The sequence below is a fragment of the Pinus tabuliformis genome, chromosome 2_1 (assembly GCF_031772625.1).
Source record: "Pinus tabuliformis cultivar Carrire ecotype Pingquan chromosome 2_1, CPIR1, whole genome shotgun sequence".
Taxonomy (NCBI): domain Eukaryota; kingdom Viridiplantae; phylum Streptophyta; class Pinopsida; order Pinales; family Pinaceae; genus Pinus; species Pinus tabuliformis.
The window spans coordinates 399,786,264-399,930,442 of record NC_142299.1 but is presented as its reverse complement, the minus strand read 5'-3'; positions in this window follow the sequence as shown (position 1 = coordinate 399,930,442).

Genomic DNA, 144,179 nt, shown 5'->3' with positions numbered 1-144,179 from the left:
GGGAAGATTTGATGACCCAAAGTTGTGAAACTTATACAACCTTGTGGAATCATCAGCAATACCAGTAGCTAGAATCTGTTTAGGATCTCTTAGATCCTTGATTACAACATCATGAGGTGAAAATTCAACAATTTTACCTTCACTTGAATGAGTTATCTGATATACAGATAGAAGGTTGCAGGATAAGGTTGGAACACATAATACATCATTAAACTGACCATTGTCTAGATGAACAGTTCCAGTCCCTACAACATTAAGAGATCTATCATCACCAACATATATATTTTTGGTGTTACAATCATTTAAAGAAGAAAACATGGCTTGGTTTTTGGCCATGTGATAAGAGGCTCCAGAATCAATGAGCCACTCATGAGAAGGAGAAGAAGAAGATACATTTAATGCATAACCAGACTGAGATGATTGACAACGACATGCAGAAAGTGCCATTCCGGAAGTTGAAGTTGAAGTATGCTCCACATGGATGTTATGTTTCTTCATTGCGGCTTCCAAGGCTTCCATCTTCTTAAAGCATTTAGATTCTAAGTGGCCATCTCGATTACAAAAGTTACAATGTCTATCAGTCTTCTTCCATTTGTTTTTATTGGTCTTATCATTTTGCTGAAATGATCTTTCATTTTGAGGCTATGTTTGCTTAGGACCCTTGTTTGGTTTAGGAACACTCTTTTTAGGATATGACTTCTTAGGATTCTTTGAATTTGGTTGCTGCTGGGCAGCTAACGCTTTCTTGGAAGAGTTTCCAAGATTAAGAAGACCAAGGTGTAAGAGTTTTTCTTGTTCTCTTATTAAGGAATCACAAAAGGAGTCAAAGGAAGGGGCTTTGTAGTCTTTTCCTTGAAAAATGAAAGCTTCCCTTGTAGAATGGAAAGTGGAAACAAATACAGAGTAGGTTGGTCCCAACTTAGTAAGGATGGAATAAATAAGGTTACCATCTTCTTTCTTAACCTTAACACCTTCCAAGAGATATCTAAGGGTCTTGAATTTGGACAAGAAATCTTCAACGCAAGAAAAATTATTAGGATCCAAAGTAAGCAACTCATTTTCAAGTTGATGGGCTCTAATTTCATTTTTAATCCCAAAAACTTTAGCGATTTTTTCCAATGCTTCATGAGGAGTCTCAAGTTCTGCAATATGGAATCTAAGATCAGGAGAAATAGACATCCCTATCAAACCACGTGCTTGATCTTGTCTATTTTCCCATTTTGCAGCCTTGTCTTCATCTTTTGGTTTCTTCTCTTGGTCTGTGGCTATTCTGTAGAGACATTTACTTCTAAGTAAATCTTCCATGTAGGCTACCCATTGGAAGTAGTTAGTGCTGTCAAGAATGACTTGGCATGGACTTTCCATTTTTTTTTTTAAAACTGAAGCTGAAGATGCTGAAAGTAAGTGTTCCAATGGATAGATCTCGAAAAATTAGGCGGTTTTAGAAAAAAGGCTCTGAAAAAGGCTTCCGGATGAAGAAGTTATGGCTTTTTGAAAAAAAAAGTGTTGAAGTTGTCGGCAAAGTGCGCGAATGTGCGGGAATGAAAAAATCCGCCCCCACAAAATGGAGACTTGAACCCAAGACCTCTACTCTCTTACAATAGCTTTGAACCAATTGATCTATACAAAAAATTTGAGAGAGAGAGAGAGAGACAGAGAGACAGAGAGACAGAGGGGGGGGGGCTTTGGTTTGCGTGCTTGCCTTGAGAAAGCTCTTTTTCCCTACAAAACACAAAACACAAAACCCAACACAAATATGCAAAGAAAAACGAACCTTGCGGCTCGAAGTTAGCTTTAGCAAAAAAACTAGATATTTTTTAAAAAAAATGAACCTTGCGGCTCAAAGTTAGCTTTAGCCGAAAAACTAAATATTTTTCTCAATGTTTCTGATTTTCCGAGATCACACTAAGGTGCAGGGAAAAGAGCATACGTATGAGAAAAATCTTTCCTTTCTGTTTCTGATTTGCCCAGATCGCATAGAGTCGCAGGGCAAAGAGCATACGCAGAAATGAAAGGTATAGATCCGGTTAAAAAAAGGACTAAATAAACCAAAACCGAAATAAGCAGAGAGAAAATAACAGTAAACTGCAAAAACACTGTATACCTCCCGATCTGAAAAATGACGCAGCTAGGGCTACCGGAAACCTTTTCGCGTGAAACGAAAGGGGTTCCTCACTGGAACAGATGCTCCGAACGCAAAAGAGCACTCCTCTCGGCCCGAAAGCAGTCAGAAACAACAAATCTAGGAAACGACAGCCGCATGCAGTTCTACCGGCTTCAGATTTGGATCACCAACGGACGCGGCCCTCAAATAGCTCTGGTACCATGTAGGAATTTACAGGGTAAGTTTCTCAAAAAGAATACCAAAAGGACACCGCTCACAACCAGATCACAGATCAATACACCAGTATTTTTGACGTGGTTAAAACCCTCAAAGAGGGAAACAGTCCACGGCCTGTCCCAACGTGGGTACCACAGGCAATTTATTAATCAAAGAATGAAAATTTACATAAGCTTCTCTCATGCACGGATTACCCGAACAATGATCCTCCATGCGCTTTAAATAGAACTCATGGACCAATCGGGTGTCAACCCATGGATCAAGTGTCGGTAATACTGAGGTGAGAGTGAACCGTCGGATCACTACATATCGTGACCGTCGGATTGTAAGTTACAAAATGTACAACGGTAAAGAAACACACTTTACCTAACTCTAAACTAGACCAAGTTGAACTTAATTATTTCCTATGTGTCGGAATATCCTAACAATATATATATATATATATATATATATATATATATATATATAATATTGTCGTTGATGAATTTATATATAGTTAAAGGTTTTTTTTGAGTTGTTTATAAATAAATTATTTACATAAATTATTATATGTAATAAAATATATCAAAAATTAAATTAAAAATATGGTTAATAAACCTAAAATAATTTATCATAGTTTTATTTTTTAAATATTTATATGAAAATTTTAAAACATGTTATTTAACTATTTTTTGAAGGTATAATTGTTTTTTATATATTAAGAAAAACAATTTTCATTTTAGTTTTGAATATAACTAATATTTTTGTTTGAATGTTTTAATGAAAATAAAAAACTATAAATTTAAGTTTAAGTTCAGACTTGTGTGTAGATGAATTATAAGGTCATTGTTGGGTCCCTATAATACTAGTGATTACCCCATTACTATTATAGTTATACCCCTTATTTATATTGTTGTGCCCCTATTACCCCCATATTGTTATTTCTGTGCCCCATAGAATCCCTCTATTGTTATTTTTGTGGCTTTATATTATTATTGTTAGGTCGGCTGGATTATATTGTGACTCCTTAGACTCCTATATATAGAAGGGAGGTTTTGTCATTTGAATCATCCAAGAATTGTTCATTTATGTAATGTAAAGGAGGTTGCCCCCTCGAAGAGGCTGAATTCTAAGGCGTGGATCTCTCTTTTCTATCTTTTTGTGAGCTGGTTTCATAACATTTGGTATCAGAGCTTTGGATTCTAGGGTTTCGCTGCTCCAAACAGGTCATCGTGGAATTTTCGCTATAAATTTTTTTCTGTGACGTTTCAGAAGTCGCAAAAAAAACCCATTTGAGAAGAAATCACGCTGAACCTTGGGTCCAAATTTCAGAGCTTTTTGCACGATATTTTCGGAGATATGATCTGAGGAAGTTGGTCTTTTTGCAGACTCCTGAATTACATTCAAAACAGGTGACCTGGGGAAAATCGTCATAACTTTCTTTCTGAGCATCGGATTGAAATTTCGTAAGAAGGTACAGAAAGAGGACAGACTGTAGTTTTTTTTATATATTTTTCAGAGTCAAAGGTTGAAACAGTGACACGTGGCACTTCATACAAGTTCGCTCTTCTGAAAGGTCTATAATCAGGTCATCTTGGGAGATTGTGCATAACTCTTTCTTGGAGAATCCAATTTGGATCAGACTGGTGGCATTGGAAAGAGGACACAGAGAGCTACTACAGATCACAAATTCAGAACTAGATGATTGGAAAGTACAGAGATACATCAGAGGCAATATCGAGCTCCTATAAAGTGAAAAAAGGTGTGTAGATTTTTTTAAATTTTTGCTTAAGCTTGGTTTGAAAATTTATTTTGAAGGAATTCAAAGGGCATAGTAGAGCATTATTATCGGTAACTGATGCCCCGAGGAAAGAAAATGCAAACACCTAGTAAGGAACCTGAAAGCTCTAGCATGACTCATGAAGAAGAGGAAGAAATGCTACATGATATATCAAAATTACAAGAACAAGTGCAACAAATGTCACGATCACAAAAGTTAACAGATGCTAAGATAAATGGCGTGGAAGCTAAGATGGACAATTTGAAGATAGATTTGAACACTAATTTGAAGACAGACATGGCAGATTTGAAGACAAATTTGACAAATTTTCTACAAGAAATACTTACTAATGGTGAAAAGGTAGTAAAGGAAACTCATGATGAGAACAAAAGAAATGTTAATCATGATTCCATAGACACTAATGTTGGATCGAAGAATCACCATATTCCAAAAATCGATATGAGGAAGTTTGATGGCAAGGATCCCGCCACATGGATATTACAGATGGAGCAATTCTTCGATCTCAATAATGTGCAAAACACACAAAAGGTACGTATGGCAACTGTATATTTGGAACCAAATCAGTTTGTATGGTATCAATGGCTTTGTTCTCGTAAACAATTTATCACTTGGGCAATTTTTACGGAAGAATTGATAGCACATTATGAGGATACAAAAAGCAACACTTTTTTAGCCAATTGATAAGTCTCAAACAAAAGGGTTCAATAATGGAGCACATTGAGGAGTTCCAAAAATTGAACATAAGGGTAAAAGATATTCCAGAGGAGCATAGGATTGATGTGTTCATAGGGTCTTTAAAGGATAATATCCAACATGATGTTCGCCTTTGGGAACCTGATTCATTAGAGAAGGCATTCAGGTTAGCAAGAAAAATGGAAAGCAAAATTATGGCAACTAGGAAGCATACCACTCACAACTATAAAGACGGAAGTGTTGTTGCCCCTAGTCTTCCACAACCTACAAGGTTGACACCACAACAATTGGAAGAAAAAAGAGCAAAAGGGCTTTGTTACAATTGTGATAGCAAATACACAAAAGGTCATAAGTGTGCTGAGAAGAAATTATTCTACATAGATTGTGAAGAGGAAGAAGAAAAGGAGCAAGAAAGGTCAAAAGAAGAGGATATACTCCAGGAACAAAGCCTAGATGAAGAACAAATAAATCCGACCATATCTTGTAATGCATTGGCGGGAATTACCACTCCTCAAACCATCAAGATAGAAGGACAAATCAAGAAGAAAAAGGTAATAGTGTTGATTGATTCAGGAAGCACCCACAATTTTATTCATTGTAGGGTAGCAAAAGAATTGAATTGCTTCCTATATCCAGCACCAGAGTGTCAAGTGATGATTGCAAATGGAGGAACAATAAATTGCTCTGGAAAGTGCCATAATATCAAGCTATCCATGGGAGAATATGTATTGACTAGCCCAATGCTTTCCATTCCAATGGGAGGTGTCGATGTTGTACTAGGAGTCCAATGGCTACAATCCTTGGGTACAATAGCTTTTAATTTTCAAGAACTTTTCATGAAATTTTCTATGGAAGGAAAGGAAGTTGAATTAAGGGGTATTGCAGGGAAACCAGGAAAGATAATCAGCTCTAATGGCATGACAAAGCTTCTAAAAAAGGAGCAAAGAGGTGTAATTGCACAATTATGTTCGCTAGATGTTTCCACATTGGAATCATCTATTTCTCCAGATCTCCAAAAAGTCCTGGACAATCATTCCAAGGTATTTGAGACTCCCAAAGGTCTCCCACCTATGCGTGATCATGATCATGCTATTCATCTGATTCCAGGAAGTGTTCCTCCAAACATCAGGCCGTACAGATATCCCTATGTCCAAAAAAGTGAAATTGAACGTATGGTTGCAGAAATGCTAGAGGCTGGTATAATTCAACCGAGTCAAAGTTCTTTCTCAGCTCCAGTAGTATTGGTGCACAAGAAGGATGGATCATGGCGCATGTGTCCGGATTATAGGGAGCTCAACAAGCTCACTATTAAAGATAAGTTCCCCATTCCTGTCATTGATGAATTACTGGATGAATTGCATGGATCAATTTACTTCACCAAGTTGGATCTTCGTTCGGGATATCATCAAATCAGAATGAAGATTGAAGACATTCCGAAAACGGCATTTAGAACTCATGAGGGTCATTATGAATTTTTGGTCATGCCTTTTGGCCTTACCAATGCACCTTCAACATTTCAAGGTTTGATGAATTCAATTTTCAAACCATTCCTTAGAAAATTTGTGTTAGTATTTTTTGATGATATACTAATCTACAGCAAGTCTTGGAAGGATCATGTTGAACATGTTGACAGGGTGCTACAACTATTGGAGGAGAAACAATTATATGCAAAAAGATCCAAATGTTTCTTTGGAGTCCAGGAGGTGGAATATTTGGGTCATATTGTATCTCATGAAGGAGTTAAGGTAGACCCTAGCAAAATTAAAGCCATTAAGGAATGGAAAATCCCCACATCCATAAAGCATCTGCGAGGATTTCTTGGGTTGACAGGGTATTATCGCAAGTTTGTTAAGAATTATGGGAGAATAGCAGCACCTCTAACAACATTATTGAAGAAAGATTCATTTTCATGGACTCCGGAAGCAACAAAGGCCTTTGAACATCTTAAAGAGGCAATGTGCCAAGCACCGGTCTTAGCTACACCGGACTTCACAAAAACCTTTATTGTGGAATGTGATGCTTCAGGAAATGGAATTGGTGCTGTTCTAATGCAAGATGAAAGACCCATTGCTTTTGAAAGTCGTCCAATCAAGGGAAAGTTTTTAAGCAAAGCTATTTATGAGAAGGAAATGTTGGCAATACTCCATGCACTTAAGAAATGGCGACCCTACCTAATGGGAAGACACTTCAAGGTAAAAACGGATCATGATAGCCTTAAATACTTTTTAGAACAAAGATTATCCTCTGAAGAGCAACAAAAGTGGGTCACAAAGATGTTGGGTTATGACTTTGAAATCATCTACAAAAAAGGGAAGCAAAATGTGGTGGCAGATGCACTCTCAAGAAAGGATGAGGATGTGGAAGCATTGTTGTGTGCCATTTCTATTATCCAACCAGATTGGATAAACGAAGCAAGGGAGGAATGGAAGAATGACGAAGAAGTGTGGGCACTTATTCGAAAGCTACAACAAGATTCCAGTACTTCTGATACATTTAGCTGGCAAAATGATTCGTTATGGTACAAAGATCGCTTATACCTCTGTAAGAATTCCCAGCTAAAACAAAAGATTCTTATGGAATTGCACACTTCTCCCTTAGGAGGGCACTCAGGATTTTTAAAAACTTACCACAGGGTTAAGAAGGAATTTTTTTGGGATGGCCTTAAATCAGATATTCAAAAGTTTGTGGCGGAATGTTTGGTTTGCCAACAAAATAAAGTTGAAACAATTAAGACACCGGGTCTATTACAACCTTTATCCATTCCAAGCCAACGTTGGGAGGAGGTTTCAATGGATTTTATCACAGGTTTACCCAAGTCTGAGGGAAAGAGTGTCATCATGGTGGTAGTTGACAGACTTACCAAGTATGCACACTTTTGTGCATTATCACATCCATTTAAAGCCAGTACAGTTTCTACTGCATTTATGGAAACAGTTCAAAAGCTACATGGAAACCCAAAGATTATTGTAAGTGACAGAGATCCCATTTTCACTGGAAATTTTTGGACAGAATTATTTTCTTGTCTTGGTACTCAGTTAGCTCATAGCTCATCTTATCATCCTCAATCTGATGGGCAAACTGAGATAGTAAACAAATGTTTGGAAGGATATCTTCGTTGCTTTGTATCTGATAAACAGACACAATGGGTCAAATGGTTGCCTCTGGCTGAATGGTGGTATAACACTTCCTTCCATACAGCAACAAAAATGACCCCATTTATGGCACTTTATGGGTATCAACCACCATCCATCACATCATATTTAAGAGAAAATTCTAAGGTTCAGGCAGTGGAACATCACATCGAACATCAACAACAAGTCCTCCAACTCTTAAAGGATAACCTCGTGTTGGCACAAAATAGAATGAAACAACAGGCAGATCAACATCGCAGTGAAAGAAGTTTTGATGTAGGTGATTGGGTATTCCTACGGCTACAACCATATAAGCAAATGTCCCTAAAGCAAGCTAAGAAGGATAATAAATTATCACCAAAGTATTATGGTCCGTACAAGGTGTTGCAAAAGATTGGTACTATGGCATACAAATTGGAGCTTCCTGCAGCTTCTCGATTGCACCCAGTTTTCCATGTTTCATGTTTAAAGAAGGTTATAGGCGACAAGCTCCCAATTCAAACAATATTGCCAGAACTTGACGAGGAAGGAAAAATTATATTGGAACCGGAAGCAGTCACAGAAACAAGAACTCGACAGCTACGAAATCGATCAATTTCAGAGTATCTTATCAAGTGGAAGAACTTATCCGCTGAAGATTCCACATGGGAGGATGAGAATTTTATGCAGAAGTATCCAGAACTACTCAAGCGTTGAGGACAACACTTTTTTGAAGGAGAGGGGCATGTTGGGTCCCTATAATACTAGTGATTACCCCATTACTATTGTAGTTATACCCCTTATTTATATTGTTGTGCCCCTATTACCCCCATATTGTTATTTCTGTGCCCCATAGAATCCCTCTATTGTTATTTTTGTGGCTTTATATTATTATTGTTAGGTCGGCTGGATTATATTGTGACTCCTTAGACTCCTATATATAGAAAGGAGGTTTTGTCATTTGAATCATCCAATAATTGTTCATTTATGTAATGTAAAGGAGGTTGCCCCCTCGAAGAGGCTGAATTCTAAGGCGTGATCTCTCTTTTCTATCTTTTTGTGAGCTGGTTTCATAACATTTTTCAATTTATGTAATTTTATACATAAATTGAATTAAATATTGTTTGTAATTATTTGGGTCAAGTTAAAGTAATATATTTTTGTGTTGTGTAATCAATTACATAAAATGATTAAGATAATGTCATAAAGATTCAATTCATGTAACTTAATACATAAAGTGAATTAAATGTTTTCGTAATCACTTGGTTCAGGCTAATAATCATGCAACACTCTTAAAAGAGATGTGCATTTTACAATTCAATATGAGGGAGATGTGTAATTGACAATGTTATTTTTAAAATAAAAATAAAATATTCTCTACATAAAAATACAATTCTAAAAAAATAAAATTATATATATATATATATATCAGAACTAACATGAAAAAGATATAAAAATATTTCACATTTTTTTTTTGGTAAATTATGTTAGTGATTTCTATTAAAAGAGAAAAGTATTACAATGCTATTATTTCCACTTGCGGGCCACGATTCACGTATGACCTATAACATAGGGAATAGAAGGAAGCAATGGTATAACATGTACTCAATGGGCACTAATCACCTATCCTTAATTTACCCGAGTAACCAGTAAGCTCTATGAACTCCAACATGCTTTATATTACAACACATACCCTGTTATAAAGCTTAGTTTCACTAGTGTTCTCATTGTTGGGTTTTGTATTTGATGAACGACCAAGGTGAGTATAAGCAAATCAATATGACACATATTAGAGATAGAACTACTAAGAGAATAGCCCATATTATCCATAGATATACTTCGAGTAGTAGGGAGAACTGTGGACTCAGACCATACAGGTGATAACAAGAGACCCTAATCATTATAAGAACAAGAACAAGAACAATGAAAAGATGCTACCATATTTCCCTAATCAGTTGGTTTCTATACTTAGCAATCTAATATACATAGCCTTAATTCATCTATATTGTCTATACACTGATCTACAATATCCATACAGGGTCGAGCCACTTTCAGAATTGGGAAAATGGTGAAAAATCCACTGTCGCTCAGTCATACAATTTTGTGTGTTGTCACATCACATCTACACTTATGTCAGGTTTTGACAATTGAAGAAATTAACTAAAACAATTCTGTTATAAAAAAAACCCTCAGAAACCATCACAAACAATGGAGATTCATCTAATATGCAACAACAATAATTGGGGAGAATTAACTGCATCAACACACTACCAGAGCAATTCAAGAGGATATCTAAACGAATTATTGGCATTGAGTCTATCTATGCATTCCATTGTTAAATCAATGTCAAAGAGAATCACTATAGATTCTGTCATTATGTGATAAAACAAGCTGCCAGCCTCTCATCTGTACATCCTCTATGACAGGAAAAACCTTTTAAATATAGAAACAAACATAAATTGATTGTTATTTATAAGTATTATTGTGTGAGCTAATGGAGAATCACCTTGCCATCCATGGCTAAGGAGGCAGAGCATGTGTTTTGGGAACTACTAGACAAAGTTTTATTGCTAATTTACAAAATTGTAACACTTTGATTGTTGAACATTCTAAGGAGGGTGATATGCAGCGAACCTTGGTTTATATTACAACACATACCCTGTTATAGAGCTTAGTTTCACTAGTGTTCTCATTGTTGGGTTCTGTATTTGATGGACGACCAAGGTGAGTATAAGAAAATCAATAGGACACATATTAAATATGGCACTACTAAGAGAATAGCCCATATTTTCCATAGATATACTTCGAGTAGTGGGGAGAACTGTGGACTCAGACCATACAGGTGATAACAAGAGACCCTAATCATTACAAGAACAGGAACAGTGAAAAGATGCTACCATATTTCCCTAATCAGTTGGTTTCTATACTTAGCAATCTGATATACATAGCCTTAATTCATCTATATTGTCTATACACTAATCTACGATGTCCATATAGGGTTGAGCCACTTTCAAAATCGGGCAAATGGTGACAAATCCACTGTCGCTCGGTCATTCAATTTTGTGTCTTTTCACATCACATCTACACTTATGTCAGGTTCTGTCAATTGAAGAAATTGACTTAAAAAATTATGTTATAAAAAAAAAACCCTCAGAAACCATGGCAAACAATGGAGATTCATCTAATATGCAACAAAAGTCATTGGGGAGAATTAATTGCATCAACACACTACCAGAGCAATTCAAGAGGATATCTAAACAAATTATTGGCATTGACTCTATCTATGCATTCCATTGTTAAATCAATGTCAAAGAGAATCACTACAGATTTTGTCATTAGGTGATAAAACAAGCTGCTAGCCTCTCGTCCGTACATCCTCTATGACAGGAAAAACCTTTTAAATACAGAAACAAAAATAAATTGATTGTTATTTATAAGTATTGCTGCGTGAGCCAATGGAGAATCACCTTACCATCCATGACTAAGGAGGCAGAGCATGTTTTGTGGGAACTAATGGACAAAGTTTTATTACTAATTTACAAAATTGTAACACTTTGATCATTGAACATTCTAAGGAGGGTGATATGCAACGAACCTTGTAGTTACAGGATGAGTGCAACAGAAAGGTGACTGTGCACATTGTGCTCATGGATAGGCTTCAATGGAGAAGGAGATATTAGGCCATAATCAACAAGAAAGTCATCAAAAGGCAAAAGCCAATGCACAATTTTGATACCAGACTTCAAAATACCACTGCCAAGATAAAAAAGGACCTGCTGTGAAAACTAATTCAACAACACGACATTGTGCTTTCAAAGAGAATTTTATAGGAGTAGTGACATATGAATAGCTAATCTAATACTGGTACTAGGTCATTAGTATATGATATGAAATATTCCCATTATATCCATAATATAAGTAGAGTATAATGATTGATGAAATATGATACGTAGTTGGTATCCTATATGCCCTAATTGACCACTTGCGGGCCATGATTCATGTATGACCTATAACATAGGGAATAGAAGGAAGCAATGGTATAGCATGTATTGAATGAGCACTAATCACCTATCCTTACTTTACCCGAGTAACCAGTAAGCTCTATGAACTCCAGCTTGGTTTATATTACAACACATACCCTGTTATAGAGCTTAGTTTCACTAGTGTTCTCATTATTGGGTCTTTTATTTGATGGACGACCAAGGTGAGTATAAGCAAATCAATAGGACACATATTAAAGATGGCACTACTAAGAGAATAGCCCATATTATCCATAGATATACTTCGAGTAGTGGGGAGAACTGTGGACTCAAACCATACAGGTGATAACAAGAGACCCTAATCATTACAAGAACAAGAAAAATGAAAAGATGCTACCATATTTCCCTAATCAGTTGGTTTCTATACTTAGCAATCTGATATACGTAGCCTATGGTGACAAATCCACTGTCACTCAGTCATACAATTTTGTGTGTTGTCACATCACATCTACACTTATGTCAGGTTCTGTCAATTGAAGAAATTGACTAAAACAATTTTGTTATAAAAATAACCCTCATAAACCATGGCAGACAAGGGAGATTCATCTGATAAGCAACAACAGTCATTGGGGAGAATTAACTACATCAACACACTACCAAAGCAATTCAAGAGGATATCTAAACGAATTATTGGCATTGAATCTATCTATGCATTCCATTGTTAAATCAATGTCAAAGAGAATCAGTACAGATTCTGTCATTAGGTGATAAAACAAGCTACCATCTTGGTTTATATTACAACAGATACCCTGTTATAGAGCTTAGTTTCACTAGCGTTCTCATTGTTGGGTCCTATATTTGATGGACGACCAAGGTGAGTATAAGAAAATCAATAGCACACATATTAGAGATGGCAATACTAAGAGAATAGCCCATATTATCCATAGGTATACTTCGAGTAGTGGGGAGAACTGTGGACTCAGACCATACAGGTGATAACAAGAGACCCTAATCATTACAAGAACAAGAACAATAAAAAGATGCTACCATATTTCCCTAATCAGTTGGTTTCTATACTTAGCAATCTGATATAGGTAGCCTTAATTCATCTATATTGTCTATACACTGATCTACGATGTCCATACAGGGTCGAGCCACTTTCAAAATCAGGCAAATGGTGACAAATCCACTGTCGCTCAGTCATACAATTTTGTGTGTTGTCACATCACATCTACACTTATGTCAGGTTCTGTCAATTGAAGAGATTGACTAAAACAATTCTGTTAAAAAAAAAAACCCTCAGAAACCATGGAAGACAATGGAGATTCATCTAATATGCAACAAGTTGCCAGCCTCTCGTCTGTACATCATCTATGACAGGAAAAACCTTTTAAATAGAGAAACAAACATAAATTGATTGTTATTTATAAGTATTGTTGTGTGAGCTAATGGAGAATCACCTTGCCATCCATGACTAAGGAGGTAGATCATGTGTTTTGGGTGCACATTGTGCTCATGGATAGGCTTTGATGGACAAGGAGATATCAGGCCACAATCAACAAGAAAGTCATCAAAAGGCAAAATCCAATGCACAGTTTTGATACCAGACTTTAAAATAGCACTGCCAAGATAAAAAAGAACCTACTGTGAAAACTAATTCAACAACATGACATTGTGCTTTCAAAGAGAAAGATGTAACTTATGAAGCCAAAAATTTGAAATTTCAATGAATGATATCTCTGGAAAACAGATGCTAGACCTGGAAAATGCCTTTCTTCCAAACCTAAAAAAAAAAACCACTGCCAGGACATAAAGTCATCAAAAGGCAAAAGCCAATGCACAGTTTTGATACCAGAGTTCAAAATACCACTGCCAAGATAAAAAAAAACCTTAGGACAGCCTATGCTACTGATAAAAACACAATTTTCCCGTAGCTCTAAAACTGAAATTGTACACAGCGTAAAATATAAAAACCACCCAATATAAAGACTTTGATAAAAACACAAGTTTCAACCATAACCGTAACAGCCTAGGTCAAAAACTCAAACCCTACAGAGGGTAAAATATGTCAATACAATGTAATAACATAAACAGTACCTGATATAAACCAATGTAGTGGAGCTGAAGCAAAAATAAAAGTCGAAGTGAGGTCACCATGAAATCATTTCTAACTTTATTATATAACAACAAAAGTAACTTACACGTAGCAGATGCTGCATGGATAATGCTGAATAGAATGAAATGTGTTCACAATGAATAATTAGCAGCTAACACGTACAAATGCCCTGATTTACATTAACCTCCATCAAATCAGCCTCGCAGGTTAACCAACACAGATGTCATAGCTTCCCAAACAGATGTCATATTCCCTGTTCAACACCATTGCTCTTCTTGCTACCTTAGCTGCTGGCTCAGATGTTTAAGCTGTTGGCTGTTTAACCGTCTAAGCTCCATGCCTGTTCAACACTGCCTGTTCAGATGATGAGTGAGCAACCATTAACGCAAGTGCCAAAACAATACCAAGTACTATTGGTTGTTTAACAGTCTAACCTCCCTGACTGTCAGCCCTTCCCTGCGCTGTTAAGGAGCTCGATTCTTCTAGCTCAAGATACCAGCAGACACATGGGACGGAGCTCTCTGCCAGAAGAGAAGAAGAAGAGGATATCTTGTGAAAAATACTAGTATGGTACCTTCCTTTCCATTTCAGTAAGCCTGCCATCGCTTAGGTTTCATTTTTTCTGCCCTTTCCAACGCCATGGCTTCCAATCCCCACCACCTTCACCCTACTTCACAATAATTTAGATCTCAACAGAGAGTAGCTTCTTCCGAGCAACATGATGTATCCAAATCTTAAGGTAGTTCCAGTGCCGGTTCATTTCTTCTTCCAGCCCACCTCCTCAAGCAGCCCATGGTGCCAAGGATGCCCCGCTAGCCCACCAGCTTCGTTGGGTTCTTTCGTCAAGCCCTGCAGTAAAAACTACTAGCCGCCCAGGTCTTACCGTATGGACGAGCATTATGGACTTCCTTCCAGTTGTGTTTGTAGACCTGCAAAACATCTTAGCCGCCCTCAACCTATGTGTTATAAGTAAGCTCTAAGGTCCATAGATTAGGGATAGACTGTTTATGGCTATCCATGTACCTTTATCTCTCTCTCCATTAAAGCAGAAGTGACTAAGGGCGTAACGAAGGTACCAGAACTTCTGTAAGTAATCATATCAGAAGACTATGCGTCTGTGCACCCCTCTCGAAAGACAGCTGGCCTCTACAATTCCAATTCTTAATATGCCGAGCTCGATGGGGTCTCTATGCTCCACCCACGGTACTCGTTCATTAAGTATGGATAACAATCCAACTAGTTGAATTAGCTATAGCCGGAGTTCATAAAGAATGTTAGGCCAGCCACCACCTAAACTCCATCCAGTGTAGGGTGGGAGGAAGATAAAGGTAGTGTTGATTCCCTGGGTAGGATGGCCGATGGGCTCGTCCCTGTTTCTTCTGTGTTGAAAGCATCTAGTCAGCCCATCTTCTGTGTACTGCTTGGGAACCTGCTTGCTGATAGCCGCTAGTAGCCTGGACCTGACCGTAGCTTAATCGAACTGAGCCCTTGGAATCCAGGAAGGGAGGGTAGCAGAAACATCCACCTACATCTGCATGCACACATTGAATAACCCAACCTGCACATACCAATCCAGCCTGCAAATAAACCAATATACTCAAACTAATGATAAGAAAAATAAACCAATATGCTCAAACTAATGCTAGGCAAAGTAGGCAAACTAATGTTAGCATTAACATCAATAGTTTGACAGGCACTAATAATGAACAAGGAAAAGGAGAACAAACCTATGGTCCAGCCTCTTCCGCCTCGAGAAGCGGCCAAATAAGACCATCAATTGAATGAGATGACTAAAAAAATAAAGAACCTCAAATAAAAATAAAAACATTCCAAAACTGACGACCAACTAATGTCAAGCCACTAAAAACTGATTACTATAGTCTCATGCCATTGCTAGATGGGGACTAATAAGACAGCGCAATCTCAACACTTTAAAACAAGTGACTAATAATGAATTCATTACTAATCTAAAAGTAACTAGATTTCTCCATTATTTTGAAGTTTTGTTCTTTAATTCCATTAAAAAGGAGAAAGATTAAAAGAAGGCAAAACCTAGTGGGAAAATATCCTCATTAAAAAACGGATAGATACGGCTAAGAAGATACTGCAAAAGCGACGACTTAGAGAGGGCATACATGGCTACCGATACTACAAACGTCAAAATAAACGAAACAGAAACAGAACACGGGCATAATAGTTCTGACCAGCATTTTAACCACCCCCATTGGCTTCATCGTTGTGACAACAACAATTTGAGATAGATTCAAACAAGATACTACCTACTGATTCCAGAAGTCCGGAACCTTGGACAACCATGTGAAACTAGTCTTGACAGGGAACGGGATAGATGCACAACCGCAAGTGTTGGATCCAACAATATCAAGATCACAGTCTAGGAGTTCATAAATATCTGCTTTGGCGCAGCTCACATCCACGTTAATCCTACGGCTCGCCTCCGTGCACCGATATCTCCACCCACCGGATTTGATAATCCAATGTGATAAAAATATTTTATTCCCTCTTAGTTATAAATAAAATATTTCAACATGATAAATGTAATATCAATTAAAAGAGAGAAAACAATTTGAAATAGAAACCTACTTTATATTTTAGAAACTATTTCGAGACAAAATTTAAATAAATTATTTGAACATCTACACTAATTAATATAAAGCAATTGACAAAAATAAATTTTATGGTTAAAACATTTCAACTCGTCTTATTATTTTATATTGTGGTCTTTTCTAGGTATATATTTTTGGGCAAAGATTTTTTGGACTTATAATTAAAAGCTATATACTCTAAATAACATTCAAAAATACAAATTAAACATTTAAAAAATAAATTTTGTATATATAGAGAATCATTGCATATTCATTGAGATCTATTAATGGATGAAATAGATGCAATCTGTTTTTAAATTTTGGATTGTAAAAATAACTTGATGTGTATTGAAAAAGGTTAAATTCGTGATTAAAATAAATCTATACTAGTTATAATAACATTAAATATAATCATTTTCTTGACTATTTATGACTTTTACTATAAATTTATAAATTTAATAAAAAACGTGAGATCACTCAATTAAAATAATGAACTTAGTATTTAAACATAGATGAATAAATTTATAAATTCAATAAAAAACATGAAATCACTAAATTAAAATAATTAACTTAATATTCAACCCTTTGCCCTTTGTAAAAATATTGTGTAAATATTTATAAATGGTACAATAATAAATAATAATTATTATATAATTCTCATTTAACCTAAGAAATATTTGAGAAAATCCAATGTGACTAAAAACTAGAAAATCAAAACTTAATGAAAAATAAAACAATGAAATGACTTCCGCAACAGCCAAATGAGATAGTCGAGGCATTAGTGGTCAACTTAATTTTAATTTTATGTTAATATATGTAGGCTATCTAAACCATTTAATAAGATCGACGTTTCATTACAGTAATTTGACAAAATTCCCAAGTGGGAATTGGGTAATTACGTTAACTCGGATACTTATGGTGATGGGTTAATGATGGGGATTCACAGGTTAATCAATATTGAAGCGTTGGGTGCGTTAGGTTTATGTATGGAGTAAATTTGAAATCATTTTTTAAACGAGGTGGGGTAAGAATTAGTATTTTAAATTTGAAATGATTTTATAAAGATGTTATGTTTAGGTTTTATAAATTATATGAAATTTTAAAATTTCAAAGAAGATTCGTTTTTTATTTTTTTAAATTTTGGATTTTTTTTTAATTATTATTATAGAATAGAGAAAATATATATTATTTTGAGGAGATTTTATGGAAATGTTTATGATAATTTTTATTGATTTAGAATATTAAGTGAGATATTAAAATATGGAAATGTTTATGATAATTTTTATTCATTTAGAATACTAAGTGAGATATTAAAATATGTTGTATTAAGGATAATAATGTCACATTTTATGTTTGAGAGAAGGTTATCAGCCATGTGATTAAACATGTTTCTCGTATCCTTATCCAAACTATGGAAGTTTATAAATTTGTGGTGAGGTTTTGTGTGACACCACATTCCATATACATTTAGGCCCGTGCGAATACTAACAAGTAGTGGGTTTAGTTTCGACACAAGCTTGATGAGCTAATGATGTCATAGATTGTAAAAGTCTAGTTGTCATAATGGTGCATACCTTCCACTGACGAGCAATGAGAGACACAAACAATTTGTAGTGGTGAGGAGGAAGAGTGCTATGATACGTAACAAGAAGAGTAAAATGCCCCACAACAGGAGGAATGCCCAAAGCCCCCACCACAAGAGCTTGAAGAAGAGCATCCTAACACACCACAATGAGATCTTGAAGAAGGGAAAGCTATATCAAAAGGAAAAAAGAGACCATTGAAGGGTCAACAACAGGGTACAAAAAAGAAGAGGAAGGCTAAGAAGACAATTGACCTAGAGTCACCTTCCTTGTTGGAGGAGGAATTAAAAAAATTATAGAAAAGAAAAGAGTAGGGAACCGCCCCTCTCGTCACGACTATTGAAAATGTAACACAATAGTAGAGGGAATAGTAGGATTAGACGTAGCAACAATTGGAACAATTGTGCCTCCTGATTAAGTCAACAAGGATGACCACTCTTACGCTAAGTGCGACAAAGCCAACTGCTACGATAGAGGTGACCAATGCACCTCCTGCACTGGAGAGACAACCAAAGTAGTTGCATCAATCCTCTACCTCAACAGAATGTGACAACCTAGATGTTCCCCTAGTCGTAGTGCATTTTGCAGACACCACTATTCAACAAAGGCCTTAGGCATTGCTTCGGGTAGATTTAGTTATATCAAAATTTCCTATGCATGTTTTACACCTTTTACAATAATGTATTACATAAGAAGTACAATACAAAGCATTTGAAACTTTGACAGACTTGGTGTAGCTCACCAGTGAGCATGAGGCTCTTCAAATGGAACACATGCAACTAATACAAGTGCTACAGAAGGTCAAAGAGAGATAGGGAACACTTAGACAGTCATATAAGAAGTATACAATAAAATTCCAAGTGTTCCAATGGAGATTGACACTCTCAAAGAGGAGCTTTTGTCAAAAATTAAGAAGGTCGTTCAAGGCCTAAAAGCGCAAGTGGAAGAATTGAAACTAGAGGTCAAGTCAGCCACTCCACCAGAAGAGCTGCAAAGAAGGGAAAAGGAGAAGGAAGCTTCTACATCATTTGATATTATCTGAGGCTTTAATACATAATGTAGTCAATTGTGTGAGGTAGTATTAGATATCTAGAATAAGATGTAGGATAGTGTTGAGTAAAAGAACTTTGGAAATCAAATTCATACTACAGAGCAGAGGAACAAAGCCATGTGTAGCATTCTGACCACTTTTCCACTACATGTGTGCTAACTAGCCATGACAGGGAGTGCAACATAAATTAATCAACTAAGTGTGGGTCAACAAGAGCTAGCACAACAATTGGATCAACTGTAGGATGAAGCACTCTAGGTCACTGGCAACATTTTCATGGGATAAAATACAACAAAGGACATGATTGGATAGAACCAAACTTTGTTCTTAACACCCATGCCTATTGAATTCATTGAACATATCCTTAGCCAGGAAGAGGAGGAAAAATAATAAGTGGAAACAACAAAGAAAAATTTTGAACATTTTTTTGTCTAAATCTAGGCAGATATTCCCTTCACTTGGTGTGAGAACAAAATAGAGTGGCTCCAAGGCCAACCAAAAATATTGTTGGGGCCTATTGGGGCTAAGGAGGAAAAAGGAGAATTTTTTGAAATTTTGGCTAAGCATATGAAAACCATGTGGTATGGAGGGAATAAGGAATACCACACACAATAGAGGATGTCAAACACTGCACATATGTCTGAAAAACCAAAAATATTTGTGATGAAATCCACAGAGACCACGATGTAACAAAAAGATTCTCTAGTCAATATTGCATTCCCAAGTTGTGTGAGTTGGTTAGTCATGGGCACCAGTTGTGATTCAGTCGAGTATGGTCAAGTAATCGGTTACAACTTGGCAAGTACGAGGACAACTCATTGGGGTGAGTTGGCGTAAGATTCGTGGGAGCATGATGTCGAAGACTAAATATTATATAAAGAGTTGTTGTCAATTGTAGATGGTTTTGATCGACTATTATATCTGTTAGCCTCCTGTTGCAACAGGGTATCATTTTTCATGATTGACATTTTTACATGCCAAATATGTCATACTTTGCAGGCTGCAATGTTCCATATTTCCACGAGGTGCCATGAAGTATGCTTAGTCCAAATGCACTGTTGTATTCCAATTTTTGATGAGTAGTTCTAGTTTTTGATGAGTTTTCATTTAAGGGAGGTCCAAACAGTTTAATCTTGGTCTCCCTAGGTTTCAATTTCCCGTTTTAAAATATAGAGAATGATATCTGTCCAAACAGTTTAATCTTGGCAGATCTGTAGATAGGTAGAGAATAAAAGAGACCCAACTGTTTAATCTGGGCCCTGGCAGAAATAAGTGTAGATTTAGATAGGAAAAATTCAAAAGAAAAATTGTAAATCTGGGTTTGCAAGTCTAAGTGCACCCAATTCAAAAGAAGAAAAAAATGTTAGGAGAGTAGGTTGGGTAGGTAGCTGTGTGGTTGCAGAATAATAATTTATGATCAATTTGGTGTTACAAAGTGCTTTATCTTTACAGATCACAATGCAGGCAGTTTTCATGCAAAGGAGCTCAAAGGTGGATATAACTAACTCCCCCTTCTTCTAATTCCCCAAGTCACTTACTAATTTCCCAAAGAGGTCAAGATCTGCTTGATTCCTCTTAGTTCCATCATCATCCATATCAGTTGCCTTGGTGAAGATCTGCTTCACTCAAGGATTTCATTTCTTTTCAAACTCTTTTCCCCAAAATTAGCCTAAGGTCCCTGACCTTGGCGCCTGCTTATCATCTTCATATTAGCTACTAACAGTAGTATATAACTCCCTATCAGTTTTCCCATTCCCCTATTAAAACTTTGTATATAAAATTCCCCTATGTAAATATCCCCTCCCTGGCAATATAGCCATATTCTTTCTAAGTCAGGGAAAGAACAGTCCATCTGGGGCTGCTTTTAGCCCATCCGTGTCTAAGCAGGGATTAATCTGACACCTGGCCAGATTAATAACCTCTTCCCTAGCCCTAAAAACCCTCAAAAACCCACTTTTTTCCCCCTTATCCTAAGTTTCGGGCATAAATTGCTAAACCCGCGCGCAAAAACCCATGTTCTACCCCTTTTTCCTAAGTCCTAACTGTAAATACATTAACCTGCACTCGTATTAACCCCCCAAACCCACTAAACCTAAGTTTCAAACCCCACCTGCGCGCGTTATTAAATTTGGAATATTCTGCGCATATTCCCCGCCCGTATACCCCCGCCGACTCGCCATCGCCGCCAGCCGTTGGATCATCCGCCCCGCAGATCTACGGCTGACGGGCCCTCCCATCCCCGAACCGCCTGAAGCTTAGCGTCCGGGAGATGGGCGGTATTACCGCCGTACTCCCGCCACGCGTCAGGCTCTGGGGTGTGGCGGAGCCCCTCCCCCCAAAACTGCCAGGGCGCTAAGGCGGTGCGCCCAAAACCGCTTACCGCCCTCCCCTGTGACGTAAGCCCCGCGTCACCCCCCCGACCCAGTCACCGCGACACGTCGTCCGCCTGCGTGGCCTCCTGCCACCATACCACCGAGTCACCAGCCACGTGGCCTCCTGCCACCATACGCTGCCACTGTACATGCCACGTCACCGTCCGTACATGATGAAATCACCCGCAGACGTCATCCTGCCACGTCATCATGCTGACGTCATTGCTGACGTCACCTGCCGTACAACATCATATCATGCTGACATCATCATCACTTTTTGGCGCGAAGGAGCAAAAATCGCACTTCGGAGCCCCGAAATCAGTTTCTGAGGCAGTTTTTGATCGCTAGATTTTTTGGGCCAGAATGGGGAATATTCAGGGAATCTTTTCATTCTGCAGCCCCCAGGAAGCCCGAAAGGCGCCGAATGAACCATTTTTCTTCGCGAAGCTTGCCGAGAGGAGCAGAAAACAGTTTTGAAGGAAACAGAGGCCGAACAACGGCCATTAATTTGTGATTAGACCCACCAGCATGTCAGAAAAGCATCGGTTTATTGCCAAAGAGTATCAGAGGAAGATGAAGAGCCAAAGAGTATCATCCGAAGATTTTTTTAGGGGCTCGAAGCACCTGAACATTTATGAGCCCCCTAGAAAGTCAAATCAAGAGGCGTAAGCCCATCCTTGCCCTCAAATCACAGTTAAAGCTTTAAATGCAGGCAGACAGCAGAGATGCAGAAACCCATACACATTTATTTCAGAAAACACTACAGCAAGCCACCAAGGACAACATCATTTACTCAGTTTTGATATGGCGGCCCTGAGCACGGCCCGAGATATTTTTTGCATTTATTTCTGGATAGGATTAGGTTAAGTAATCATCTTTCTTTCAGACCTGTTTAGGTCAAGTTGTAATAAAAGCAGTTATAGAGAGTTTTTCCCTATATATACCGCCCTCTACATTGTTACAAGGGTTGGTTGATTGAGAATTTTCACTGGAGACTCGCATTGTATACCTGAGTTTTTTCTATAATCAAAGATTGCCGAAAGCTTGGAGAGCAAACTGACTGTTATAAATGAATGTTTTTGGAGATATGAAGATGGAATTCTTGTGCTGCAGCCTGAAGCAATAAGTGCATCTTACCTCTGTTTAATGTTTACCACTATCTAAATAGCAGAAAGAAATAATAGCTTAGAATTTGTTTAAATACACTCTATGCTCAATTTCTGCTATTTCTTTATGTTTCCCTCTGATTGAATTGGTTATGAATATGAATTCCTTCTGGCTCATGTTTACCCCGATTCATTTGTGTTGGCCAATTATCTAGGGATTCTTCACTGCCCCTAGGTAGAGCTCTGTTACCTCCATCTGTTAAGCTGATTGAGAGATTCTTAACTGTCTCTCATTACTTAGCATTCTTCCCATCATTTAAACCTGAAATATTGTTTCATGCTCAACTATCTTGCTCCATTTTCCCTCTCTTGTGACGGAAGAAATGCACCAGCAGTTCTCCTCCTCGACTCCACACCCAATGGTTTGAAACTTCCAGACTATGCCTTGCCTCTATGTCTGAAAACATCAATTTTCCCACCAAAAACAAACAAAAACCCCCTGAACTCAAAACCTAGCCTAAAATCCTTTTCAACAAAGCTAAATCTAAAAGAGAGAGCCCTCTGTGATTGCAGGTTGGCTAGAACCTGCAGTCCAAAGTTGGTCTGTGGTTACCTCGTCCGTATCCTTTTCCGGAGCTTAAGGACAACCTGAGTGATAACATAATGGTGACTTCGCTGGGGACCTTCCTCAGATAGTTACACGAAGAAGGTAAGAAAGCTCCGCTGAGACCATAAATCAAACTTTCCAATTGCTGTTTATCTCTTAAAACTACAGATGAAGCTTGAATGTCAGCCAGGAAGCCTTTGAAACTGTTTTTTGCTTTGCATTAACAGGAGTAAATAAATGCTACTTTAGTCAATATTCATGCTAGTTTTAAGTTACAAACAAGCTGTCCCATATTTTAATTAGTCCCTTGTTGATTACAAAACATTCCTAGGAAAAATACCCAAAAAACAATTCGGAAGCTGGCTCCCAGGAAAAATCCACGATATACCAAATCAAATCCAGATCCCAATCCTCCAGCTGTTTTTGAAAACCCTAACATAATCCCGAAAATCCTTAGGAAGCAAGAAAGACAGGAAAATTTTGCTGATTTGAGCCCTAAAACAGCTTACCCTAGCAGTATTCCGACTCCTGTCAAGGTTTTGTTCCAGTCAACCCCTATTTCCCTTAGTTCATCATCTACATCTCGTAGTACTCCTTCCACACCTTCATTCACTATACATACTAACACTATTGTTGTTTCCAGCGTTCCAGTTACTCCTGTGATCCTCGTTACTCCAGTTTTTCCACTTATCCCTGTTGTTCCACTTATACCTGCCAATATGGCTAATAGAAATGCACCCCTGCAATTACCTGCTAATGCTGGGGCTTTACCTCAAGAGTACCAATCTAAAATCACATATTTTGACAACACCGGTCCTTTCACAGCCCTTCAACACACCAAAAAGATGCAAGACTATTTTGAAAACTACGAAATAGATGATGTTGTAAGAATGAGAATTTTTGTTCAGAGTTTAACAGGTGATGTAAGAACTTGGTTTAGATCACTTGCTGCAAATTCCATAACTACCCCAGATGAGCTTTACCAATCCTTTACCAATAGATGGGAGAAAAAGAAAGACCCCTTGCACATACTAGCTGAATATGATACGATCAAACGAGGTCCTCAAGAGACTGTTTTGGAGTACTGTGCAAGATTCAATAATGTATATAACGCAATACCACAGAACCTAAGGCCTCCACCTGACCTTGCCTTGTACAAATTTCCCGATGGATTCGACCCAGATATGGCATACCAGTTAAAAGAAAGAGCTCCTCAAACCCTTGCGGACATGCAAAATGTTGTTGTTAGCGTAGAAGCCAATTTAATTGCCAAAAGAAACAGAGCTAGAATGGAAAGAAGAACCACCTTTAAGGAAGAACCCTCAGCTTTTGATCAAAAGCTTGATGCTATCATCAGTGGCTTGCAAAGGCTGGGAGAAAGAGTAGAAAATGTTGAGAGAAAAGCATCATGGGAAGGACAACAGTCTAATACCATAAGGAACCCAAATTTTAGAAAAACGCAGAACATAAATGCTGGTAGGCCTAACCAAGACCATGATATAAGACCCCCTTTCCAAGATAATTATGTCGAAGGATCTACTTCTAGTGAACCCATAGAGGACACTCACATGAACTTAATGGATCTAAAGGGTGAGCACCAAACTGTCCTGTCCCAAGAAGACCAAAATGAACCTGATTACAATCAGTTTCAGACTAGGTCTGGTGAGTCTTTTGATTTTAAACAAGGTTATGACACCGCTGTGTATGAAGTACACATATAAGCTGAGAACTAGGACCATTGACATTTCCGAACCTAGTAAAACAAAGGATAGCAAACAGCCCAACAAGATCAAAGGCAAGGTTGTCATAACAGAACCAGCTGGTATACCTATTCCAAACCCGCATCAAGTGACTGTAGAAGACATAACAGAAATACAACCTTCCAAAGATCAGCCTTTGCCACCTTATTCCTTGAAAGAAAGCTCGAACAGGGTCCCAAAAAACTTTCCTGAAGTTGAAAACCGCAAGCAAAAACTTCCCATAACGCTGATAAACAAGAGCAAAACGTAGACAATTCAAATGAAACAGAAAAAACTGCCATTATCAACACCAAGACTCCACTGGAAAAGCCATTTAATTTAGAAACAGAAATAGCTAAGTTGAAAATATCCATTCCCCTCTCAGAACTTGCCAAACACGATGTATATAGGCAGCAAATTCAAAGATCACTTCAAATGCCAGAGGTTAAGGATGATGTAAATGTTTTAGACGACACCCTAGAGCTGCTATTTGGCCCAGAAGTTAATGGAAAATCAACATATGGACCTGTCCCACCCTTTTATGTCAGTTTGCATATACATGACAAAGTTTTGCACAACGCTATGTTTGACTCAGGGGCATCGCACAATCTTATGCCCAAAGCAGTTATGGAAAAACTGAATCTTGATGTTACAAGACCTTACAAAGATTTATACTCATTTGACTCAAGTCAAGTGAAATGTCTAGGCCTCATCAAAGACTTGTGTGTCTCCTTAGTCCAATATCCCAACAAGACCATCCTCATGGATGTAGTGGTTGCTGACATTCCACCAAAGTACGGTATGCTCCTGTCAAAATCATGGGGAGCAAAGCTCCAAGGATCCCTTCAATTAGACCTTTCCTATGCCACCATTTCAGTCTTTGGGCAACCAAAGAGACTGTATAGAGAAACGCTCATGAAATATGTGGTGAGTAGTGAGAGCAAGCCTGAAAATTTTCCCATTTACTCAATCCACTCTGATATGGATTCCTTTATTTTTTTTAATGATGATACAAATTCTCCAATTGATGATGAGCCCTTTACTCTAGAGCAAAAAGCACACATAAACGAAGAATCAGTTGCACACACTAACGAAACTGTCACAACAGTTGATGCAACCAGCCTACCAAAAGAAGTTCCCCAAACAGAAACTTTAAATCTGCCCAATCCTAAAACAACTCAATCCCTGGATACTAACCATAAGCAAGAAATCACATGGTATTTAGAGTTTGATGGCTCTGTCAACAAGTTAGGAGCAGGGGCAGGTGTATGGATTCACAACACATATAACAACCATGCAGAAGGCCAAGCCTAAAGACTGAACTTCAAATGCACAAATAACATGGCAGAGTATGAGGCTCTACTTTTAGGTCTTAAACTCCTCAAAGCTCTAGGAGCTGCAAAAGTGTCTATTTTAGGAGACTCTGATTTAATCATACAACAGATGAAAGGCAATTTTGTAACCAATGACAACAGAATGAGAGCCTATAGGACTGCTGCTACTAATATACTCCAGGCATTCACTGAATTCAAGCTTGACAAGATTTCTAGAAATCACAACATTCATGCACACAACTTAGCCACCTTTGCTAGTACATGCAAGCTTCCTTTTGACCCAAACCATCACTTTACAGCTGAAATAAAACATAGGCCCACTGTCTCAAATAACGTTAAAGATTGGCAAGTATTCGAAAATGATGCCCAGATTAATAACTTCCTCACCCTTGAGCATGAGTTTTCGAATATTAACATCGACATGGATGCTATGACAGATCCAGAACAACAAACAAATGAAAATCAGAAAACTGTAACCGCTGCAACAGCCAGACAAATCCTGAAACCAACTATTTTTGACAAAGAAAACATAGAACAGCTGAAACAAATACACTTGGAGGATATAGCCAAAACAGAGGCAGACATCATTGACTTAAAGGATAACTTTCTGCCTACTGGCCTAACCCCATTAGAAGACATGTTTGATGCTAATGACGTGCCAAGAAAGCCAAAATTGCAGCCTATAAACACTGATATAGAGGAACATAACATTGGGACAGCAGAAAAGCCAAAAACGATCAAACTGTCCAAAAATTTGCCACCCGATCAAAAGCCCAAGTACATTGACTTATTCAAAGAGTTCCAAGATGTATTTGCTTGGAGCTATGAGGATCTGAAATCCTATGACACCTCGGTGATCCAACACACCATTCCTTTAAAACCAAACCAAAAACCCTTCAAGTAGAAACTTAGAAGAATATACCCTATGCTTCTTCCCCGATATAGAAGGAAGTAAAGAGGATGTTTGAAGCAGGCATCATAGCACCCATCAGATTTTCTGAATGGGTGTCTAATCTTGTTCCTACCAGAAAAAAGATAGGAGAAATCAGACTTTGTGTAGATCTCAGAAATTTAAATCAAGTCTCCCTAAAAGACCATTACCCTTTGCCTAAAATGGACCACATCTTGCAAAGAGTAGTGGGATCATCTAGAATCTCTTTGCTAGATGGTTTTTCAGGTTTTAACCAAATACTTGTTCACCCGGACGACCAAGACAAAACAACTTTTACTACACCGTGGGGAACATTCAAGTATGTAAAGATGCCATTTGGTCTTAAAAACACTGGTGCTACCTTTCAACGTGCAATGGATATTGCTTTCGCCAAAGAAATACATGACTTTCTAGTTGTCTACCTTGATGACTTAACCCCATTTTCCAAATCTAATGAAGAACACCTCAAGCATCTTAGGCAAATTTCATGACATTTAGGAAATATGGCATTTCCTTGAACCCCAAAAAGTCTATGTTTGGCCTCAAAGAAGGCAAATTACTTGGCCACATCATATCAAAGGATGGGATCAGAATTGATCCTGAAAGAATACAAGCCATCCTCCAAATCCCATTTCCAAGAAACATTAAAGAGCTACAAGAATTCCTTGGGAAAACCAACTTCTTGAGAAGATTTATTCCAAATCTAGCTGAGCTGATAAGATTGTTAAGCAACATGTTAAAGAAGGATGCCAAGGTAAAATGGTCTCTTGAAACCAAGCAAGCATTTGAGAGTATCAAATCAGCCTTAACGCAAACCCCTGTCCTAACTAGCCCACAGTTTGACAAAGATTTTATCATATTTTCGTTTGCATCTGATCACACTATAGTCGCTGTCCTTTTGCAAAAGGATGAACAGGGAGCTGAAAAGCCAATTGCTTTTTTCAGCCGAGCTCTAAGAGACGCCCCTTTGAAGTACCCAATAATGGAAAAGCAGGCCTACACACTTGTTAAGGCCATCAAGGATTTCAGAGTGTACATTTTATATTCACACGTGATTGCCTATGTCCCACATGCTGCTGTAAAGGACATATTGACTCAAGAAGGATTAGAAGGCAAAAGAGGCAAGTGGATTGCAAACATCCTTGAATATGACATAGAAATAAAACCAACCAAGCTGATAAAGGGACAAGGTTTAGCTAAACTGATGTCCGAAACAAATTTTCAAGCCTTAGAGATTAACCAGCTGGACAATGAACCGGAGCTGGCGACTCCACGAATCAGTGAAATCTTTTTACAATCCCCATGGTACGCTGATATATGTGTTGTATTGTGTTGTGGTCACCAACAACCCCCCTCTTTGTTTGATATTAGCAATAACATCAAGCAAAGGGGGACCCTTAACAAAAAATCCCAAAAATATATATATATATATTTTTTATCAAAATTTTTGTATTTAACTCCCTAAAAGCTATATCACATCGCAAAGGTAGAGTGAAGCGTTTTCCTAAGCGCATAAATACGCTGCAAAGAAGCGACGCGAAATCCATCGCATCGCATGCATTGAGAGCGCTCTTAAATGGAAAACCCAAGGAATCGCCGACGGCCGATATGCGACGTCGCATATCGCAACATCGCATAAGCATGCACACAGTGATCAAATGAAAATTGCGATCTGCGATCTTACGATCTTACAAATTGCGATTCTGCGATTTGCGATCTGCGATGAATGAGACTATCAATTGCTGCGATGACACTTCTTGACATCGCAATCCTCGATACTGCGATGCGAATCGCAGAAACCATTCATCGCAAAGATTCCTCGGCATGATCTGTAAGCCCAAAATTGAGCGCGCACCTTAAGGGAAATTAATGATTGTACGCCTGAGTATCCAAAGATGATTGTGTTGCGTTTTTCGAAGATTCAAGTCATTATGAGTGTCATGATTATGCATTCATTAGAACTTAAAGCTTTCATGTCAATCTTTTCGTCGTGTCTCTTTTCCTTTGCGTGAACTGTAAGTCAGCAACTAATATAAATCTATATGCAGGAAACATCTAAGGAAAAGGGGAAAGCGCTAATACTAGAAGAACGGAGAAGAGATGACTTCACAAATAGATACCGCATGCAGCAGAACCGCGGACTCCAGAGTATCACTCAGATACTGATCGAAATAGACTATCCAAGACTCAGAGTCAAAGGCGCACAAAAGCAGCATGTTTACAAAAGATCCTGAAGCTCAGACTGGTTAAAGCAAAAAAAAAACGCTAAAGAGGGAAGACGTCCCAGAAAAGCCTGGAACAAAGAACAAAGGCAAGTTTCAATTCAGAAGATTGTTCAGGCAACGAAATCCCAAACTCATTGAGTCTTTCACACGGCCGGAAACCGAAATAGCAACAGCACAATCAGTTTGAAAGAAATCTGGGTTATACTAAGTATACACGCAGCGAAGACACTCCTCCAGAAGAAGATTTTCAAAAACATCTTCTAGTTTGTCAGAAAGAGGTGCCAGCTCTTGTTATTTCTACTTTTATCGCTCGAACAAAAGGAAAAGACAACCAGCCGACTCTTTCCAGGCGAACAGCACATTACTTACAACACTAAGGAGCAGATACAGAAACGATTAGAAATTAGATTCAATTTTTAGAAATAAATTTGTTTTAGTAAAAGGGCGGTCATTTGAAGCCGTTTCCTAAATTTGTGTAATTAAGATTAGTTAGTTAGTAGTATTTAACCCTTCTCATGGCATTTGGAGAAGGGTCCGGAAATTTGTCAAAAAACTTGTCCTCAGAACATGCACTTTTGCACCCTCGGAGGGGGTTTTTGATGAATGGATGGATCGAGATTTATTTATGTTTGTATCTTAATGTCTGCTACTGATGTTGCACTTCTGTACTCTTAGTAGACGTTATAAGTAAGTAGATATAAATCGTTATTGCTTGAAGTTTGTGAGTAAAAATCAGTCATAAATGGTACTTTTATCTCTTGACGAATTTCTGCTTATATTCTTAGAGTGATATACAGCTGATGTTGTTTATATGTTAATGTATGAATGTGTGGGTTACCATTTGGCACTTTTGTATGGTGGAGTCATTTATTTGTGCTTGACATATGAATAACTTATTATGCGATATGTTGTTCACAACTGTTTTGCCTAACTTCTTATGCAGAATGGTTTATCTTAATTGATTTATATTCTTATGATAGCTGAATGATCTTTATTACCAGTTATTGTATGAAATCTTTTTAGATCGCATAATGGAAGAATTCTACCTCGGGTTAGTGTAGATTAGATGTGTTGTTTTTGTTAGATTACAGTAGCATAGAGTCAGTTTAGAGGTTAGAATTAAATTAGCTTAGAATTACTTCTAGAATAGCATCATCAAACTACACACACACACATTATCAAACTCTACACACACACACACCCCTTAGATTGGGAAGCTGGTCCCATTATCCCCAGTCGGACCCGCTATACCAAACGGGCAAGGAGCCGCCAACCAGGTTCCGGACCGGGTGGGTATCCCCCTTGTTGTTGACCCGATTTCAGGGCCCTCAACATTTTTGGCGCTAGAAGGAGGGCACAGACTATGAATGGCACCTAAATCAAAATCTAAATGCCATTCTGAGAGTAAATCACCCTCATTAACTCCCTCGACTTCTCCAATACAGTTAAACCCAGAGTTTGAAGTCGCTCGAGTATCCACCGCTGCTACATACCCTAATATATCAGACCAACTTATCATTGAACCCCCTGAAATTCAAACTTTGATTCGTAAACTCCAGGGATTCTCTATTTTTACTCAGAGGTCTGATAAATCTCAAAGCAGCGTGACTTCACAGTACAACCCTGCTCATCCCCTTACCAGATTGAAGAGTGAAAAATTTGGCATACAACCAAGTGAACTCCCTCTCCCCACCAGGAAAAGAGCAAGGAAAACACCACCAGAGTCTGACAGTGAGACTCTTTCATCCACTTCGTCCATCTCAACTCCCTCACCGCGAAGTCAACCACCCACATCTTCATCCCAAATCACTCATCCATCTTCCACAACCCTTCCTCTTCAATCATCAAAGATCTTAATATCTTCATCTTCTCAGCATCAGGGATCATCTTCTGCACTTTCATTAACTAGCAGCTCAATGATGGCCCAGTCTCCATGGAACAATCCTGGGGCGGTTTTAATGCCTCCACCCCTGAGCCCAATACCGGCCCATCCTGAGAAATGGCTACCTAAATTCAATCTAGAAACATGCATGCTAGCTGAAGAACATATCAATAATTTCATGCTTTCTGTTAATCTCAATGGAGTTACCAACGGGGATGCTGTTGTCCGACTTTTTCCCTATACAATGCAAGGAACAGCCGGATCATGGTACTTTTCGTTACCTTCCGGGTCCATCACAAGTTGGGACATTTTTCAAAGTCAATTCCTTACCAAGTTCGGTGATGACAGATCTACGGCGACGTTGATCAATGACCTATCTAATCTTAAAGCTAAGGCCAGAGAACCCATTAAAGATTTCAACTTACGGTTCAATAAGATCCTCAACAAAATCCCCGCTGCTTCACAACCCAGCGAGGAAGTAAGATGTGAATGGTATATCACGGCCTTACCATCAAACTTGGCTATCTTCGTAGATAGGGCAAACAAGACGACCTTAGTTGAAAACTTGACAGAGGCGTTAGTAGTAGAAAAATGCGTAGTAGCCCTAGAAAAGAGATCTGCTATAGAAGAATGCAAATATAAGAAAATCTCTTTCAAAGAAGACACCAAGAAGAAGCAAACGAAAGATCCTTTCGATTTGGAAGGATTAAAAAAAGTGTTAAAGGCCATGTCCAACGAGATGATTGACATAAAAAAACAAGTGGCAGAGACTTCTTCGAAAAATCCCTACAGAGCTTTTAAAAGAAATCCTCCCATGGAGGTGAAACCACCCAATGCTGTCTCAAACGTCGAATCTGAAGAAGAAGAAGAAGAAGAGAATACCACTGAAGGGCAGACCGATGATGAAGAAGTTGTGGAACTACAAGGAATGTGGGACTTCATCCTCCCACAAGAAGAAGATCAAGAATCATTTCCAGTTAGCACACGAAGCAAAAAACAACTTGATCCTCCCCAAACTACCCCTAAACAGAAGGGCTTGCGCAACAAAAGATAAGGTCGCAACAAAGAAAACAATTGCCAAAGCGACCCAATTTAGCCCAGTCCAATCAGATCAAGCACCTCCATCAAGAACACTGATAGTGTCAGATGAAATGGAGTATAACATTATCGATGACATGAAAAAGACTAGGGCTAATATTACTCTTTATGAGTTGAGCAAATTGAAACATCAACAGAAAATAATGATGAAAGAATTATGTTATGAAACCATCTCACAAAAAGATAGAAAAGAGAGATCCACGCCTTAGAATTCAGCCTCTTCGAGGGGGCATCCTCCTTTACATTACATAAATGAACAATTCTTGGATGATACAAATGACAAAACCTCCTTTCTATATATAGGAGTCTAAGGAGTCACAATATAATCCAGCCGACCTAACAATAATAATATAAAGCCACAAAAATAACAATAGAGGGATTCTATGGGGCACAGAAATAACAATATGGGGGTAATAGGGGCACAACAATATAAATAAGGGGTATAACTACAATAGTAATGGGGTAATCACTAGTATTATAGGGACCCAACATGCCCCTCTCCTTCAAAAAAGTGTTGTCCTCAACGCTTGAGTAGTTCTGGATACTTCTGCATAAAATTCTCATCCTCCCATGTGGAATCTTCAGCGGATAAGTTCTTCCACTTGATAAGATACTCTGAAATTGATCGATTTCGTAGCTGTCGAGTTCTTGTTTCTGTGACTGCTTCCGGTTCCAATATAATTTTTCCTTCCTCGTCAAGTTCTGGCAATATTGTTTGAATTGGGAGCTTGTCACCTATAACCTTCTTTAAACATGAAACATGGAAAACTGGGTGCAATCGAGAAGCTGCAGGAAGCTCCAATTTGTATGCCATAGTACCAATCTTTTGCAACACCTTGTACGGACCATAATACTTTGGTGATAATTTATTATCCTTCTTAGCTTGCTTTAGGGACATTTGCTTATATGGTTGTAGCCGTAGGAATACCCAATCACCTACATCAAAACTTCTTTCACTGCGATGTTGATCTGCCTGTTGTTTCATTCTATTTTGTGCCAACACGAGGTTATCCTTTAAGAGTTGGAGGACTTGTTGTTGATGTTCGATGTGATGTTCCACTGCCTGAACCTTAGAATTTTCTCTTAAATATGATGTGATGGATGGTGGTTGATACCCATAAAGTGCCATAAATGGGGTCATTTTTGTTGCTGTATGGAAGGAAGTGTTATACCACCATTCAGCCAGAGGCAACCATTTGACCCATTGTGTCTGTTTATCAGATACAAAGCAACGAAGATATCCTTCCAAACATTTGTTTACTATCTCAGTTTGCCCATCAGATTGAGGATGATAAGATGAGCTATGAGCTAACTGAGTACCAAGACAAGAAAATAATTCTGTCCAAAAATTTCCAGTGAAAATGGGATCTCTGTCACTTACAATAATCTTTGGGTTTCCATGTAGCTTTTGAATTGTTTCCATAAATGCAGTAGAAACTGTACTGGCTTTAAATGGATGTGATAATGCACAAAAGTGTGCATACTTGGTAAGTCTGTCAACTACCACCATGATGACACTCTTTCCCTCAGACTTGGGTAAACCTGTGATAAAATCCATTGAAACCTCCTCCCAACGTTGGCTTGGAATGGATAAAGGTTGTAATAGACCCGGTGTCTTAATTGTTTCAACTTTATTTTGCTGGCAAACCAAACATTCCGCCACAAACTTTTGAATATCTGATTTAAGGCCATCCCAAAAAAATTCCTTCTTAACCCTGTGGTAAGTTTTTAAAAATCCTGAGTGCCCTCCTAAGGGAGAAGTGTGCAATTCCATAAGAATCTTTTGTTTTAGCTGGGAATTCTTACAGAGGTATAAGCGATCTTTGTACCATAACGAATCATTTTTCCAGCTAAATGTATCAGAAGTACTGGAATCTTGTTGTAGCTTTCGAATAAGTGCCCACACTTCTTCGTCATTCTTCCATTCCTCCCTTGCTTCGTTTATCCAATCTGGTTGGATAATAGAAATGGCACACAACAATGCTTCCACATCCTCATCCTTTCTTGAGAGTGCATCTGCCACCACATTTTGCTTCCCTTTTTTGTAGATGATTTCAAAGTCATAACCCAACATCTTTGTGACCCACTTTTGTTGCTCTTCAGAGGATAATCTTTGTTCTAAAAAGTATTTAAGGCTATCATGATCCGTTTTTACCTTGAAGTGTCTTCCCATTAGGTAGGGTCGCCATTTCTTAAGTGCATGGAGTATTGCCAACATTTCCTTCTCATAAATAGCTTTGCTTAAAAACTTTCCCTTGATTGGACGACTTTCAAAAGCAATGGGTCTTTCATCTTGCATTAGAACAGCACCAATTCCATTTCCTGAAGCATCACATTCCACAATAAAGGTTTTTGTGAAGTCCGGTGTAGCTAAGACCGGTGCTTGGCACATTGCCTCTTTAAGATGTTCAAAGGCCTTTGTTGCTTCCGGAGTCCATGAAAATGAATCTTTCTTCAATAATGTTGTTAGAGGTGCTGCTATTCTCCCATAATTCTTAACAAACTTGCGATAATACCCTGTCAACCCAAGAAATCCTCGCAGATGCTTTATGGATGTGGGGATTTTCCATTCCTTAATGGCTTTAATTTTGCTAGGGTCTACCTTAACTCCTTCATGAGATACAATATGACCCAAATATTCCACCTCCTGGACTCCAAAGAAACATTTGGATCTTTTTGCATATAATTGTTTCTCCTCCAATAGTTGTAGCACCCTGTCAACATGTTCAACATGATCCTTCCAAGACTTGCTGTAGATTAGTATATCATCAAAAAATACTAACACAAATTTTCTAAGGAATGGTTTGAAAATTGAATTCATCAAACCTTGAAATGTTGAAGGTGCATTGGTAAGGCCAAAAGGCATGACCAAAAATTCATAATGACCCTCATGAGTTCTAAATGCCGTTTTCGGAATGTCTTCAATCTTCATTCTGATTTGATGATATCCCGAACGAAGATCCAACTTGGTGAAGTAAATTGATCCATGCAATTCATCCAGTAATTCATCAATAACAGGAATGGGGAACTTATCTTTAATAGTGAGCTTGTTGAGCTCCCTATAATCTGGACACATGCGCCATGATCCATCCTTCTTGTGCACCAATACTACTGGAGCTGAGAAAGAACTTTGACTCGGTTGAATTATACCAGCCTCTAGCATTTCTGCAACCATACGTTCAATTTCACTTTTTTGGACATAGGGATATCTGTACGGCCTGATGTTTGGAGGAACACTTCCTGGAATCAGATGAATAGCATGATCATGATCACGCATAGGTGGGAGACCTTTGGGAGTCTCAAATACCTTGGAATGATTGTCCAGACTTTTTGGAGATCTGGAGAAATAGATGATTCCAATGTGGAAACATCTAGCGAACATAATTGTGCAATTACACCTCTTTGCTCCTTTTTTAGAAGCTTTGTCATACCATTAGAGCTGATTATCTTTCCTGGTTTCCCTGCAATACCCCTTAATTCAACTTCCTTTCCTTCCAAGAAAATTTGATGAAAAGTTCTTGAAAATTAAAAGCTATTGTACCCAAGGATTGTAGCCATTGGACTCCTAGTACAACATCAGCACCTCCCATTGGAATGGAAAGCATTGGGCTAGTCAATACATATTCTCCCATGGATAGCTTGATATTATGGCACTTTCCAGAGCAATTTATTGTTCCTCCATTTGCAATCATCACTTGACACTCTGGTGCTGGATATAGGAAGCAATTCAATTCTTTTGCTACCCTACAATGAATAAAATTGTGGGTGCTTCCTGAATCAATCAACACTATTACCTTTTTCTTCTTGATTTGTCCTTCTATCTTGATGGTTTGAGGAGTGGTAATTCCCGCCAATGCATTACAAGATATGGTCGGATTTATTTGTTCTTCATCTAGGCTTTGTTCCTGGAATATATCCTCTTCTTTTGACCTTTCTTGCTCCTTTTCTTCTTCCTCTTCACAATCTATGTAGAATAATTTCTTCTCAGCACACTTATGACCTTTTGTGTATTTGCTATCACAATTGTAACAAAGCCCTTTTGCTCTTTTTTCTTCCAATTGTTGTGGTGTCAACCTTGTAGGTTGTGGAAGACTATGGGCAACAACACTTCCGTCTTTATAGTTGTGAATGGTATGCTTCCTAGTTGCCATAATTTTGCTTTCCATTTTTCTTGCTAACCTGAATGCCTTCTCTAATGAATCAGGTTCCCAAAGGCGCACATCATGTTGGATATTATCCTTTAAAGACCCTATGAACACATCAATCCTATGCTCCTCTGGAATATCTTTTACCCTTATGTTCAATTTTTGGAACTCCTCAATGTGCTCCATTATTGAACCCTTTTGTTTGAGACTTATCAATTGGCTAAAAAAAGTGTTGCTTTTTGTATCCTCATAATGTGCTATCAATTCTTCCGTAAAAATTGCCCAAGTGATAAATTGTTTACGAGAACAAAGCCATTGATACCATACAAACTGATTTGGTTCCAAATATAAAGTTGCCATACGTACCTTTTGTGTGTTTTGCACATTATTGAGATCGAAGAATTGCTCCATCTGTAATATCCATGTGGCGGGATCCTTGCCATCAAACTTCCTCATATCGATTTTTGGAACATGGTGAGTCTTCGATCCAACATTAGAGTCTATGGAATCATGATTAACATTTCTTTTGTTCTCATCATGAGTTTCCTTTACTACCTTTTCACCATTAGTGACCCTTTCTTGTAGCAAGTTCTTCAATTCTTCCATGTCTGTCTTCAAATCTATCTTCAAATTTACCATCGAATCCTCCACCTTAGTTTCCATGCCCTTTATCTTAGATTCCATGCCATTTATCTTAGATTCCACGCCATTTATCTTAGATTCCACGCCACTTATCTTAGCTTCTGTTAGCTTTTGTGAGCGTGACATTTGTTGCACTTGTTCTTGTAATTTTGATATATCATGTAGCATTTCTTCCTCTTCTTCATGAGTCATGCTAGAGCTTTCAGGTTCCTTACTAGGTGTTTGCATTTTCTTTCCTCGGGGCATCAGTTACCGATAATAATGCTTTACTATGCCCTTTGAATTCCGTTAAACCAAGCTTACATAAAAATTAAAAAAAAACTACACACCTTTTTTCACTTTATAGAAGCCTGATATTGAATCTGATGTATCTCTGTAATTTCGGATCATCCAGTTCTAAAATTGCTACCTGTAGTAGCCTTCTGCGTCCTCTTTCCAATGCCACAAGTCTGAGCCAAATTGGATTCTCCAAGGAAGAGTTATGTGAAATCTCCCACAGTGACTTGCTTTTAGACTAGTTCAGTAGAGCGAACTTGTACGACGTGCCACGAGTCACTGTTTCAACCTTTGAATCTGAAATAAACAAACAAGAAACTACAATCCTTCCTCTTTCTGTAACGTTTTACGAAATTTCAATCCGATCCTCAGAGAGAGAGTTATGACGATTTTCCCCAGGTCACCTGTTTTGAATGTAATTCAGGAGTCTGCAAAAAGGCCAACTTCCTCAGATCATATCTCCGAAAATATCGCGCAAAAAGCTCTGAAATTCGGACCCAAGGTTCAGCGCCAATTCTTCTCAAATGGGTTTTTTTTTCGACTTCTGAAACGTCACAGAAAAAAAGTTATAGCGAAAATTCCACGATGACCTGTTTGGAGCAGCGAAACCCTAGAATCCAAAGCTCTGATACCAAATGTTATGAAACCAGCTCACAAAAAGATAGAAAAGAGAGATCCACGCCTTAGAATTCAGCCTCTTCGAGGGGGCAACCTCCTTTACATTACATAAATGAACAATTCTTGGATGATACAAATGACAAAACCTCCTTTCTATATATAGGAGTCTAAGGAGTCACAATATAATCCAGCCGACCTAACAATAATAATATAAAGCCACAAAAATAACAATAGAGGGATTCTATGGGGCACAGAAATAACAATATGGGGGTAATAGGGGCACAACAATATAAATAAGGGGTATAACTACAATAGTAATGGGGTAATCACTAGTATTATAGGGACCCAACAAATTACATGCTGTGCCTACTACATCTTTACCTACAGCTGTAGCTTCCCACAACATGGGAAGACCTCCAACCAACGCGATCAATAAGATTGATCCAAATGACATCGCCTTGATTGGAGGGAGATCAAGATCTCATACTCCTCCTTTTCTTCTCACTTATGAAATCTTTAATAAAAACGTGCACAATTGCTTGGTTGATTCTGGTGCTTCAACGAATATTTTACCCAGATCAATATGTGCCAACTTAAATGTTCAACCGCAAAAATCCGCAGTGCGTATAGTTCAACTTGATCGATCCCAAGTCGAAGTGATTGGTGAACTTAATCAAGTGACCATAAGATTGTCGTCTAACCCGAAGGTGTGTCAGGTTATCGACATTCTAGTAGCTGATATCCCTGAATTCTATGGTTTGATTCTTAGCAGGGATTGGTCCGAAAAACTCCACGGATATTTCTCAACCGACTGGTCGCACATGTGGTTACCCTACTACGGTAAACCGAATCAAATAAAGGTTGAACGAGATTTACACCAAAAGTACATAGTGACAGAATTGGAAGGAGAAAATAAAGCAATAACATACAATAGCAACATCATAGGCAATTACTCAGTAGATTCTTTCCTCGGCAATTTCAATGCTCATACCTCACCTTACTTAGAAAATTCAGTTTTGTCCCAAGTTGAAAATTTTTCCCAAACTGATGATTCAAAGTGTTTTAATTTTTTAGATAACTCTGTAAATACATCTTTGTTTTGGAAATTATATTTTGTCGGCTCTAAATCTAACGAGGGAGCAGGAGCAGGATGCGTTCTGATTAGCCTAGACGGAAACAAGATCATGCTTACATGCAGACTTGAGTTCGATTGCACAAACAATACAGCGGAGTACGAAGCCTTGGTGCAAGGCCTATACAAAGCAATCGGGTTGAATGTTAAGTATCTTCAAGTCTTTGGAGATTCTGAGATTGTCGTCAAACAGGTACGTAACACCATACATTGCCTGTCAATTCATTTAAAGCACTATCAATCTTTAGTACAAGATCTCACTTCGCATTTCATAGCATTCAATATTTCGTCAATCCCAAGACTCCAAAATGCGAGCGCAGACCTGTTAGCTAACGTAGCCTCTAGACTTATTCCCTCCGAAGATTTTAGTCCAGATAGTTTCTCAATAGAATTAATCTTTAGACCATCCATCCCTGACAACATCACCAACTGGAGAGTATTCAACGACGATCCTGACATCGTAAAATTCCTCACTTCTGAAAGATCCTACTCAAATCAAATAATTGACGAAGACCATCATGATCACCAAATACAACAAAATAGCACTGATAATGCTATACTGAAATCGGTGGTCAAGTTAGAAGACTTATATGAAATTAAGAGCATTTTTTAATACAAAGTTTCCTTTTCTCTTGCCTCCATTTTGACAAATCAGTGTGAAATCAGTGTCACTTTGAATCTCCTTTCATGTGTGGATGTTTTGACAAATCAATGTGAAATCAAAGTCACTTTGAATTTCCTTTCTTGTCAGGGATCACATCTACAATTGATTAGTAAAAGATAATCTACTATATATTATGTTCAAGAAACTGACTGCAATCTACAATGGAAATGAGACCTCAATTCTTATTCTGAATTTGAATATCTCAGGACAACATAAAAGATAAAAATGCATATGGCATTAGTAGCTAGAAAACAATCACTCCATCATTACAAGACCACCTAGATTTTGGCACTTAATCTAAATAATGGCACTAGTTGCAGTGCTTATTTGCATTAACACCATGGAAAAGCAACAACAATGTTTCAAAGCACACTTACTGGAAAAGTTGTAATGTTCAGAGAATATTTAATGATAGCATCTGAAACTCATAGCTATGGTGGGGAAACTAGGGAACCCAAATCTTGGAAGATATCTCATACCAAATCTGAGAAAAAAAAAAGGGAAAAAATCAAAATCTATAAATCAAGCAATGAATTGTTTACAAATCAAATACAATTCCTTTAACTAACAGTTAAATTGCAGTGATATATTTAAATATTTAGTAAGAGGGGAACTTCAAACCATGGAATATTACCTTTTTCATTACTGTCATCCCTCAGTGACTGAGATTACAAATCAATACTTATGGAAAGATTGTAAGAAATTCTGTGAAATAGTAAAGCATAACCTCTATTTTCAAGCAACAAAATCAAGACATTGTTACATCAAGAGCCATAATTGATACATAATCAATGAATCAAGTCCTTGTATGGCACAGGCTTGTTTCACAACCTCTATTTTCTCAATAACAAAATCAAGACATTGTATGTGGTTATTGCCAAAAGGAAACTGCATTCTAATTTGGAAGAGGATCTTATCAAAAGACATGGATTTATTCAAAGCTACAAAACCTAATGGGTTACTGAAAAATAAGTTGGAATATGGGATCATGATACTTAAATTGAAAAAATATGCTTTCCTTTTAGAAGCATTACAGTTATACAATGTTTTTTGAAAGCATTAGAATTTGAAATTGGGCCTTTCTATCAAGACAAATTTTCATTAACAGAATGTACTTTCCTACCTGAAACGTTGTAGATATCCAAGAAAAACTTGAAAAGCATAAGAGAACTTAGCATAATGTACTTTCTTTCCTTCCTTAACATTCTTAAAGAGTTGAGGTTCCCCAAGTCATCAGGTAACTTTCGAAGGAAATGACAGTTAGTAATAGTCCAATTCACAACTGAATATGTGTCACAAATACGAGGGGAATCTCCTCCAAATCACAAAAGTGCTCCAGGTTAAAATCTAGCATTATTGGAAGCTTAATGCTCGACTGGGTGTTATTGAACCCAGACATTTTTCCAATCTTCACTAAAAGCTTAAAGATAGCTTCTCTAAGTTCTACATGACTTTACTATGCTCTTGAAGTGGGGGCACATGCAGCCTCTCCAAGTGAATAGTCTTAAACTAAGTGAAGATAAGGCCGATAGATCATTCAGTGTGGATCTCTTTAACCCATAATTGAATACTATGTCTCTCTTGAACCCATAATTGAATACTATTAGGACTTTCAAATTTTTCATGGAACTTAAAAATGTTGGAAGAAAGTATTTGCTTCCAGAAAAGAGTGAAACTAAAGCCTCCGCTTGAGGACAATTGATGTCACACCACTAATATTTCTCCATGGAATTTGTATAGGTAAACCACAAATGCAAAATTCCATTAGAATATTGTGTTTATTGAATACACAAATGAAATCATTGCATTTATTTAAAATATATTTTGAAATCAAAATTACCGAAATTACATATCGATAACCTAGTGGGTGTAGGATAAAATTCACCCGTGTCATTCACAAAAAGCATGAGAAAAAACCTAATACTATATATAAAACCAAGAAAAATTCAGATTCATCACTTCTAGGGACCTCGTAACCACCTTGCCAATACACAAGTATGTTCCTGTTTGCAGTTAGAAAAATTTGTTTACTCCAGCCTATGTTGGAAAGTTATAGAAGGATGACTAGTGCAATCAATCCATTCCTTTTAGCCCTGGATTTGTTTCAGTTTAAAATAGAAGTATACAAATATACTTGTCCAATGTCTATGCTTTAACCATTCACCTTAAGATGTTTTTACAATATAATTTCCTAAGTCTATTTAATATCTTCATTATCATAAAAACCAACCTATATCGATCTTAACTCCACATCTACCACTCTTAGGGGGATGAAATCTATTTATCCCTCTGAGCACTTCTTAGACCCAGAATTAAGATGGATCTAAGATGATAGAATTTCCCCTTTAACTAGTCTATGCTCACATGAATACCATGGTATTACCATGGGTCAATACCATGGGTTATCATAAACCTGGAGGTTAAAAATTACTATTAGTAATTTATAAAAATTAATAAAATTAATAGTTGATTTTTATTTTATTTTTTATTTTAACCAAGCTAAAATGTTTAACATACATTAAATTGCAACATCCATTTTTACTCTTGATCCCCAAGAGGGATCAAATATTTTTTCACTCTATGCTAGTTTGCATATCACGATATTTGATACCTCTCAGGGGTTAGTAGATCTAGAATAAAGATGGATCTATGCTAGTTTAATTCCCCCATTTAAATGGGCTACATTCCAGGTGAATACCATGGGTCAATACCATGTGTCATTTTTATTTTTATTAATACTAATATTAGGGTTAATAATGTTTTTTTGCATGGTATTAATAATAATCTAGCCCATGGTATTTGTCCCATAGTATTTTGCCCATAGGTTTCACCTAAATATAACACATTTTTTGAGTGTTCGTAAATATAAGGTGACTTATGGAGTAAATATAAAAAAATGTTTTATTTGTTTACCATACCTCTGGTTTATTTATATTTTTATTAATTTACCATACCTCTTTTACAAATATGGTATTTGGCCCATTGGATTCACTTAAATAAAACCTCTTTTTTGAGCCTTCATAAATAGAACGAGGGTTATGAACTAAATATAAAAAGAGGATTTATTTATTTACCATACGTCTAGTTTATTTATATTTTTATTTATTTACCATACCTTTTGAGTAAGTATAAAAAGACGTTTTATTTATTTACCATACCTCCACTTTACTTATATTTTTATTTGTTTACACCCTTGCATGTATATAAGGTGACTTATGGAGTAAATATAAAAAATGTTTTATTTATTTACCATACCTCTCATTTATTTATATTTTTATTAATTTACCATACCTCTTTTATAAATATGGTATTTGGCCCATAGGATTCACTTAAATAAAACCTATTCTTGAAAATTAGGGCGAATGGAAGGTTGTAACTCCTAATTTCAAGGGCTAAATTTACCTTTTTTACCCTTTCCCTTAAAATAAGGTGGGCTATTTGAGGTGATTTGTAAAAATGTACTACGATACAAAATATTCACCCACTAAAAATTTAAAACCCCTTAATTTCGCCAAAGGGCGAACATTCGCCCCTAAAATTTTCCATGGACGCCACCTACCAGTACTTTTCCTGGAGGTGCTAGTTTACCTGGAGGCTACCTTGTTGCTAGTGTCATCACTCATACAGGTCATTCTCCTTATGTTGGTCCTACCGCACAAGATGGTTTGTCTTATCCTCCTAGTTACAACCCTGTGAGAAGTCATTCTCTTGGGGGTTCTTTCCTCTCTGGGGGCACATACCCTCGGGGGTATAATCCTTACACCACTCATTCTAGCTCACAACAATCATATGTCAGGGTGAACCCATTCCTTCACCAGCAATCCATGCATCACAATCCCTATATGGGGGGACTGCAAGGTTGGTCAGGGGCTTCACCTTCCTATGATCCATTTATCCAACTACATAATCCCTTTTTATCTTCTCTTGATCTATCAGATTTAGCTAAGTTGACTAACGACCCCATCAGACACAATCCCTGGTGGCCACCTATGCCCTCCAAATTTCCTTTTGATATACCCAAGTTTGAAGGAAATCCTGGAGAGAATCCATCTACTCATATTTCCACTTATAACCTATGGTTCTCATCTAATTCTTTGGTATATGATTTGATTAAACTTCACTTTTTCCAATGGACTTTGAATGGGGATGCTGTGAAATGGTACATTGAATTGGACACATCATCCTACAGTCATTTTTCCTCTTTAGCTCTAACCATCTTGACACACTTTCAGTTACCAACGAGGTGTGATATTGATTCTAACCTCTTTTCAAATTTCAAACAAGATGATGCCACTTTGATTTATGACCATATTCACAAATGATGTCATCACAAGTAGCTAGTTAGAGCCAATCTTCCCGATGATATTTTGCGTAAATGATTCATTTGATCCTTACAACTTCACATTTCCAAAGATGTGTCTATGTTTAGAGAGTTCACTAAGGAGAAAGTCGTCTTAACTTCCTAGCAACTAGATTTTATTTATTCACAGTCGGGTACGCTTTATGAAGTACTGCCTAATGCTCTTAGGCCTTCCATTGACCCACCCAAACCTACTCTTGGCCCACACATTGATGGTGTGATTGGGTCCATTTCCGATTCTGTGAGCCAACTTGCTGCTCAACTTGGGCACTTGATCATTACATCGCAAGCCCTGACAAGTGCATCTGGCTCTACTAAAGCACCTTCTTTTGGTCAATCCGCTGATATTCTTACAATGAAGTCCACTCAACCTAAGAACAACCAACAATCTGGTGGTAAAAAGAATAAGAAGAACAAAGAAAGAAATAAAATTTCTCAAGATACTCAACCAAATACTTCAAGTCAGGGAGGGGGCACTAGTGAGCATCGTCGAAAGATTAAATTCCCTTGTAAGATTTTTCAAGGTGAACATCTCACTCACGAATTCCCTCGAATGGATGAAGTTCATAGGCTCCTTTCACCACCGCAATCTACCTTGCAGTATATTGTTTTAACTCATCCATTTCCTACACAACCACAACAACAAATGGTTGTCCAACCTCCTCCACCTCCACAAGGGGGTAATGAGGGGTCATTTTCTCATTCCACCAACAGTTCATGCATCTTTATGTGCAAAGATGATGTGAATGTGACTATGCGATCCAAGTCCTATGATGTTCCTGAGTCGAGTTATTATCCTAAGGACTCATCCGCTCCACCTACTTCCACTAGACCTCTCACGTTAGATAGGCCTTTGGAACCTGTCTATTGCCCACTTAAGGATGTCGTCCATAAGACAACACACAATCCCTCTTCCCAGGCTGCTCAACATTACAGTATTGTTGAAGATATTTCCCAGGCTCCTTGTGCCATGTCTTCCTTAGAAGTTTTGCAAAGTTGTCCTCAGTAGCACAAGGCCTTGTTGTCTGTGATTGGTGGATTATATCTATCTGACTCAAGCCTCATTGCGTTTAATGTTGTTAAGGCTTCTCCACGACTTTCCCTCCAGATCGCTTTTCAGTTTATAAGAATATTCATCGCACCTTGGTGGATGAAGTCTCTTCAACTTGTGTCATGTCAGCATCTTGTTGGAAGGCTCTTGGCTCTCTGGAGCTTGCTAAGTCTAATATTACTCTTCAAGCCTTTGATGGACACAACTTTGTGCCTAAGGGGGTTCTTCCTAAGTTTTCCATTGAGTTAGGGGAACAATTGTCTATGTCAATGTTGAAGTCGTCGACGCTCCTTTGGACTACAACCTGCTCCTTGGCTATAGTTGATTCTATGCCATGACCGTTGTTGTCTATTATGTATTCTATGTCCTTTTCTTTCCTCATGAAGGAACATTGTTACCATTAACCAGCTTGACTATTGCATGCCATCGACCCAAATTTCCACTACGAGAAAACTAATCCCACTTGTGGGAGATAACCCTGGTCAGTATCAGAGTGTTGGCATGGGCTTGTTTAAAAGCTTATCTCTTATTGGGGTATTTCCTCAATTACCACCTCCTGACATTCCTTCATCTTCTTCTAAAGCTCCTATGCATATGATCTCTTCTGAAGCCTGTGGACCCCATAGACCTCTTGATCCTTGGGTGATTTCTCATGATCTTATGGAACACGATCAAGCCAGTGAGCCTCCTATACCACCTTTAGTGGAAGATATTTCCTCCTTGGCAGTCCCGTCAGTAACTCTTGACATTGTTCAGAAACTCCATCCCAATATGGAATATGACCAAGTTCCTTTACCCACACAAGTCATCACTCCACCTGTTCCACATGACTCCCTCGATGACAAACCTCCATAGCCAGTCAACTCGGTAGTCATGGATCTACCCATTGATAATCCTAGGGAGATTAGGCCTCTTTTTGCCTCAAGTCTCCCCGATTCAGAACAATTAGAGCTTGGAAACATAAACCTTGAATCGACTCAGGGGGAACCTTCTCAGTGTTCCTTGGAAATTCCACCCATAGACCAAGTCAATTCTTGGGATTCTACTACGAAAATTGCCAACAAATTATCCACTTCATTTCCAGATGTTGACGAGCATCTTGTATCCCCTTTATGCCTTGATACTCCCTTATGTCCTCAGGCTAATTTCAAGAGTGAAACTATGTTAGACGATCCGTGGCATGGTCAAACCTTCTAGATTAGGCAGTTTAACTTCCTTTTTCATGGCCCCCACATTGGTGTGCCATATGGTACATCCACTCCTCCATGAGTTCACATATAGAAACCCTTGGTCTGTGTCTGGCTATGGGCACACTTTAGTGTCACCTGTTGGACTTCGTTGCATTTATAAATATTGTATATGGGTGTGTGATGCGAGTATTTTTCATGCCTTATTTATGCCAAAAATCCAAAAAAATATAATATAATATAAAATTCAAAAAACCAAAAAATATATGTGTTTTTTTTACCTCATCCATGTTTATTTCTTTCATTAAGTGGTTTAACCATTGGTGTATTCTTTTGGGATGAATTTTATAGGATAGGGTGGGATTTTTATTGTGACATACATTACTGGCATATAGGGGTAGGTCATATATCACCATCATCGATGCATTCTTGACCGTCAGTGCCATGTTTATGCCTTAGGTCTGACCCTGTCAAGTTATGGAATTAGCCACTTCAGTTCATTATCCAGTAGCTTGATGTAGGAACTAGTAGTACCTTGGAGCTTGCAAACCTCAGTGGTAGGCTTGCTCACGATCGACAGTGGGTTTACATCATTGGCTCCTAATTGGTCAAGTTCACGAGTGTTCGATGTTAGCTCATGTATTCACACTTGGTGGACTGTACTAGGTACCATGGGGTCCATTTTCCTCATTGGTGGATTCCCTCACGTTTGTTACTGGTTTACCTCATTGGCTGGTAATTAGGAAGTTTCTACCATGTTCGACATCAGCTCATCTATTCGTATGGTGTATATTCGTACCATCAGGGTTATGTCGAAGACCCTGGGTTAGAGACATATCACTCTTATATGGAACCCTTCCCAGGATGCGTTGGAGTTATGTATAATTTATGTACTTTGAGGATTATCCTGGGACACTTCTATGTCTGTCATGTGTCCATAGTCCTACTATGTATATTGTGACATAGATCCACATTGTATTTGTTGGTGGTTGTGCTCTATTTGTTGAGTCACATGGATCCACTGTGTATTGTTTGTGGCCATGTTTTATCATTTCATGTCATGGATCCACAATTTATGTTTTAGCGTCCATGTTTAGTATTTCTTTATGACCAAGCATGGGTACTCCCTCCTCGGGGATGTTATCAGCAGAGATGAGACTTTAGAATTTGAGTTCCTCCGATCAAGATTTGTAGTCTTGGCTCCTTCCTCCCATTCTGAACTTTGAGTATTATTGTAATGCATTTTGTCCATTAGTTTCTCTTCTGTCCTCATGCATTAGAGGGCATTTGTTATAACCCTATTTGCCACTCCAATGATAGTGAGAGAAACCCATTATCAAATTACCTCAGTTGTTTGGCTAAAATGATAAAATATTTTTGGAAAATTAATCTTTGAGAAATAACTCAATCATGTAATTCTCAAAAATTAATTTCCCAAAAATATTTTTTTTTACGCTATGGTTCACGGACACTGGGTGGCCGTTACATCCACGGAAAAATTTGGGCAGATCAACCCCGAATGGAGTCTTTTTAAAAATAGTCAGCTAAACAATTTTCCAAAAATATTGTAATTATGAGATAATAATTATTTCATAATTAAGATAATTGAGAAAAAACTCATAATTGTGAAAAAGGTTTCTATAGTTTTTCATTCCCAAGGAGATCAACTTGACCCACTTGTGTATGAGTTGGTTAGGGGTCCATTATTGTAGAATTTTCCTAACTTATCAAGCCCCTAGGTGTCTAGATACATTCTCCCAGAGGATAGAATGAGCCTATATAATCTCACCAAGAGGAAAGGGGGAAAGATCTAGTATCCAAACTATAGCACAAGAGCTCTATTGTATTGGGAGAGGAGACCATACTACAAGCTTGAGGAGAGGATCTCCATTGCTGGAAGGTCTAAATTTATTGTACTTTCATTTTGGATTAATAGAAATTCATGTTCCTTCCTTGTATTTACATGCTTGCAGCAATAATGTTTACTATTTCTATGATGTTTTGAGTTAATGATCTTCTGAGGAAGATCGCTTGTTGTCCTTGAGTGTTTGTGGTTATGTGCAGGTGTTGAGATCAAGTGTAGACGAAGTAGATCGTTTGAGTGGAGTGTTTGGATTTTGCAACGAACTCAAAACCCTTCAGTGACTTGCGAGGAGGCCAGGTGCATGATTTTTCTTTATAGCATATAGAATTGTTTGTATGTTGCATGTGTGAGCATTGGGTTGGGATTGATCTATCTATCCATTAGCATTTTTTCCTTTTGTTGTCTAGTGATCTTATTCAGGCAAAAGATCACGGAGCAATAGCTCCTTGCATGTAAAATTTATTGCGACAAAAATGAAAGAAAGTAAAAGTGACACTAACAAAGCAAAACGTGCAATGAAAGCATAACAAAACTAAACAAAAACAAGATCAAAATTACGAGTCAAAAGAAATCAACGTAACATAAAATTAAAGTAGAGCATAACATGATGTTGAAAGCAAAGAAAATAAGAGAAAGAAATTATATTTTTTTTTGTGGAATTTATTTATGTACATTTTTAAGGACTCAAGACTGACTAATGATCATACAGGATGAAATTATCTATACAGAAATGTGTCTTGAACCTTATAACAAATATTTGTAACTTTTTTGATGGAAATTTAGTAAGAACAACTACCATGCCAACCAATCAGTGTTAGTGACAATGATAGTGATAATGGCTTAACAAGAAGCCAAAAGTATTGTTGGCTACAATTCATAATGTGCCAACCAACAACTATGTGTTTACATGTGAAAACCATAGTAGAAGAATAGTAAGACTCAGACTCATGTTCAACGAGCTCAAGGGAAGTATCAATGTAGTCTTGGTCATATATTCCTCGAAAACAAAAGGGAATGTGGATGCATCACATGTTTCAACCGATTTAACTAAAGAAGCATCTCCAAAATCAAGAACAAAATCTTCCTTCTCAATTTCATTAAATCATATTTCGTCATCTATTTCATGGGAGTAGGAACCATTTTCAAGATTTAAAGACAAGATTTCTCCTTCAAGCTCATTAAAGAACACTTCATCATCCTCCATTTCATGAAAGGGGCTTTAATCATCAAGACTCGGCTCTTCACAAGTAAGGACTTCATCAGGGAGGGATTCGTTAAAGGATGTATTATCTTTCATATCATGAAAACACCCCTGAGAATCAGAGTTTGACTCATCTTCATCATACTAATCATACATAACACTGCAACTAGGATAAATAAGGTCAAAACTAACCTTAGGACCAAGTTCATCATCGTATATAGGAGATTCATTAAGGAATGTGTCTTCATCCATATCTTGAAAACATTTTTGATCACTAAGGTTAGATCTATATTCATTAAAATCATCAAAGATAACATTATCATTGGGATGAAGAGGGGTGAGATCAGCTTTAGTGTCATGGGTAATCTCAGAGAGGCTACACGAGTATTCAAAATGTGGAAATAAAGGAAAATCACTGATGAATTTCTCGAAAAGAGTAAGGCCAACAAGACTAGGGTTCCAATCTACTGCCTCTCTGAAAAGCATAAAGTGAAACAAACGAGAGGCAATATAAAGGTCATACACTCCTATTGATCGACAAAAATTAAGGAATTTGTTAATATGGTCTTGGGAATACTCAGAAGGAAGGTTGGAAAAGGTGGGGGAAAGATGTCAATGCAACCATTTGACTAAGACTTGGAAAGATTTGTGCATGCTTTACGACAAAATAAAAGGAGAGTGAACCTAATTAATCCCATGGGGGCTTCACTGGGAGAGAAATACCATACCACATGGGTTCATATTGGGGGATATATATTGAGGAAAAAATGACATAATATATTGGGGGATATATAGCGGGTAAAGGGATTTTATATTGGCAGGTATCAAAAATGGAGCTCAAAGTTAATGAAAAAATATAAAGGGGTATAGAAAATATTGAAAAAATAGATACCTATAATATCTAGTGAAAGTAGGGGTTCTTTAAATTGGGAAGGTGTATTGGGTTCATGTTGGTAGGGGGTTAAATAAGCTAATTTTTAGAGGTATTTTCCAATATGTAGTTAATTTAGGGGTATTATTTCGTATTCCATGAATGCATGTGATATGTCAGAGGTTCATAGAGTGAAGCCCCTGTGATCGATTCCCAGTATGGTCGCCAGAAATATGTTGATGTTTTGGAATGAAATTGTTGCTCTGACACTACATCCACCTCAACATATCAGAATTTTCAACAGCTGATGAGAAGTAACGGGAACACTATCCCACAGTTTAAATCCGCTCGAGTTGGAGTTGAGTCCACACCAACAATGGCACAACTTAATCCACTTGTTAGTCAAGGAATTGTAGTTGATGAGGAAAAATCCTGTAGCTAACAACCTTGACGGTCAAAGAGAGGAAAACAAAACCTTGTTTCCCTAACCCTAAACACAAAATCATATACAAAAAGAATCAAACCAATCAGTTCTCTAAGGTTTGGACCTTAGATTACTGTAGGGCCTCAGCTGCATGTAACTTATAAATTAAAGAAAAGAAACTGACTAGAGTTCCCTTTATGTATGAACAATCAAATAAACGATAGCCCTCCTATTACTGTAAAACATTAAATTAATAAATGAAGAAGTGAATAGGTGAAGGAATATTGCACATTTAATGTTTATCATTAGTGATGCTTTAATTCTTGTTTGATATACTTATATTATGATATAAAAATCGTAATCATTCATACGATATGCATTATTAATTCATAATGAATAAGATTTCATTATACAACATTGAATATTGTAAAAGAGCATTAATTGACCCCTTTTATTATATAATTTTAGTTAAACAAAATGAACTTATTAGGGTTTGAAATTGTGACCTCCAAGTCACATGAATAGTGACTTCACTATTAAGCCACATGAACAACTTGTGAAATTAACTCTCTAATCATATAGTTAAATTGTTGTATATGTATTTATTTTATGAAAAAGAAACCTTAATTCATTATGTAAAAAATCTAATTAGACTTATTAATGAATAAGATTTGTCTTTTGGCATTAATCAAATGTTAAAATAACATGTATCTGTTGGGAATCACAATTGTTGTTTGATCAAAACCCGCAGGTGTTAGTCAATGATTGTATCGCCAAAGATAAGGATCCACGAGAGGCGGTTAGTCCATGTTGTGAAACACACAAGGAGAGTTATTTTATCCAATGTCCAATAATATCCCCCCAACGCGAGCCGGGTGTGTATCGAACTAGTGACCTACGCTCTGATACCATTTATTAGGAATTATGAATATCGTTAGACCAAAACCCGCAGGTGTTAGTCAACGATCACATCTCTAGAGATAAGGATCCACGAGAGGCGGTTAGTCCATGTCGTGAAATACATGGGGAGCATTGGTTTATACAATGTCCAACAATATCTTATTAAAATAAATTATTAAAATCAAACATAAAGAAAATAAGTGAAACAATATTAAGAAAAGACGGCTAACTAAAGTAAATTTTAAATAAACTAAAAGTTAGGACATTAGTAAACACATTATTTATAGAAATTAGGGTTAGTGTAAGAAACAATAAAACATGGTAAAAAGAGAAGAATTTACATAACATAAAAGAAAATAAAGCAAAAAAATTACAAAATTTTAAGACTGTAAAAAATAAATTAAAAAATTTATACAAAGGACAACAAAAGTAAAGTTTGAAAATTAATAAGAAAATGTAAGCCCAAATTCCAAACACCGTCGAAAAGAGATTTGATCAACAAGGAAAATTATTTATTTTATTGCATTCTTTCATCCAGGTACACTTCTATAGGGTGGAATATGTGATAAAATGGAAGATGATGCACAGTTTTTTTAAATCGGTCAACAATGACCAAGAAGATCAGATCCTACATAACAATCACAAGGTGAGTATCAACTTAAATGGTAAAATAGTGAAAGAAATGCAATGACAATTCTTAACTTTTTCCTGGATATAAACCAGTGGAGCTATGCAGTCAAATAGTGAAATAAATGCAATGACAATTCTTAACTTTTTCCTGGATATAAACCAGTGGAGCTATGCAGTCACATTCTTGGAGACACTTGAAAGAGGCATCCTGCAAACCGACATTGACATCACATAAGCAGAAGTTAGTTGTACAAAGAAGGAAACTAGGAATAAAATAAAGAAAACTTTACTATTGGTTGCCCTCACTCAGACATGGGAAACATCTGGGTGTGCAAAGGAAGAAATCTCATTCAAATATTGTTTCTTTCTTCTTATAGATCCCCTCACGTTGATTGATGGTCTCGATCCACCTTGATTTACCATCAGATGAAAATTTGGTGGTTGGATTTGTTCTGTTCGTTTGGAAATTGTCTCTGACTTAATTAAAACTTTTTTAAACTTTCATTATTTGATACATAAGCATTTTTCCCAGTGGTATTTTGTTCAAATTAATTATAAATTTATATGTAGTGGGGATCCCTGCATCAAATTAGTCATAATATATCCATTATTCATCCTCTCAGAAATAATATTTATTGGAGTATTGGTCGCATAGTCTCGGCCCTTCAAATATTTCGTGTAAGTGGTGTTAGGAAGATTTCTAGATAGTGTGCAAAGTCTTGAAACATCTGCATGAGTTTCTTCAATTATCATTGACTTTCCCTCCTCAAGAATTATAAATCTGCCTGATGTCGTATATTTATAAAATACAAAATTAATTTTTTTTCTTGTTAGCTTCATCAAATACATTTGTGATTGATAACAATAGTTGTCCAACGATTTCTCTGATTCATTAAACATGGCATAGCTCGAGGCTTTCATAAAAATTTCGACCAGGCGTTGTTTCATACACAAATCCGCGCAATAATTCCACAATGGTTCGGCTCTGAATATGCATACAACACCTCTAACGTACTAACAAATATAAAATTTTCACATATAAATATTTGCTTTTATTCATAATTCGACGAGGTTAACAACAAGAACATGCACTCTTGTGCCATCTCCTGGTTTCTTTCACAGTTATCGAAATGAATATGTAATAGATCTTAGATGCAATTTTCGAATTTAACTAGTAGCTCAAATGATAAAAGTTGAAATCGGTGATTGTTCAAAATATTATTTTTTCCAAGTATGGTGATAAAGATTCAATAACCCCTTTAATAAGTTGCTTCTTATGGGTTTGGAATTTGATTGTTTTCCCACGAGTTTTTCTACTATCTTTTGAGTCATCTTCGTTTGAATTGTGAATCCAATGCAAGCGAGATCTTCTTCCTCATGAGAAACATAACAATTGTTCTTATTACAATGCTTACAGTGTTGAAAGAGATTTAGTGTGTGATTTTAAAATGCCACTACTTGAAATTGTTTCAACCACTCCATGAAAGCTTTTACATGTTGTACGCATGTTGCAATCACTCATGGTGAAGAATGCAATTGGGCCCTAGCTAAGATAAGTGAGAAACATGCACCCTCTCATTGACATGAAACCTATGTTGATTTGCATCCCAATAAAATCAAGCACTAGAAAACCCTTGCAGCATCTGCCAAACTTCTCGTACCCTCCAATGAATTTAACACTAGTAGATGATGATATTCCATGTCCATGTGCATTTCCGAAAATGACTTAGCGAATGAACTGGAACCATGATGACAAAGAAAATTAAATCTTGTCAGACTGCAGAAATTCTACTGGACAAAGGATGTTTCTCTGATCGGACATGCTAAAAGATTAAACAATTTCTTGACTAGAAAATAGTTATCATTTGTCATAAAAAAATGCTTAAATTATAATGAATACATATATTTTAATTACACAATGATCGAGTCCTGGTGTATGAACAAAATATGGCATATATGGCTTCATTCTTCATCATTTCGATTATGTCTACCTTCAACATATGTAACATCATTCTCTGTCTATTCTCAGCTTCGAGCAACCTCCGTGCACACTCTGTTAAAAAAATATTCCTTTTTTTACGTCTCAACACGTATATCCCACATTTGCACTGATTTAATATCATAACTCGTATATATTAAGTTGTCATTTATACCATAACGAGATGATATAAGGCCACTATTGGTGGTGGGCCTTGTTGTCGTTATCACAATACGACAAAGGTGAGGACGACTAATGCACTTAGCGTTTATCACTTTCATATGCTCTACAAGTTGGAAAGTCATATGCTCTAGAACTTGGAGACTTTCGATGGCATTTCAATATGCTCTACAACTTGGAAAGTCATATGCTCTACAACTTGGAGACTTTCGTAATTGAAAGGACTTGATGTTGCCAGGAATGAACTTTCATGTTGCCATATATGAGGACATGACATGTTGCCATATATAGTGCTATTATGAACTTTCATGTTCATGTTGCCATATATAGTGCTAGCTATTATGAACTTTCATGTTGCCATATATATATGCTATTACGAACATAGTGCTATTATGAACTTTCATGTTCATGTTGCCATATATAGTGCTAGCTATTATGAACTTTCATGTTGCCATATATATATGCTATTACGAACTTTCATGTTGCCATATATATATGCTATTACGAACTTTCATGTTGCCATATATCAGGACTTCCATATATCAGGACTTTCATATGCTATTATGTTGCCATATATCAGGGCTTTCAGGACTTTCATATGCTATTATGTTGCCATATATCAGGGCTTTCATATGCTATTATGAACTTTCATGTTGCCATATATCAGGACTTTCATATGCTATTACGAACTTTCATGTTGCCATATATCAGGACTTTCATATGCTTAGGGCTTTCATATGCTATTACGAACTTTCATGTTTCCATATATCAGGACTTTCATATGCTATTACGAACTTTCATGTTGCCATATTTCATATGCTCTAGAAGATGTTGCCATATATAGTGCTATTATGAACTTTCATGTTGCCATATATAGTGCTATTATGAACTTTCTTTCATGTTGCCATATTTCATATGCTCTAGAAGATGTTGCCATATATAGTGCTATTATGAACTTTCATGCTGCCATATATCAGGACTTTCTATATATAGTGCTATTATGAACTTTCATGTTGCCATATATCAGGACTTTCATATGCTATTACGAACTTTCATGTTGCCATATATAGTGCTATTATGAACTTCCATGTTGCCATATATCAAGACTTTCATATGCTATTACGAACTACTTTCATATGCTATTACGAACTTTCATCATGTTGCCATATATCTAAGACTTTCATATGCTATTACGAACTTTCTTGTTGCCATATATCAAGACTTTCATATGCTATTACGAACTTTCATCATGTTGCCATATATCTAAGACTTTCATATGCTATTACGAACTTTCTTTTGTAATTGAAAGGACTTGATGTTGCCAGGCACTTGGAGACTTTCATATTCTCTAGAAGATATCGTAATTGAAAGGACTTGATGTTGCCAGGCACTTGGAGACTTTCATATTCTCTAGAAGATGTTGCCATATATAGTGCTATTACGAACTTTCATGTTGCCATATATCAAGACTTTCATATGCTATTACGAACTTTCATCATGTTGCCATATATCAAGACTTTCATATGCTATTACGAACTTTCATATGCTCTAGAAGATGTTGCCATATATCAAGACTTCATATGCTACTAGAAGATGTTGCCATATATCAAGACTTTCATATGCTATTATGAACTTTCATATGCTCTAGAAGATGTTGCCATATATCAAGACTTTCATATGCTATTACGAACTTTCATATGCTCTAGAAGATGTTGCCATATATCAAGACTTTCATATCCTATTACGAAAGGACTTGATGCTATTACGAACTTTCATATGCTCTAGAAGATGTTGCCATATATCAAGACTTTCATATCCTATTACGAAAGGACTTGATGCTATTACGAACTTTCATATGCTCTAGAAGATGTTGCCATATATCAAGACTTTCATATCCTATTACGAAAGGACTTGATGCTATTACGAACTTTCATATGCTCTAGAAGATGTTGCCATATATCAAGACTTTCATATCCTATTACGAAAGGACTTGATGCTATTACGAACTTTCATATGCTCTAGAAGATGTTGCCATATATCAAGACTTTCATATCCTATTACGAAAGGACTTGATGTTGCCAGGCACTTGGAGACTTTCATATGCTCTAGAAGATGTTGCCATATATCAAGACTTTCATATGCTCTAGAAGATGTTGCCATATATCAAGACTTTCATATGCTATTACGAACTTTCATATGCTCTAGAAGATGTTGCCATATATCAAGACTTTCATATGCTATTATGAAAGGACTTGATGCCATATATCAAGACTTTCATATGCTATTACGAAAGGACTTGATGCCATATATCAAGACTTTCATATGCTATTACGAACTTTCATATGCTCTAGAAGATGTTGCCATATATCAAGACTTTCATATGCTATTACGAAAGGACTTGATGTTGCCAGGCACTTGGAGACTTTCATATGCTCTAGAAGATGTTGCCATATATCAAGACTTTCATATGCTCTAGAAGATGTTGCCATATATCAAGACTTTCATATCCTATTACGAAAGGACTTGATGTTGCCAGGCACTTGGAGACTTTCATATGCTCTAGAAGATGTTGCCATATATCAAGACTTTCATATGCTCTAGAAGATGTTGCCATATATCAAGACTTTCATATGCTATTACGAACTTTCATATGCTCTAGAAGATGTTGCCATATATCAAGACTTTCATATGCTATTACAAAAGGACTTGATGCCATATATCAAGACTTTCATATGCTATTACGAACTTTCATATGCTCTAGAAGATGTTGCCATATATCAAGACTTTTATATGCTATTACGAAAGGACTTGATGTTGCCAGGCACTTGGAGACTTTCATATGCTCTAGAAGATGTTGCCATATATCAAGACTTTCATATGCTCTAGAAGATGTTGCCATATATCAAGACTTTCATATGTTGTAGAAGATGGCACTGGGAGACTTTCGTAATTGAAAGGACTTGATGTTGCCAGGCACTTGGAGACTTTCATATGCTCTAGAAGATGTTACTTTCATATGCTCTAGAAGATGTTGCCATATATCAAGGCACTTGGAGACTTTCGTAATTGAAAGGACTTGATGTTGCCATATATCAGCACTTGGAGACTTTCGTAATTGAAAGGACTTGATGTTGCCATATATCAAGGCACTTGGAGACTTTCATATGCTCTTTCTAGAGCCATATATCAAGGCACTTGGAGACTTTCATATGCTCTTTCTAGAGCCATATATCAAGGAAGAGCCATATATCCTTGATATAATATAGCACGCACCTACAGCCTTATATCCTTGATATATCACCTACGACATATATCCTTATCCTTGATATATCACCTACGACATATATCCTTGATATATCACCTACGAATTTGTTACATTTTGGATCATAGTGGCTTAAAATGTGTCTTTGATGTTGCCATATATCAAGGCACATGCTCTTTTTTAGAAAAGAGCCATATATCCTTGATATAGCACCTACATTTTAGGATCATAGTGGCGTAAAATGTGTCCTTGATGTTGCCATATATCAAGGCACATGCTCTTTTTTAGAAAAGAGCCATATATCCTTGATATAGCACCTACATTTTAGGAGAATAGTGGCTTAAAATGTGTCTTTGATGTTGCCATATATCAAGGCACATGCTCTTTTTTAGAAAAGAGCCATATATCCTTGATATAGCACCTACATTTTAGGATCATAGTGGCGTAAAATGTTTCCTTGATGTTGCCATATATCAAGGCACATGCTCTTTTTTAGAAAAGAGCCATATATCCTTGATATAGCACCTACGACATTTGTTACATTTTAGGATAATAGTGGCTTAAAATGTATCCTTGATGTTGCACCTACGACATTTGTTACATTTTAGGATAATAGTGGCTTATTTTACATTTAAAGATAATATTTGCTATATAGCACCTACGACATTTGTTACATTTTAGGATAATATTTGCTTATCATACATTTAAAGATAATATTTTCTATATAGCACCTACGACATTTGTTACATTTTAGGATAATATTTGCTTATCACTACTAAAAGGGGGTGAGTCAAGAGTGGTGGCACGTATATAGTGGAGGATTTTACTTGGAGACTTTCATAATTGAAAGGACTTGATGTTGCCATATATCAAGGCACATTCTCTTTCTAGAAAAGAGCCATATATCCTTGATATAACACCTATGACATTTGTTACATTTTAGGATCATAGTGGCTTAAAATGTATCCTTGATGTTGCCATATATCAAGGCACATGCTCTTTTTTAGAAAAGAGCCATATATCCTTGATATAGCACCTACGACATTTGTTACATTTTAGGATAATAGTGGCTTAAAATGTATCCTTGATGTAGCACCTACAACATTTATTACATTTTAGGATAATAGTGGCTTAAAATGTATCCTTGATGTAGCACCTACGACATTTGTTACATTTTAGGATAATAGTGGCTTATTTTACATTTAAAGATAATATTTGCTATATAGCACCTACGACATTTGTTACATTTTAGGATAATATTTGCTTATCATACATTTAAAGATAATATTTTCTATATAGCACCTACGACATTTGTTACATTTTAGGATAATATTTGCTTATCACTACTAAAAGGGGGTGAGTCAATAGTGGTGGCACGTATATAATTTTTATTTTATTTTTTTCAAATCTTGAATCAACCATTCAAGGCACATGCGTTCTAGAAAAGAGCCATATATCTTTGATATAGCACCTACGACATTTGTTACATTTTAGGATTATAGTGGCTTATGTTACATTTTAAGATAATATTTGCTTATCACTACTAAGAAGGGGTTGAGTCAATAATGGTGACACGTATATACTTTTTTTTTCTTTTCAAATTTTGAATCAACCATTCATTAACAGCTTAACATGTGAGAGGATCTATGCATAAACATGTACCATAAGCATATATAACATGTGCATGTAAAACATATAGCAAACCATCAAAAACACACACACAACAACATCACAGGGAGACACAAAGAAATATGGTGGAAACCATTCTGGGAGAAAAACCACCCTTTTTGCTACATCGTTGCTCTGAATCTTCTATTATGTGTTAAGAAAATGATGTCTTTTATATAGATTGATGGAAAACACCAAATAGGAGACTCGACCTCAAACAATATTTAGTAGGCCACCACTATCTAGGAGAGAATGGATCCCAAAATATAGTTATTTGGCCACCACCAACTATTATCCAACTACCACTGGGAAAAATCCACCACTTCCACAACATTGTTGCTAGCAACCACTAACACGAAATCATTGCTCCAACTTAGCAAGCCACCACCTTCTAGAGGCCACTCCTCCACAAAGTCTATGCGGATCTTGTTTCATAATATGTCATATTGGATCCCAAAGACACTAGGCTCAATAAGATTCAGCTTTGTTGTCAAACCCCAGCAGCAAGACACTCTCAACAACAATCATAATCAAAAAACACCACAACCAATATGCTCTTTACTCTAGCAAATACTTCACTACAATACATACATCAAATCTCCAACAACATAACCATCAAGTAGCATAAACACAACTCACACTCACTCATAGCAATATAACATCAAACCCCCACTAAACTACAACCATAAAATCATGCATGGCATCATATATCTCTGCTACATAAAAACCATACAACTACATAAAATGTTATGGCACATTACCTTTCACATCAATTCCCTACACACATAAACAATTATCATGTAGACATAGTAGCCTCTTTGTGCAAATTCTTCCTCTCCCATCGATCTAAACTACATAATGGTAGATTTGCTTCAATACTCTGCTATAGGCCTTTGATTTGCTCACTTTACTGCCATTTTCACTCATACACAAAGTATCTATTCTCACCAGTATGCATGAAGCATTCTACCTCTCTACTGGCCTCTTACTCTTCTCAATCACTCTAACCAACCACATCTTAGATCCAAAATGAGATATATATAATGTGTTGGGTGAAATCCTCTTTTGGATGGAGTTCATTTGTGCTCAAATTTGATGAAATCCATCCATAACCATCACTACTTGTGCATTAAAGGCATTCACACCCAATGGAGGACTTATTCAACCAATTTTGAGCTTACCTAATTGATTGAAGCGTCTGGAAATTCTTTTGATGTGCACGAGGAATGCGGAGAAAAACTTGTTTTAGGCCACAGTCATAGGGACATAACTAGCCATCCATGGCTATAGATGGAACCTTTACACAGCATCCTAGTGGTTGATAGCTTAGAATTGCACTGATGGACACAGTGTCCTAAAGGTTGTTGTAGAGCACAAGGTAAAACAATGGATGTTCTGCTAAGAACTTCTTCCAACTTCTAGTGCACCTTCTTTAGCACTTGCACAACTTCCAGACCTTTGCCAAGCTCTGTGACACTTCAACAAGTAGGTTCATTCATTAGAAAAGTGTCAACAAGTCAAGGGTTTAAATTAGCGCCAACAAGCCTTCTACTCTTCCTCATACATTTGCACAACCTTCAACACCTCTATACAACTTTGTAGCACTTCTGCAAATAAGCCAAATAGATTAGGACATCAACTGGTCAACTAGGCCTTCTCATGGTTGTCATCAATGTCAACAAGACTTTTCTCTTTGAACCAGGTTGACATCAATGCATCATCTATATCATCATAAGGTTGACATCAATGCCAACACAAACCAACTACAACCATGAAAGCCATAATGCCAACAATATCCCCCTTTGGCATTGATGGAAACCACACAATCTCCAGACCTTCAATCTTCTCTTCTCTCTCTCCCCCTTTGACATCAATGGAAAAGGGTCAACTCCTTCTGATAAGGCAGTAAGAGCATTATAATACAAAACCAAGCACTGGACCACCTAATCTCTACATGGTTGAATATTAATGCATATTAATAAATATACATTATTTTCACATCAACAACAACAAGCAGCATATCAAACCAATCGTCAGGTAGTCTCCTCTTAGCAGCATTTCAAGCTAATCAATCTCTAGTAGCAACAAAAATATGTGCATGAGGAAAATACACATAGCATCAACGAGAAGCATCATAATGAATAACAATATGTGGCAACTATGAGCAGCATCAACAAAAATATGTAACAATATCCACATGAGGAAGAAAACCATACTCTCTATAGTAGCAAACATACTTTAGTAGCACAATATGTTGAATCAACACTTGTACAACAACCATTGACCATCTCTAAATGCATATCTCCAACCGCAACATTGATGGCCAATCATCAACCTCCCTTCTCTCAAAAACTCCAACAATCATAGCATAGCATGAGGCACATCATGAACACCTCCAAGCGGACCATAATGCCAACAATGGATGGTTGAATGAAATAAAAATGTATAAGATTCTCCACTTGGAAACATGTCATATCCAAAAACACCTCCAAACTGTAGTGAATTTCTTTTGTTGCAACCATTGCTTCCTTACCGCAAGAAAGAAGCACAAAGAGGACCAAGACTTTATATGGCCATGACTAATTGGAATAGAACATTGTAAATACATGGTTGTAGCAGTGACGCAAGACCTCTTACATGACTATAACATGACTTCATGGCTCACTTCGAATCCACTAGAAGACCTAATGATAAGGACAATACAAATACAATGCTTAATAAGTGTTTTACATGGATTTACCAATGAAGTACATTGTTGCTATAAAATCATTAGAACATACATATGGATGCAAGAAGACTTCATGAGACTCCTCCAAAAATATGCCTACCACCATGAAGACTCAACATACTAATGACTGGACTCTCAACCAACATAATATGATGAAATAATAATATGTACATGGTTGTAATGGTGAGCATATAACACCCCACACATGGTTGGTCCATATCTCAAGTTACTCTATGCACATCCATCCCACAATCTCTCCAAGCTCATGTTAGGGTAGCTGAAAAATGTGTTGAAAATTGCAACAAGAAAAGTTGAAAATAACATCAAGAAAGATCTTGATTTAATTTTGTCCTTGAATTAAATTAGGAATTAAATTGTAATTCCACATTTCATGGCAACTTGTATTAGTTAACTAAGTTAATTTGACTTAGTTGGCTCAGTTAATTCGACTTGAGGGTCTAACTTGAGTCATGTAGAGTGTCTCTTACTTTATAGTAGCCCTCATTGAGTTTATTTTGAGTTGTAATTAATGAATTCATTTTAATTGAGTTAAAGTCAGTTAAAATAGTTCCAACTATTGGAGGAACTAGTGGGAGGTCTAGTAGTGTGGTGTCTGGTGCTACCTACAGTGATCAACCAGTAAACTGATGATTCACTCATAAATAACTCATGCATGTCAGATTTGAGAGTTACCCAGTTGAGATTGGAGTTCAGGGACAGTGTACTATTAGTTGTATAATCATATGAATTGTACAGGTGGTGCATGTAGTCAGAGGAAGGCCTATGATGGATTGGGTAATTCCTTTGAGTAATTTCCTTAATTAATAGGGGGATAATTCCCAAGAAAAAAGTGCAAGGAAATAGGGACTTGGGCAAGCAAAAAGTTGGTTAAGTATTGGACTGGGCTTATCTAGGAAGTTCTGAGACAAATAGAGATAATGCAGAGATTGCTCGAGCTTGAACAAAGCATTGTAATCTTCTCATATTTTCTAGCTAATTTAATATAAAAATAGCAGGGGTTTTTAGTTGTGGCTTTCCCCAGGAAATCATTATGTAATGTGTTGATTGAATTCCTTCTCTTGTATGCTTCATGATTTTGAGATCGTTTAATTATTTCCGCTGATGAGTAGAGTAGATTCAATTCTATTGTTTTAGCATATTACAATTAGTAGTTTGAATCTACAAGGAATTTCTAGATGGCATCATAGCATAAATCGCTCTAGAAGAGGAGAATACGAGTTTGTCTTTTGCAGGTGAAATCGAATTTGCAGTATCATGCTTCAAAGCCAGCAGGATGTCGTTGTACATATTGAGAATTGAATATTCCCTTGAGGGTAGTTCGAATAATATTGCTTGGAAGTACAGGATGGAGGAAGTGTTGGAAGACAACATTCTTAAGGAATTCATAAACAAATATATTCGTAAGCCTCCAGCAGTTGATGCTCAATATCTGGCAAAGTGGAGAAAATGTGTTGCAAAGGCGAGAAGGATTATCCTAAAAGGAGTTCGACATCATATTGTCTCGAACCTCCATGGTAAGGAGACTCCATATGCAATGTGGAAGGCCTTGAAAGACCTATTTGAAAACAACAATGACCATAGGAAGTTGGCACTAAAGGATAAGCTCAAAAAAATCAAGATGGAGAAGGGCGACACAATACCAAAGTACTTGAACAAGTTCACCCAATGTCGGGATGAGATTGGAAGTGTTGGTGTTACAATTGATGAAGATGATCTGGTCAACCTAGCACTTCTAGGCCTTCCCAAGAGCTGGCACAACTACGAGGATCAGTAAATAGGAGGGAAAAGCTACTAGAGTACGAGTGTTTGTGGTCCGACTTGGTGCAAGAAGATATTCGACGGAACACCAAAGGTGCGACCTCATCCAAAGAAGTGGAAGAGGATTTTTCATTATTCAAAAAAGAAGATAAATCTAAGGGAAAGAAGTCCCAAGGTGAGGAGGAAAGAATAAATACTTTTCCAACATCAACTGTTTTCACTAGCATGAGTTCGGGCACTATGCCATGAAATGTCCACAAAAGAAAGAAAGAAAGAAGGAGCCTTCAATAGTAGAAACAAGTGAAGCTCTAGATTCACAATTAGAACTTGATTTTACTCTCATTTCATGCATGGAAAGCACATTAATGGGAAGCATGTGGTATCTCGACAACCATTCCTTGTTCCATATGATGGGGAATAGAGATCTCTTCAGTGACTTGGAGGAGAAAGGTCTCAAGCAGAACATTAAGGTTGGGGATGATGGAAGGTATAGCGCGACTGGTATCAGTATAGTTACTTTTTAGAGGGAGCCTGTCTCCCTTCTCAAACTCACAGATGTGATGTTTGTTCGAGGACTAAAGAAGACTTGTTTCCGTCACAGTATTGGAAGATCGTGACTACGATATGATACTTAGCAAAGGAAAGGTTTTCCTTAGACACGTCACCACCGTATAAGTGAAACATATCAATGTGAGAGTCAAGAACTTGTATGCAGTTTGTGAGAGATTCTTCGGCGAAAATCACATGGAATACCATTTGTCGATGCGTTTCGAACCAACTAGTGTGGTTCATCGTCAGGACAAGATGAAGAAACAGATCCAGCTTAGCATGTTAAATAGTCCGAGCAGAGCCTCCAATGGCTAACTTGACCAACGGCTAGTTTGACTCAAGGACCGGGGTCAAAATTATTTAATAATATAGTTAGAATACCTAGGATCAATATCTTATATATATATATATATATATATATATATATATATATATATTTATTAATGGGTAAAAAATATTATAAAAATTATAAGAAAATTAGTATTTAAAAGGAATTTTAGTTAAATAAAAGACCTTAAAATAAATTAAATAACTACAAATAAATAAAGTAATATATAAAATAATTTTAAAAATTATAAGTAAAATTAATAATTAAATGGAGAATTAGTTACATAAGGGACCTGTATAAAATAAAGTTAGGTTAGTTAGAATATAAGCTGATAAGAATAGATAATATGCATAAATGAAGTAATAAAATATAAAAAAAAATAATTGAAGAATTATAAAAGTTATAATTCAAAAGGAAAATAGTCATAACGGACCTTAATAAGACGCTAAAAAAAAAATAATAATAATAATAATAATAATAATAATAAATAAATAAATAAACAAAAATAAATAAATATAAATTAATAAATTAATAAATTAAATAAATAAATAAAAATAAAAATAACAAAAACAAAAACAAAAATAAAAATAAAAATAAGTAAAATAATAATAAAATAAAAAATAAAATAAAATAAAAATAAAATAAAATAAAATAAAATAAAAATAAAGATGATAATAATAATAATAATAATAATAATAATAACCTGCAGAGGGGGCGGAAAAATGACTAGGAAGAGAGTGCTGGGATCCAACACCTACTGATTTTCCAGCCATCCTCCCTATTGAGATTGCAAGGCCTCTTTTCAATCTCAAGCGCTTCCCTAAATTTTCGATGATGGAAATGCGAAACCTTAGCAATAACACTAGCCTCCTCAATACAAACATGATGATTGGTTTTCTCAGCATGTTCAGCTAAAGCGGAAGACTTAGCTCTCCTATGTTTAAGGTCCGCAACGTGCTCGCTAATCCTTTGGTTAATGGAGCGACCGGTCTCCCCAATATAGGGGGTCCCACAGGAACAGGGGATAATATAAACACCTTTCATGTCCTTAGGGTCGATGGGATCCTTCACCGATCTGAGGGACATACGAATGGTGTTCAGGGGCCTAAAGGTCACAGGGATACTATGTTTCCTGAGAATCCTTCCAATTCTATCAGTGGTCCCCTGAACATACAGAAGATGGACACCTGGAATTTGATCCTTCGGTTCCCTTTTAGTCAGAGAATTCTTGGAAGCTTTAAGGAAAGCTCTCTGACCCAAGTATCTACTATAACCATTCTCAACAAAAACATCCAGCAGATGGGATTTTTCATTCTCAAAGCTCTTTTCGTCCGAGATCCTTAGGGCCCGAGTAGCAAGGGTATTGAGAACACCCATCTTTTGAGCCGGGAAATGGTGGGAACTGGCATGGAGATACTGCTCCGTATGAGTTTTCTTCCGAAAAACTCGATGGGCGAGGGAACCATCACTATTCTTAGAAATAAGAATATCAAGGAATGGAAGGCATCCATCAACTTCCTGCTCCTTAGTGAACTTAATGGCTGAGGATTGATTAAAGAGCTGAAGGACATTAAGCTTGAACCTGGGGACATTCTTGTTAGTTTTGATGTTGTCTCCCTGTTCACTTGCATCCCTATTAATGAGGCCATGGAGGTGATCAAATGCCTAACAGATCCTGACACGGCCAGATTGGTTGAGATGTGTCTCACTTCCACCTTCTTCAGTTTTGAGGGAGAATTCTTCGAGCAAACCTGTGGGGTTGCGATGGGCTCACCCCTTTCCCTTATCGTTGCTAATCTGTTTATGGAGGATTTTGAGTCCAAGGCTCTTAACTCTTCCAGGCTTTTGCCAAAGCTGTGGAGAAGGTATGTGGATGACACCAATGTCATCTGGTCTCATGGCCAGGATGAGCTTGATCTCTTCTTTGAACATCTCAATAATCAATCCTCAGCCATTAAGTTCACTAAGGAGCAGGAAGTTGATGGATGCCTTCCATTCCTTGATATTCTTATTTCTAAGAATAGTGATGGTTCCCTCGCCCATCGAGTTTTTCGGAAGAAAACTCATACGGAGTAGTATCTCCATGCCAGTTCCCACCATTTCCTCGCTCAAAAGATGGGTGTTCTCAATACCCTTGCTACTCGGGCCGTAAGGATCTCGGACGAAAAGAGCTTTGAGAATGAAAAATCCCATCTGCTGGATGTTTTTGTTGAGAATGGTTATAGTAGATACTTGGGTCAGAGAGCTTTCCTTAAAGCTTCCAAGAATTCTCTGACTAAAAGGGAACCGAAGGATCGAATTCCAGGTGTCCATCTTCCGTATGTTCAGGGGACCACTGATAGAATTGGAAGGATTCTCAGGAAACCTAGTATCCCTGTGACCTTTAGGCCCCTGAACACCATTCGTATGTCCCTCAGATCGGTGAAGGATCCCATCGACCCTAAGGATATGAAAGGTGATTATATGATCCCCTGTTCCTGTGGGACCCCCTATATTGGGGAGACCGGTCGCTCCATTAATCAAAGGATTAGCGAGCACGCTGCGGACCTTAAACATAGGAGAGCTAAGTCTTCCGCTTTAGCTGAACATGCCGAGAAAACCAATCATCATGTTTGTATTGAGGAGGCTAGTGTTATTGCTAAGGTTTCGCATTTCCATCATCGAAAATTTAGGGAAGCACTTGAGATTGAAAAGAGGCCTTGCAATCTCAATAGGGAGGATGGCTGGAAAATCAGTAGGTGTTGGATCCCAGCACTCTCTTCCTAGTCATTTTTCCGCCCCCTCTGTAGGTTATTATTATTATTATTATTTTATTTTATTTTATTTTATTTATTTATTTATTTATTATTATTTTACTTATTTTTGTTTTTGTCATTTTTATTTTTATTTTATTTTTTATTTTTATTTATTTAATTTATTTATTTATATTTATTTATTTATTTTTGTTTATTTATTTATTATTATTATTATTATTATTATTTTAGCGTCTTATTAAGGTCTGTTATGACTATTTTCCTTTTGAATTATAACTTTTATAATTCTTCAATTATTTTTAAATATATTTTATTACTTCATTTATGCATATTATCTATTCTTATCAGCTTATATTCTAACTAACCTAACTTTATTTTATACAGGTCCCTTATGTAACTAATTCTCCATTTAATTATTAATTTTACTTATAATTTTTAAAATTATTTTATATATTACTTTATTTATTTGTAGTTATTTAATTTATTTTAAGGTCTTTTATTTAACTAAAATTCCTTTTAAATACTAATTTTCTTATAATTTTTATAATATTTTTTACCCATTAATTATATATATATATATATATATATATATATATTTAAGATATTGATCCTAGGTATTCTAACTATATTATTAAATAATTTTGATCCCGGTCCTTGAGTCAAACTAGCCGTTGGTCAAGTTAGCCGTTGGAGGCTCTGCTCGGACTATTTAACATGCTAAGCTGGATCTGTTTCTTCATCTTTTCCTGACGATGAACCACACTAGTTGGTTCGAAACGCGTCGACAAATGGTATTCCATGTGATTTTCGTCGAAGAATCTCTCACAAACTTGATATGGATCACAGAAGCCTGAATTCTTTAACTTGTATGCACTTGAGGTAAAATATGCATGCAAATCCTTGAGGAGAAAGGAAAAGGTTAGATACTTGGTGGTTGAGAGGGAGCATGAATTACCTCTCAACATGCAGCCTCAAAAGCAGCCTCAGCAAGTTGTGGAGCAGCCACAATTGGAGAAGCAGAGAGGAGGCCGAGTGGAGACATCCACTCAAGCAGAGACCTCCAGTAGGGGGGGATTTCGAGCCAAGTGGGCATAGGGATCACATACAGACATACCTCCAGGTGAGAGGTGGGGTGATGTGAAGCAATAGTCCCAAGAGTGCAGAAATTTGGGTAGGATCCATTGAGGTGTTTTTTTTCTCATGGATCATTACCTTGATACGGGGGCCCACAATATTTAGTAGCAGGAGGATCAGTGTCAGTTAGATACTGAGGAGTGCAGAACAGTGTTGATAGTAGAGCAGGAGGCTCAGTAACAAAGTCAGCAGTAACACAGTTTTCCTAGTAGACAGTTGCAGACATAGTTGATTCAATTTATTTTTGGATTTTTTTTTGGTTGCAGATGTTGCAGTAGCAACAACAACAGTGACAAGAGTTGTAGGCAGAACATTCCAAAGGTACTAGATTGGGATATATGTGAATCCCTTCCTTGTGGGAAGGGTGTGTTGAAAATTGCAACAAGAAATGTTGAAAATAGCATCAAGAAAGATCTTGATTTAATTTTGTCCTTGAATTAAATTAGGAATAAAAATGTAATTCCACATATCATGACAACTTGTATTAGTTAACTAAGTTCATTTGACTTAGTTGGTTCATTTAATTCGAGTTAAGGGTCTAACTTGAGTCATGTAGAGTGTCTCCTACTTTATAGTAGCCCTAGTTGAGTTTATTTTGAGTTGTAATTAATTAATTTAGTTTAATTGAGTTAAAGTCAGTTAAACTAGTTCCAACTGTTGGAGGAACTAGTGGGAGGTATAGTTGTGTGGTGGTTCTGGTGATGTTTGTAGTGATCAACCAGTAAACTGATGATTCACTCATGTCAGATCTAAGAGTTACCCATTTGATATTGGATTTCGAGGATTGTATACTATCAGTTATATAATCATCTAAATTTTACAAGTGGTGCATGCAGTTAGAGGAAGGCCTATGATGGATTGTGCAATTCCTTTGATTAAATTCCCTAATTAATAGGGGGATAAATCCCAAGGAAACAATGCTAGGAAATAGGGACTTGGGAAAGTGATAAATTGGTTAAGTATTGGTCTGGGCTTGTCTAGGAAGCTGTGAGACAGATAGAGATAGTGCATAGGTTGCTCGGGCTTGAGAAAAGCATTGTAATCTTCTCATATTTTTTTACTAATGCACTCTACAGATAGTAGGGGTTTTTAGCTATGGATTTCCCTGGGAAATCATTATGTAATGTGTTGATTGAATTCTTTCTCTTGTATGCTTGATGATTTCGTGATTGTTTAATTGTTTATGTTGATGAGTAGAGTATATTCAAGTCTATTGTTTTAGCATATTACAATTAGCAATCTAAATATACATGGAATTTCTACAAAATGATCAATGAAAGTTGCAACAAGAATGATATAACATGTCTTTCCACTCATAAATAATAAATACACCAACTGCAAGAAATATGAGTAAAAAGATAGAAATATAAAGAACAAGCCTTGAAACCCTAGAGGCAAGCATACCCGCTGTCGAGCCATAAAAAGGGTCTTTTTCACCTCTAATTACCTCACATTAACTTGTCAATCCAGAAGCGATTTGTTATCTCAAAGAGTGTACTCAGTTTGAGGCTGTCATTTGTTAGAGTAATGCTAGTAGTATAGTGCTCAAGGGAATACAAGAGTAAACGGATGCTTGAAAGAAAATCTAAATCATGCACTCGGAAAACTAAGCAATTGATCAGTCAAGGGTCCAGTAAAAATAACTCATCCCTTTGTAAACTGATATAACTAAAGGTACTCAAAGAACAGATCATCAATCTGGGAAGTAGACAACAAATGTCAATGCCCACTATAGTTTCAGATCGTTCTACACACCAAAGCAACAATAACGCAAATAACAGGAAATGGAACAACAACTAAGAAATGGAACAACAATTAAGAAATGGAACAACAATTAAGAAATGTAACAGCAACTAAGTCTGATGAACAACAACACCTTAATCTACAGGAACAAGTACAACAGTCTTATCCTACAGAAATCAGATGGCAATCTTTATTTAAAGGATAAATCGGATGGCTAATAGAAATGGAACGACAACTAATTACCAATGGAATATAGAACAGTGCTTAGAACCAGTTGTGAATATACAGTACCGAAATAAATATCACACACACAACACACGGAGATATTAAAAGGAACAGTAATCTGAGTCTGATACCACAACTATTGATCTCGGTTAGAAAGGATAACGATCGCAATTCATAATGGAACAACAATGTCAATTGAACAGCAATCGGAATGAAGTATAAACCATAGACGAATACAGTAATACCAACTTAAGAACATACAACTCAGTTACTTTGCAATTGAACAGCAATAGCATTCTGTAAGAACAGTAAAGTTACATTAATGACTTAAAGGAACGACAATACGTTATAAGGTCAGAATGAATAATGCGACTTCCTGTTGCAAAGAATGATATTGTAAATATAACAGAGCTGTGATATAAAATAACAAAACACACCAGATTACCGATCGAAGCTGATAATGAAAACCACACACGAACTAAAGATAATGGTACAGGAGCAAGTGTTCCACCAGGGCCGGGCCCTTAGCCTCCAGGGACACACTGCTTGAGATTATTCCAGGATCACAGATGGAACAGCAACCAGATTTATATTAAAGCATTAAAACAGAATTACAGTGGATCACTTCTCAACGAGAGTCGATGATCAAAGTTCAAATACAGAAAAAAGTTACATAAAAATTAATAGTCGATCCTCCTCCCGGGCTAGCAGTGCTACCCCTATTTATAATAGCTAAAGCAGAGATATCAAGGATGCGAAAATAGTTAAAGCAGTGATCCCTCAGGATCAAAGGATCTTGAGGGATTCGCCAAGCTGTTAATCCTCAATTATCCGGTCGTTTTCTTGCGTCAACTCAATATATCCTTTTCCTTTCCTTGGCTGAGATGTTTTAATTTAGATCGTCTTGTTTGCATATGGTTCCCCGCCAAAGGGACAACAGTTAGCTTGGCACTGTCTTTTTCCTTGGAGCAGCAATCTTTAGTTTTTCCCTTTTCCTGCATAAGAAATGGCAATTATTAGTGTTTTCATGTTGCATATAAATCTTATGGATTTGTCATGATTTCCCATTATCTACTTAGTTTAGGATGCAAAGATGTTACGAGTTCTAAAGAAAAGATGACAAAATAATCAACAAAAACATACCTTCTTCAGTACTCCACACACCCCCTTGCTTACCCTTTTTCATGCCCTCATCAAAACATTGTAGTTGACATGTAAGGCAGTGAGAGAGTAGGCTAGAGATGGGATTTCATTTGGTGGTCTACAACCATGATGCCTAACTAGGTGTTCGAAAAGATGCCCTGTCTGACCTTCAGGCATTTCATACAGGGCTTGGTATCCAGGTGCAGGGTGCCAAATAATCGGACTTCGAAACCTATACCCTAACCAAGATGGCCCTGCCCTCAAGATAATTTCGCCATAGAGGTTCAAATGATCAATGGCTAACTTAAAGTTCTCGTAATTAAATGGTTCCCTGAGTTGGATGTTCGGATTAGAGGTATGATATCAAAATTTAGCAACTGCAATGGCAAGGTCCTTAATGGTAAAGAAGTATTCTATCCCTTGCCGATTGATTGCTATATGAATGGGTTTTAACGCGTCAATCACGCCCGGAGTCCTCATGAGGCTCCTGTGTTTGTTCCATAACTGTAATGGATCTCTAGGCTCAGCTCTTACCCATAAGTCTAATCCGTTTTCTTGTCTTTGGAAGGAATTATAGGCTTTAAGCCATTTGATTTGATTAACTCCAAACAAAATAAATGCCTGCAGTTGGATATCCCCAATGAAAGGGCCAGGGTTCTGCTCTGTGTCCTGATCTAGTACAAGGTTATGCAGATAGAATTCACACAGTAGTATTTGAAACTTTACTCCATAGTGCTTACAACAATTTATAAAATCATCAATGGTATTAATTTGTATAGGGGCTCCTGCTTTGACGGCCTTAATTTTCAATTGCAAATATCGTTCCATTAAAAACAAGGCATAATTCTTGGCAGGGGCTCTACATGCTAGGACGTCAGTGTACAAAGAGCATAAGGTATCCATCTGTCTGATAACTACATCTAATCTATGAGTTACCTTTGCGACTTTTTCTTGTTCTTTTCGCCATCCTTCAAAGGCCTGGCTTTCGAATAAATTGACATTCCTTAGCTGTTGTTGTAACTCTTCATACCTTTCTCGAGGAACCGTTTGTTCTGTGAGTTTTTCTACTGCTTGCTAAGCTTGCATCAAACCCTCTCGTAGGGTTACTGTCCTCGGATCACTATCCCACATAGTAGTGGTGAGCGGAAGGTTCGCTTGAATATTCTTATTGCATTGTCTCGTGTTCATGGTTCGTATTCCTTCAGAGGACTGTGCCTTTGTTTGAACTTCCTTGTCACAGGCCGATATATCATCTGTTTGCACTTCAACATGGGCAACAGTGGAATGTTGTTCCTTTTTCTTTTGAACAGCAGCCTGCACTTCAACAGGGTTTTGAACGGCAGACTGTTCTTCAACAGCGGTTTGAACAGCAGACTGTTCTTCGACCAGGTTTTGAACAGCAAGCTGAACATGGGTCCTCTGAACCTTTTTCTTGGGGGGTCTTACCGGAGTGGTTGCATGTCTTCCCCCTGAAGTTCTTTTTGCTCTCTTTCTCATTCTCAAAACCCTGATTTGCTGTCGAAGTCGAGCTATCACATTTAGTAATCTTTGTTGTTCTTTTCGTAATTGTTTAATTTCTTCTATTTCCTTAGAAGGAACAACTGTCTGTTTACTCAGGCCTGGACTGTTATCTTGGCCAATTCCCTGGTTTTCCTCTTGGGGTGCTCCTTCATTGTTTTGTTTAGGTTGCTCAGGAGTAGAAACCCTAGCTGGCTCTGTTACTTCCTGGGTAACTTCCTTGTCCACCCCTTCTTCTTCATGCAATTCTTCCGGTGTAGTCTGGCTGGGAGCGGATTGTTCCCCTTCTATATCTTCATCATTCTCTTCTCTTGTCATACTTACATCATGAACAGAATGATTCTCTTCGTTTTCCTCCTCGTCGCGCAATTCTTCAGGTGCATTTTTATCCTGAGCAGAATGCTCTTTTGGTTCTTCCTCAATCTGGAGGCCTAGTGGGCTAAGAGGTTGGGCATATTCGCCCATATTGGCCAGAATTTTGGCCAATTCATCCTCCTACAATGGATTCTGCAATGGACTCTCTTCGTGTTGCTCTGTCTCCGGCTCCACCTGCTCAGGCTGCTCGGTTTCTTCCTCTGTTTCTCCTTCCTCATTTCCTCCCAATTCTTTCTCATTCTCTTCTCCTTCCAATTGCGGGGGTTGCTCGTCCCCTGAGTTGTCTATCTCCATAGGCTGGCTGGTACTTCCTTGGGGATTTTCCAACCTCCCTCTAATCCATGCCAATCTAACTGATTTTCTCCGTTTTGATGGTCTATTTGATGACCTGGCAACATGTTTGCGTTTTTGGGCTGGCGAAGTCGACACCCCATCTATTGTAGCAACTAGCTCTTCCCAGCTGCTCTGTTGCTAAGAAAGACTGTGGCTGACTATCAGCGGTATCAGTCCATGGTGACTTACTACTAATTCCACATGTTGTGACTTTTTCATGCTTCGGGCAACATCATGAAGTAATGAATTTAAAAATGCAGGTAGGTTCACAAAGCATTTCTCTTTTAATACAGCTAAGAGTTTAAGGTGTCGTGGTCATACCACGTATTTCCTACCTTCATAGGTGATGTAGCTCTAGATGATCCTTTCCAATTCTACCCATGGCTCTCCTAATGTTGCTGGTAGGACTCCCTTTCCTCTGACTGTTAGGTTCTGGCCTTCATCCTGGAAGATCTTCATGATCTTTTGCAGTCTCTCCTTCTTTAAAGTCCACACAGGTCCAATAGCTGGCAGCCCCGAGACCTCTGCAATTATGTCATCGATAACTGCTATGTGTTTTCCCCTTACTGTGGAGTGGTATTCTTGCAATTTCTGCAAGAATTCTATTGCCATGGTCTCGTTAGGTTCCTGTAAGCGATTGAGATAGACTAACCATCCTGCTCTTGCCAGGATTTTCCGTGCAGCATCAGAGACTGTCAGTACCTGTGGTTCTCTCCAAATTGATCTTCCTCCCATGCTTTTAGCTCACTGTAAAATCACAGAGACGACAAAGGAACAACAGACTGTTAAAACGCAGAGAAAATAACCAAATCGCAAGGCTCGTTCAAATCTTACTAATTGCTACAGACTATGATACGGAAATATCTTAGGAACAACAAGGCATGCAAATTGGAAAGCGAGATACCGTTAAGCCTTGCTATTCCCAAGTAAGAGTTTGCCAAATAATAGCCTGACACGTATGCCAGCAAATTATGAAGTCAGCCTTCCCCCCTGCAATGTGATAGGCCGTCCTCGGCCATCAAATGAGGGAGCGGCATGCCGATCTGTCCTGGTACAGAGTCATAAAGGAACAACGTATGCCAACATGCCATGTTTACAAAAGGAGCAGGTTACCGAAATCGAGGTGTATAATAGGATCACTTAATAAATAAGAAAATGCGGTTACATGATGCGAGGCTGGGAGGATAGGACCGCTGACGTGCACAACGAGTATAATGTGATCATTGTCTACTTTTCCTGTCATGATTGGTTATGATGGATTTTCATGTGTTTAATGGTTCGAGGAAGTGATATGCATAATCTTATTTGACAAATTACAAAGGTATAAGACAGAGAAGGGTGTTAACGATTACTATTGGTGTATATGGAATGTGACTTCAATACCATTAACAGAGCTCTGCTGCCGACAGGTGTCCATAACCTTGACAGAGTTGTTTGTTTCACCCATGGAACCATGATCCTTTGTGTATGCCTAGGAATTATTGTTCAGTGTCAAAATGGAGGTCATTATGCTGGCTTGGTAACCAGTTGAATCATAATGCCATTCACCAGGAAGGAGTGAAAGGTGGGTAGGCCGGCTCATGATGAGACCTCCTGTTCCAAGGACTCTTTATTTTTTCTGATGTGCCTCTTGGACCATATCCCTGGTGTGGTGGCCATAGTGGGAATGCCACTTCACTTTCTTCCTTATGATCATGGTAGGCTGGCTCTTGATGAGACCCCCTATCCTGCATTTGACAATTCAAAACAGTCTTCTTCTTTTTTTCTTGTTTTAGAAAATGCTTTCCTATTTATACACAAAGGGTGGTTCGGCCCTCCTTAAGAGTAGGAATGGTGGAAGAAGTCTTAACATCTCAATAGAAAAATATAAACCCTTTGTTCTTATTCCTTAATAATTATCAAAGAAGATTATGGGAATTTAAAAAGAACCAGCATGATAAATATGACCAATCATGTCAGTATTAGTGGGGTAATGACAGCAAAAGTGATGAATAATTTGTCCTTCTTTCCTGTCATCAATTCATAGCAATTTCTTTAGAAAATAGCAATTTTATATAGTTTTCTAATTTCGGTATGCTCTAGCTTTGTATCCATTACATGCATGTATAGTTGTGTTCCAAAAGACCTGAAACAGGAGGAACAGCAAGTATCTTTAGGCATAAGTAAAAGGAATACGAGAATGTTGTCGTTTGAAAAAGGAAGGGCAAAGGAATACAAGTGTTGTTCCTTTTGAAAAGGAACAACAGAAACCGGGAGTGTCGTTCCTTTGGAAAAGGAACAGTAGAAAACGCAAATGTCGTACCTTTGGAAAAGGAACAGAAAAGAATCAAAAGTGTCGTTCCTTTGGAAAAGTAACAACAAAAACAAAAAGTGTCGTTCCTTTGGAAAAGGAACAACAACAAAAAAAAATGTCGTTCCTTTGGAAAAGGAACAGCAAAAACAAAAAGTGTCGTTCCTTTGGAAAAGGAACAACAAAAATGAACGGCAGACCCAAAAGGTGTTGTTCCTTTGGAAAAGGAACAGCAAAACGAAAATGCTGTCTCTTTGGAAAAGGAACATCAGAAACAATAGAATTGATGCTGCTTCGAAAAGGAACAGCAAAGTGCTAATACAATATGTACAGAAAAATGATTTAACAAAGCAAAGAAATTATGTACAAAGTGTAAAAACAGGTGAATCACTTAATGAATCACAAGTGAGGAAGATTTCTCTTCCTCCTGTAAAATTTGCATATCGGAGTCTTCGTGTAGTTGCTGGTAGAAGGATTCCCGAGTAAGTGGTTTGCGGTATAATCGAACTCGGTGGCCATTTACTTTAAAGGTATGTCCAGATCCGTCAATAGTGACTAGAGTAAGGGTGCCATTATCATGTACCTTCTGGATTTCATATGGCCCCAGCCAGCGAGTCTGAAGTTTCCCAGGAAAATCTTGAAACCTGGAATCGTATAAGAGCGCCCAATCTCCTTCGCGGAAGACTTTCTTTTTAATGAGAGCGTCATGCCATTTAGCTCGCTGCTGTTGGATTAATGCAATGTGTTGAAGGGCAGAGAGCCTAATTTCATCTAGCTCATTGATCTGTTGTAATCTATTAATCTGTGCCTCGTTTAGATCTAAGCTGACTTCTTGTGTTGTTCGCAGTGTTTGGATTTCGAATTCTATGGGAAAGATGGGTTGCTTTCCAAACACCAATTGGTAGGGTGAATAGCCAGTAGTGCTTCTCCATGTTATTCTATAAGCCCACAAGGATTCTAGTAGTCTTGCAGCCCAATCGCGTCTATGTGATGCAATGGTTTTTGTTAAGATTGCTTCTATTATTTTATTGCTGCTTTCTACTTGACCATTTACCTGCGAGTGATATGGAGTGGTGATTTTATGCTGGATATGATAGTTTTTGAGTGTTGCAGCAATCTTGTTACCAGCAAACTGTGGTCCACTGTCTGTAATTATATCTCTTGGAAGCCCATATCGCACAAATATATGAAACAGAAACTGTATGACCGAATCCTCTGTAGCTCTTGGCAATGCCTCTGCTTCAACCCACTTGGTGACATATTCCGTTTCCACCAAAATATATGTTTTTTGGTTCGAGTATGGGTTAACTGGACCAACAAGATCAAGTGCCCATCGCTCGAATGGTTCAATAACCAGTTGTGGGTTCAGGGGCATTTCGTCAGACTGGCCAGGGCGTCCTGCCCTTTGACAACTGTCACAAGTTTGAACGAACTTCTTTGCGTCTTTGAAGATCGTAGGCCAATAATACCCTGTTTGCAGCACCTTATGTCCAGTTCTCTTATCGGCAAAGTGTCCGCCACATGGTCCATCATGACAAGCTTTCAAAATATCAAAAATTTCATCCTCCCGGACACATCTCTTGATGTGCATATCTGCTCCTGTATGGAACAGGTAGCCCCCAATCCAAGAAAATCAAGCACTTTGCTGAATAATTTGTTTTCGTTCATTGGGGGTTAGATGTTTTGGTAATTTACCTACTGCTAAGTAATTCGCAACATCAGCATACCAGGGTGTTTTAACAGTGACAACAAACAAATACTCATTTGGAAATTGATCTTCAACTACTGCTGCGTCCATTGGTTTTGGCATTTGCGAGAGAAAGTCAGCTACAGGATTTTCTTTTCCAGGTCTGTCCTTGATTGTAATATCAAATTCTTGCAGTAAAATCAGCCATCTAGTTATTCTACCATTTTTGATTGGCTTATTTGCTAAATATTTTATGGCAGAGTGATTTGTATACAAAATAACATGATATACAGTAATGTAATGTCTGAACTTATTGATAGCATGTATTACAGCTAGAAATTCCTTTTCAGTAACAATATAATTCAATTCAGCAGGAGATAAATTTTTGCTAATATAATAAATTGCATATGGTTTTTTTATCTTCTTCCTGCCCAAGGACTGCTCCAATAGCTGTATTTGAGGCATCTGATGAAATTTGAAATGGCAGGTCCCAATTTGGTCCTCGAAGGACTGGGGCTGTGCACACAAGCTTCTTCAGATCCTGGAAAGCACAGTCACATTTTTCTGTCCAAAGAAAGTCAGCATTGCCTGTCAGTGCATATAAAGGTGCAGTAATATGTGAGAAATGTTCTATAAACCTTCTATAATAACCAGAGAATCTGAGAAAACTGCGTACCTCTGTTTGAATGGTAGGAGTGGGAATTAGAAAAATTATTTGAATTTTGGCTGGGTCTACTTGTATGCCAGTTGTTGAGATATAATGGCCTAGAATAAGTCCTTCAATCATCATCATATAGAATTTTTCATGGCTTAAGCAAAGCCTGGTGGCAATGTAGTGCTGTAGGACTTTTTCCAGTGTGTCTAATGTTGGGTCAAAATCATCTCCGTATGGTGTAAAATCATCCATGTAAACTTCAAGCCCCTCATATATTAGGTCTGCAAAAATGCTTAGGATAGCTCTTTGAAATGTGGCAGGAGCATTGCATAAGCCAAAAGGTAGGACCCTGTAGGCAAATGTTCCCCAAGGACAAGTAAAAGTGGTTTTGTCTTGGTCTTCAGGGGCAATATGAATCTAATTGTATCCGCTGAAGCCATCTAAGAAAGAAAAAAAATTCTTTCCTGCTAGAGTGTCTAATACTTGATCAATGAATGGAAGGAGAAAGTGGTCTTTTTGTGTTGCTTTGTTTAACTCTCTATAGTCTACACAAATCCTCCACTTTCCATTCTTCTTTGGTACCACAACAAGTGGGGAGACCCATTTACTATCGGAGATAGGGTAGATGAAGTTGACATCTAAAAGTTTTTGAAGTTCAGCTTTTACTACATCTTTTAGATGAGGATTAAGTCTCCTTTGCGGTTGGCGAACAGGTCTCGCATCCTTTTCTATGTAAATGTGGTGTGTACATAACTGGGGATCAATTCCTTTCATATCAGGGTAGTCCCATGCAAATGCTTCTTTATATTTCCTCAATAGTTGGATGAGCTTCTTTTCTTGTCCGGAAGTCAGGTTGGCATTAATGTTTAAAGTCTTTCCTGGCTCAATTTCTACAATTTTGCTATGTGAAACAGAAGTAGTAGGTATTGTTTGATCGTGTGTATCTTTAAGAGGATCCTCTTCTAATTCATTATCAAATGCTGCTTCTATCATGTGACATTGTATGTGAGATCTGGGTTTAGCTTGGCTAATGAAATTATTAATGGCATCATCTTCTGTTTGGTCTTTGAAATCAAGGGCGTCTTGTATGGTTAATGGAGATCTAATATTTTCGGTGAGGTATGATACATGATGCTTATTAGTTTTTATTATTGTGACACTTGGCTGCACTGGGGGATATAAAGCTAAGTTCTTGATATTTTCCCCTCTGGTTATGGTCATATTGCCTTGTCGACAGCCAATATAAGCATCGGCAGTTGCAAGCCAATGTCTACCTAAAATCAATGGATGTCCATCAAGTCGGTTTTTAGGGTTTATTATCAGAAAATCGGCCAGATACTCCCAGGAGTCAATGGATACCATAACATCATGTAGTGTGCCTTCTGGCCTAACCACAGATCGGCCAGCCAGTTCTAGTAAAGTAGCAGTCGGTTCTACTGATGTAATGCCCAGTTTTTGGCAAGTGGTGGTTGTTAAGATATTAATTGCGGCTCCTAGATCAACTAAGGCATTTGAGAAGGTTTGACCATAGATTTGTATGGTTACTATTGGATTTCCTGGGTCTTCGTATTTAATGGGTGTTTCTTTTCCTAATAATAAGTCAGATAATGAGCCAACTACTTGGACTTTTGGGTTATTTGTTATTGTCCTCCTTGGTTTCTTTATACACAATCCTTTGATAGTCTTTGCATATATCGAGATGTCTTGAATGGCTTGGAGGAGCGTTATGTACAGGTTTCGTAATTCTCCCAGAATGTCAAAATCAGGATATTGTATAGGTCGAGGTATAATTAAGCATTCTGGGAATGGAGGAGAGGATGTGGTTGCTGGATCATGAATTTGTTGTCTGGTCACGTCCTCTTCTTGTAATGGTTGTTCTATAGGTAACTGATTTTCAACTTGAATTGTTTTATCTCCCTTTGTTTCAATGATACGTCCAGATCTTAATTGAAGGTCATTACACCCCCTTAGATCGGTTCCTATTTCTGGTGTTCCCACTATTTGAACCGATTGGACTGGTCTGTTATTTGGATTGGGGTTGGGTTGGGCTGGGAGTTGCAGCCTTAAATTAGACTGGGGGTTTTGTTGTAGGGCTGGTAGTGTAGGTTGAGGGAGCGGGATAGTTCCTACTGGCTGATTCATCGGTCTTTGCCAGTTTGTCTGCCAGGTTTGACTCTGTGAAGTAGGAGGGGTCCATTGCGGTGGATAAACATTATTTTTCCAATATGGTGGGGTATAGGGAAAATTTGGCCAATTGGGTTGGCTTGCTTGATTCGGCCATGGAGATGATGAAGGGAATGATTGTTGTGACCAATTCAGGAAGGGAGGTTGATTTTGCCACATTGAATTATATTGTTGAGCATGATATTGCTGAGGCTGGAAAGAAGAAGCTGGGTCTGAAAACATACCTGTTTTTCGCGGCTGCCATTGACGGCGCTGATTAAGTAGATACACCGATTCTGGCTCTTCTTCTGCTTCCTTGTATACTGCTTTCAATCCAGGAAGTGAGGGACGGCTTTCTGTAGAATGATCTTTCGTACAAATGGCGCAAACTTGAACTGCATCTAATGGACACTCCTTATGGCTGTGTTTCTTTCTGCATTTGGGACATAAGATTGCCAGATTCTGTTCTGCCTCTGCTTGCTTTTTTTTAGCCTGCATGATATCAAGTTGTGTTGTTAGTGTCCCCAATATATCAGTTTTAAAATTTTCTAATAAATTTCCAATTTTTGCACGAGTTACTCCTTCTGCCAAAATTCTATTATCTCTTGCAAATCGATGATTCATGTTCGGCTGGTTTTAGCCTTGTGCTGCCTCTCGAGCTTCTGATACATAAATCAATAATGTCAACACAATTTTCTTGATAAATATCTCCTTTCCCCATAATATTTAATGTTTCAATCCATTGTTCCTTCATTCCCCTAATTAATGTTGTTTTTAACACGTTATCAAGTAAGGGTAATGATGCATAAGGAGATCTTTGAATATTATACTAGAATCGTTCAACATACTCTTCTAATGTTTCATTTGGTTTATCTACCATCTAAAATATTTAATCTTTTAACTCTCGAGACCTACAATAGTCCTGATATTTTTTTAGAAAAGACTCTTTCATTTGATCCCAATTATTTATAACACCACCACCTAATCCCATAAACCATCTTAAAGCAACTCCTTTTAATGTAGAGGGAAATAATTTCAGTTTCTGGGGATTGGTGGTATAGTCATATCCCCTACACAACACATCGAATTCAAACAGGAATGCATCCGAATCTTCTGATGTAAGGCCATGAAATGTAGGGATGTGCTGAAGAGGAATTGCTTTCATAGGTGCATTAGCTGCAGCATCCACAATGGGGTATTGCAGTGTAGAGGTTTGGGTGTTTGGCTGGTTCTGGGCCATTGGTCAAATATATGCCAATAACCTTCTGGGATATCTAGGAGGGTATTCCTAGGTTGTAGAGGGGGAATGGCTCTAATGGAGATGGCTTTGACAGCACTTCCTTTATCTAGGATGATGAGAGTGCCTACTGTCTGGGAGGGTTGATTTTCTTCAACTTCGTTATAAATGATTTTTGCAGCACTTCCCTTATCTGGGTTGCTTAATGGCTAAATTTCCCCACGAGGAAACCGTGGTTCTTCAGTTCCTCCTGTCTCTCCTCCTCCTTCACAGAGGTTGCTAAGATTCCCTTCTTGCAAAGATTTTGGGCTAGAATTTTCAATTTCTTGAAAATCTTGCTCTTCGGTTTGACTATGCACCTCAGCAAAGGCTGCAGATGGTGATCCTGTGGCCTGAAGGGACTAGTAGGCTGTCTAGAAGTGACTTTTCTAGGTCCTACTGAAGGCTGAGATTCTGCTTTCTTAAGTATTTCTTCTATAAAGGTTAATCGGCCAAGGGTCACCGGCCCCTTAGCTTTATCAGGCTTGGGTAGAGGTTTGGGATTATTTTCCGGTTTTTTCTGCTTAGTCATGCACAAAAATCAACTGCTAGGTTCTACCCAAACAAAACAACAACAAATCTGCAAGAAAGAGGGCAAGGGAGCAGGGCTATTACATACTCCACATGCAGATTCTTACCTTCCGTTTTTAAAACCCAGCTCTTTCCTAACAGGCTCTTACACTACTCTGAAAAAAAAACAAATGGCTACACTCTTCCCCGGCAACGGTGCCAAAATGTTGAGCCGTAAAAAGGGTCTTTTTCACCTCTAATTACCTCACATTAACTTGTCAATCTAGGAACGATTTGTTATCTCAAAGAGTGTACTAAGTTTGAGGCTATCATTTGTCAAATTAATGCTAGTAGTATAGTGCTCAAGGGAATACAAGAGTAAACGGATGCTTGAAAGAAAATCTAAATCATGCACTCAGAAAACTAAGCAATTGATCAGTCAAGGGTCCAGTAACAATAACTCATCCCTTTGTAAACTGATATAACTAAAGGTACTCAAAGAATAGATCATCAATCTGGGAACTAGACAACAAATGTCAACGCCCACTATAGTTTCAGATCGTTCTACGCACCAAAGCCACAATAACGCAAATAACAGGAAATGGAACAACAACTAAGAAATGGAACAGCAATTAAGCAATGGAACAGCAATTAAGAAATGTAACAGCAACTAAGTTTGATGAACAGCAACACCTTAATCTATAGGAACAAGTACAACAGTCTTATCCTACAGAAATCAGATGGCAATCTTCACTTAAAGGATAAATCGGATAGCTAATAGAAATGGAACGGCAACTAATTACCAATGAAATATAGAACAACGCTTAGAACCAGTTGTGAATATACAGTACCGAAATAAATATCACACACACAGCACACGGAGATATTAAAAGGAACAGTAATCTGAGTCTGATACCACAACTATTGATCTCGGTTAGAAAGGATAACGATCACAATTCATAATGGAACAGCAATGTCAATTGAATAGCAATCGGAATGAAGTATAAACCATAGACGAATACAGTAATACCAACTTAAGAACATTACAGCTCGGTTACTTTGCAATTGAACATCAATAGCATTCTGTAAAGAACAGTAAAGTTACATTAATGACTTAAAGGAATAGCAATACGTTATAAGGTCAGAATGAATAATGCAACTTCCTGTTGCAGAGAATGATATTGTAAATATAACAGAGTTGTGATATAAAATAACAAAACACACCAGATTACCGATCGAAGCTGATAATGAAAACCACACACGAACTAAAGATAATGGTACAAGAGCAAGTGTTCCACCAGGGCCGAGCCCTTAGCCTCGAGGGACACACTGCTTGAGATTATTCCAGGATCACAGATGGAACAGCAACCAGATTTATATTAAAGCATTAAAACAGAATTATAGCGGATCACTTCTCAACGAGAGTCGATGATCAAAGTTCAAATACAGAGAAAAGTTACATAAAAATTAACAGTCGATCCTCCTCCGGGCTAGCAGTGCTGCCCCTATTTATAACAGCTAAAGCGGAGATATCAAGGATGCGAAAATAGTTAAAGCAATGATCCCTCAGGATCAAAGGATCCTGAGGGATTCGCCAAGCTGTTAATCCTCAGTTATCCAGTCGTTTTCTTGCGCCGAGTCGATATCTCCTTTTCCTTTCCTTGGTTGAGATGTTTTAATTTAGATCGTCTTGTTTTCATATGGTTCCCCACCAAAGGGACAACGGTTAGCTTGGCCCTGTCTTTTTTTTTGGAGCGGCAATCTTTAGTTTTTCCCTTTTCCTGCATAAGAAATGGCAATTATTAGTGTTTTCATGTTGCATATAAATCTTATGGATTTGTCATGATTTCCCATTATCTACTTAGTTCAGGATGCAAAGATGTTACGAGTTCTAAAGAAAAGATGACAAAATAATCAACAAAAACATACCTTCTTCAGTACTCCACACCCGCCCCCCCATCCCCCCCGAGTAAAATATACCTCATATGAGTGCGTTGATCCTATTGATCTGGTGATGCATGGAAGTATTGAATCAAAATTCACTATTGATGGTACTCATCAAGTTTCCAGTACTCCCTGTGATGCCATGCCAATCTCATATATACCTCTAAAGTCAAGTAGATCTATCATATAAGAATGTACTATAGTAGGGGTTGATCTCTCCTACTCATAATCTGATGAGGAAGAGTCCTCCCTTGGTCTCTTCTTTCTACTCACTCTTCCCTTCAACACATACACATTATCTAATGTCTTGACTCCTTTAGAAATCAATCTCTTTCACCCTTCTTTCTGGATGAAACAACCTTTGGAGTTAAAGACAACTTCCTTGCCTCCATCAACCATTTGGCTCATGCTCAAGATATTATGCTTTAAGCCTTCAATGAGCCATACATCATCTACATTGGTCCTCTTCTCACCAAGGTTGGCTTTACCTCTTCCCAACACTCTTGTTGGTTCATTACCTTCAAACACAACATGACCACTCTTAGTTTTCCTCAGGAAATGAAATCTACTCCTATATCCTGACGTATGATGTGAACATCCACTGTCAATGTACCATACCTTCCTAGTTTCTCCTCCTTTTTCTTCCACATGGTTCTTGGTTGGTTCCTTGGTTGAGCACTCTTCTTTTTCTACTGCTTTTGACCAGATGGCTTGAAGGATCTAGGTATCTTACAATATTGGCCATATGCCCAACATTGTGAAACACATAACATTATATATGACCAAGATATGAAGCCAAAGGATCCAATATTTTGTTTTTCATGTTGTGTCTCCATATCCTCATGCTAGATCTACAATCAATGGCCTTGTGTCCAAACATGTTACAAGCATAAAAATAACCATTAAATGAACTTGTATACCTAAAGGTGGGTCCTCTTCTTGGTTTTCCAAGTTGTTGCATAGATGTGTACAATCTACTCCTACAAGTAGCTACCACATGTCCAAAATTGTGACAGCTAAAGCACTCAAACTCGTCCATAAATGGGGCAAAGGACTTCTGACTTCTCCTCTGAAATCTACTACTATCAATCCTAGGAGCAAATGGTATTTTAGATGTGAAAGCTACTCTTGGTTCTCTTCTTTGTTGTTGTTGGTGGATTTGTTATTGTTAGTGTACCCCCCTTATTTTTATTATTGTTTCCATGTAGTCCCCATATTGTTATTATTGTGCCCCATAGAAGCCCACTAATGTTATTGTTGTGCCCTTACATTATTATTGTTATGTAGGCTCTGATTATATTGTGACCCCTTAGAATCCCATATATATAAAGGAGTTTTTTTCATTTGAATCATCCAAGAATTATTCATTTATGTAATGTAAAGGAGGCTTCCCCCTCGAATAGGATAATTTTTAATTCATTGATCTATCTATTTGTGAGTTGGTTGCATAACATTTGGTATCAGACCTTTGGATTCTCATGGTTTTGCTACTTCAAATAGGTCATTGTGACATTTTCACTATATTTTTTTCTACGAAGCTTCAGAATATTAAATTGCAACCACGTAGATTCAAAATCTTGGTGAACTTTGTGTGTGAATTTCAGATATTGTCTCGTTATATTTTCGGAGATACGATCCAAGGAAGTTAGGGTTTTTGCAGGCTCCATAATTCCATCTCAAACATGTGACCTATGGAAAATCATCATAACTTTCTCTCTGAGAATAAGATTTGAATTTCGTAGAAAGTTACATAAAGAGGACGAACATTAGTTTTTTGGGTATCATTTTTAGGGTCGAAGGTCGAAACAGTGACTCATGGAACTTCGTACAAGTTCGCTCCGTTGAACCAATCTATAATCACGACATTGTGGTAGATTGGGAATAATGCTTTATTGAAGAATCCAATCTTGGTATGACTTATTGGTTTGGAAAGAAGACTCAAAGGTCTAATACAGGATGGAATTTCAGATCTTGAAGATTTTCAATTACAAATATACAACAATTGGAATATCTAGCTCCTAAAAGCAAGAAAACGATGTGTATTTTTTAAATTTTGCATAACTTTTGTTTGAAAAATCCATTTGAAGTGATTCAAAGGGCATGGTGAAGCATAGATACCATTGTTTGATTTCAAAATGCCTCAAAACAAAAAATTGACACAACTAGTAAGAATCCAAAAATCTCTTCCATGATATATCAAAATTGTGAGATCAAGTGCAACAAATTTCTCTCTCACAAAGAGTAACCAAAAATGAAATGGAAGCTAAGATGGATGGTTTGAAGAATAATTTAAAATCAGACATGGAAGGTTTGAAGGATGACATGAAATCTAATATGGATGGTATAGAAACAAAAATGAAAGGCAACATGGAAGATTTGAAGAATGGTTTAAAAGCAGACATGGAAGGTTTGAAGGAAGGTTTGACAAAGTTGCTACAAGAAATGTTTTCTAATGGCAAAAAGGTATTAGATGAAATTAATGATGAGAACAAAAGAAATGTTAATCATGATTTCATAGACTCTAACATTGGATTGAAGACCCACCATATTCCAAATATCGATATGAGGAATTTTGATGGCAAGGATCCGGTAACATGGATACTACATATGGTCAAAATTTTGATCTCCATAATGTGCAACACACACAAAAGGTATACATTGAAATTTTATATTTAGAGCCCATTCAGTTTGTATGGTATCGATGGCTTTTTTCTTGTAAACCACTTCTCACTTGGTTAATTTTTACGAATGAAATGATAGCACATTATGAGGATACAAAGAGTAACACCTTCTTTAGCCAATTTATAAATCTCAAACAAAAGGGTTCAATGGCAGAGCACATTGAGGACTTCCAAAAATTGAATATAAGGTTAAATGATATTCTAGAGGAGCATAGGATTGATGTCTTCATAGGGACTTTAAAGGATAACATCCAACATGAGGTTCGCCTTTGGGAACCTAATTCATTAGAGAAGGCATTCAGGTTGGCAAGAAAAAATGAAAGAAAAATTAGGGCAACAAGGAAGCCTACCGCTCACAACTATAAATATGGAAGTGTTGTTGCTCCTAGCCTTCCACAACCTACAAGGTTGAAACCACAATAACTGGAAGAGAAAAGAGAAAAAGGTATTTGCTATAGTTGTGATAGAAAATACACTAAAGGTCATAAGTGTGTTGAGAAGAAATTATTTTACATAGATTGTGAAGAGGAGGAAGAAAATAAACAAGAAACTTCAAAAGAAGAGGATATACACCAGGAACTAACCCTAGAGAAAGAATAAATGAGTCTGACCATATCTTGTAATGCATTGGTAGGAATTACCACTCCTCAAACTCTCAATATAGAAGGACATATCAAGAAGAAAAAGGTTATAGTGTCAATTGATTCAGGTAGTAACCATAATTTTATTCATTGTAAGATAGCCTAGAAATTGAATTGCTTCCTATACCCAGCACCAGAGTGTCAAGTGATGGTTGCAAATGGAGGAACTATAAATTACTCTGGAAAGTGCCATAATATCAAGCTAAACATGCGGGAATATGTATTGAATAGTCCAATACTATCTATTCCAATGGGTGGTGTTGATGTTGTACTGGGAGTCTAATGGTTACAATCTTTGGGTACATGATCCAGATTTAAATAGGAACGCAAAAAATTACAGAGATAACCATAAACACAGAGATGCAGTGGAAATAATACTTCACTTCATTAATGTAAAATATTGAAATATGCTTACAAACATAAATGGAAATAAACCAGCTAGGGCGATGGTAGCTTATCTCTGAGAAGAGATGTGGTGGCTACATGCCTCTAAACTGCCTTACAATGAGGCTCAAGGGCCTTTTTATTATTGAACAATAAGAGCAAACCCTAAACAACCAAAACCCTAACCCGAGGAGATGTAACACCAAGAGTTTATGGGCCCCGTTGGGGTGAGTTGGACAGCCAACTTCCCGGGGTCATGACTTGGTCATATTATCTTCGTTTGACGTGCATGATAACCCATTGGAAAGATCTCTCCGAGGACTACGACGGAAAAGAAGATCTTAGACAGAAAATCGTTGCCGGTATATTTACCACAAAACATCGTTTAGGGCCTCAAAACAGCTCCAGAAGTTTAGGACCCGAAAAACTGATAAAAATAGTAAACTGTGCTACAATTAAGGAAACTGAAAAACTGAAAGAAGCAATGGTGGGGGTCCAAGTGGAATTGGCGGGTCACCACCAATATCCACCTGGATCATTCCTCCCCCCTTAGGAAGCAATGGTCCCCATTGTGTTGAGTGTCTCCATGAGATGAGGAAACTTCTGCTGACCTTGGTCCCTGATGAGCCACTTGCCCTGGTGACGGAGTTGGCCTGCTTTGACAACTCGATACAGTTGGATATTCTATTGGCGAGTGTGCTTGATCTGTGTGTCCATGATCCGATCAGTTGCATCTTGTTCCATGCAATCTTAATTCAACTCTGTGGGTGTGAGTTGTTCTGCAATGTCGGATGTGTCTAGTAATGGTCGAAAGTATGGCCGAAGGCGGTCCACATTGAACGCTGGGTGCAGGCCAAGGAATGGGGGAATGCTGAGCTCAAATGCATTGTCTCCCACAGCCTTGTTAATGGTGTAAGGACCATATCGGAGTGGTCTGAGTTTCTAATAGGCTCCGGTAAGGCATTCCTTTTTCAAATGCAACCAGACTTTGTCGCCCACCTGAAACTTGTGTGGCACCCGATGTTTATCTTGTCATTGCTTGTACTTGGCATTTGATTTCTCCAGAATGTCATGGACCTACTGCCAAATATGTTGGATGTGCTCAATGAAGACGTTTTCCTTATCTGTTACAGACTGGACATGAGTTGAATCTGCGTGAGTAGCTGCAAATGGCATGGCCACATCAATGGGACATAGTGGCTGGAATCCCAAGCCCACCTGAAAAGGGTTGTGGCTAGTCGAGCTGTGGAGAGCCCGGTTGTAGCTGTGCTGAACATAAGGGAGGCTCTCGTCCCATGTGCGTGGATGCTTTGAGTTGTACATGCGCAGAATGTGTACGATCATCCTATTGACAATCTTTGTCTGGCCATCAGTTTGAGGATGGAAGGCTATGGACTTAGTGAGTTTGGTGTCCACCATTGACCAGAGACTGGACCAAAATGTACTGAAGAACTTGCTATCCCGATCTAAGATGATAGACTGTGGGATACAAAAGTGTACCCACACTCATTCAAAGAAGAGTTTAGCAGTGGCTTCTGTTGTGATATTCTTCTTGCAAGCCACCATAATGGCCATCTTTGAGAACCTGTCGACGACCACAAAAACACAGTCGTTTCCATGCTTAGTGGAAGGAAGGCCTAACATGTAATCCATGGAGATGGATTCCCAAGGTCGACTAGGGGTAGGCAGCGGGGTATAGAGGCCTTGCTTCTTGATGGTCGGTTTGGCAATGGCGCAGGTAGTGCATGATCTGATGTACTTCCCGACATCCTGTCGAAGATTCAACCAATAGAAATACTTCTACAGTACTGCCACCGTTTTCTCGACCCCGAAATGCCCAGCAGCCCGACTGTAGTGTGCTTCCCAAATCATCTTGGCACGCTCACTTGAAGGAACACAAAGGTGACCCAGGTGGCATAACAGGGCATCCTGAAGGTGAAAATCTGGAACATGCTGACCCTCCAAGAGTGTCTGGTATGTGTGGCCGAATTCTGTGTCACTTTTGTAGAGAAGTGGCCAATTAGAAGTCTCGTGCCTGCAAGAGTTGAGCACGGTGGTTAACACCATGAACGGTGGTCGACTGAGGCAATCTACAACATTATTGGTGTTGCCCTTGTTATACTTGATATTCAAATGGAACTGTTTTAGGTATGTGGACCACTTCTGATGGCAATCATTCTGCAATTTCCCTTGGGTCTATATGAACTATAGGGGTCGGTGGTCTGTGTGGATGATCGTTTCCTTCCCCAAGATGTAATGCTTCCATTTTTGGCAGGCCTGCACAATGGAATACATCTCTTTGTCATAAGTGGGATATTCCGAGCTGTGTCTGAAAGTGTCTCACTGTGATATGCCACTGGATGCCTGTGTTGAGTAAGGACTGCCTCAATAGCATAGTCAGAGGCATCTGTCTTGACCTCAAATGGTTGTTGCAACTCTGGTAATGTGAGCACTGGTGCCGAGCAAAGGTGACCTTTCAACTATGTGAAAGCCTTCTGTTGAGATTTAGACCAAAATAATTTTTCTTTCACTCCTCCCTTGGTGACTTGACTCAAGGTCCAAGTGATATGAGAAAATCTCAACACGAACCTGCAGTAGAATTTGGCAAGACCTAGAAAGTTGTGGAGCTCTGTTAGAGTGGTTGGAGATGCCCAATCCCGAATGACTTGGATCTTGGCTGGATCCACGTGCACCCCCTGTTCATCAATAATGTATCCCAGATACTGAACCTGGGTCATGCCAAAAGTGCATTTCTCCAAATTAGCACATAACTTGCGTTGCCGCAGTGTTTGGAGAACCTGTCGGATGTGGTGGAGGTGCTCTTCCCAACTCTGGCTAAAGATCAGGATGTCATCCCAGTATACCACTACAAATTAGTTGGTGAATGGCCGCAAGATGTCATCCATTAGCCTCATGAAGGTTGCAAGAACATTCGTCAATCCGAAGGCATAACCAACCATTCAAAAAGGTCCTCCTTGGCTTTGAAGGCAGTCTTCCACACATCGGAGGGTTCAATTGGTACCTGGTGATATCCTGAATTCAAATCGATCTTGCTAAAATATTTTGCCTCCTTCAGTTAGTCCAGGAGTTCATCAATCCGTGGGATCGGGTACCTATTACGAACAGTGATCTTGTTCAGTGCATGATAGTCAATACAAAGTCTCCAAGTCCCATCCTTCTTCTGTACCAACACGATCAAGCTCCCACAGGGCGATGAACTCGGACGGATGTGACCTTTCTACAACAGCTCCTGAATCTGCCTCTTTATTTCATCATTCTCCAGAACGGAGCACTGATAGATTGGTCCATTGGGTAGCAGCGCACTTGGGGTCAGATCGATGAGGTGCTTGACTTGAGAGTGCAGAGGAACCCCTGTGGGGGAGGTGAAGATGTCCTCGTACTCCTTCATGACCTTGTCCATCTGTAATTGTCGTGCAGAGGGTCCCTGTCTCGAGGTCGTGGCTACTGTCTTCTTCTTTCCTTGAGGGCATATCATCAGGAAAACAAATTCTTCGGTTTTGGAAATGATCTTACTGCATTGTTTTGCAGTAACCAAAGAGATGGCAGTAGGTGGTGCTACCTCCAGTATCCTATACAACTTATTTCCCAAAGTAACAATAACAACACAAGACCTTGATTCATACACAGCATGTCGCTTCCACAAGTATGGTTGTCCTAATAATACATCACAGACTTCAAGGGGAGCAATGTCACACAATACCTCATTCGTGAAGGGCTTGATGTTGTATGGAAGGTGACACTATTGGCTCACGCGAAGATCTCGTCCTTGGTGAAGCCACCCAATGGTGTACGGTTGTGGATGTGTTGTGGTCGGTAAGCCTAGCCGCTTCATGTCCTCTGCCGAAATGAGGTTATTTTGGCTCCCGTTGTCGACAATGAACTGTAGCGGGGAGCCCTTTACCCACATATGGGAGTGGAAGAGATGCTCCTCCTCCTCTGGATCTTCAAGTTCCTCCTTCCGAATCTTCGTGGTGGCAGCAGTGGTGTTGGGCTCTGCATCGATAATCTGCTTCCCTTTTTAATTCCCCTTGTTGGGTTCTAACTCAAAGTCGTAACATGCATCTGATTCTGAAACCTTTAGCTCGGCCACCAGTGACTGCTTGGCCCGACACTCACTTTTGTTGTGAGTGGAGCTCTTATGGAACTCACACCACTTTCCCGTGTCCTTTTTCAGCTTCACGGCACTATTCTTTGCTTTCAGCTTTGGCGGGTTGTCTTGGGCCACCCCGCCTTGGCTTTGTCCTTTGTTCTACGGTTTGGGGGAACTAACCAATATTTTGCACGCACTTATTTATTCAAACCACACTTATCCACCAAGTTAGGACTAACATAACTATAATTAGATCTAGGGTCAATCAAAATTGAAACAACTTGATCACAAATCTTACCGTTTGTTTCAATGATAGATGCATGGTGGTCTGCCTGACTATTATCAAGTGTTGCATAGATACGAGGAATGCTCTGACCAACATCCCCAACAGTCTGCGCCTCATGTGCACTATATATCTTAGGCCTACCACCCTGATTCTATCGACAATCTCTTCTAAGGTGTTCCTTACCGCATGCCCAACAAACCAACTATCTAGTGCCATCACTTCTATGTTTTCGTTATGACCCATGGCCCTATCTAGATGCATTGAACTTCTTTTGTGGTGCCACATTTTCTATCTCTTCTGCATTCTGCAACCTTGTTCTCTTTGGCTGCCATTTACCTTTACCTTTATCATTCCCTTTCCATCCTTGCTGAGATTCATTCTTACACTTTGACTGTTCATAGCAATGCTTCAATTTCCCAATAACTTCCTCAAGTGACCAAGGCTTATCATACTCAATCCGATCTCTAAATGCTAATCATAAACCACTGACAAATCAATGAAATTTAGCCTTCTCATCTTTAAGATACAATACATACCTCAATAACTCCAAGAATTTAGTCATGTATTCTTCATCTCTCATTGATCCCATCTTTAGCTCATAGAATTATTTTGCCTTACCATCGTAGTACCTTTCTGACAAGTACTTCTTCCTGAAAAGCCTCTTAAACTCATGCAAACTCAAGTCATCTTTCTTGATGTATCTGACCCGCTTCACATCTTCCCACCATATATCTACTTTACCTCTCATGTTGAAGATAGATACTGTGGCCTTCATATTATCTGTGTAATTATGCAACTCAAATATTTTCTTCATCACAATTATCTGAGCCTATGTATCTTCTGACTTATTCAAATATCGATCAAAAGTAGGTGGCTTTGATTTCTTAAATTCATCTAGAAAGTATCCCCTATCACTCATCCCGTACGGATGGTAATGATGATGACCATAATGCCTATCAGAACCAGAACTGGAGTAGTACCTGTGTCCATCACCTCTCATATCCAGAGTATCCAACAACCTGTCATCTCTATCCAAGTTGTGCCCACCATGATATCTACTACCATATGCCCCATTAGTTTTTTCCTCTTGCCCATGGTTGATACGAAGTGGCCCCTGTCACTGCAATTCTGAGAAACTCTGAAGGAGTATTGCATTAACCTCTGCTTGTTTCTCTTGTGCCTGCATGATTTTGTCATTGTCTACCTTACAACTCCTTATTTCTTCCTTCAAACTTCTCAACATGTCTGCTAAATTAGAAGAGTGCCCAACACCATGCTGCTCATCTAATTCATAGGGAGAATCTTTGTAGTCTACCATATTTCTAGTCATTTTGATCTCTTTCTTGCAAGGCATATTATGTCAGCTAAACCAAATCAGAATAAACCAACGTACCTTAGCATAATTTGGGGAGGATACCTCATCTGCGAGATCAACCAAATCATCGTAATACATGTACAAACATAATCATAACAGCATATATACATATAATACATAATCATAGAACCATAGAACCATCATTGTAGCTAGAGTCCAGTCATCAATGCATGACCATATCAACCACACATATCATGACCTCATGCATTACAAAAAAAACCATACCAATTTATACTAATAATATGCAAGCATAAACAACATGTAACCAATCATACACTCATGATGAAACACTTCATAACAAAAACATTCTCTTTCACGGGGTGTTATTACTACAACCATGACCAACACCATACATATGCAACAAGCATATATACCACAAGGATGGTTAACACATGTGCAACTGACATGAATGCATGAGGAACACACACCACCCATCCAACCTAAGGGATGAACCATGCTCTGATACCACTCTGTAACACCCTCTTCCCACATCTACCCAAGTAACCAGCCAACTGGGGTAAATATGCGACAAGAGGCCAATATAATGTGATTCAACATCCTAAGTCACCTTAAGGAATTGGAATCAATGGAAACACACCACAAAAACCTTCCACATCAACAACAGAACTCCCAGGAGCCTTCCCAACCACTCGCTTAACCATCCCCTAGGTCCCACTGAGTTTTGATACCAATAAACCCCTGTATGTTCCCTTGATATGGATAAGGGTGTGTCTAGGAGGCTCTAGATGCTCCCACGGCATGGGTATGCATGCCTCTAGGGACTTTTCTCCTCATGCATGTGCCTGCTACTGCAAGACTTGTGCCACTTTTTTAGGCTCAAAGCTCGGGTCACTGCCCAAAACACAATGGCACCTTCCAAAATGAATTTACACAATAGAACAATGATGCATTTGCAACAAAAATTGACAATGACTAAACTGGACCCCTACTAGCCATGATAGACATGTCATCAAACATGTCACAAATATGTAATCTATAGGTTTAAACGACATATCTGAGAATAAGAGTCTCGTACTTATCTGAAAATCACTAAGAAGCATTGTTCCTTTATATCATTACTTGCATTATCATCTATTAGGTCATCGATACATTGTCAATTCATTCACAAATCAAAACATGAGGAGAGCCATATATCATCATTGTCATAATACATATTCATAACCAGCATAATAACAACAGAAATACCAAGGATACATAAACCATATAATCCACATATAAACCAGTACATTTACACATAAGATACTAAAGAAAGAACCTCTTATTAATGAATGTAAAAGACAACCCGGTATGTAACTACCATGTTCCACCTAACCATAGATTGGCTTAGCCAAATATCTCTTCATCCAATCAACCCCGTGACATATTCCAAGCATGAACATGGGACTCAAACCAAAAGAACCAACCAGGGCATCTCAAGGCCAACCCAACTCACCCTCATCAATAGAAACTAGGCTTTATCACAATCCACACTAGATCACTAGGCCAAAACAATAAACATGTAATAACAGGATTTACCATGATCTCCACTAGATCAATAGGCCAAAAAAAGCATGGATGCCACCGGATTTCTCCACCTACACCGTGAGGAATTTTCTTTTCTCTTGTTATCTAGGATTTATCGCAATCCACAGTCTAATCTAAGGATCACTAGGCCATAACCGAGACATCATTATTTGGGCTTTATCGCAATCCATCCCAGATCACTAGGCCCTAATCAAGACTCTACTCTATAGGCTTTATCGTACATCCCATCCCGAGATTACTAGGGCTGATGAGAGCACCCACCTCTAGGATTTACCATATATCCCACAATTAACTGATCGATGATTCCTAGGCCCACTGAGGCACACAATACCTGGATTTACCGCAACCCACAGTCCAGTTCAGGGCTCACTAGACCAGTGGCTTTACTGCAATACACAATCTAGATCAGGGATCACTAGGCCATGTTTCTTTCTTTCGGAGATCCACCTCACTCAGCTTTGAATCCATCTGTCAATCCATCTCAACCAAAACATGAGAATCCCATCACACCATGGCTATCCAGAAATGAAAAGGCTAGGCTGAAAAGACTGTCACAACTAGAAAAACCCATGCCATAAAACAAAGAACCACATGCAATACCATGCATGCCAAATCTAGAAAGGAAAACACACATGCAAATCGATACCTGCAAATAATCTTGTTGTACTTTCTTGATCTGATGCCAAAGTGCTCCAAGAAAACTCTAAGTGTCCAAGAGTGAGAGAGAGAGAATAATGAGAGAGCTCCAAAACTAAACTGACAAAAGGTACCAGCTGATCCTTAGAAGCCTTTTTATCAATTAGGCCTCATTTCTCTTCATTTTCCATTATTTTCCTTCATTTTCCTCCTCACATGCAACCTTTGACCTTTGACCTTCCTTTTCTCCTAATTTCTATTATTTTCATAAATAAATGTGCCAAAAATGTCATTTTGCATTTCCAAATGCTTTAGCCATTGCCTTTGCCAATTTCCTTAGCCATAATAAACCAAATGAACACCCATAGTAGGATGATTTTCCCAACATTCAACTTGGAATAAGTGTCCCATCAACCGTGGTTATTATTTTTCCTTTATTTAGTTTTATTACATGGAATTTTCACCATGGTTGTTACACCGTCGAGATCAAAATCCTTGTTAAAATTGCAGCAAAGAGGCTTTAAAACAATGGGGGGAAATACACATGAAACAGTCACCAAATAGCTCTGTGGACTCTTCTAATCTCCATACAATCCCACGACCCCGGGTCCCCGTAACTATTTATAAATTCAATTAAAATCCCTTACAGGATTTTGACCTATTTTGGTGGCCTGCTACTAGCCCTCACGACCTCTGGTCCCTGTAACTCTTTGGAAATGAAATTTAAACATAGTTATGGGCTTTTGGGTCTTTGGAATGGTCCATGTAGCTTTTATGAATGGAAACCTCACCAACACCCCCACATTCATTCACAAAGGGAAACATTTCCAATCATGCCCACTCTATATGAGGGTCTGCAAAGGGAGCTCTTACAGAACCAAACCAGGTGTTCTATGTATGTATATAGATCAGTAACAGCATATGAGCTAGTTTCTCCACCACCATAAATCCTATAGCTAGACGGATAGCCAGTAGCATCTTAACTAGATCGAGACCCAGTGCTAAATCTAGACCGAAACCCATAAGTAGGAGAAGCAAAGCTACTATCAGAGCCAGTAGAAGAGACTCATCCAAGGGTAGTAAGTGAAACTCCTTCATTTAACAGATCTCGTGAATGGAAGTGTTTTATGTTTTCATCACTTGAAGATCCCTGGTCCTCTTGTCTTTTTGAAATGTAATTAGAAATAGCTATAGGATTCTAGGATTCTGGGATTTCTCCACTACTATTCCCTGCTCCCCCTCAACCCTGGTGCTCTATTGAAAGTTAATTTAAAATATGTTACAGGGTTCTAGGTTCCCAACTTCCTAGGTCAAATCTCCATCACGGGATTACGTTAACAACCAATCTCGGGTAACAAAAAAACCTTTTGTCTACTAATAGATCCCTGGTGCATGACTCATTTTTAAAATAACTCATGTGATCCTCCCTTTCGGGTTTTCAGTCCAAATTTCTATTACAAGGTTTCATTAATAGATATCCCCTGCTTTGAAAATTGACGGGTCCCTAGTTCCCTTGTCCCTAGAGCTTTTGGAAATTCATTTTCTAAATAGTTACAAGATTTCGGGGTTCTGAAATTTTGACTTTTGTAGGCCCAACTTTGACTGCCTCTCCCTTTTATCCATGAGGCCATTTGTAGACTTATTTATATCGTTGGAAAGCTATTCCAGAGAAATTTCCAATTGAGTGGGTCTAATGTTCTCTTTGAATTCATATGTCACCTAGAAAATGGATTCAAAATTTGTTATTCCTTGCACATTGACCCTTAAGCTATATGAAAAATAAAAGGAAGGATGAGGTGACGTGGTGAATCAAATGGTTTCATGCTCACCTGGTGGTGGTCTTAATTGCTGATGTAATCACCACACTAGCCTGATAGATGGTGGGCCCATCTAACCTCCTCCGATGGGATGCCTAAGTGGACTTGGATACCAGACTCAACCCCCCCAAACTCATCGTATTCATTGATATGCACATTCACTTCATTGAATTTGACCTTTCTGGGGGAAATCATTGGCTTAACTATTTCACTCATTACCCCGACAAAGTTTCACCTGAGTGAGGCTACTCTGAGATGGATGGGGATCTTCCTGATAACTAACCCCTGTTTGGCCGTTCAAATTTTAAAGCAAGGGGAGGCCTACATTCCATCATCTCTTATGCTTTTTCTTCCTTTTCCTTCATCCGAAGGCCCAAATATTTTTTTAGCTCATGAACCGAGATCCTCTGCAATACAACAATCTTAGAAAACACAAACGGGCTACAACAAGGACTATGCAATGCTTGTTATCCTATATAAACATTGATTTTTAAACTTGCATAGGAAAGGTTTTCTTATGAATACATCAAAGGCTAAGCATGTGTAAGCAAGTGACTTTAACATTTAGAATCAACCAATCATGAAGTGAATATGAATAGCTTGAGGGGTCATATCATGATATCATCAGTAGGCTCCAAAACTCAAGTATAAGCAAAATTTTGGAGGGCATTTGTTGCAGGGAAAACACTTGGTGATGCACCGGAAGAACTTTATCTTCTCTGTTTAGGTTTATCTTTAAGTGTAAGGTCTCATTCTTTCAAGAAGTATTTATTCATCGTGTAAATTTTTTTAGCTTCACCATTTTCCCTGGTTATGGATGTAGTCTCTCTCAGTCCCTTCCTCGACTAAATAAATTTACAAGGCTTACCATATCCCAATTGTTTCGATTCGGGAGAAGGATAGTATATATTTGCGAGTTTAAGATGATCAAATTTTTAGTTCCATCTTCGGCATTGCAAGGTCTATTCCGTACCCCAATGGAGTCACTATAGGAACACAAACATTGATTCGCTCCCATTGAGCCTGTTTAGTACCCCGAAGTTGTTTGCTTCACCTCCCTATGTAGGAATTATTTTTCTTATTTCACCCTTTATTTTATTTTCATCATGCTCATTGGCATTTTATCAGCATTTTTATTGCCAGGATGGAAGAGGGATCCCAACTAGTTGATAGCAAGAGAGTTTATTTCTTCATAGATTGTTATATACCTCTAAAATTAATATGCTCACTCTTAGTTTTCTCCTCTCCCTTCTCTACTTGATTAGATCGATAAGAAAAAACCATTTAATTACCATACCAAGTCAGGGAATAAAGATTCTAACATAGATATAGGAATCGTGGTTCTTCTTATGGATTTATATTTGAATTAATAATATTTTTCATTTAGACACCATCTACTTTAAAATATTTGTAGGCCCAAAAAAAGAAGAGGAAGACAGATTAGACAAGAGTTTCTTGTCATCACAATTTCTTTTCAAAAGTTTGCCACATTGTTCACTTGAGTCAGAAAAGAGAAATTTTCATGCACGGTATTATGAACAAAGCCCAAAAAAAAAGACATGACAAAACAAAAAAATATAAAATCAAAAGTATAAAGTAAATGGAAGACTTAAAAGAAAAGAAGCATGCAAGATGAAAAGCAAGAGACAAATAAAATGAAAAAACTAGACATAGACAAAATGCAAGGTTAATGCAATGCAGAAAAAAAAAAAAAAATGTAACCAAACCTACTCCTAATCTAACTGGCTATAAGTTCAAGGTTAAGTATAATGGAATTTTCAATGCATCCATTGAAGTTACTCCTGACCTGCAAGTAGAAATATACGAGAAATTAAAAACAATATAAAGCAATGTGCAAAATTAAAGATAATAGCTTGAATACTTTGCATGAGAAATTGAAGGTCTAACCTATAGGCAGAAAAATGTGCCATAACAACTAACTTTATCCAGTCTATAGCCTTACCTTTTTATTAGAACAAAAGTCATACAAACCTTGAAAGATTCTTGTGAATATACCTGCATTCCTATTATCATCCTTAGCAAACATCAAGAGAGATCAAAGCTTATTATTTGTGATAGAGCTTTCTAAGTAAGATGATTCCATCCAACCATAGATTTGATCATGAAATTCAAAAAAATCCTCTTGAAAACCCTGAAATCCTTAAGAAAATGAATTTTCAACTAATGGCACAAAACCAAGGGGAGAATCTTATAAGGGAAACTAAATTTGATCATGTTGAAAAGGCTTGTTAAGATCATGAAGGACTAACATAACCATCAACAACATCTAAAGTACTTCGACTACTTTACAAGTGTCTGAAAAATGAAATGATGAATCATCCTAATTTATGGGCTTAATGGAATAAAAAATTGTAAGACGATTATCTTCTGATACACCAGTGGGAATGTGACCAGTTGAAAGACAGGTGTTGAGGCTAGTATTATGATTAGGTGGGTATGTTAAAATATCAAATTTTCCATTATTTGAACGTGGAGATGGATGAATTTGAGCAGTTTCACAAATGCTTTGAATAATAGAATCATTCTCCTCAGAGGTTGAAAACAAAAAATCACTATCTTTTACCTAATTAGAATAATTTCAAATGAATGCTTGTATAGTGAATACAGGAAACCAATCATGATATAATAGATACACATGCATTGAATCAGATTCAACCATTGTATTAGCTTGGGAAACGAATCTGTTAAGATGAAGAATTTGATTCACCAAATATCTTAAGCATTCATTAATACTCAGGGAAGAGCAACATCGGTCCATGGACCCATGTTGCTCCTAGTTTTCCCAAAAAACATCGTTTAGGGCCTCAAAATGGCTCCGGAAGTTTAGGACACAAAAAAATGCTAAAAATAGTAAAAAATGCTACAATTAAGGAAACTGAAAAACTGAAAGAAGCGATGGTGGGGATCCAAGTGGAATTGGCGGGTCACCACCAATATCCACTTGGATCATTCCTCCCCCCTTAGGAAGCAATGGTCCCCATTGCATTGAGTTCCTCGATGAGATGAAGAAACTTCTGCTGAACTTGGTCCCTGGTGAGCCACTTACCCTGGTGAAGGAGTTGGCCTGCTTTGACAACTTGATACAGTTGGATATTTTGCTAGCGAGTGTGCTTGATCTGTGTGTCCATGATCCGATCATTTGCAGCTTGTTCCATGCAATCTGGATTCAAATCTGTGGGTGTGAGCTGTTCTGCAATGTCAGATGTGTCTAGTAATGGTGGAAAGTATGGCCGAAGGCGTTCCACATTGAACATTGGGTGCAGGCCAAGGAATGGGGGAATGGTGAGCTCAAATGCATTGTCTCCCATGGCCTTGGTAATGGTGTAAGGACCATATCAGAGTGGTCTGAGTTTTTTATAGGCTCCAGTAAGGCGTTCCTTTTGCAAATGCAACCAGACTTTGTCGCCCACCTGAAACTTGTGTGGCACTCGATGTTGATCATGTCGCTGCTTGTACTTGGCATTTGATTTCTCCAGAATGTCATGGACCTGCTGGCAAATATGTTGGATGTGCTCAATTAAGTTGTTTGCCTTATCTGTTTCAGACTGGACATGAGCCAAATCTGCGTGAGTAGCTGCAAATGGCATGGCCACATCAATGGGACATAGTGGCTGGAATCCCAAGCCCACCTGAAAAGGGCTATGGCTAGTCGAGCTGTGGAGAGCCTGGTTTTAGCTGTGTTGAACATAGGGGAGGCTCTCGTCCCATGTGCGTGGATGCTTTGAGTTGTACATGCACAGAATGTGTACGATCATCTTGTTGACAACCTCTGTCTGGCCATCAGTTTGAGGATGGAAGGTTGTGGACTTAGTGAGTTTGGTGTCCAACATCGACCAAAGACTGGACCAAAATGTACTAAGGAACCTACTGTCCTTATCTGAGATGATAGACTGTGGGATTCCAAAGTGTACTCACACTCGTTCAAAGAGTTTAGCAGTGGCTTCTGTTGTGATATTCTTCTTGCAGGCCGCCATAATGGCCATCTTCGAGAACCTGTTGATGACCACAAAAACGCAATAGTTTCCATGCTTAGTGGAAGGAAGGCCTAACATGTAACCCATGGAGATGGATTCCCAAGGTCGACTAGAGGTAGGCAGCGAGGTATAGAGGCCTTGCTTCTTAATGGTCAGTTTGGCAATGGCGCAGGCAGTGCATGATCTAATGTACTTCCCAACATCCTGTCAAAGATTCAATCAATAGAAATACTTCTGCAGTACTGCCACCCTTTTCTCGACCCTGAAATGCCCAGCAGCCCGATTGTAGTGTGCTTCCCAAATCATCTTGGTACGCTTGCTTGAAGGAACACATAGGTGACCCAAGTGGCATAATAGGGCATCCTGAAGGTGAAAATCTGGAACATGCTGACCCTCCAAGAGTGTCTGGTGGCCGAATTTTGGGTCGCTTTTGTAAAGAAGTGGCCAATTAGAAGTCTCATGCCCACAAGAGTTGAGCACGATGTTTAATGCCATGATCGGTGGTCCACTAAGGTAATCTACAACATTATTGGTGCTGCCCTTCTTATACTTGATATTCAAATGGAACTATTGCAGGTATGTGCACCACTTTTGATGGCGATTATTCTTCAATTTCCCTTATGTCTGTATGAACTACAAGGATCGGTGGTCTGTGTGGATGACCGTTTCCTCCCCCAAAATGTAATGCTTCCATTGTCAATAGGCCTGCACAATGGAATACATCTCTTTGTCATAAGTGGGATACTTCCGGACTGTTTCTGAAAGTGTCTCACTGTGATATGCCATTGGATGCCCGTTTTGAGTAAGGACTGCCCCAATAACATAGTCAGAGGCATCTGTCTCGACCTCAAATGGTTGTTGCAAGTCTGGTAATGCGACCACTGGTGCCGAGCAGAGGCGATCTTTCAACTCTGTGAATGCCTTCTGTTGAGATTCATACCAAAATAATTTTTCTTTCGCTCCTCCCTTGGTGACTTGACTCAAGGGCCAAGTGATATGAGAAAATCCCAACACGAACCTACAGTAGAAGTTGGCAAGACCTAGAAAGTTGCGGAGCTCTGTCAGAGTGCTTGGAGATGCCCAATCTTGAATGACTTGGATCTTGGCTGGATCCACATGCACCCCCTGTTCATCAATAATATATCCCAGATACTAAACCTGGGTCATGCCAAAAGTGCATTTCTCCAAATTGGCACATAACTTGTGTTGCCACAATGTTTTGAGAACCTGTGGGATGTGGTGGAGGTGCTCTTCCCAACTCTAGCAGAAGATCAGGATGTCATCCAAGTATACCACTACAAATGAGTTGGTGAATGGCCACAAGATGTCATCCATTAGCCTCATGAAGGTTGCAGGAGCATTCGTCAATCCGAAAGGCATAACCAACCATTCGAAAAGGGCCTCCTTGACAATGAAGGCAGTCTTCCACACATCGGAGGGTTCGATTGGTACCTGGTGATCCTGACTTCAAATCAATCTTGCTGAAATATTTTGCCCCCTTCATTTGGTCCAGGAGGTCATCAATCAGTGGGATCGAGTACCTATTATGAAGAGTCATCTTATTCAACGCCCGATAGTCAATACAGAGTCTCCAAGTCCCATCCTTCTTCTGTACCAACATGATCGGGCTCCCATAGGGTGATGAACTCGAACGAATGTGACCTTTCTGTAGCAGCTCCTGAATCTACCTCTTGATTTCATCATTCTCTAGAATGGAGCATCGATAGATTGGTCCATTGGACAACGACACACCTGGGGTCAGATCGATGGAGTGCTTGACATGACAGTGCAAAGGAACCCCTGTGGGGGAGGTGAAGATGTCCTCATACTCCTCCATGACCTTGTCCATCTGTAGTTGTCATGCGGAGGGTCCTTGTCTCGAGATCATGGCTACCGTCTTCTTCTTTCCTTGAGGGCATATCATCAGGAAAAAAAAATTTCCCGATTTTGGAAATGAGCTTACTGCATTATTTTGCAGTAACCAAAGAGATGGCGGTAGGTGGTGCTACCTTTGATATCCTGTACAACTTATTTCCAAAAGTAATAACAATAGCACGGGTCCTTGATTCATACACAACATGTCATTTCCACAAGTATGGTTGTCCTAATAATACATAACAAACTTCAAGGGGAGCATGTCACACAATACCTCATCCATGAAGGGCTTGATGTTGTATGGAAGGAAACACTATTGGCTCACGCGAAGATCCCGTCCTTGGTGAAGCCACCCGATGGTGTACGGTCGTGGATGTGTTGTGGTCGGTAAGCCCAACCACTTCATGACCTCTGCCGAAATGAGGTTCTTTGGGCTCCCGCTGTCTACAATGAACTGTAGCAGGGAGCCCTTTACCCACATATGGGAGTGGAAGAGATGCTCCTCCTCCTCTGGATCTTCTAGTTCCTCCTTCTGGATCTTCGTGGTGGCAACGGTGGCGTTGGTTTCCGCATCAATAATCTGCTTCCCTTTGTCATTCCCCTTGTCTGGTTCTGACTCAGAGTCGAAACATGCATCTGATTCTGAAACCTTTAGCTTGGCCACCAGTGACTACTTGGCCCAACACTCACTTGTGTTGTGAGTGGAGCTCTTATGGAACTCACACCACTTTCACGTGTCCTTTTTCGGCTTCACAGCACTGTTCTTTGCTTGCAGCTTTGGCGGGTTGTCTTGGGCCACCCCGCCTTGGCTTTGTCCTTTGTTCTAAGGTTTGAGGGCACCTTTCCCTTGCTTCGGATTCAAAAATCCAAAGTCTCGCTTCTTCTGTTCTTTGCTTGGAGCTTTGGCAGGTTGTCTTGCGCCACCCCGCCTTAGCTTTGTCCTTTGTTCTAAGGTTTGGGGGCACCTTTCCCTTGCTTTGGATTCGCAAATCCAAAGTCTCGCTTCTTCTTGCTCGACCTTGACAGCATATCGGTATGCCGTGTCGAGCGAGGAGATGTTCAGTAATTCTATTTCTTCCTGGATGTACTTGTGCAGGCAGCCGTGGTATTTGAGTATCAAATGCTGCTCCGAATAGTTAATACCCAACTTTGTGCGAAGGGTTTGGAAAATATTGGTAAACTCCAACATGTCTTAGTCCCTTCCCTGTCACAGCGTGGTCCACTTTATGTATTGATCCTCATAGCTTCCGACAGGGTAGTACTGCTCCTTGATGGCATCCCGGAATGAATTCCAAGTGGGTGTGGCTGAAAATAGTGAGCCTGTACTTTCATCCTTTTGCTCGCAGTAGGTTTCCCACCAGCCCTTGACGTGGGGGGTTACTTTGAGAAGAGTGAAAATATTTTTTTCCGACTGGAAAAATAATGAACAGAAAAATAACCCTCTAGCAAATTTGACCATTTATCGACGGTATCTGCCTCTATCTGACCCTCGAATATGGGGATTTCAAAATTAACTTGTACCTTAAACTGTGTGGCGTTTCCAGAGTCGCTGTTGGAAGCCGATGCATCGCCCCTGGGTAGCCACTGAAGGATCTGGGCAAAGCTCTCCATCATCACATTCCTTTGTCGCTCGAGGGCTTCTTCGAGCAAGATTTTGATAGGATCTCCTACCCCCTCGTCTTTCTTTTCATCCGCCATGGGAGGCCGTCGAGATTTGCAAGGTTGGTCTTGCAAAGGTTCGACCAGTTCAAGACCTAACTCCTTATATCTCGACCTCGTTGGAGACATGCAAAGAAAAACAGAGAAAAAAAGGTTGACCGCTCTGATACCACTGATCCAGATTTAAAGAGGAATGCAACAAATTACAAAGATAACCATAATCACAGAGATGCAGCGGAAATAATACTTCACTTCATTAATGTAAAATACTGCAATATGCTTACAAACAGAAATGGAAATAAACCAACTAGGGTGATGGTAGCTTATCTCTGAGAAGAGATGTGGCGGCTACATGCCTCTGAACTGCCTTACAATGAGGCTCAAGGGCCTTTTTATTATTGAACAATAAGAGCAAACCCTAAACTACCAAAACCCTAACTCGAGGAGATGTAACACCAAGAGTTTATGGGCCCCGTTGGGCTGAGTTGGACAACCAACTTCCCATGGTCGTGACTTGGTCATATCATCTCCGTTTGACGTGCATGATAACCCATTGGAAAGATATCTCTAAGGACTACGACGAAAAGGATGATTTTAAATATAAAATTGCTGGTGGTAGATTTCCAAAAAACGTCATTTAGGGCCTCAAAATGGCTCCGGAAGTTTAGGACCCGAAAAGATGCTAAAAATAGTAAATTGTGCTACAATTAAGGAAACTAAAAAACTAAAAGAAGCAATGGTGGGGGTCCAAGTGGAATTGGTGGGTCGCTACCAATATCCACCTGGATCAGTACAATAGCTTTTAATTTTCAAGAGCATTTCTTGAATTTTTTTTGGAAAGGAAAGGAAGTTGAATTAAGGGGTATTTCAGGGAAACTAGGAAAGATAATTAGCTCTAATGGCATGACAAAGATTTTAAATAAATAAAAACGGGGCGTAATTGCACAGTTATGCTCACTAGATGTTCAAACATCGAAATAATCTATTTCTCTAGATCTCCAAAAAGTCTAGGACAATCATTCCAAGGTATTTGAGACTCCCAAAGGCCTCCCACCTATTTGTGATCATGATCATGCTATTCATTTGATTCTAGGAAGTGTTTCTCTAAACATCGGGCCTTATAGATATCCCTATGCCCAAAAGAGTGAAATTGAACATATGGTTGCATAAATGCTAGAGGCCGATATAATGCAACCTAGTCAAAGTTCTTTTTCAGCTCCAGTAGTATTGGTGCACAAGAAGGATGGATCATGGCGCACGTATCTGGACTATAGGGAGCTCAACAAGCTCGCTATTAAAGATAAATTTCCCATTCCTATCATTGATGAATTATTAGATGAATTACATGGAGCAATTTACTTCACCAAGTTGGATCCTCGTTCAGGATATCATCAAATTAGAATGAAGATTGAAGACATTCCAAAAACAGCATTTAGAACTCATGAGGGTCATTATGAATTTTTGGTCATGTCTTTTGACCTTACTAATGCACCTTCTACATTTCACGGTTTGATGAATTCCATTTTCAAACCCTTCCTTAGAAAATTTGTGCTAGTATTTTTTGATGATATACTAATCTACAGCAAGTCTTGGAAGGATCATGTTTAACATGTTGATAGGGTGCTCAAACTATTAGAGGAGAAACAATTATATGCAAAAACCTCCAAATGTTTCTTTGGAGTACAGGAGGTGGAATATCTGGGTCATATTGTATCTCATGAGGGTGTTAAGGTAGATCCTAACAAAATTAAATCCATTAAGGAATGGAAAATCCCCACAACCATAAAGCATATGCAAGGATTTCATGGGTTGACAGGGTATTATCGCAAGTTTGTTAAGAAATGTGGGAGAATATCAGCACCTCTAACAAAATTACTGAGGAAAGATGCATTTTCTTGGACTCGAGAAGAAACAAAGGCCTTTAAACATCTTAAAGATGCAATGTTCCAAGCACCGGTCTTAGTTATGCCAGACTTCACAAAAAAAATTATTGTGGAATGTGATGCCTTAGGAAATGGAATTGGTTTTGTTTTAATGCAATAAGGAAGACCCATTGCTTTTGAAAGTTGTCCAATCAAAGGAAAGTATTTACACAAACCTATTTATGAGAAGGAAATGTTGGCAATACTACATGCACTAGTACAATGGCGAACTTGCCTAATGGGAAGGCACTTCAAGGTAAAAACATATCATGATAGTCTTAAATACTTTTTGGAACAAAGATTATCTTCAGAAAAGCAACAAAAATGGGTCACAAAAATTTTGGGTTATGACTTCGAAATCATCTACAAAAAAGGGAAGCAAAATATTATTGCAGATGCACTCTCAAGAAAGGATGAGGATGTGGAAGAATTTCTTTGTGCCATTTCTATTATCTAAACAGATTGGATAATCGAAGCAAGGGATGAATGGAAGAATGTCGAAGAAGTGTGGACACTCATTCAAAAGTTGCAGCAAGATCTCAGTACATATGATACATTCAGCTGGAAAAATGATTCATTATGGTACAAAGATCGCTTATATCTTTGTAATAATTCCCAACTCAAACAAAATATTATTTTGGAATTGCACACCTCTCCCTTAGAAGGGCACTCGGGATTTTTAAAAACTTACCATAGGGTCAACAAGGAATCTTTTTGGGATGGCCTTAAATCTGATATTCAAAAGTTTGTGGTGGAATGTTTGGTTTGCCAACAAAATAAAGTTGATACAATTAAGACCTCAGATATATTACAACCTTTATCCATTCCAAGTCAATGTTGGGAGGAGGTTTCAATGGATTTTATCATAGGTTTACCCAATTCTAAAGGAAAGAGTGTCATCATGGTGGTAGTTTATAAACTTACCACGCATGCACACTTTTCTACATTATCTCATACATTTAAAGCTAGTACAATTGCTACTACATTTATGGAAACAATTCAAAAGCTACATGGAAACCCAAAGATTATTGTAAGTAATAGAGATCCCATTTTCACTAGAAATTTTTGGACGGGATTATTTTCTTGCCTGGGTACTCAATTATCTCATAGCTCATCTTATCATCCTCAATCTGATGGGAAATCTAAGATAGTGAACAAATGTTTGGAAGGATACCTTTGTTTCTTTGTATGTGATAATCAAACACAATGGGTCAAGTGGTTACCTCTGGCTGAATGGTGTTATAACACTTCCTTCCATACTGCAACAAAAATGACCTCATTTATGGCACTTTATGGATATCATCCACCGTCCATCACATCATATTTAAGAGAAAATTATAAGGTTCAAGAAATGGAAGATCACATAGAGCATCAAAAACAAGTTCTACAACTCTTAATAGATAACCTCACTTTGGTGCAAAATCGAATGAAACAACAAGTACATTAGCAACGTAGTGAAAGAATTTTTTATGTATGCGACTGGGTATTTTTACAATTACAACCATAGAAATAAATGTCCCTCGAGCAAGATAAGAAGGATAATAAATTATCACCAAATTATTATGGTCCTTACAAGGTGTTGAAAAATATTAGTACTATGACATACAAATTGGAGCTTCCTATATCTTCTCAAGTGCACCTAGTTTTCCATGTTTCATGCTTAAAGAAGGTTATAGGTGACAAGCTCCCAGTTCAAACAATATTTCCATAACTTGACGAGGAAGGAAAAAACATATTTGAACCTGAAGGAGTGACAAAAACAAGAAATTTTTAGCTACAAAATCAATCAATTTCAGAGTATCTCATCAAGTGGAAGAACTTACCCGCTGAAGATTCCACATGGGAGGATGAGAATTTTATACAAAAGGATTCAGAACTACTTAGGCGTTGAGGACAACACTTTTTTGAAGGAGAGGAGTATGTTAGGTCCCTATAATACTAGCGTATCCCCTTATTTTTATTGTTAGTGTAGCCCCCTTCTTGTTATTATTATGTCCATGTAGTCCCCATATTTTTATTATTGTGCCCCATAGAATCCAACTAATGTTATTGTTGTGCCCTTACTTTATTATTTTTATGTAGGTTTTTATTATATTTTGACCCCTTAGGCTCCTATATTGTTATTTGGATATTGTGACCATTTAACTCAAATGCTCAAGCTCTTACCCAATGGTGAACTCTCTTCTTTATACATGTAGAAAACTGCACTAACCAATATTTTGCACGCACTTCTTTATTCAAACCACACTTATCCACCAAGTTAGGACTAACATAACTATAATTAGATCCAGGGTAAATCAAAATTGAAACAACTTGATCACAAATCTTACCGTCTGTTTCAATGGTAGATGCATGGTGGTCTACCTGACTATTATCAAGTGTTGCATAGATACGAGGAATGCTCTGACCAACATCCCCAACAGTCTGCGCCTCATGTGCACTATATATCTTAGGCCTACCACCCTGAGTCTGTGGACAATCTCTTCTAAGGTGTTCCTTACCGCATGCCCAACAATCCAACTGTCTAGTGCCATCACCTCTATGTTGTCGTTATGACCCATGGCCCTGTCTAGCTACATTGAAATTCTTTTGTGGTGCCACATTTTCTTTCTCTTCTGCATTCTGCAACCTTGTTCTCTTTGGCTGCCATTTACCTTTACCTTTATCTTTCCCTTTCCATCCTTGCTGAGATTCATTCTTACACTTTGACTGCTCATAGCAATGCTTCAATTTCCCAATAACTTCCTCAAGTGACCAAGCCTCATCATACTCAATCCAATCTCTAAATGCTAATCATAAACCACTGACAAATCAATGAAATTTAGCCTTCTCATCTTTAAGATACAATACATACCTCAATAACTCCAAGAATTTAGTCATGTATTCTTCATCTGTCATTGATCCCATCTTTAGCTCATAGAATTATTTGGCCTTACCATCGTAGTACCATTCTGACAAGTACTTCTTCCTGAAAAGCCTCTTAAACTCATGCAAACTCAAGTCATCTTTCTTGATGTATCTGACCCGCTTCACATCTTCCCACCATAAATCTACTTTACCTCTTATATTGAAGATAGATACTATGGCCTTCATATTATCTGTGTAATTATGCAACTCAAATATTTTCTTCATCACAAGTATCTGAGCCTATGTATCTTCTGAATTATTCAAATATCCATCAAAAGTAGGTGGCTTTGATTTTTTAAATTCATCTGGAAAGTATCCCCTATCACTCATCCTGTACGGACGGTAATGATGATGACCATAATGCTTATCAGAACTAGAACTAGAGTAGTACCTGTTTCCATCACCTCTCATATCCAGAGTATCCAACAACCTGTCATCTCTCACTGTGTCATCTCTATCCAAGTTGTGCCCACCATGATATCTACTACCATATGCCCCATTAGTTTTTTCCTCCTGCCCATGGTTGATCCGAAGTGGCCCCTTTCACTGCAATTCTAACAAACTTTGAAGGAGTATTGCATTAACCTCTACTTGTTTCTCTTGTGCCTGCATGATTTTTTCATTTTCTGCCTTACAACTCCTTATTTCTTCCTTCAAGCTTCTCAACATGTCTGCTAAATCAGAAGAGTGCCCAACACCATGCTGCTCATCTAATTCATAGGGAGAATCTTTGTAGTCTACCATATTTCTAGTCAATTTGATCTCTTTCTTGCAAGGCATTTTATGTCAGCTAAACCAAATCACAATAAACCAACGTACCTTAGCATAATCTGGGGAGTATACCTCATCTCCGAGATCAACCAAATCATCGTAATACATGTACAAACATAATCATAATAGCATATATACATATAATACATAATCATATAACCATATAACCATCATTCTAGCTAGAGTCTAGTCATCAATGCATGACCATATCAACCACACATATCATGACCTCATGCATTACAAAAACAACCATACCAATGTATACTAATAATATGCAAGCATAAACAACATGTAACCAATCATACACTCATGACGAAACACTTCAAAACAAAAACATTCTCTTTCACAGGGTGATATTATTACAACCATGACCGACACCATGCATATGCAACAAGCATATATACCACAAGGATGATTAACACATGTGCAACTGACATGAATGCATGAGGAACATGTTAGAAAATTATATATTACAGAGCAATGGAACACATAGAATATTTCATAAATATAAACACAGAAAATGCATAAAACCAGAGAGACACAGATATACGTGGTTCACCCAGTTTGGGCTATGTCCACCCCAAACAGCCAGTCCTTCCTTTCTATTATCCAGAAAAATGAAGAGACACAACCTGCAGCAGATCCGCTGTAATATCCTCTATTTTCTCTCACAGTCTCACCTCTCTGTTTCTCGCTCAGAGAATACACATCTATTACATAGCCTCAATGCAATGCCCTCATACAAAGAGAGGGGTTGCCTTCTAGGGTAAAAAACCCTAAACTAAACATAAGTTCTACCGTTAGATCATCTGCCTAATGAACGACCCAGATTGACTAGAAATTACTATACTTTTACAAGGCAATTTTACATCTGTTTTTAGCTTCGAGGGCGCTGCCCCCAAAACCCCCCGCCAGGGGGGCCTCCCCAAAGGTCGCAGCCGCCCCCCCCCCTGGAACCCCCCTACAGCAAATATTTTACGGGCGGCGTTGCTGCCCCATTTCGAACTGGGGTCCAAAGCGATGATACCTTTGAATACAGAAGATAATCAGGCTCCATACCCAACAATCTCCCACTTGGAGACTAATTATAGCAACTCCACTGCTGCTTCATTTGCTGGAAAATGACTCATCTTTGGACCTGGCTATTTCTCATCTTCTTCGTCATACTTGAAGACCAATTGAAACTGAGCATATTCTCAGTTTCTCCCTGGTTACAACTTTTGTTAGCATATCTGCAGGATTCTGGCTAGTGTGTATCTTTTCCAGCTTCAACTCTCCATCTTCCAACATTGATCGTATGAAATGGTACTTGAGCTGTATGTGTTTAGTCCTGGAATGAAATGCTGAGTTATTTGCAAGATGAATGGCACTTTGGCTATCACTGTATAACGTGCCCATATCATGCTCCTTACCCAATTCACCCATAAACCTTTGTAACCAAATCATTTCTTTACTAGCCTCTGTAGCAGCAACATACTCTGCTTCTATTGTTGAAAGTGCAACAACACTTTGGATTTTTTAAACCCAACTGGCAGCTGTTCCACCTACAGTAAATACATATCTTGTAGTGCTCCTCTTGTTATCTCTGTCACCTGCCATATCTGCATCAACATATCCCTGTAGAGAAATGTTTGAACCACCAAAGCATAATGCTTTATTTGTGGTACCTTTCAAATATCTGAGAATCCATTTCACTGCCATCCAATGTTCCTTTCCTGGATTGTTCATGTACTTGCTTTCAACTCCCACTGCATGTGCAATATCAGGCCTTATGCAGACCATTGCATACATTAAGCTTCCAATTGCTGATGCATATGGAAATTTAGACATATAATCCATGTCTTCTTGTGTCTTTGGGCACATTTCCTTACTAAGTTTGAAATGGCTAGCAAAAGGTGTACTAACTGGTTTTGCATTGTGCATATTAAATCTTTTCAACACCTTTTGTATGTACTCATTCTGAGACATTGTTAATTTGCGATTTTTCCTGTCTCTAGTTATTCTCATACCAAGGATTTGTTTTGCAGCTCCCAAATCCTTCATTGCAAATGAATTTGCCAATTTTCTTTTGAGCACATTTATTTCCTGCATGTTAGACCATGCAACAAGCATGTCATCTACATACAATAACAATATAATATAGCTGCCATCATTTTGCTTTTTCAGATAAACACAATGATCAGAGTGACATCTAGTATAACCTTGTTCAGACATAAACTTGTCAAATTTTAGATACCACTGCCTTGGAGCCTATTTTAAGCCATACAAGCTCTTCTTCAACCTGCACACTAGTTTCTCCTTCCCTTTTACCTCATATCCTTGTGGTTGCTGCATACATATCTCTTCCTCCAAATCCCCATAGAGAAAGGTTGTCTTTACATCTAACTGTCAAGATGTAAATCTTCAACTGCTACTAGACTTAAAATAGTTCTAATTGAAGTCATTTTAACAACAGGAGAAAATATTTCATCAAAATCAATACCTTTCTTCTGTGCAAACCCCTTCACCACAAGTCTAGCTTTGTACCTTTGTTTTCCTCCATCTTCTTCCTTCAGCCTGTAAACCCATTTATTCTTCAATGTCGTTTTTCCTGCAGGCAACCTGACTAAGTCCCAAGTCTGGTTATTCATTAAGGAGTCCATCTCTTCTTCCATGGCTACCTCCTACTTCTTCCTGCTTTCAACCTACATTGCTTCTTCATAACATTCGGGTTCACCAGAATTAGTCAACAATAAATAATATAATGAAGGAGAGTATCATTCAGGGGGTATAATTATCCTGGTAGATCTTCTAACACCACTTTTAGGTGTTTGGGGTGTCTGTTGCTATTGTGGTGGTTGTTGTTGTTATGGTTGTTGATTATTATTATTTTCAGGAACCTTTACTTTTTCAGTGATATCATCAAGAACTATGTATTCCTTGTTTTCTTTTTCCTGTTTCTTTTCCTGAAACTGATTCTTGTACAAGACCTTTTCATTGAATATTACATCTCTGCTCCTAATGATTTTTTGATTTTCGTAATCATATAAGCGATAACCAAAATCATTAACACCATATCCAATAAAAGTACATTTCTTTGACTTTGCCTCAAGCTTTGTTCTATTTTCTTTATTAATATGGACAAAGGCCTCACAACCAAAAGGCTTTAAAAAAGAGTAGTTTACCTTTTTACCTGTCCATGCTTCCTCTGGAACACCACCATCCAAAGAACTTGAAGGCCCTCTGTTTATTATATAAACAGCAGTATCTACAACATCTGCCCAAAATTGTAAAGGCAATCCTGCATGCAATCTCATGCACCTTTCACGCTCCATGATTGTTCTATTCATCCTTTCTGACACACCATTTTCTCGTGGTGTTCTTGGAACTGTCTTCTCTCTCCGAATTCCATGCTCTAAACAGTACCTATCAAACTCTTTGCTGCAATATTCACCTCCATTGTCTGATCTGAGACACTTCAATTTCTTTCCTGTCTCAATCTCAACCAAAGCTTTCCATTTCTTGAAAGTATCAAATACATCAGATTTATTCTTAATACAATAAATCCAAGTTTTTCTAGTTGCATCATCAATAAAGGTGACATAATAACGAGAGCCACCGAGAGATGATACCTGAGTAGGTCCCCATACATCTGTATGCATAAGCTCTAATTTTTTGCTCTTCTTTTCTTTCCCAAATCTGAGAAATCTGACTCTCTTTTGTTTTCCATAAATGAAATTCTCACAAAAGTCCAAATCAACATTCTTCAAAACCGGCAACAAATTCCTTGAGTGAAAAATCTTCATCCCCTTTTCACTCATGTGTCCAAGCCGATGATGCCATAATGCTGCATCTGCTCCTTTGGAAGTTAAAGCATTAACAAAGTTAGAAATACCATTGCATAAATACAATGTACCAACCTTTTCGCCATTTTCTATTACCAGGGCTCCTTTGGTGACTTTCTAAGCTTTATCTGTGAAAGTTGTCACACAATCTTCACTACCTAACTGCCCTGTTGAAATCATATTTTTCTTCATATCTTGAACATGCCTTACCTCCTTTAGTAGCCATTGGTTTCCATTCTGCTGTTTTACAAGAACCTTACCCATTCCAACAATTTTACAGGGTTTATCATCACCCAAACGGACTTGTCCAAAATCTCCTTGAACATAGTCATGAAAGTATTTCTTATCAGGTGTGGCATGGAATGAGGCCCCTGAATCTACCACCCAGGAATCAGTAATATTTTCGAAAGAAAGAATCAAAGCATCTTGTAACACCTCACCTATCACATTTGCTTCGTGATTGTTTTCTTGCTGTGCATCTCCTTCTTTTCCCTTCCGAGATCTACAGTCTTTCTTTAGGTGTCCTTTCTTTCCACATTTCCAACACACTATCCCCGATCTAGACTTGGATATGCCTTTCCTTGATTTACTGCGGTATCCTGAGCTCTTTCCTCTTTCCATTTTTCTTACTCTAGACTTTGCAGTCAAAGCATTACCTGATGTCTCACCGGAGCTTTTCCGTCGCATTTCCTCACTAAGGATAGCACCGACAACATCATCAAACTTTAAAGTACTAGATCCAGAAACAGAGTTACTAATGGCCATTACTAAACCATTCCAACTTTCTGGCAATGAGCACAAGAATAATAGAGCTCTAAATTCATCATCAAAGTTTACCCCTATAGAACTTAACTAACTTGTAACAGTATTAAAATCATTTAAATGGTCTGCAACAAATCCACCTTCCAACATCTTCATATTAAATAACTGTTTCATAAGAAATACCTTGTTTGAGGCCGAGGGTTTTTCATATAGTTTCGCCAACGCCTTAATCAAACCCTCTATCATTGTTTCCTTCGAAATGTTGAAGGCGACCGACGCTGCGAGGCACAACCGTACTGTTCCGAGTGCCTTTCTATCGAGAAGGTTCCATTCTTCATCTGTCATACCCGTCGACATCTTTGTTTTTCCACCCAATGGTAGGTACAGATCTTTCTGATACAAATAATCTTCCATTTGCATCTTCCACAACGAGAAGTTTTGGCCATTAAATTTCTCGACCCTAAACTTACCATCTTCCGCCATTGCTCCCACTCAAATGAGGAACCCTTCTTTCATGCGAGTTTATCAGCCAAATATACCTTTGGCTCTGATGTCAGTTTTTAGAAAATTATATATTACAGAGCAATGGAACACATAGAATATTGCATAAATATAAACATAGAAAACGCATAAAACCAGAGAGACATAGATATATGTGGTTCACCTAGTTTTGGCTACGTCCACCCCAAACAACCAGTCCTTCCTTTCTATTATCCAGCAAAATTAAGAGACACAACCTACAGCGAATCCGCTGTAATATCCTTTGTTTTCTCTCACAGTCTCACCTCTCTGTTTCTCTCTCGGAGAATACACATCTATTACACAGCCTCAATACAATGCCCTCATACAAAGAGAGGGGTTTCCTTCTAGGGCAAAAAACCCTAAACTAAACATAAGTTCTACCTTCAAATCATCCGCCTAATGAATGGCCTAGATTGACTAGAAATTACTATACTTTTACAAGGCAATTTTACATCTATTTTTAGCTTCGGCGGCGCTGCCCCCGAAACCCCCCACCAGGGGGGGGGGGCTCCCCAAAGGTCGTAGTCGCCCCCCCCTTGGACCCCCCCTGCAGCGAATATTTTACGGGCGGCGTTGCCGCCCCATTTCGAACTGGGGTCCAAAGCGGCGATACCTTTGAATACAGAAGATAATCAGGCTCCACACCCAACAGAACACACACCACCCATCCAACCTAAGGGGTGAACCATGCTCTGATACCACTCTGTAACACCCTCATCCCACATCTACCCAAGTAACCGTCCAACCGGGGTAAATATGCGACAAGAGGCCAATATAATGGGATTCAACATCCTAAGTCACCTTAAGGAATTGGAATCAATGGAAACACACCACAAAAACCTTCCACATCAGCAACAGAACTCCCAAGAGCCTTCCCAACCACTCACTTAACCATCCCCTAGGTCCCACTGACTTTTTATAAAAATAAACCCCCATATTCTCCCTTGATATGGACAAGGGTGTGTCTGGGAGGCTCTAGACACTCCCATAACACGGGTATGCATGCCTCTATGGACTTTTCTCCTCATAAATGTGCCTACGACTACAAGATTTGTGCCACTTTTTTAGGCTCAAAGCTCAGGTCACTGCCCAAAACTCAATGACACCTTCCGAAATGAATTTACACAACAGAACAATGATACATTTGCAAAAACATTGACAAGGACTAAACTGGACCCCTACTAGCCATGATAGACATTTCATCAAACATGTCACAAATATGTAATCTATAGGTTTAAACGACATATCTGAGAATAAGGTTCTCGTACTTATCTGAAAATCGCTAAGAAGCATTGTTCCTTTATATCATTAGTTGCAATATCATCTATTAGGTCATTGATACATTATCTATTCATTCACAAATCAAAACATGAGGAGAGCCATATATCATCATTGTCATAATACATATTCATAACCAGCATAATAACAACAGAAATACCAAGGATACATAAACCATATAATCCACATATAAACCAGTACATTTACACATAAGATACCAAGGAAAGATCCTCTTATTAATGAATGTAAAAGACAACCCGGTATGGGACTACCATGTTCCACCTGACCATAGATTGGCTTAGCCAAATATCTCTTCATCCAATCACCCTCGTGCCACATTCCAAGCATGAACATGGGACTCAAACCAAAAGAACCAACCAGGGCATCTCGAGGGCAACCCACATTCTGATCCAAGGATCACTAGGCCATTACCGAGACATCATTATTTGGGCTTTATTGCAATCCATCCCAGATCACTAGGCCCTAACCGAGACTCCACTCTACAGGTTTTATCATACATCCCAACCTGGGATTACTAGGGCTGATGAGAGCACCCACTTCTAGGATTTACCATATATCCCACCATTAACTGATCGATGATTCCTAGGCCCACTGAGGCACACAATACCTAGATTTACTGCAACCCACAGTCCAGTTCAGGGGTCACTAAGCCAGTGGCTTTACTGCAATCCACAATCCATATCAGGGTTCACTAGGCCATGTTTCTTTCTTTCGGAGATCCACCTCACTCAGCTTTGAATCCATCTGGCAATCCATCTCAACCAAAACATGAGAATCCCATCACATGATGGCTATCCAGAAATGAAAAGGCTAGGCTGAAAATACTGTCACACCTGGAAAAACGCATGCCATAACAACAAAGAACCACATGCAATACCATGCATGCCTGATCCTTCTCTTCCTTACTTGCTCCTTCCTTCCTCTTGCCTCCTTTTCATTTCTTGATCCAATGCCAAAGTGCTCCAAGAAAACTCTAAGTGTCCAAGAGTGAGAGAGAGAGAATAATGAGAGAGCTCCAAAACTAAACTGACAAAAGGTACCAGTTGATCCTAAGAAGCCTTTTTATCAATTAGGCCTCAATTCTCTTCATTTTCCATTATTTTCCTTCATTTTCCTCCTCACATTCAACCTTTGCCCTTTGACCTTCCTTTTCTCCTAATTTCTATTATTTTCATAAATAAATGTGCCAAAAATGTCATTTTGCATTTCCAAATGCTTTAGCCATTGCCTTTGCCAATTTCCTTAGCCATAATAAACCAAATGAACACCCACACTTGGATGCTTTTCCCAACATTCAACTTGGAATAATTGTCCCATCAACCATGGTTATTATTTTTCCTTCATTTAGTTTTATTACATGGAATTTTCACCAAGGTTGTTACACCCGTTGAGATCAAAATCCCTGTTAAAATCGCAACAAAGAGGCTTTAAAAAAATGGGGGGAATACACATGAAACGGTCACCAAATAGCTCTGTGGACTCTTCTAATCTTCATACAATCCCACGACCCCGGGTCCCCGTAACTATTAATAAATTCAATTAAAATCCCTTACAGGATTTCGACCTATTTTGGTGGCCCACTACTAGCCCTCTCGACCTCTAGTCCCCGTAACTCTTTGGAAATGAAATTTAAACATAGTTATGGGCTTTTGGGTCTTTGGAATGGTCCATATATCTTTTATGAATGGAAACCTCACCAACACCCCCATGTTCATTCACAAAGGAAAACATTTCCAATCGTGCCCACTCTCTATGAGGGTTTGTAAAGGGAGCTCTTACAGAGCCAAACCAAGTGTTCTATGTATGTATATAGATCAGTAACAGCATATGAGCTAGTTTCTCCACCACCATAAATCCTATAGCTAGATGGATAGCTAGTAGCATCTTAACTAGATCGAGACCCAGTGCTAAATCTAGACCGAAACCTAGAAGTAGGAGAAGCAAAGCTACTATCAGAGCCAGTAGAAGAGACTCTTCCAAGGGTAGTAAGTGAAACTCCTTCATTTAATAGATCTCGTGAATGTAAGTGTTTTATGTTGTCATCACTTGAAGATCCCTGGTCCTCTTGTCTTTTTGAAATGTAATTAGAAATATCTACAGGATTCTTGGATTCTGGGATTTCTCCACTACTATTCCCTGCTCCCCTCAACCCTGGTGCTCTATTGAAAGTTAATTTAAAATATGTTACAGGGTTCTAGGTTTCCAACTTCCTAGGTCAAATCTCCATCACGGGATTATGTTAACAAATGATCTTGAGTAACAGAAAAACCTTTTGTCTACTAATAGATCCCTGGTGCATAACTCCTTTTTAAAATAACTCACGTGATCCTCCCTTTCGGGTTTTCAGTCCAAATTTCTATTACGAGGTTTCATTAATAGATATCCCCTGCTTTGAAAATTGATGGGTCCCTAGTTCCCTCGTCCCTAGAGCTTTTGGAAATTCATTTTCTAAATAGTTACGGGATTCTGGGGTTCTGATATTTTGACTTTTGTAGGCCCAACTTTGACTGCCTTTCTCTTTTTATCCATGAGACCATTTGTAGACTTATTTATACCGTTGGAAAGCTATTTTAGAGTGGGTCTGATGTTCTCTTTGAATTCATATGTCACATAGAAAATGGATTCAAAATTTGTTATTCCTTGCACATTGACCCTTAAGCTATATGAAAAATAAAAGCAAGGATGAGGTGACGTGGTGAATCAAATGGTTTCATGCTCACCTGGTGGTGGTCTTGATTGCTGATGTAATCACCACACTAGCCTGATAGATGGTGGGCCCATCTAACCTCCTCCAGCGGGGTTCCTGAGTGGACTTGGAGACAAGACTCAACCCCCCCAAACTCATCGTATTCACTAATATGCACATTCACTTCATTCAATTTGACCTTTCTGGGGGAAATCGTTGGCTTAACTATTGCACTCATTACCCCGACAAAGTTTCACCTGAGTGAGGCTACTCTGAGATGGACCGGGATGTTCCTGATAAGTAACCCCAGTTTGGATGTTCAAATTTTAAAGCAAGGGGAGGCCCACATTCCATCATCTCTTATGATTTTTCTTCCTTTTCCTTCATCCGGAGGCCCAAATATTTTTTTAGCTCATGAACCAAGATCCTCTGCAATACAACAATATTAGAAAACACAAACGGGTTACAACAAGGACTATGCAATGCTTGTTATCATATATAAACATTGATTTTTAAACTTGCATAGGAAAGGTTTTCTTATGAATACATCAAAGGCTAAGCATGTGTAAGGAAGTGACTTTAACATTTAGAATCAACCAATCATGAAGTGAATATGAATAGCTTGAGGGGTCATATCATGATATCATCAGTAGGCTCCAAAAATCAAGTCTAAGCAAAATTTTGGAGGGCATTTGTGATCTAAAAATGGGGCACTAAAGGCTTCTTGTGAGCTTACAAGAACCTCTCCCACTTCCAAAGCTTAAATATTCCCAAGATCTAGTGATTAACCAATTGCGGAATTAATAATGTGCTTGAAAATAGGTGTATGCTTATATTTGTTTTAAAACCGTTATGTGTTGTAAGTTCACTTGCTTATGCTAGTATAAAATACATATGACAGTAAGTAAAGCAGCATATAAGCAACACATGCATAGCAGCAAGATGCAACAATAAAACAACACACATAATAGCAATATTAATTTGGAGTTCACCCAAAACTCTTGGGCTACATCTCCTTGAGCTCTAGTCAACTCGACTAGGCTCTCTGGGATTATGGTATAAGTCCTTTTACAAGCTCCACGCTCAAATCCACTGGTTTACACAGAAAACAATGGGCTTAAAACACCATCTCATCCCTGCCTCTGAAGCTCTCAGGCTTTCTGGTTCTTGGCTCTCGCTTTGGCTCTGGCTCTCAACTCTGGCTCTGGCTCTGGCTCTTAGCTCTAGCTCTAGCTCTTTGGCTCTGGCTTTGGCTCTGGCTCTTTGGCTCTGGCTTTTGGCTCTGGCTCTGTGAGCTTTCAGCAGTCCGCTTGACCTCCAAGCAACTGTCTCGGTAACTTTCAGCTCTCCGGTTTTTCCACTTGACCTCCAAGCGACTCTAGGACTCCCTCAGTTGCTCTACGCTGCCTGCCCCTCCATCAATTGGACTCTCTCGCTCCTTTGAGGCATTTTTCCGGCTCTCCAACTTCCCCAACCGTTTCTCTGTGTGTTATCATCCCTCTGTGGCCCTGCCGGCTTCCCTCCGCGTTGTGTTCAACTGGCCATCTGGCTTTGCGGCTCTGTGGCTTTCAAACGCATCATTGTCTGCAAAAACGCCCACTTGTAACGTGGCACAGTGATCAAGGGTTGTTACATAGGATTTGGGGCCTTCCCTGAGGCGAAAGCCCGAAAATGGAGAAAAATCAAATACACAGAGATTTTTCCGAAAATACACTATCGGGCGTGAATTCTGGACTTGAAATTTCATTAAATCGCCCCTATAACCCTATCGGGTCTGCCATTAGTCGCAATATCGCTATCACATCATCGCATGGCCAAAATCCCAAATACATGGGATAACATAGAAAATTTGAATTCTCGAACATCAAAAATTATGTAATCGGGCTTATAATCCCCATCGGGTTCGGCCCTTATTGCTTATCGCAATCGCAATCACATTAGCCCTGCTATCGGGGATCGTCGATCACCGATTTAATCTAGACCGTTGATCTGATCCCCGATCGGATGGTCTAGATTGCATCGCATATCGCTATCGCATCGGCCCTTTGTGTCGGGGATCGCCAATCTCCCGACCGCCAATTTAATCCTGGTCGTTGATCTCATTTCTGATCCGACGACTGAGATCGCACGCCGCGGATCGGAAATCGCATGTCGCATATGGTATTGGCCCCTTTTATATCACTGTGATACGATGTTGCGATGTGATATATCGCAATCGCATGTCACATAGTCCTGGGGCTCCTTCCCTTATCGCATAGCATCGTCGACGCCGATATCGGCGATCGCATTGGCCCGGGGTCCTTTCCTTAAATTATTTGCATATGCCTGCCTCCGACCTGATATGTTGGGGATCGGTAATCAGGGTCTCTTCCGCCTCCGCTTTAATTCCGCTTCTTGGACCACTCTTATGCGATTTTCCTTTATAAAGCCTTTTAGGCCATTTTTTTTAAGATTTTGCCTCCTTTTCAAATGACAATGGCAAACTTCTTTTTGCGATAACTTCTACATCCGAGGTCCGTTTTAGCCCATTCAATTTGCAGTAGATTCAAAATGAAAAGATCTATGTAATGGGACTATTTCTAGGAGCATCCTTATACTTTCATTTTCCTTTGTGAGGAACACTTAGACTTAGAAGTCTATCCAAAATCCATTTTGGATCACGCCTTCCCACTAAAAGAAATTTTGGTCTGCAAAAGATTGATATACTGATCTAAACAGTAAATGAGAGTAATAGCACCCTCTTCTTTCAGCCTCCACACACTTGCCTTGCATAGTGCCTCTGAACCAAAGCCTTTGACCACTCTCCTTCTTGGATGTGCTAGTCTTCCTGGGAAGAACTATCTTCCTCCTTGCCTTCCTACAAAACTCCTACTGAGATGGTCACAGAAGGTAGTTTGAACTTCTCTACCTTGATCATTGATCCAAGGTGGCTCAAACAAATGTGAAGTTACATCTGCTTCACAAAACTTTCATTTTTACCTGTTTGACAAGCTATCAACAACAACTATTAACAATAACAGAAATACAGACAACAACTGGATGGACTAAACTCCTGCTTCAACAAAAGAAACAGATTTCACATCTTGTGAACACCTCCATGTCTTACATATGCATACAAATGATGGACTAGGTAACAAGCCCACAAAACATGCCTTTAAAACAAATGACCCTTCAAGTCAAGCATGTAGAAAAAGACCTCTAGTACTCTTTTGCAAAGATGAGACACTTCATCATTATCTCCATCTTGGAGACCAAGTTAACTTTTCCCAAGTCAACATTACATGCATGTTACAACAAAGAAATCAACCCTTCAAGTTAATTACACATACATGTTCAAATACAAGGACAACATCAACATCCCTGTGTTCATGCATATCATTCTCAGGCATGCAGTTCATCCTTCAACTTTCGTTTAAGCACATTGTACTTTCGAAGCTGAAATGAACATAATGTTGTAGCAACAAAGTGAGTCTCCTACTCAATTTTTTCCATTCACCTTCTTGGTAAAAACCTGCAACTTGCATCTCATTAACAAAGAAATGCAAATAGATGCATCAATAGACATGCAATATTAATTGGATAAGAACTCTAACCATTTCTTACCAATCCATTTCAAAGGTATTTCCTTTGTCTGCACATCAACATCAACATGTGAATCATCCTGAGACACATCATTCATGGAAGCTTCCTTTCCATTTCTGCCATCTTCTCTTTCCACTTTCTTCATCTTTTGTGGAATCATTACTAGATTTAGAGTCCAACATCTTTCAGCAAGATGCCCTTTCTTATGGCAGTAAGTGCAACACATGTGCATCCTCTTGACATCATGATTTGCCTTGTCCAATGGACCTTTGGCTTCTTGCTTCCTTTCCTTCAAAAGTTTCCTGTATGTGGCCATTCTCTTCCAACATCTAGAAACATTATGGTTATCCAAACCACAAAAGGAACATGCAATTCTTTTCCTGTATCTATGTGGAAATTTATCATGCTTTACAAAATCAAAAAGAAGATGATTAGAACTAGATTTATACCTTTCTCTTTCACCTTTATTTCCTTCATGAGGAGGTGAAGCAAATGAATAAGTGGCTCCCCTTGGAACACCATCAATCTCTTCAAGGCTTTCAGAGTTTCCAAAACTCTCTAGTTCCAGTGTGTGCTTCTGAACACCTACATCCTGCAAATGATGTTTCAAGCTATTGCATTCCTCCTGAATACAATCTTCACACTTCTGAGGTAGAGGACCTGCAATGAAACTCCTTCTTGGAACTGTTTCAATGGCCTTCATGGCAGCTTTAGAACTTCCTCCATAAGACTATCCATAGCCAAGACCCAAATACTTAGGCCTTTCCTCAACCATTATTGGCTCAACAATACTTTGTGCATGCTTACCCAAGCCTTTTCCTTCATAGCCCATCTTGGACATTAGCTTGGAACCTATGCCTCTGGTATGTTTTTCAAAAGAACCAATATAAGAATTCTTAGAAGAATTTGAAGACAAACTGGAATGGTTTACCTCTTCTTCAAGCTGATACTTGACCAAGGCTTCTTTGGCAACAAAGAGCTGTGTCTCCAACTCATGCATCCTTTTCAGGTTCATATTTGCAATATGAAGTTGCCTCTCCATTTCCTACAATTTGTTAGAAAGCAACTGCTTCTCTTCCTCCATGGAATTCAACTGCTCTCTAAGTATGCTGCTCTTCCTTCCATCCTCATACATTTCTCTCACCATATCCATCATGATGAACAAGTCTTGCTTCATGTCTTCATCAAAGAATCTTGTGAAGAAAGAAGAATTTGAGGACTCACTTGTAGAAGTAGTCATTACGCCAATGAACAAAAGAACTTCAACAAGATTAACAAAGAGCTTATTCAAGCAACCTTTTGCAACAAACCTCTTGTGCTTCTAGGATTGCTTTGAGGTCCTTTGGGATAAGAAGAATGCCTTCAGCCCTTCTTCCTTCTTGTCCTTCCTGGATTAAGCTATCAATAGCTTTCCCTTCACCTCTGCAAACTCAAACAATAGTCAGTCTGCAAACAAGCATACAATCAACCTCTGACTATTTAAACACCTTTTAGACAAGCAATCTTTGCTCTGTCAATCAAGCATTCTGATCTAATACCACCGACTCTGGTATAATCAGCTTTGATGTCACCTTCCTGAAGGTGGGGTTAATCAATCTCAAGTTCTGATACCACCTAATCTGAAAATGGGGCACTAAAGGCTTCTTGTGAGCTTACAAGAACCTCTACCACTTCCAAAGCTTAAATATTCCCAAGATCTAGTGATCAACCAATTGCGGAATTAATAATGTGCTTGAAAATAGGTGTATGCTTATATTTCATTTAAAACCGTTATCTGTTGTAAGTTCACTTGCTTATGCTAGTATAAAATACATATGATAGTAAGTAAAGCAGCATATAAGCAACACACGCATAGCAGCAAAATGCAGCAATAAAACAACACACATAATGGCAATATTAATTTTGAGTTCACCCAAAACTCTTGGGCTACGTCTCCTTGAGCTCTAGTCAACTCGACTAGGCTCTTTGGGATTATGGTATAAGTCCTTTTACACGCTCCACGCTCAGCTCCACTAGTTTACACAAAACACAATGGGCTTAAAACACCATCTCATCCCTAGCTCTGAAGCTCTCAAGCTTTTTGGCTCTCGCTTCTCGCTCTGGCTCTGACTCTGGCTCTGGCTCTCGGCTCTGGCTCTAGCTTTGGCTCTGGCTCTTGGCTCTGGCTCTTGGCTTTGGCTCTGGCTCTTCGGCTCTGGCTCTAGCTCTGGCTCTTCGGCTCTGTCTCTTCGAATCTGGCTCTGTGAGCTTGCAGCAGTCCGCTTGACCTCCAAGTGACTGTCTCGGTAACTTTCAGCTCTCTGGTTTTTCCACTTGACCTCCAAGTGCCTCCAGGACACCCTCAGCTGCTCTGCTCTGCCTACCCCTCCGTCAATTGGGCTCTTTGGCTCCTCTGAGGCATTTTTCTGACTCTCCGGCTTCCCCAGCCACTTCTTTGCATGTTATCATCCCTCTGCGACCCTGCGGCTTCCCTGCGTGTTGTCTATTCGACTGGCCATCTGGCTCTATGGCTTTCAAATGCATCATTGTATGCAAAAACACCCGCTTGCAGTGTGGCACAGTGATCAGGGGCCATTACAGAGGATTCGGGGCCTTCCCTGAGGCAAAAGCCAGAAAATGGAGAAAAATCCAATACACGGATATTTTTCTGAAAATACACTATTGGGCGTGAATTTCGGACTTGAAATTTAATTAAATCACCCCTATAACCCTATCAGGTCCGCCGCTAGTCGCAATATCACTATCACATCATCGCATGGCCAAAATCCCAAATACACAGGATAACACAAAAAATCCAAATTCCCGGACTTCAAAAATTATGTAATCGAGCTTATAATCCCCATCGGGTCCGACCCTTATCGCTTATCACAATCGCAATCGCATTAGCCCTGCTATCGAGGATCGTCGATCGCCGATTTAATCTGGACCATTGATCTAATCCTCGATCGGACGGTCTAGATTTCATCGCATATCTCTATCACATCGGCCCTTTGTGTCGGGGATCGCCGATCTCCCGACCGCCGATTTAATCCTGGCCGTTGATCTCATTTCCAATCCGAGGACTGAGATCACACGCCGTAGATCAGAAATCGCATGTCACATATGGTATCGACCCCTTTTATATTGTTGTGATATGATTTTGCAATGTGATATATCGCAATCACATGTCGCATAGTCCCGGGGTTCCTTCCCTTATCTCATAGCATCGCCGACGCCGATATCAGTGATCGCAATGTCGCATCGGCCCGGGGTCCTTTCCTTATATTATTTGCATATGCCTGCCTCCGACACGTTATGTCGAGGATCGGTAATCAAGGTCTCTTCCGCCTCCGCTTTAAGTCTGCCTCTTAGACCACTCCGATGCGATTTTCCTTTATAAATCCTTTTAGGCCATTTTTTTGAAAATTTTGCCCCCTTTCCAAAGGACAAAGGCAAACTTATTTTTGCGATAACTTCTGCATCCGAGGTCCGTTTTAGCCCATTCAAATTGCAGTAGATTCAGAATGAAAAGATCTACGCAATGGTACTATTTCTAGGAGAATCCTTAGACTTTCATTTTCCTCTGTGAGGAACACTTAGACTTAGAAGTCTATCCAAAATCCATTTTGGCTCAATTTGTTTCAGGAAAAACACTTGGCGATGCACCTGAAGAACTTAAGCTTCTCTATTTAGGTTTATCTTTAAGTGTAAGGTCTCATTCTTTCAAGAAGTATTTATTCATCGTGTAAATTTCCTTCGCTTCACCATTTTCCTTGGTTATGGATGTAGTCTCTCTCAGTCCCTTCCTCGGCTAAATAAATTTACAAGGCTTACCATATCCCAATTGTTTCAATTCGGGAGAAGGATAGTATATATTTGCGATTTTAAGATGATCAAAGTTTTAGTTCCATCTTTGCCATTGCAAGGTCTATTCCATACCCCAATGGAGTCACTATAGGAACACAAACATTGATTTGCTTCCATTGAGCCTGTTTAGTACCCCGACAAAGTTGTTTGCTTCACCTCCCTATGTAGGAAGCATTTCTCTTATTTCACCCTTTATTTTATTTTCATCATGCTCATTGGCATTTTATCAGCATTTTTATTGCCAGGATGGAAGAGGGATCCCAACTAGTTGATAGCAAGAGATTTTATTTCTTCATAGACTGTTATATACCTCTAAAATTAATATGCTCACTCTTAGTTTTCTCCTCTCCCTTCTCTACTTGATTAGATCGACAAGAAAACACCATTTAATTACCATACCAAGTCAAGGAATAAAGATTCTAACATAGATATAGGAATCGTGGTTCTTCTTATGGATTTATATTTGAATTAATAATATTTTCCATTTAGACACCATCTACTTTAAAATATGTGTAGGCCCAAACAAAGAAGAGGAAGACAGATTAGACAAGAGTTGCTTGTCATCACAATTTCTTTTCAAAAGTTTGCCACATTGTTCACTTGAGTCAGAAAAGAGAAATTTTCATGCACGGTATTATGAACAAGGCCCAAAACAAAAGACATGACAAAACAAAAAAATATAAAATCAAAAGTATAAAGTAAATGGAAGACTTAAAAGAAAAACAACATGCAAGATGAAAAGCAAGAGACAAATAAAATGAAAAAACTAGACATAGACAAAATGCAAGGTTAATGCAATGCAAAAGAAAAATAAAATGTAACCAAACCTACTCCTAATCGAACTGGCTATAAGTTCAACGTTAATTATAATGGAATTTCCAGTGTATCCATTGAAGTTGCTCCTGACCTGCAAGTAGAAATATACAAGCAATTAAAAACATTATAAAACAATGTGCAAAATTAAAGATAATAGCTTGAATACTTTGCATGAGAAATTGAAGGTCTAACCTATAGGCAAAAAAACGTGCCATAACAACTAACTTTATCCAGTCTGTAGCCTTACCTTTTTATTAGAACAAAAGTCATACAAACCTTGAAAGCTTCTTGTGAATATACCTGCATTCCTATTATCATCCTTAGCAAACATCAAGAGAGATCAAAGCTTATTATTTGTGATAGAGCTTTCTAAGTAAGATGATTCCATCCAACCATAGATTTGATCATGAAATTCAAAAAAATCCTCTTGAAAACCCTGAAATCCTTAAGAAAATGAATTTTCAACTAATGGCACAAAACCAAGGGGAGAATCTTATAAGGGAAACTAAATTTGATCATGTTGAAAAGGCTTGTCAAGATCATGAAGGACTAACATAACCATCAACAACATCTAAATTACTTCAACTAATTGACAAGTATCTGAAAAATGAAATGATGAATCATCCTAATTTATGGGCTTGATGGAATAAAAAGTTGTAAGACAATTATCTTTTGATACACCAGTGGGAATGTGACCAGTTGAAAGGCAGGTGTTGAGGCTAGTATTATGATCAGGTGGGCATGTTAAAATATCAAATTCTCCATTATTTGAACGTGGAGATGGATGAATTTGAGCAATTTCGCAAATGCATTGAATAATAGAATCATTCTCCTTAGAGGTTGAAATCAAAAAATCACTATCTTGTACCTAATTAGAATAATTTCAAATGGATGCTTGTATAGTGAATACAGGGAACCAATCATGATATAATAGATACACATGCATTGAATCAAATTCAACCTTTGTATTAGCTTGGGAAATGAATCTGTTAATATGAGGAATTTGATTCACCAAATATCTTAAGCATTCATTAATACTTAAGAGAATAGATTGTGCCAGAACAAAAATCATTAACATCACAATATTCATAAGAAAGACTAGGAGTTGATCATTCACATAAGTATTTGACAGATATGAAGCTTTCAGCTGATGAGAATCTTTACCTTGATAATCATAATGCCAAGCTTCATATCTTTGTGCATCCATGGAAGATGTGCATTTGAATCCTGAGTTCAATGTAAGATATTTACATGAAGATAAATTAACAACATCCTCTATCTAATCTGAAACCCAATCTTGAAAATTAGAAAAAACATGTTTCATAAAAACCCAAACTTTATCAAGAATGAGTCTACATCCAATGAAACAATATGAAAAAAGAATTTTAAGAGAAAATACAGTTGTGACATAGTTCAGGGATCTCATCAAGATTGCAATAACTTGACATAACCATCAATGAGAGTTGAAGTTCCTCAACGCCCTAACAAGTCTCAAAAATTTGAATTGTTGATTAATCAGCGTGAGATCATATATTACATGTGGATAGCTACTATCAGTTATAACAAGTTCACCATTATCCAGATGGAAGCCATCTAGATCACTGGTTTAATCATATTTCTCAATCTGAAGAAAAAACTTACTCAATTTGTAAGGTTCTTCTAATTGCATATGAGAGGATGTATAGATTGGATGAATTTCATGAGCAACCTAAACTAAAGGGTTATCTTGATGCAAGATTGGAATTTGCAAAGCATGGGATGGCTGCTCAATAATTTTATTGTTTTCTTCTTCATCATGTGTAGCCTTACACTCTTGTGTCAATTAAATATCTTGCTCATTAGATTGTGAACTTGAAGAGCAAGGCAAGTTCTCTTCATGATTTAATTCATTACAAGCAACAAGACATAAGGGATGGTAGGTTGAGGAATAAGTTCCTATAAGAAGGTCTTCTTGAGAAATCGAAAGATTGGTCGATGTACTTAGGGAATCATCACCATGTATACAATGGAATTATTGTTATCAAAATGATGGATTCCCAAGGCTTTAAATTGATTAAACATTTTATTTTATTTTGACTGATTGCCAATATTACTAGATTATAAATCAGCCAAGAATGAAGGAACCACATCTTGACATGGAGTATTTTGAAAGAGAGAAGAGAAATTAAAATCATTTTCACACTCTAGTCCCCCTACCTATGAAATGTGACTACCTTGTAGTAGATCAAGACTTGGACTAGTAGATTGAAAATCAAAAGTATCTGAAGAACTAGCTAGTGAAGCGGATTGATCAAGTGAATCAAGGTACAAAGGGTCATCAAATGTAGATTATAGAGGATGACATGTATCACTTGAAGAAATAATATTTTCCATGGTATGAAATTCAGAATTTTGGTTATCTTGAGGAAACAAGGGATCAATATTCACCTTAGGCTCCATGGATTTATTAGAATATTCATTTTTTTCTCTTGCAAAGAGACAAAATGAAGATGGGATGAATGGATCAACAACCTAATTTTCATATTTCTCAACTTCAACGATAGCACCAAAGAAAATATTTTTAGTAAATGAAAAGGGAGGAGCACAAGGGTAAAAAGGGATAGTAGGTTCCTCCTCTAACATTGGAGCAGCCTCATGATTAATAAAAGTTGGGAGAGCATTATTAACCAAGGATTCAAATTCAGATTATTTCAAGGAGATTTGAACCAAGCGCTAAAAATTTTCTTTGAAGAAATCCCAATCCATATCTTCTTCAAGAAACTCATAACACATGTGAAGAAATATATTAGAAAAATCCTCTATTGATTCATCAGACTTCATTCTAAGTTGATTAATTCTTTCATAAACATCTTAGTAATCATACCTATAAAAGGCTTGATGAAGCTCCTTGAAAAGTTATTCAAATGAATGAATAGAAGAAAATGGTAAGGTATGACACCACAGTTTAACTCGACCTTCAAGTGTGAGGGTGAATAATTTACAAGAAACATCTTCACAATTGATTTCATGAGATTCACAAAACTTGAGAAAACATGATGTATGTTAACCTATCAATATTTGAACTTCTCCACAAACCTTAATTGAGACAAGTTGTAAAAAATTTCCATGGGGATTGAAAGTTCAATATTATATCTATTATAAAAATATCCTGAGAGTATGATTTGGGAATGAGACATTCAAGATAAGATATTCAAAGCAGACTCAATGGGCTTAGCTTGTCATCTAGTCCTCTTTCTAGCACCAATTGTTGATGGTGCTAGAAACATGTCAACCAAGGGGGGTCTCCCTAGTATGAAGTCCCAATTAGACCTCATACCATTTGGAGTAGGAGCCCCAAACAGAAATACAGGCAGTTTCTGTTACTCTTACAAATCTTCCTTGGCTACAATTTTTAACATAAGAGCTTATATAAACAATCTTTGCAACAAGCAAGTAAGTTAACACTATGAGGCATATAATTGCAATATATATAAGTTTCTTTCATGACAAGGAAAGATGGAGTGAGCCTCTAGAAGAAAAGTAATAGTACCATCCTAAAAGAGATACATAAGAGAATCACTAGTTAACCTATAAATTAGTTCACAAGACAACAATGATCATAAAAGAAAGTACCAATACACATACCAAAGCCAACAAAAAAGTTCATTTTCATTAGTATGTGTTAAAATAAACATACACTGTAAATAATGAAATAATAATCCCACAATCATTCACGACATATGAATGAAAGTGCATTGGCTCTTTCAACTTCATATATTAAGTGAAATTCCCAAGATATACAATTACAATGCTGCCACATGAACCCTAATAGTGGAACATTAAGTCACCACTTTCTCCTCCAAAGAAATATCTTTTCTCCTATGCCAAGCTACAAAATCCAAGGTGGAATTTTTCACTCCTAAAATTCCTTTTGCTTGAGCTATGAGGGTGTATTTATAACTAATGAGATGAATCTCCACCTCCCATGTGACTCTTGGCCTCCCTCATGACCCTTGCGCTTCAACTATGAATTTTTGAATTCCTATGTCACCTTTGAACTTATAACGACTCTAGAACTTTCTTATGACTTTTCACATTCCATGTGGGACCCTTGGTCAACCACACATTTTACATTTTTTCATTCTTCAAGATCAATAATTTCATTCCAAAAATGATGTGGAAAGATACATTGACACATATGACTTTCTGATGACACTTGGACAAGCCATGACTTGGCATTGATGACATGGAACTTTATTATGATGTGTTTGAGTAAAGCCTTTCTCCTTGTTGCTATGACTTTAACTTCCACATGGTTGATATTTGCTTGTACTTCATCTTTATTCTCCAAAGGATCTAGATAAATGTCAAAACCTTCCATGTCTTTGTATTGATCCAATATTCTTTCATGTCCTTCATGATGGTTGTTTCGGTGCTTCTTCTCCACAAGTGCTCTCTTGTAGCCTCTTCTTGATGACCTCCCTTGTGTCTTTATGATAATTCTTGCATGTGTTTCATGTTCATCCTCCTAGAGTTTGGATCTTCAATCTTCTATCACTATCTTGTGTTCCTTTGTCTTCTTTCTTAATAGTTTCTTTGTCTCTTCAACTTCACAAGTGTGTTTTGCATGATTTCATTAGCATCCTCCTAGAACATCATCTTGTCGTGTTAATATACAGTACCTATATATTAAATTGACTCATGACAATATGACATCATTTGAGAAATCTCCTTGTCTAACTTCGTCATGCAATTCACCAATTGAACCTAGGAATCACTGCAAGACTGAGGCAGTGGCTCAAGGATTACACAGTGCATAATCCCAAAAGGTAGAGATGGAGGTTTGGTCACTGTGACTACAAAATGTGTAGTGGCAGAGGTACTAGGACACAAAACTACGTAGTTGAGGGAGACGGTGACACAATAAGGCAAGCTTACTCACTATGATTGTGCAATGTGTATTTCATGCAATATTGAGCCTCGATATTGTGCAGTTGCGCAGGTCAGGGAGGCAATGAGGTCTGACTACTAATAGAGACTACGCAGTGCACAGTGGAAGACTGATTGGGAGATAGAATTGCACAGTTTCCAGGGACAAGAGGCGGGGACTGAGCACTGTGATTACGTAATGTGCAATCCTTGGAGGCAGTGCCTACACAATATGCAATTCCAAGAGGCAAGGTTTCTTCACTGTGAGTTAATACTACGCAATGCATAGTTATAGGAGGGAGAAAAGTTTAACAAATTGCAAATACAGTGAAAGCTTCAAAAAAGACTGAGTGTGGGATCAGTCAGACAAGAGAGAACAAGGCATGCAAACAAGTCCCAAAACCATGAGATATCACACTTATATAGATCAACACATGCCAAAGAAATGCTCAATACCCAAAATCAACAAGCATACCTTGAAACAACAACAAAGAAACACTTATTTCTAAGTGTGACAATTGAAACGTCACTTTGCGACACTGAGAATACAAGTTATGATAGGAGTGTCTAATGTAATCATAAATAGCGTTGAGCTACGGGAGAGTGTATATCACATATCCTTATGCTATATATGATCATCTAATTCATATGAGTGCACTATGTTTTCCTACAATGATGCACTAAAGTGTGACACAAGCAAGAGTGCAATCAGTTAAAAGCAGCATTATCAACAGTAAGAAGAATTGAAACGACCATTGCAAAAGCTAGAGAAAGTGAAAGCAACACATGCCAAAGTGAAGAAAAATAAAAAGCAACACTTGTTAGAGTGAAAGAAAGTAAAAATTATAGTCGCAAAAATAAAAGCGACACTTATGAAAGAAAAGGTGCATAAAAGTGACAATTGAGAAAACTCATTGGAATGGTTATACAATTGCAATTAGGAGTGAGAGATATTATCAATTGAGGTTGCAAACTGATTGTCAAAATGGATCACATAGTTAATTTTCTTATTGATTTCACAAACATTGTCATCAAAAATTTCGAAATGCCCAGGAGTTGTGAAATGCCTACCACTAAGAATTGTGCAATCAGTATCTCTAAAAACTGCGTAGTCATTGTTTCCCGAGACTGCACAAACATTTTTTTAATATATTATGTTGAAACTAACTCCAAGGACTACACAAGAATTATCCTTAAGGATTCTGCAATGCTTGTTATCAGAGATAAACATTGATTTCTGATCTTGCATACGAAAGGTGTGCTTATGAATATTGTTGGCATTATGACACAGGTTTGGCACTATGGCACAGGTGTTGTTCTTGATGGCAGCTCACTCTGATGGAAGATCTCAGTTCAGGCTCTCAGAATGAAAGAAAAAGATTTATACACAGGTTCCCTTTGACCGAGACGCGTATACACGCGGGTTAGACGTTCAAAAGACGCATATGCGTATACACGCACTTTCATGCAAGGAAAATCACGTACATGTGGGAAGACTTATTTTTGGTCCGTGGTATTTAGTCCTTAGTATTTGAACCTATGTTTTTGGATCATGGTATCTTGTCCGAAGTGTTGAACCCAGGTATTGGGTCCTTGGCATTGATTCTTTATGGTTTTGGACCATGGTATTGTGTAAGGCCTAAGACTATAAAAGGGGAAGGAGATCATTAGGCAAAGGAATTGTCTCAAGTATTGAATATCTTATGAAGAGCTAGATCTGGAATACTGGTGATTGGGTTATGGTGCATAGCTGGATCTGCATAAAGGAGGAACCTAAGCACAAGGAGAAGGATAAGTATTATTGATGGATCAAAATCTTAAGGCTTGAATAGTAGTATCTTTGTGTGTTTTTGATCTTTTATTTTGGCGCGTGACTTGATCTATAAATCTGATAATCTGGGTATAACTGATGTCTGAATAAATTAAAAGGATAAATTATCTCTTATAGATCAGTACACAGGTTCAGCGAAGAAAAGGCGCGTATACACGCTGGTTCAGTAATGCATAAGAGCATATACGCTGGTTGGCCTTGATGCAGCAGCGTATGCACGCAGGTTGTACACATTGAAGTAGCGTACATCTCTTGAAATATGTTTTAACTACTTCTGTTTATTTCTGCAGTAGTCTAGGTTCAGAATTGGTGTCTGGTTACTGTTACTGTGTTTTGGGTACAGCATTCAGAGAAGTGACTATTTGATTCAATCTTGTTTGGTGCAAAGGAGATTGTTTGATGTAGATATTCTTGATGTTTGATTGATGTTATTCATGGATCCAGTCTGAAAATTTATGAAACGTGGTCCCTGGAAGAAAAGAGAAGGTTGTAGCCTTCTGTAGGTCAGCACCTACGTACTAGTACATCAGCTAGTACAAGAGCTAAGGGGGTTGTAGCTCCCTTCCAGGAGAAGCTGGAGAACGAGAGAAGGTTGTAGCCTTTTGCAAGTTGAAGCCTGTGTACTGGTATAAGACTGCACCAGTACAGAAACATTGTAAAAAGAAGTTTCTAATTAAAATAAGATAGAGACGAATTGTAGTAGGCGGTTTTCACCCACATTGGATTTCCACCTTATATCTTGTGTTCTTGTGTGTGACTGTCTACTACTCTATTTTGCTGTTCCTGGTTATTATTGTATATGGTTCTGATGCACAAATTAATGATCAACATCTGAAGAATAAATAAAAGTATAAGTCTGCAGGGTATACGCTGGTTTCCTTAACTGTAGTTGCGTATATACGCAGTTTTCACTAACTGAAGTAGCGTATACAGTCTGATTGTGAAATGAAAAATAATTGACTTGATAATACTGATTCACCCCCCCTCTCAATATTATTTCCAACAATTGGTATCAGAGCAGGTCCTTCAGAAGAAGCTTGATCGCTTGAAGGAAGATCTATCATCATGAGCAACTACGAAAGGGAAGCATCTATCAGGCCACCAATCTTTGATGGAAGCAACTTCGTCTATTGGAAGGTACAACCTATCTTCAATCTCTTGGTACAAAAGTTTGGGATATTGTGGAAACAGGATACACATTTCCATCAACAACTCCTACAGATACGACTGGTAAGAAGCAGTATGAAACAAATGCAAAGGCTATCAATACTCTATTAGGGAGTCTATCTCAATCAGAATTCGTCAAGGTTATGCAGCTCAAAACTACAAAAGAAATATGGGACAACATCATTCTGAGCTATGAAGGAGATGAGCAAGTAAAACAAGCAAAACTTCAAACTCTCAGAATTCAATATGAAAATCTCAGAATGCACAATGATGAAAGTGTGGCTAACTGTTTCCTACATATAGATGAGATTGTTAATTGTATGAAAAACTTGGGTGAAGAAATAAAAGAAGTTGTTTTGGTTGAAAAGGTTCTAAGATCTTTTTCTTCTAAGTTTGAATCAAAAGTTTATGCCATAGAAGAAAAACAGAATCTACAGAGCATTACCATGTCACAGCTACATGGAATCCTAACTGCTTACGAAATGAGACAAGGGGGACCATCAGACAAGAGAGAAGTCGCATTCAAAGCAAAAGGAGATTACAATGACTCGGGACATATGTCAGAAGAAGAAGAAGAATCAAATTTTGTCAATAACCTTCAACGGGGTTCTGGAAGATTCAGAGGTAAGCTACCTTTCAAATGTTTTGCTTGTGGAAGAGTCGGTCACTATGCTACCAAGTGTCCTCATAAAGATAAGCTTGAAAAAGGTAAGGAACCAGTTAGATGGAACCAAAAACATAATGTAAGTAAGAAGAGCTATTATACACATGAAGACAGTGATGGATTCTCAAATAGTGATGAAGATGAACAAAATAATTATAGACTTTTGATGGCCTTTGAAGATGATGATTTCTTGGATGCTATAGATGAAGAAAGTCTTTATGAAGAAATTTCCAAACTTAAAATTTGTTTAGAGGAAAAGAATATGATTATAGATACTCTGACATTCCAACTTGCTGAAAGAGAAAAACACAATGAAAAGTTAGAATGTGAAATTGTGGGACTTAGGAAAGATATTGAGAAATCAAAAGCTCTTAATCTTAAATTTGCTAAAGGATCTGAAACTTTAGATGAGATTATCAAAGTGCAGCGTTCTCCTCTAATCAAGACAAATCTTGGATATACTAAAGAAGCATCACAAGCACAAAAGCCATCCACCTCCAAAGGTTATCTTGAGGCAGCAAGGAGAAGTGAACAGGTTGACAATCGACAGCAAAGGCATAATGCAGATCACCAGGTAAATCAGGGACAATTTACTTCAAGAATGAATAGAGATCACCAAGTAAATCGGGGGCAATCTACTTCAAGGATGAACAGAAGCTACAACCAACTGCAGGTAAATCATTCTCAATTTGCCTCGAGAATGGATCATTTGGTCCATAGGTTTGATAATCGCAGGAATTTCTTCAATGGCAAATGTTTCTCTTGTCATAACTTTGGACATAAAGCTGCTCAATGTGTTGCCTACAAGACCATCATGAATAGAGAAGCTCAAAAACAAAGGAGTATGACTAGGATCATGAAAAGGACCTACAATAACTTTTCTGCTCTTGAAAATGAAATAGAATGTTCTATTTGTAACAACTTCGGTCATGAAGATTCTGAATGCAGGAGTAGGTTTCAGCAAACAACTCAGAAGGAGCAAGTTTCATTAAGTGCCAAAACATGGAGAAAGAAAGAACCGCAACCAGAAAGATGTGGTATAGCCTTATATGCGGAAGGGCAAGAAAATCAGTGGTACATCGACAGTGGATGCTCGAAACATATGACAGGTGATAAAGAAAAACTTCAGTCATATAGTGCCTTAGAAAAGGAAAAGAAGGTCTCATTTGGAAATGACACCCCTGCACTCATAAAAGGTAAAGGTTCTATTCTTTTAAAAGAAAAGGTCAAAGCTGGAAATGTTATGTATGTTGATGGCTTAAAGCATAATCTATTGAGTGTCAGTAAAATGTGTGATCAAGGAAATGAGGTAATATTTCGATCAAATGGATGTATTGTTCATGAGCTTGATACAGGAGAAACAGTGATCAAAGGCATAAGAACTCCAAATAATTTATACATACTCAAGGTAGGACAACAACAATGCAATCTAAGCAAGAATGATGAACACTGGCTATGGCATAGAAGATTGGGGCATCTAAGCTTCTCTCAGATAAGGAAAGCATGCAAATATCAGGCGGTTCGTGATCTCCCTGACATCAGAATTCCGGACAATACAATATGTAAATCATGTCAGTTTGGTAATCAAACCAGAACTAACTTCCCTGAGAAGGAAGGATCAGCTAGCAGGCCACTTGAACTTGTCCATACTGATGTATGTGGTCCATCTAGGAAAAGGTCACCTCGAGGAGAAGAATACTTTATATTGTTCATTGACGACTTTTCCAGGATGTGTTGGTTAGGACTTATGAAGCATAAAGATGAAGCTTTTGAAAAGTTCAAAGCATTCAAAGCCTTGGTTGAAAATGAATCAGAACGCAGAATAAAATGCCTCAGGTCTGATCGAGGAGGAGAATTTACCTCGAATGAATTTTTCGATTTTTGTGAAGAACATGGAATAAGAAGAGAATTCTCTATTGCAAGGACTCCTCAGCAAAATGGAGTAGTAGAAAGGATGAACAGAACAGTTCAACAAATGGCTCGAGCTATGCTTGATGAATCTAGAACTCCTGCAACCTTCTGGGGTGAAGCTGCATTTGCTGCCGTCACTATTCTCAACAAGACAAACGTCCGAGTGAACATCACTCAAACTCCTCATGAACTTTGGTATGGTAAGACTCCCATGGTAAAATATTTCAAAGTTTTTAGAAGCAAATGTTACATCAAAAGGACTGATGAAAATCCAGGAAAATTTGAACCTAGAGCAGATGAAGGAATTCTCCTTGGTGACTCTTCCCATAGCAAAGGATATAAGTGCTACAATAAAAGACTTGGAAAAATTGTTGAAAGTATTAACGTAGTGATTGATGAAGAAGGAAACACTCCAAGGCAGGTAAAATCTGAAGATTTCGAAGATGATGAGGACCATCCTTCAAATCAGACTTATGATGAAGAAGAAGAAATCGATGAAGCACCAGAAGAACAAATAAGGGTAGAAGAAAAGACTCCATCCAGGTACGTCCAGAAGAATCATCCAGAGACTCAAATTTTGGGGCAGAAAGAGACAGGTGTACAAACAAGAAGAAGTATTTCTGAAGCTTCAAGCTATCTAGCATTGCTCTCCTCCACTGAACCACAAAATGTAAGAGAGGCATGCAAAGATGAATGCTGGGTCAAGGCCATGGATGAAGAACTTGAGCAGATTGAAAAGAATAACACTTGGGAGTTGGTTCCTAGACCAAAAGATAAGAATGTCATAGGGACAAAATGGATATTCAAAAACAAGCTGAATGAAAATGGAGAAGTTATTAGAAACAAGGCCAGACTTGTTTGTAAAGGGTATGCTCAACAAGAAGGTATAGACTTTGAAGAAATTTTTGCACCAGTTGCTAGACTTGAGGCCATAAGAATGTTCCTTTCTCTTTCTAGCTTTCAGAAGTTCAAAGTATTTCAAATGGACATGAAATCAGCCTTCCTGAATGGAGACTTGGAAGAAGAAGTGTATATTGAGCAACCAGATGGGTTTATCCTTGGAAATGATCCAAAACTTGTATGTAAACTCAAAAAGGCTCTCTATGGCCTTAAACAGGCTCCAAGGGCCTGGTATTATCGTTTAGATAAGTACCTCCATCAACAAGTTTTTACAAAAGGATCAACGGATAGCAATCTATATATAAAAATTGACAATGATAAGTTGCTAATACTTGTTGTGTATGTTGATGATATCATCTTTGGTAGAAATGAAGACGACATGAGTCAAAACTTTGCCTTGGTGATGCAAAAAGAATTTGAAATGTCCATGCTTGGAGAGCTCACATATTTTCTTGGTTTACAAGTCCAACAAAACAAAGATGGTATTTTTCTGTCACAAACCAAGTATCTCAAGAAGATCTTGAAGAAATATGGGATGGAGCATTCAAAACCAGTAGGTACCCCTACGGTAACAGGATGCAGCCTCAGAACAAATGATGAATCAGCAGCAGTACATCAACCAACCTATAGATCCATGATTGGTAGTCTGCTCTATCTAACAGGTACCCGACCAGACATTATGCATGCAGTGGGAATAGTTGGAAAGTTTCAGGCAAATCCAAAGGAAACTCATCTTCAGGCAGTTAAGAGGATCTTCAAATATCTTCAAGGAACACAAAACTATGGCTTATGGTATCCCAGGGATGCAGATCTCACACTTCATGCATATACAGATGCAGATTGGGCAGGAAGCGTGGATGACAGAAAAAGCACTAGTGGTGGTGTGTTCTTTATGGGATCCAGATTAGTGACTTGGTTCAGTAAGAAGTAAAGTTCAATTGCTTTATCTACAGCTGAAGCGGAATATGTGGCTGTGGCATCTTGCTGCACACAACTCCTTTGGATGATGCAAATTTTGCAAGATTTTCAAATCACTTGTACTCCACCTATCTCTATTTCTTGTGATAATACAAATGCAATCACCATTTCAAAAAATCCAATCATGCATTCAAAGACCAAGCACATACCTATCAAATATCATTTTCTCTGAGAACAAGTGCTTGAACAAAAAGTCAAGTTGGAGTATGTTCCCTCCAAGGAACAGGTTGCTGATATACTCACCAATCCACTGCCCAGGGAGACTTTTGAATACCTCAGACAGAAGCTGGGAGTAGTTGATGCATCATCTTGCTATTGAAACCTATCTGTCTCAGAGAAAAGTGGTTGTACACGAGTTTCATGAGAAGGATCCACGTACATACGCCGGTTTATGTGGATACAGTCGCGTATATGTTGGCTTGAAGGAAAACAGTGGGGTCAGACTTAGGTTGAAAAGAGTCTGATATGGGTCTGACAGAGACCATCTGGCATAGGTTCAGGGGGAGCATATATACTTCTAATAATGCATTGTTGGCATTACCTTAGAAGCTTTTGGTTCAACACAACTGGTTGTGGTTTCAAGTGGAACAAGTGCAGAGGGAGAACATGGTTGCTGATTTGAATGATGATTGACAGATGCTGCTGATAATAGTTATTGATGAATTTCATCATCTTGTTTCATCTCTATGTCATGTATATCTTTTATTATCAAGGTCATGTAACGGCCTATTTTGGTTTCCCCACTATGCCTGGGATGAATGATGTAATGTACTTGTTTTTCATGTGTAAACTTCTAGTGTATCCCCACTTGGTTGGGTGGATGAGTCAATATTGGTATATCCCCACTTGGTTGGGAGATGGATGTATGTATAGATTCTTTGGTGATAGGAAGGTCATTTATGATGTATAAATCATGGTTCTTCTTGTAGAACATCTTTTTGCAGATATTGCCTACAGTCAGGGGGAGCATGGGCAACACAGCAGAGCAGAGATTTCAGCATGTACTCAGGGGGAGCATAACCCTTTGCCCTTGATGACAAAGGGGGAGAATGAATTTAATGACTTGGTGTAACAGTCCAAAAATAAATATCTAATTAACTGTCCTAATTAGCATTAAATTTAAATCAGAGTGGCACTTACCTGTGGTAGAAGTAGGCTTACCGCAACAAGGTTTTGGGGACGACTCTCCACCCAACCGTAGGCTCAATTGTGCAACGTCTTGCTACAACTGGCCACCCCCGAGCCCTCAATCAACATACTACTGCCAGTGACTCCTAGGTCTTAGTATACCATTCTCCCAAGAGAATGAAAGATAGAATCTCGGAAAGATGGAATGCAAGAATGCCTCTCATCTTCCTCACCATCTATTAAATAGAACAACATTGGAAGGGGAACCACATGCACACACTCCATGTGTCTACATGCAACTTTCTTTTGATTTTTAGCTTTCTTGTTTTATTTCTTTACTTTTCTTTTGATTTTTAGCTTTCTTGTTTTATTTCCTTCTTTTTGATAGTTTTCTTGTTTTATTTCTATTTATTCTTATTTAGAGTTATAATATGGTTATTACTGTTTTTATTTTTATTATTATTTTTATTTATTTTATTGTATATATTTTTAATATCATTTATTATTTAACATTTATGATTTATTCTCTTTATTATTAAGTGATTTATTTATTATTATTATTAATTATTTTATTATTTATTATTTATTATTATATTATTATCTATTATTTATTATTAAGGGGAGGGATATTACACTTGGGGTTGCCATCAAGTCCAAAGGGGAGATTGTTGGCATTATGACACAGGTTTGGCACTATGGCACAGGTGTTGTTCTTGATGGCAACTCACTCTGATGGAAGATCTCAATTCAGGCTCCCAGAATGAAAGAAAAAGATATATACGCAGGTTCCCTTTGACTGAGACACGTATACACGCGGGTTAGACGTTCAAAAGATGCGTATGCGTATACACACACTTTCATGCAAGGAAAAGCGCGTACATGTGGGAAGACTTATTTTTGGTCCGTGGTATTTAGTCCTTGGTATTTGAACCTATGTTTTTGGATCATGGTATCTTGTCCGAAATGTTGAACCCAGGTATTGGGTCCTTGGTATTGATTCTTTATGTTTTTGGACCATGGTATTGTGTAAGGCCTAAGACTATAAAAGGGGAAGGAGATCATTAGGCAAAGGAATTGTCTCAAGTATTGAATATCTTATGAAGAGCTAGATCTGCAATCTGGTGATTGGGTTATGGTGCATAGCTGGATCTGAATAAAGGAGGAACCTAAGTGCAAGGAGAAGGATAAGTACTATTGATGGATCAAGATCTTAAGGCTTAAAAGCCTTAGTATCTTTGTGTGTTTTTGATCTGTTATTTTGGTGCATGACTTGATCTATAAGTCTAATAATCTGGGTATAACTGATGTCTGAATAAATGAAAAGGATAAATTATCTCTTATAGATCGGTACACAGGTTCAACGAAGAAAAGGCGCGTATACACGCTGGTTCAGTAATTCATAAGAGCGTATACGCTGGTTGGCCTTGATGTAGCGGCGTATGCACGCAGGTTGTACACATTGAAGTAGCGTACGTCTCTTGAAATATGTTTTAACTACTTCTATTTATTGCTGCAGTAGTCTGGGTTCAGAACTGGTGTCTGGTTACTGTTACTGTGTTCTGGGTACAACATTCAGAGAAGTGACTATTTGATCCAGTCTTGTTTGGCGCAAAGGAGATTGTTTGATGCAGATATTGTTGATGTTTGATTGATGTTATTCATGGATCCAGTCTGAAAATTTATGAAACGTGGTCCCTGGAAGAAAATGGAAGGTTGTAGCCTTCTGTAGGTTAGCACCTACGTACTAGTACATCAGCTAGTACAAGAGCTAAGGGGGTTGTAGCTCCCTTCCAGGAGAAGCTGGAGAACGAGAGAAGGTTGTAGCCTTCTGCAAGTTGAAGCCTGCGTACTGGTATAAGACTGCACCAGTATAGAAACATTGTAAAAAGAAGTTTCTAATTAAAAGAAGATAGAGATGAATTGCAGCAGGTGGCTTTCACCCACATTGGGTTTCCACCTTATATCTTGTGTTCTTGTGTGTGACTATCTACTACTCTGTTTTATTGTTCCTGG